Source organism: Ictalurus punctatus, chromosome 22, assembly GCF_001660625.3.
Source record: "Ictalurus punctatus breed USDA103 chromosome 22, Coco_2.0, whole genome shotgun sequence".
NCBI classification, from domain to species: domain Eukaryota; kingdom Metazoa; phylum Chordata; class Actinopteri; order Siluriformes; family Ictaluridae; genus Ictalurus; species Ictalurus punctatus.
In genome coordinates this window covers 12,653,270-12,773,418 of record NC_030437.2, presented here as the reverse complement: position 1 = coordinate 12,773,418, position 120,149 = coordinate 12,653,270, and the positions used below count along the sequence as shown (strand labels likewise).

The 120,149-nt window shown below is 36.5% G+C and overlaps 2 protein-coding genes and 1 long non-coding RNA gene across 8 annotated transcripts; 2 read left to right on the top strand and 1 right to left on the bottom strand.

Annotated features, from left to right (window-relative positions):
- Positions 1–2,352: 2,352 nt before the first annotated feature.
- On the top strand, positions 2,353–64,755 carry slc4a4a (solute carrier family 4 member 4a). Of its 5 annotated transcripts, none has more exons than XM_047149855.2 (28): positions 2,354–2,482; positions 2,811–2,885; positions 11,428–11,501; positions 19,328–19,474; positions 23,569–23,598; positions 32,427–32,562; positions 36,226–36,386; positions 38,226–38,378; positions 42,791–42,867; positions 45,017–45,174; positions 45,500–45,587; positions 45,686–45,840; positions 47,043–47,156; positions 48,174–48,348; positions 49,260–49,393; positions 50,389–50,660; positions 54,169–54,239; positions 54,857–55,042; positions 55,777–55,890; positions 56,617–56,778; positions 57,587–57,765; positions 58,271–58,343; positions 58,778–58,846; positions 58,976–59,149; positions 61,298–61,459; positions 62,153–62,246; positions 62,867–62,940; positions 63,353–64,755. In XM_047149855.2, exons 2-27 carry the CDS (start codon positions 2,866–2,868, stop codon positions 62,902–62,904), a joined length of 3,216 nt encoding a protein of 1,071 aa, XP_047005811.1. In that variant the 5' UTR covers positions 2,354–2,482; positions 2,811–2,865; the 3' UTR covers positions 62,905–62,940; positions 63,353–64,755. The 5 variants fall into 5 exon arrangements, with proteins under 5 accessions (XP_047005812.1, XP_047005811.1, XP_017307649.1 ...); XM_053674563.1 differs by having other exon boundaries at positions 2,355–2,482; positions 2,814–2,885; positions 38,226–38,405; XM_017452159.3 differs by having other exon boundaries at positions 2,355–2,482; positions 38,226–38,405.
- Positions 64,756–68,919: 4,164 nt separating this feature from the next.
- On the bottom strand, positions 68,920–99,596 carry gc (GC vitamin D binding protein). The gene is given in 12 exon segments (XM_053674564.1): positions 68,920–71,829; positions 74,742–74,871; positions 78,336–78,529; positions 79,640–79,763; positions 81,287–81,366; positions 82,295–82,303; positions 84,076–84,211; positions 92,824–92,998; positions 93,001–93,031; positions 96,491–96,623; positions 99,245–99,347; positions 99,467–99,596. Coding segments are annotated over 12 exon segments (1,275 nt in total). The 5' UTR covers positions 99,537–99,596; the 3' UTR covers positions 68,920–71,739.
- LOC124626187 (uncharacterized) lies at positions 99,593–117,448 on the top strand. Of its 2 annotated transcripts, XR_008393249.1 has the most exons (3): positions 99,697–99,986; positions 101,780–101,950; positions 113,147–117,448. It is a non-coding gene; the product is annotated as an uncharacterized LOC124626187 (long non-coding RNA). The 2 variants fall into 2 exon arrangements; XR_008393248.1 differs by lacking the exon at positions 113,147–117,448 and having other exon boundaries at positions 99,593–99,986; positions 101,780–102,536.
- The last annotated feature ends 2,701 nt before the right edge of the window (positions 117,449–120,149 follow it).

The following is a 120,149-nucleotide window of genomic DNA, read 5'->3' as shown; positions in this document are numbered from 1 at the left end:
TTAAATGAATATTTAGGAAAAGTGAAATTGCAATGTTCTCAATGTGAATAAAAGTGGGGACTGCTACCAACAGAGATCTTTTAAGCATATCCATGAGTTCCATGATTTTTTAATTTACCATCAGTACTTGGTCCTCTTCTGTTCTCCCTCTATACTCGATTTTATGAGGTCATATCCTCACATGAGTTCTCATACCACTTCTTTGCAAGTGACACTCAACTCATCCTCTCCTTCCCTCCCTCAGACACTCATGTTTCCACTCGGATTTCAGCATGTCTGGCAGACATCTTATCAGGGATGGCAGCACATCATCTGAAACATAATCCCAGCAAAACTGAACTGCTGTTCATCCCAGGTGATTCATTGCCACGTCAGAATCTTGTGATCTCCCTGGACAGCGCTCTGATCTCACCTTCGGTTACTGCAGAGAAAACTTGGGGTAACCATAGACAATCAACTGTCTTTTATCTCTCACGTTGCTAATCTGACACTCTCGTGTCAATTTCTCCTTTACAACATCAGAAGGACTCGTCAATTTCTATTCACACAGGCCACTCAGGCGCTTGTGCAGTCTCTTGTCATTTTGAGACTGGACTACTGTAGGTCTGCCTCTGAGCACCATTTGACCTCTGCAACTGATACAGAATGCAGATGTGTGACTTGTTCCTCCAGACCACCCCATTGTTACGCTCCCTCCACTGGCTTCCTGTAACAGCCTGCATCAGATTTAAAACACTGATGTTTGCCTACAAAGACAAGAATGGACCAGCACCGGCTTACCACAAAGCACTTATCACAACCTGAACTGCACCACGCTCCCTCCGATCCTCTAGCGCTGCTCAATTGGTCCCCACATCTCGGGGTACAAGCAAGACATGCATCAAGACTCTTCTCTGTTCTGGCACCTAGGTGGTGGAATGAACTTCCCCTAGGTGTCTGAACAGCTGAATTACTTGCAGTCTTCAAACCACGTCTAAAGACCTAACTCTTTCTAATGTACTTAAATGAGCACTTAAATGAAAAAATAAATAAATAAATAAAACAAACACTTGTGTTGTCTGTGTGATTTTTCCTACTATATTACCTCCCAACAGAGTTTTTAGACTGAAGGTATTCTAAATCAGTGGCCTAGTGAACCGGTACCAGGATGCATTTATTGATCCTGGTACTACGTCTGTAAGTCGCTCTGGATAAGTGCATCTGCCAAATGCCATAAATGTAAATGTAAATTTACCTATAGTACTGAACAAATATTCTTACGAATATTTGCTTATATGACTGGTCACTAACATGATTCCAGCCATCACCACTTCAAATCTCCAAATACTGTTTTGTTCATCCCAGGATTCAACTAATGACTTTTTTTTTTTAATGTCATGATTCTCAACCTCTGAAAGCTTGTGTAAAGTAAGCTATGTTTACTTCACAGCCAGACAAAAAGGTTTTATAAAGAACGATAAGCCAAAACAAGACATATAAAATTAATAATAATAATAATAATAATAATAATAATAATATCATCATCATCATCATCATATCATCTTAATAGATGGCCAGTTGATTTAAGATTCCTGGGAAAATACAAGATATAAATAAATCCAACCACTTGCCTGCTAAATCATGAAATTATAACTCTAATGTAACATAAATATTTATTCCAGGTCTTATTACTCCCTTCACATTGTTCATCCAGTCCAAGATGGCTGACAGTCATTAAGATGAGCATGTCTGATTTAACTGGTTTAATGTATCCAATAAACTCTAAACGAGCACAGAAAATAGCCTACGTTTTTCATTCAAATTTCATCAGAATGATTTCAATACGTTCTTTTTTCCTGTCAAAGGTACTCTTAAAGCCCATATGACGAAAAGTACGTATAATATAAGCTAAGTATGAAAAATATCGGAAGATGTTTTGCTAAAAACGTGTGCTTTTCCCCTTGTGCATGCAGACTTCTGGGACAAAAGACAGAGAAGTTGCATTGTATTGCATTGAATCAAATTGAACTGAACTCCAATAGATCCCCAATAGGGGTCACTGTGTCTCGTGCGTAAATATGAACAGTAGAAAGTCGCTGTATAGAGTTGTCAGCGTGCAGAAATACACAACAGTAACCTTGTGACGAATACAGAGCTACCGCTGAGAAGGTTCTTTACGTAGAGGAGAGCAAAATCAAAATAAAAATAAGAAAATAGCCTAATACATGTTCAGTGTGAGAGTCCTGTGTGGTTCTGCGTTCATACAGGTTAATTCACCTGTCCTTCCGCACCGAACACAAGCCTGTTGTTCAGGATCATCACTCCACAGGTGAACAGTCACCGGTTTTTTCCCCCCTCCTGACGTCTCACTTCTGTCGTGACGTTTTCACATGAATGACGCTTCAAATATGAACCGGAGCTGTGGAGAGTTCACGCGCTTTAGCGGAACAGTGCGCGTGCACATGTCGACCTAAAGGTCTGCGGAAGAAACACAAAACGGAAGGTAGACTTTTTGATTGTTTTTGGTATTTGTCTTGATGTAGATGTAAATGTAGATTCTTCCTCTCCTTTTCGCTCCCTTCTTTCTTGTTATCCTTTTTTAGTTTCTGTGAACTTCTTTCTTTTCTTTTCCCCTATCGGAATATAGAGCCCTCATATGAAAACATCTGCATGTGTTTTGTTTGGTTTTCGAGTGATTTGAACACTCTTAAAGTTGAAAAGTAGTTTCAGTTTTTCTTTATTTCTTTTTCTTTTTCCCCGTTATTTATTTATTTATGTATGTATGTATGTATGTATGTATGTATTTATTTATTTATTTTTGCTTGTTGTAGAAGTGCCAGAAGAGGAACAGCTGGAGCGAAGCTGAATTATCGTCCGGTTTCAGACATGAGCGGCTCAAAGAGCAAGTAAGTGAACACTGCATACATCTGTGCTCGATTCAAGAAAAAGTTGGACTCTCAGGTTACAGCAAAAGCTCCAGGGTTGAACGAGTATATTCAGTTTTTAATTAGATAAATGGAGCATAAATATACTGCGCGCGCACACACACACACACACACACACACACACACACACACAGAAAGAGAGAGCGAAAGAGAGAGAGAGAGAGAGAGAGAGACAGAAAGACAGAGAGAGATAGAGAAAGACAGAGCGAGAGAGAGAGCAAGAGAAACACAGAGACAGAGAGCGAGAGAAACACAGAGACAGAAAGACAGAGCGAGAAACACAGAGACAGAGAGCGAGAGAAACACAGAGACAGAAAGACAGAGCGAGAAACACAGAGACAGAGAGCGAGAGAAACACGGAGACAGAAAGACAGAGCGAGAAACACAGAGACAGAGAGCGAGAGAAACACAGAGACAGAAAGACAGAGCAGAAACACAGAGACAGAGAGCGAGAGAAACACGGAGACAGAAAGACAGAGCGAGAAACACAGAGACAGAGAGCGAGAGAAACACAGAGACAGAAAGACAGAGCAGAAACACAGAGACAGAGAGCGAGAGAAACACAGACAGAAAGACAGAGACAGAGATACAGAGAGAGAGAGAGAGAGAGAGAGAAATGGATAGAGCTTTCATGAGATCGAAGTCCTTTATCTAGTAAGTGAACTTGTATTAATGCAGGCCATTTAGACTGGTGCACAGTGGTGAATGAACACACACTATTTGTAAGTAAAAGTGCAGCTAAACACTGTGTAAGCATTGTGTAAGAGTTTATTCAGTATGATTTGAGTGTTTCAGCACATCAGCCCTGGTGTAATATCGCAAGTCATTTGCAAACTCTATGATATAAAATTGTATGTATGTTGCATAAGCATGTACTTTCTCATGATTTGCTTTTAAGGTTTCTATACATCGACCAAAGAGATAGGGCACATAAGCCGGATAGTTCTTTTTTTTTTTTTTGCTTTTCTCGCCTCAAAGACAGCCCTTGAGATTTAGAACAAATTGCTGCTTAAAATCCTTAGACCTCGACTGCTATCCATATGACATGCTGAAGACGGCATTAGAATGAATTCACTGACTGAAAAAAGACGGCATTCTCTAAAAATATAGGTAGGTCTAGTGCTTACACTCTTATGCAACACTGATTTTAAATTAGTGTCCCCCGAAATAGTCGAACACTGAATAATTTACGTGACAGCTTTTAAGAGTGACCCCTTTTATTTCTGCAACAACCACCAAGTTTGCATTAATACATTACTCCTTAGATGAGCTGATTAAACTATCTTTTATTGATCTTTCAATTGTTCAAACCCTAAAACTTTTAAAAACATTTACATTTCAACTTCATTGATTTGGCAGATTGATTTTATCCATATGTGGCTTACTGTATCTGGAAAGTAGAATGTGAGACACATACACAAAGACATAACTAAGCTGAGAGCTAGTACTCAGGTGTGTTACAAACACGCGCACACACACACACACAAACAGACAGACAGAGTCCAGACATAGGAACTGGAGTGAGTAGTAGCAGTCATGAATGTAATAAATGTGACACTGTTCATGTACATTCAGGTTTAATGTAATGTAATGCACTGTACATACTGTATGTGTGTATTTCTGTGATCAGTGACGTGCTTGTTTTGTTTATTTTACCCCCGAGGTTCTCGGTGGCTTAGAGAAATTGTTTGGCTGTGTTTCAGTGCTGTGAGCACAAACATTAACATGAGGTGACATGTCATATTCAGCAGGATTATAGAATACTGTTATTAAGCACCAGTGTACATGTTGGAGCACATTTGCAGTGGGAATGTTGCTGCAGAACTCTCGCTTGTTTTTTCCCGGTTTGTTCCATAGATGGCAATGGAGTTTTGAGGGAGGCAGAATACTAGAGAGGGCCAGTACAAACATCTGAGTATTTATAGCATGATGGAGGTGTAATAAGTACATGGGAACCTTCATACTAGTGCATGTTCACTGTAAAAAAAATTAAGTTAAATAAGGAAACTTGCTGCACTGCTTGTTTGAGTTTACTCAACTTCACTTCACTTAGTTTTAAACCTTGAGTGGAGTAAACTCCAAAAAGCTGTGCAGCAAGTTACCTTGAAATTTTAAGTTGTCAATTTAAAAAAAAATTTTTTTACAGTGTGTGCGGGGGCATAGATAATAATAATGATATTTAATGAGATAATAAATGTTATTATTCAATCAAACTGCGTCACAACAGGGTTGGTCAGTGTTATAAAAGTACTGACAATACCTAGAACACCTACCTACAATATTCTAGGAAACCATCTTGTGATGTCATGTGTTGTAATCTTGATATACCCTTACAGGGTTAGACTGAATCAGCATGGGCCTAGATAACATTTTAAGCCAGCATTCATTGACTCATTTGTTTCTGCTGTTCCAGACACATCTGCCTACATATTTTTAATTTCATAAATGCAGACCTGTGCAATATGAACAAAAGCATACATTTATGAAGTTTTATCTGTAACGTGTTCGAATTCGCAAATTTTTCTGGCGAGCTGAGTCGGTTTGTCGAAACAGCAATTTGGAAATTTTGCTGTTTATATGTAAACAGATATTCCATAGTAATAGACTTTCTGTGCAATTTCGCTGACTCAGGAGAAATGTGTATGCATGTGGCTCACCCATGCTTTGTGGTTAAGACTCTCTCTCTCTCTCTCTCTCTCTCTCTCTCTCTCGCTCTGTCTCTCTCTCTTTGTCTGTCACTCTCTCGCTGTCTCTCTCTATAACTCTCTCTGTCTCTGTGTCTCTCTCTCTGTCTCTCTCTCTTTGTCTCTCTCTCTCTGTCTCTCTCTCTCTGTCTCTCTTATCCCCTTCCTTCTCCTCTTACATGCACAGTGCTTACAGAAGCATGAGTGAGACTGATATTCCTCACTTGCATAACTACATGCATTTCAGTAATTTGAATGTACTTACTGAATAATGCTTTTTATGATGATCTAGGAGTTTCACACTCAGGGGATAAATATTATGTAACATTATTGGAGTTATTGTATGTTATTGGAGTTATTGTATGTAATTATTAACAAAATGTTATTACATACAGTCCCCTCTGAAAATATTGGAACAGCAAGGCCAATTCTACTGTTTTTGTCCACTAATCGTAGGGTTGGCGGTTGGATTCCTGGCCCACATGCAGAAGTGTCCTTGGGCAAGACACTGAACCCCAAGTTGCTCCCGGTGGCAGGCTATTGCCTTGCATGTGAGTGTGTGTGTGAATCGATGAATGAGTGTTAAGCGCTTAAAATGCGCTAAAGTTAAAATGCGCTATATAAGGGGGGCGGCCGTGGATCAGGTGGTAGAGCGGGTTGCCCACTAATCGTAGGGTTGGCAGTTCGATTCCCGGCCCGCATGACTCCACATACCGAAGTGTCCTTGGGCAAGACACTGAACCCCAAGTTGCTCCCGATGGCAAGTTAGTGCCTTGCAGCTCTGCTACCATTGGTGTGTGAGTGTGTGTGTGAATGGGTGAATGAGACATGGTGTAAAGCGCTTTGGATAAAAGCGCTATATAAGTGCGCCATTTATAAGTGCAGACCATTTACTATAAACCAATATGAAAACCAGAGAGCTATCTATTTCAAAGTCCATTTTGAAGCTGAGAAAATAGGGAACATCTATCAGAGCACAAGCAATGGGCATGACCAATACAACAATTTGGAATGTCCTGAAAAAAATAAAGGAATCACTGGTATACTAACAACCAGGTATGGAACGGGTCAGCCAAGAAAAACAACAACAGTTCATGACAGAAACATTGTAAGAGCTGTGAAGAAAAAACCTAAAACAACAGGATGTGACATCACCAACAACCTCCACAGGGCAGGGGTGAAGGTATCACAATCCAACATTTGAAGAAGATTTCAAGTGCAGAAATATATTTGTGCCATGCCACAAAATGCAAACCGCAAACCACTCGTCAGCAGGAAGAATCGGAAAGAAACTTCAGCTTTATGACCTGATGGTGTTGTTGATGGAGACACAAGAACAAATTGCTCTAAATGCATTTTTTGAGTTTGGCTGATTGCATCTGGAAGAGATAAGAGACACATGTCTCAGTGGCCCAAGCACTGCTATCAGATCAACCAGATCCATCCTTCCTGACTATGGTGATTATTTTAATTTGTACTTATGTTGGTGAAAACATATGATCACAGTTTATGTTGCCAGATAATCTGTTGTTGATTTTTTTTTTCAAGTATGATTTTCTTATGAAAAAGAAAAGCAAACTGGGTTAAAATAACTAGGCCCATGCTGATTCAGTCGAACAATATAATGATATATCAATATCACATGACATCATAAGATGTTTTCCAAGAATATTGTAAGTCGGTATTCTAGGTATTTTCTAGGTATTCTGGGTATTGCCAGTACTTTTATAACACTGACCAACCCTGTTGTTAGATAAAGTTCTTGGATAAAGTTAATTTTTATGCAGCTTTACTGTCCCTTACTTGTTACATACTTAGATACAAACTTAAATACACAAATATTGCATCTATGTGTCATGACACAGCCCATTATGATTTTATTCAGTTTTACGATATCCAGTGAAATTGAACATATCATATGAATATTGATAGGCAGCATGTGTGAGCAGTGCTTCTTGGGAGTGTCCCATCCACAATACAGCAAGAGGACAGCTATTGTTTGACATACCAATTTTTAAGTCAACATTGCATGTAAGCAAAATGTTTGTAGAAGGCAGTCCATTTGTTTTGAGGTGAGAGTTTTAGCAAGGCTTGTGAAGCCGCTAACAAACCTGCTGCTTTGGCTGAAAAATACCTTCTAGAGAAAGTGTAAACTGCCAGGACCTGTCATTAGGTCCAGGGTTACATTCCTCACTCTTGTAACTGCAGCTTTTCAGTTAGTTTGCCTGTAGTTACTGAATACTTCATACTAGTTACTGAATAATGTGTTTTAAAAATAAAAACTCAGTAATAAGCTGGACGTTTAACTGCCTGCCTCTTAGCTAACATCATCTTTGCTCTTTTGAATAACAGTCCAATGTTTATATAAGGATTGTGATCAATTTAGCTAAACATAACAACCGAGCTAGCAACATTTGTAACTAGGTGACTAGCTATGTTAGCTCGTGCGTCACTTACTCTGTTCAGGCCTACTGTCTATTGTAAGATAAATGGCTACCAATTGCAAGTGAACAAATGCCACATACATTAAAAAGTGCTCTAGACTTCTGTAATTTTTTAAATATTAAAACATTAAGTTTTGAAGCTCAATAATTTGCACATAATGTGCTGCACCTACTTCTTTCTCATTAATTTAATTCTCTTTTTTAAAGGTGGTTTAACTGCAATTTTTTGAAGATTTACTATAAATGCAAATGTTATTTTATGAGCTTTGGGCAAACAGGTGAGCATGGGGAATTTTGCTTCTACTGCAGAAATGTATAATGCCAAAAAAACAACCTCAATTAATTATACAGTATCTCACAAAAGTGAATACACCCCTCACATTTTTGTAAATATTTGATGATATCTTTTCATGTGACAACACTGAAGAAATGACACTTTGCTACAATGTAAAGTAGTGAGTGTACAGCTTGTGTAACAGTGTAAATTTGCTGTCCCCTCAAAATAACTCAACATGCAGCCATTAATGTCTAAACCGCTGGCAACAAAAGTGAGTACACCATTAAGTGAAAATGTCCATATTGGGCCCAAAGTGTCAATATTTTGTGTGGCCACTATTATTTTCCAGCACTGCCTTAACCCTCTTGGGCGTGGAGTTCACCAAAGCATCACAGGTAGCCACCGGAGTCCTCTTCAGATGTTAGAGACCTTGTGCTCCTCCACCTTCCGTTTGCGGATGCCCCACAGATGCTCAGTAGGGTTTAGGTCTGGAGACATGCTTGGCCAGTCCATCACCTTCACCCTCAGCTTCTTTAGCAAGGCAGTGATCATCTTGGAGGTGTGTTTGGGGTCGTTATCATGCTGGAATACTGCATACTGATCATGCTCTGCTTCAGTATGTCACAGTACATGTTGGCATTCATGGTTCCCTCAATGAACTGTAGCTCCCCAGTGCCGGCAGCACTCATGCAGCCCCAGACCATGACACTCCCACCACCATGCTTGACTGTAGGCAAGACACACTTGTCTTTGTACTACTCACCTGGTTGCCGCCACACACGCTTGACACCATCTGAACCAAATAAGTTTATCTTGGTCTCATCAGACCACAGGACATGGTTCCAGTAATCCATGTCCTTAGTCTGCTTGTCTTCTGCAAACAGTTTGCTGAAGACAAGCAGACTAAGGACATGGATTACTGGAACCATGTCCTGTGGTTCCAGTAAATGTGTATACATACATATACATTTATATATGTACATGTATATATCTGTCCTATATATATGTAATCTATATATATGTATAGATTACATATATATAGGACAGATATATACATGTACATATATAAATGTATATGTATGTATACACATACATATATACATGTCCTATATATATATATGGATATATTATATCTGTTACATATATATATATATATATATATATATATATATATATATATATATATATATATATATATATATATATATATATATATAACAGATATAATCAAATATTTACAAATATGTGAGGGGTGTACTCACTTTTGTGAAATACTGTATGTACTGTATGCATAAGATTAACTCTTTTTTGCAAAAAAAAAGTTATATTTTGTTGAAAGATAACAAATGAAGGATAACAACCAAGGCAGCAATTTGAAATCTATTGTGTATATAAACGTTCACAGTAGCAATTGCTGCAATGGAAGTTCACAATATCTATAAACAGAATTTGCATTGCAACACTTTTTATCTGCTTCTCCAAAATGATCTACGAAAGTGACATTGAAACACATCTACTCATATGTACATCATATAAGAGTGTTGCAAATCTCAGTTTCAGTGTGCCAAACTACTCTTTGTTTAACACTGGATTCATGTCATGTCTGTGTTTTTTGGTGTTTGGACTCCTTTTATCTTACACTTAAGAATGTTTCACAGTTTTGTGTGTCAGATCCTGCAAAAAAGCAGCAAACCATTGAACTTAAGCTGTTTGGTGTGTCTATAGCTGCTTCACAAAAATAGGGTTAATGCAAGGACATTTATATGCAGATTGACCATTTAAGCTTAAATAGGGATTTGTAAATGGCCTCATAAGTACTTTTCAGAAAGCGTGTTGGATGAACTCTCTGAAGACGTGAGCACATCGTTGAGGGAAAGTTCTTCGAGTGGTTTAAACGATCCAGGAGATTAGGTTCGGAGATGTTCAGGGTTTACTGAACTTCATTACTATTGGACTTCTTGGAGTCCAATTATGTCAATTCTTACAGAGTAATGTGAAAAGCACTTTATTATTGTGGTATTTACCTTTAAGTATATTATTCACTAACTACAGTAAAAGTAGTAGGAAGAACATGTTGTTATATGAGTGATGAATGCAAGTCTGTGAGTTTAAGGGGTTAAGAGGTGATCTAATAATCTTGTTGAATATTATAAATATTTATACCCGAGCACTGTTGAATTCTTGGTTTAGAAGATTTATAATTTTCTGTGACAGCACGGCTCTGACGGTAGTTCCAGCTGTAATGTAAATGATATTCGTAATTAATGTGCTTGTAATACAGTCCTAAGGAATATTTTATTACATAACATTAACTGTAATTACAAATAGTTCAAAGGTGTGATCTGTTGCTCATTAATAAATTCAAAATTGCAATCATTGACAAGTCACTGTGGTGCAAGAGGAATAGCACTCTTTGGGCTGTTATATTTATAGTTACAGGAAAATAATCCACACTTACCTTCCTCTTACTAACACAGGCCACACAGGTTTTTGTTCTTTGCTTAACCTCCTTCATTTTAATTGAATGAGATATTATTTAGTAAAGCACATATATTACATGTCTGCTATACGTATTAAAAGAAACTCTGAAACAGGAAATAACTTTACTTTAGAGCTCTATATTATACCCCCAAAACAAGCTCACCTAATCCTCATAGAGCAGATGATTGCACGCTAACCATGTGCCGACCCACCTGTCTATGTGTTAGGATGTGTACTGTATGTGCTTATTTAGGTCAGAGGAAGTTTCCCTCTATGCAACATGTGAGTCTAAGCTTGCTTAGTGTGTTTTCTGACCACGTGGAACCTTGCGACTCATCAAAGTCAATTAGCATCTAACAGGGACTCTCAGCCTGCCCCCATCGAATGGATTATGCTCCCATGACCTACCAGAGTACCTTCCCCCCTGCTATCTCCCTTTCATCTAGATCTAGGTCCAAAGCTAGAACTGACACTCTTATTAGTGATAGCTGCTAACCTGGGAACATGGCTGGCCTTAGCGGTAACATGTTACAGGTACACCAGCCGAGGGGCTACGGCTCAATGCTGTCCCTAGAAGAAAAATGCGAGCAATCTTTCTTCCTCTTCTACTATTACAGGATGGAGGACGAGGCCGTGTTGGACAGAGGGGCGTCCTTTCTCAAACATGTGTGTGATGAGGAGGAAGTCGAAGGTAAGATCTTTCATGGTTTTTTTTTTTTTTACTTTCAGAATGTTCAAATTCAATACATAAGATGGCCATTAAAACTTTGGGTCCTTGCTTATTGGCCCAGTCTTTAATTTTAAACATTAGGCAAAAAGGTATCACATGGTATTGTATGTACTTCACTAACGGTCTGCTAATATAACATAAATTTTTGGCTAAGACCCAGAGTCTGCTTTTCTATAGCTCTGTAATTTAAATAATGGTACTGAAATTATAACGTCAGTTTCAAAAACTTCTCTTTTTTTGTTGCCATAGTATAATGTTACACCCAAACTTTTGCAGGATTCTCTGAATTAGTAATAGGGCAAGCAAGTTTTTTCATTTGCTCAATGTGAACAGAATGAACATTTTTACAATCAGATTTTTAGACTTTTTAAAATGCATTTGGGTAGATGTATAGCTTTTAATTCAGTTTACATTTCATTTAGACATCGGTAGTATTTAGTAGTTTGGTGTAAGAGATATATCCCAGATGCTAGTGTTTGGTAAAAATGTAGTTATTGGAATACATTTTAAGACCCAACAGCAAGAGAGTATCAAGTCAAGTCAAGTGGGTTTTTATTGTCATTCCTCTATATAACTTGTATACACTTGAATGAAATGATGTATCTTCAGGACCATGGTGCAACATAGAACAGTACGCAAGTGCAGATACACAACAGTGTGAGACGAGCGTAAAACAATTAATACACAGAACAAAACAGTAAATGCACAGGACAATAGATACACAGAACATGGACTGTAAACTATAAACATGGACTGTAAACTGTAGGCTATTGTGTATTATGTAGCAGCACAAGTATAGCAGCAATACTGGCAGCAAAAACCAGTTCCAGAATAGAAAGTGACAATTACAATATTTCACAATAAACTGAAAACTGTGTGAGCAACAAACACATTTTAATGTGGTCTTAGATTTCGTTATATATGAATATGTGGGATGTCTCACATTTTTAGCACTGAAGTTATAGTAACAGCCACAAATACAGAAAAATCTGTACTTTGTTATCTTCTTGTCAATAAGCTGTTAGCTGACCTTCAGAGCAAACAATCTTTGGTTTCTCCTTGTATTTAAATTATTTCTACTCTAAGACTTAAGCTATACTGAATGAACGTTGTTGTTTCTAAAGCATGCGGATTGTTCACATGAACTTATTATTATTATTATTATTATTATTATTATTATTCATGCATATGGGACAGATACTGTTCACTTACAAATTTTCAATCAAGGTATCTGTATGAAAATGTAATAAAGCTATAAGGCTTGTAATGTGAACATCGCCATTAATACTGCATCATTAAGAGAAAGGAGAGTTGCCTCCACACACCATATCATAACTTTAAGCTATGTAAAAGACCAGTTAGCTGCTAGCAATAGCATTCTACAGAAATGTTTCTTACAGCTATATCCACTGATGTTTACAGTGCATTATCAGCCACCGAGGCTACACTGTAGTAACACTCTTGAGATGTCAGTGAGTTTTGATAGTTAAACTAGATTTGAGGGCTTGGGATGTAAAAATGATGACCTTCTGTTAAGAAAACACTTAGCTTAAGTACTTTGTCAGTAAACACAAGGTCGCCTTGACATTTCGGTCAAATTTATTTTCATTTGAAACCAATTCTTAAGGACATTATCATATGAGTACGGAATGCTGTAATATGCTGAGTTTAGTATGTATATCCAAGATTTTTCTCTTCACTATGCTTACATTTTTACAGCTGGGATATTTCCTTTCACCACTGACTGAACTCTCACACAACCCCTCCCTGCTTCCTTTTGCCAGAGGATACTGAGTGTTCCCAGGTTGTGGAACTAAATCATTTTTGGTGGACATTTCCTATACCACTTAACTCTCAAGTATACTCCAGTGTGAGTTCATGTGTTAAAGTTTTAAAGCTGAAGGACTGCATTACATTTAGTACAATACGCAGGAATTTATGAAACATTAACGAGACAGCACATTCTCATTCATGAGAATTTACATGTACAACATAAATTAAAATGTACAAATGGTTAGGAAGCTGGTCAACACTGTGCTATTCTTATGACTTCATAAATATGCACTGTCTGTGTGGAGTTTCTGCGCATGTTCTCCTGGTCCTCTGGTTGCCTCCCACTTCCCAAAAGCATGCTGGCATGTGAACTGGTTGTGCTAAATTCCCAAGAGGTGTGAAATGAGGGGGTGAATGTTTGTTCATGGTGTCCTTCAGTGGACTGGCATTCCCACTCTCAGTCTTCATTCCTAACCAGGTTAAAGCAGATACTGGCGATGAATAAATGAATGAAAAAACGTAATATAGTATTTTCTCAAACTGAATTAAAATTGAGTTGTAATTAAAAACCTAGAATATTTATAAATATGTTAAAATGTTAAAACGAGGCTATATGTACCTTTTTGCATTCTGGTAGTGATGGGTTGTAGTAAAAATATATTACCATAATGCTTGAAAGTTGAAGATTGCAAAAGGCCAGGCAATGTTTTTTTCAATCCTCAGCTATCGAAGTTTAGTGAACATGTTCTTGGCTGTCAGGAATGGAACCCGATGAGGTCTTCTGCTGTTGTAGCTCATCCACTTCAAGGATTGATGTCTTGTGCATTCTGAGATGCTTTTCTGCTCACCACGGTTGTAAAGAGTGGTTATTTTTAATTCAATTCAATTCATTTTTTTATTTATATAGCACTTTTAACAATGGACATTGCCACAAAGCAGCCTTATAGATATCCAGATATAGTTATAGGTTTAGATTTGTTAGATTTATACGAGTTACCATAGCCGACCTGTCAGGCTGTATCTCAAGGCATTTCCACCTACAGAACTGCTGAAATGCTGAACCGTGCCCAGGCCAAGTTGGTTCAGCTGGACTCATTTAGTATGATCGCTAACCATGGCCGAGCATGGATCTTGAAACATGCGACTGTTCAATTCGAGAATATTTGGGTTTATAGCGGGTCTGGTTCTTACCGTATTGATGAACGGGAATTGTAGTCGGCGAGTAAAGCGGCAAATTCCTAAAGCTGCCTCCGTAAAAATCTTCTGATACATGCAGCACGATTAAGTGTAAATTGCCGCACTGCATAAGTGATAAATCTATTGGGCAATTAGGCATGTGAGAGGGCCATGTGTCACCGTGCTCCAAGCGATTCCATTGTGCTGTGCGAGAGTGCTTTTATTCCAGTTTTGTTCAAAACAAAAATGTGCATTGTAATAACGTAAGCGTACTCAGGCCTGGAACATTAAGTGCAATGTGAGTGCAGGCCAGCGGGGGAGTGGGGAGGGGGGACAATTTTGCTTGGGCATGGTAAAAGGCAACTGGGCCTAGTGTAAGTACATCATGACAATAATGTGGAAAAGTGAAGTGATTGGTAAAAGAAAATGAATATTAACATCCAGTTAGCTATTGGTGGATGATGTGGAAGTACTGAGGGTACTATTAGAAAGGTGTGTTGTGACATAATTTATTGTATATTGAAATTATATCATTATATCACCCAACTCTACTTTGTGACTGTATTAGCATGCTGGAAAAGTGTGTAGCTTGTGGAACCCCATGTCCTAGCAGTTCTGTTATTTGTGGAAACAAAAGGTGTTGAGCTCTGGAAGCCCACAGCATTTGGCCAGACTCAGGCTATTAAGTTTCTCCACTGACAGTCTGTGTGCGTGTGTGCCAATTTAATTCACGCTGCTTTCTATGGGTTTGCCCAAAAGGACAGGAAGTCTTGTACAAAGCCACCTTCCACCCTCCCTGTTTCTTCCGTTACCTTTTTCGCATTCACTCCCTTTTCCTTATTTTACTCACTCCCCATCAATGTGATTTTCCCCCTCCCTTCCTACTTCTTGCTTTTTTTTCCCTCACTATCTTTCTCATTCAATGGCTGGCGCCTTTACATGTCTACTTTAATCGTTTTGTTTAATCATTAAGCACGTGCTTAGAACTGTTTCATATTTAACTAACGGTGGATGTTTTCCCATTGCATTTAATTCAAATTTCATTTACGGCCTGAATGTAAACTGAAAATGCTCAAATGTAGCTTTTGGGGAAAAAAAACCCCAAGGTTTGAAACATTCGACATTCAAAAACATTAAACATCAATATAAATTCAGGGAGTACTTTTCTTTTCATAACAGTATTCTCATTGGAGGCAAGAGCATGAACCCTGTGAACCTTTTCTTAATAACAAAGCTAGCAGAGCTGTAAAAAACAAAGTTTATAATTTATTTGCTGATTTATCTGCATTGCTAATTGTTTAGATTAGAATTTCTGTCCCAGCACAGTTAATATTAGTTAGCTAATAAACAATTGATCAAATCTAGTTGATAATCAGTGTCTCAGATCTAATCATTTACCCATCATAAGTTGAAAAAGACTTCCAATGCATTGAGAAATTTGGTAGCTTTGCAGAATTATATGGGGTTAATGAACTAGGTGGATTTTCCTTAGTTTGCATTGAAATAGCTTTTTAATATGTGGCGGCGAATGTCTTCCTGGCTATTTTTGTCAGCTTTGGATTTTTAACATATTTGTAGCAGTTTGTTTCACAACATGGCTGGCACTTAATATTGAATAGGTAAGTGAGTGGTAATAAAAAGGCATTTCTGTTATTTACTATGTATAATGGACTTTAGTACATTACTGTACAGCAGTAAATGTTTGCACAATTTAGTAATAACTTAATATGCAGCACTTAATAAGTTGTACTTGGTGAATATTTTGCAAGTTGAATGTGTAAATACTTAGTAACTAAAGTAATAATACCTGACATTTTGTGCTAATAAGTAGCATAATACTGGTAAGTAATACCAAACTGTTTCATTAAATATATGCATTGCTGACTGAAAAGACTAGGTAGAGCAAGACAATTTTAATAGTGTGTGTAAATCTATAACATTATTTGATATTTACCTGTAAGTAAGTGGCTACTGTAATGTTCAAACATGGTTCTTAACTTTTTCAACTTGCTTGTAAGAACTATGTATTTCCATAATCAAAGTATTGCATTGTATCACCAAGTACACATATGTAAAAAAAGTTCACGATAGTTACTTGAATATTCAACATTCATTGAATGTACTAGACATTATTAGCTAATAATAGCTAACTGTATGGATTAGTTTTCTACCAATATGCTGGCTTTTCATCAAAATGATCTTACAGCATTGATGCAAGTTTGTAAAAAGAACTTACAAGCTCAAATGTTTTATGCCTTAACATGGAAAGGCAGTCCAACATGGAAGGGCAGTGAAGCAACTGCACTTTACATGACTTATCAGTTATGTTTTCACACATTGTATTGTGATTTTAAACCTTGCCAAAGAAAAGGTCACAGGCCAGCTCTGTCCAAAAATAGCATAAAATCATTGTACTTGGTGTATATTTTGCATGTGTAAGTATGTACAATGTGAAAAGAAAATACGTAATATTAGTTCGTGCTAATATAATAGTGGTAAGTATTACCAAGCTGCTTTAGTAAATACATGCATATCTTCTTAAAAAGTGTCAGTAAGTACAAAACAAATGTAATAATGCTTGTAAATGTATAAAATGAGTTGATATTCACCTGCAAGTAAACGGCTGTTGATGATGTCAAGTTCAAACATTGTTCTTAGCAGTATGTGCTAAGTGTATTGTTACTTTGAGCTTTCATTTTATTTGTATAATTCTAATGTATTTACTTCATACTTTTTTTTATATTTAACCTTGTATTTTGCACTTTACCTTTGATGATTCTTTATTTACATTCTGCAACCTCAAAACAATTAAATATTCTTCCAGGATCAATAAAGTTTATCTTATCTTAATCTTTTTTACAGAGGGTAGTTCATAAATGAGGCTGAAGGTTCAATTATTTCAGTTCAGTTGATCATCAGCATTTAGTAAAACAAAGTTAAATGAAATCATGCTAGTGGTAGTGGACTAATTTTTAGTCATTAGCTGATGCAGAATGATTTAGTTATATTTACACATGTAACATACAATTACAATTACATCATGTAACATTTACATCATGTATCTTACTTCATTTCATACTTTGCTAACATTACTCAGCATGTAACTTCATGGCTAAATAATGTTAGTTTAGGGGAAGCTTAGGTTAAAAGCTTTACTTAAAATCTTTATTTATTATTGATTTGTTCAATCAGCTTTGGAATGAAAGTTGAACAAGGACGCCAGTAAGATATCACAATAAGCTGTGATAAAGTTTCAGTCACAAGCTTTATTTCACTTCTGACCTGGTTTATTTAATGACATGAACACTGTTTACTGCAGTACATTACAATACACATTACAATGCACATTACAATACACAATGGTTCCTTGTTCACTACAGCTACCTCGGTATAATTGTAATAGATGTTTCTTCAAATTAGTAACTTTCTATCAGGAACACAACCAAAAAATACTTTGTGTCATTTAAGATAAAGCCTTGGTTTAACATAGTCTGGGGAATAATATTTGCTTATGTGCGTGATAAATGTTTCCAGTGTGTGGAGGCCGACATGATAAATAATCTGTTGCGTGCATGATGACAAGAACTCTCCGGAAGGAGTATGTTTTAATAAAAGATAATCAGTGCGTCCTAGCTTTTCTAAAGGTCAAATAGTCATCAAATCATCTTGTTCTGATCTGCTTGCCAAAACAGAGTGACAAGTGTGTCGTGAGTGTGCCGCTGTATGTACTCAAAGGGTACAAACAGGACTTAAAAGAAGGAACGTGCCTCGATGAGAAGAACCTAAACACTGGAAGTTCACCACTACCTGCTAAAGCTTGATGTCCTCTCCACAGTCAAAATATTTGCTTAGACGGTCAGCCAGAGGCCCTTTTTGTGAGGATGTCTTCGTGAATGATGAAGCCATTTCCTGTATATGTTTTGTGAAGGAAGTAGTTGGCATTTATTTACATCCATACTTTGGTCAGAACACCAAATGGCTCTCCCAGTGGACCATGAGGAAACAATTGACACTCAGCTGCTGACCTCAAGGTCTCGTACGTCATTTCGTCTTTTAGAATTGGTTATCGTCATGATACAAGGCTGTAAACTGTTTTTGTTATATTATATGTGTTTTTTTTCATGCTGAGAACATCTGTGGAGCTCTGGAGCAGATCCTGCTGATCTGATCCTTGGCCAGTACTTTAAATTTGAAAGCTTCATTATGTATAGGGTAATATGGATGACATTTTATGTATTCAGTTCAGCGGGATAATTCAAAGCTCTCTATGTTTGTTAAGAAATGTTAATTGTGGTTTGTGCTATCCACGATGGATCCTTATGACCTGTTTGGATCAAAATGAACCAAAGAAGTTTTTCCTCCAAAATGCTTTGTTTACAATCGACGTCCTTTTGATCCCAATCACATGATTTCCGTCTCTTACTAAGACATATGGTTGAACTTCCATCAGGAAGAGCCATGTTTTTCGTTATATAAATGATACACCAAACAAAAGAACGCAAAATAGATGTGGAACATTAATAAAAAGGTAATAATGAAAGTAAGATATGTGTACATAAAACCACCTTTTACAATTGTACGGCTTGGGACAATAGGACATACAGTATATTACTGACGGTTAGAGTAAGTGTACATGGACTCTGTGGCATGGTGTCTCTTCTCAAATGGCCTGAAACTATTTTCTCAAGAATACTGTCAAAATAAGATTTTAACTGGTAGAGAGCAACATGTGCAGTGTGATGCTTGTTCTACTGTTTAACAGATATTTTTGTGATCCCTTGCTTTTGGCAAAGTTAACTGAACCCTAAGGCTTATTTTCCTCCTCATGTCTCTCACAGGCCACCACACCATCTACATTGGCGTGCATGTACCTAAGAGCTACAGACGACGGAGACGCCATCGCCGGCGCACCAGCCACAAGGAGAGGAAGGAAAAGGTGACGGAGCACACAGAGGAGATGAGCAGCAGCATCCTCAACCCGATCGGTAAGTTCTGGTCACATTAGCACTCAGTTCACTTCTCACACACACTCACACACACAGTTGTGTAGCACAATAATGTTAATGTCACCCATCATGTTATATCTCATAGAGGTCATTTTTGGGATTCATCAGTCTCATTATTTCTCCATTTTCAATACTATTTCAATATTGGAGCTCAATGTACTGACCAATGCTCAATAATGATCTGATACTGATGTCCTAAATGACAAAGTGTGCACATGTCTGTTGCCATGGTATGCAGAATATTTATTTAAATATTTTCTTTAAACTCATTTAAATGTATAGTTATTTAAACAATTTAAAAAAACCCTCATGGGAACAAGATTAATGTCTTGACAAGATCAAAACGGCCACGTATTCTTTTTTATTACAAGGACATTTGGTCACCAAAAAAGAGGTACATACCTATATGAGTGCACACACACACACACACACACACACACACACACACACACACACACACACACACACACACACAAACAAACACACTACGACACAAATCATCTTCAGATTGCTCAGTAAGCACTGTCAGCTCACATCAGCACCTAGTTCTCCTATAGTTAAGTGCTCTCTCGCTTTTAAACACACACACACACACACACACACACACACAGAGCGCATTCACAAATCACTCAGTAAGAGCTGTCAGCTCATAGTGTCAGTGTCTATAGGACACTGCTGACTGCTAGTCAGAGCCAATATCCAGTCTGTATATCAGAGTGTTGGAATAAACAGCTGTAAGTAATGGCCTATTCTAACTGGGCTCTAATTGCCTGATGTGAGTCACAGCGTGAAGTCTGAATGTGTGTGTGTGTGTGTGTGTGTGTGTGTGTGTGTGTGTGTGTGTGTGTGGAGAGAGAGCGGGAGAGAGCAGGAGAGTTGACGAGGCATTTCTGTCATTACGATCAAAACATGGTAATGATGGCTCTAGGGGATAAAGGATGAGGAGGAGAGAGGAGATAAGAGGGGGGGGGGGGGGGATGAACATGATAGAAATAGAAGGAGACAGAGAGAAAGAGGAAGCATCAGTCAAATATTTGAAAGTCATCAGCAGTTTTAGAAAGGACTGTAGATGGAAATATTACTCTGTTCCTCACTCATCTATCTAAGGGGTTTGCTTGAGATCTAGTAAGGTGCTACAGGGGGTGGGTGATATAACAAAATGTCAGATTACAATTCGCGAAGGCATTTCTACCATACACGATATTTAGAATGATATACAGTATATAGGTTTCTCAGAAACTGCCAGCAATGCAGTAGTGTTGCATTAAAAAAAAAATCATAAAACAGTCCGTACAGGATTTTGCAGTTTTTTTGCGATTCTTGAGGCTAAAATGCTTGATTGCTGAGTTTTTTTCAATCCAGAAAACTATTTGAATTGGAAAAATTGCAATTGCATGAAATTGTTTCGCACGGTCTTTCACAGTGATGTTTGTCTGTCATCACTGTGGACAAGACTTGTCACTCAAGTTCAACGCACGCGAATTGAAGAGGGCTTTGGCAGAATGCGTGTTGTGATGATGTCACTTGACGTGCCTTGGCCCAAATCTGCAGAAAATTATTCATTGATTTATTTAATGTCCACAAAATGATATATATAATTTAAAATTATTTATAAAAATAGCAGTTTTATTCAGTAAAATGAAAAACATATTTAACACTGAAAAAGTTAAATTTGTTTTTAACGTTTAACCGTTTTTAATTATTAGAACATATCAGCTGCATCCAGTCGAAAAAAGATTATACAATTTTTTACAGTATCTTCAGTATCTCAGACAAGTGTGTTGTGATGGAATTTATCATGACATCAATATTTTATCGTCATATTGCCCAGTCTTCTGCCTCAGCCCTGTGTGCACGGAGTTGGCGTGTTCTCTCTGTGCTTCGAGGGTTTCCTCAGTGTACTCCAGTTTCCTCCCCCACTCCAAAGACATCTTGTAGTCTGATTGGCATTTCTAAATTGTCCGTAGTAGGGTGTCCCTTGCCTTGTGCCCAAATCCTCTGGGATAGGCTCAGGCTTTCTGCGACCCTGTGTAGGATAAGCGGTATGGAAAATGGATGGATGGATGGAGCTCCCAGGCCTAGGTGCTATGTTCTGTATGTCTCTGAGTTCACCAGGACTCTGGTATGTGTGTCCATGCGAGTGATTTTTGCTAGGAAAATGATAATGTAACAGAGAAGATCAGCACAAACAGAGCAGTAACAATGGGCTGGATTCTTGCCACTGATCCTCTGTGGTATAAAGCCTCTGTGTACACAGTTGAACTTTTGTCTTTAGATGGATTGCTTCCTGATTGTTATCTGCAATCCGGATGCTTGTTTGTGATTATCAACCATTTCCTATTAAAAGCCATGACAAAATAAGTAGTAAATCTGCCTAAACTGGGAATAGTGTGTAGTTGGTGCTTCTTGAAAGCATTGTAGGATACAGGAGAGTTTAAAAGATGTCCGTTTTAATTTGACTTCTGGGTTTTTGTAAGTGTTGCAAGTTAGAAATGCCCTCATGTCCTCAGTCCATCCCAATTCTACTCGTTTTATTCCCCATCCTGGTTATGGTATGCTGTTACCAGTGTTATATTTTGCTATTGCAAAATGGCAAGAGGTCACACTGGGGAAGTCTGAACCTCAGATGCAATTTGAATCGTAGAAATTACTAACTGAAATGACAAGAATAATAAAAAATGAAAGAAATAAAAACAAAAAACTACTATTGTAAAGTACAGAGAAAGTCTTTCTTTTCTAAGATATTGAATAGGAGTTAAACCTTTAAAAATGATATAAATTTTGTTTTTGTAAGAGTCTGGAGAATAATGTCAGTGGATTTAGCTAGTATAACAATGAACTAAGAATATTGTTTAGAATTGGTATTTGTGTGATGACTGATACTAGATGCAACTTTTATGCATAAAGATTTGTTATATTTTGGTCAATTTACAGTACTGTGCAAAGTCTTAGGCACCCTATTTTTTTTAAGTACAAACTTTGTTATATATTTATATTTTTATGACTTCTACATGATCGAGTCAGTACAAAAACATTTCCAAACATTCGTTTTCCAGCACAAAATTAAATGTTACAGTAAAATTTTGTTTGTCATTAAAGAAAGCAGCATATTACATAAGAGACCACTTTTCAGACAAAAAAACACAATGAAGCTGCTGGGTTTTGCTGCAATAATAAGAAGCGACAGAAGAACTGTGGCTGGTTCTGCAAGATACCCAATAAAACTTTGTTTAACTGACTACTGTTCACTGATCTTTATAGTATTTTTTAAAATGTAGAAACATTTAACTTTATTATTTTTGAAGTCATTTTTGCACTACAGCATTTCTTTGCATGTGCATAAGACTTTTACACAGTACTGTATATCGATTTTTTTTTATTACAGTTGGTTTACTATTATTTTGTAAGCTCTGCATACACAAAAATTAACCAAAGACAAGCTGCCCTTTGGGTGGTCCTGATTCCAATAAGAAGTCACACACATTTGCTGTTGTTCTAAGCACAAAAGGAAAACCTTCTGAATTCATTCTTTTTCTTTCCTTTAAGAAAAGGCTGCTATTGTAACTGAGTCCCAGTAGAGGATTTATATGTATCCAATAACATAAGCAGGTATCACTGAAAGCTGTTCATGGTGTGGGAAAATCCTCTGGTCTGAGACCAACACATTCCACTGAAAAGCAGGATTTCAAGAGATGTCAACAGGATTCATGTACTGACATAGTACGTAGATCCTTCAGTGCTAAGTAGCATATCGGGCGTCAGTTTCTCTCCGGCGTTGTCAGTGTTTCGGCATCGTCTCATGCGATATTCAATGACCAGAAATTCATGTAGGAACTTTTTAACATTTTTATGAATCATTTTGTTACCTTTTTCTACCTTCATCACAGAATATCAGACGTTCTGCTTAGTGTTTTAACTTAAATCGTTTCCACTGTTCATGAACATGTCAATGATATTGACAGCTGAACTTTAAAATAAACAGATTTCTGCTCCTGGGGAAGATTTTAACACATGTAGTCATTTTTACATGTAAAATTTTGTATATGTGTGTGTGTGTTTTCTTTTAATTATAGATAGCGCATGGGGGAGCAGTTCTTTCCCAGGTAAGCTCAGTTTTATTTATATAGAGGAAAAAAAAGCGAAATTATTAAACCTTCTCCACAAGAGACATATAATTATTTATGCCTGTCACATTCATTATATATTCACCTAATCTCGCTTATTTAAGTCGATCAGGATTATCTAATGGAATCATGATTCTTATAATGTATATTTTCCATATGAATTTACAGTAAACAGTTGGTAAACGCTAGATTTATTTTGATTTGCTTCTGTTTCTAAGCAAATAGCTCAGCCTATTTGGATAATTTATTATTTCAAACATTATTCTCAGTCTCTGTTTTGAAACTATTTTACATAATAGTTGCTATAGTACATCGTTTGTTGATTTTCCTGATGTTCTGACATTTTGACAGACGGTATCCGATTACTAACCTGATTGATTACACGTATGGCTATTTTGCTATGGCAAGCAATTATTCAACAACGTGCTCAAACCATAACATAAATAACACTTAGTTAGCAAGGTTTTAGACATTTTTAGGCAGATGAACCAGAGTGTTTGTTAAACGTAGCCAACAAAGTCTTGCAGGAAAAAATGATGAGTTGTGGCCATGGCATTTTTTTTGGACAGTTTGCCCCCACATAGCTGAAGCATTTTCTTCCTCTTTAAACACAGTGACTTTTCCAACAATAACCATTTTTAAATTTAGTAATGAATGGCATGTCATGTTTTGTAATTCTTTATAGTTAGATTTAATGTTATGGAACATACACAAGACAATATATTTCCTGTTATCACTTACATTATAACAACTGCAAACAGTTCTCTCATTAGTCTCTATTCTCTCTTCTCTCTCTCTTCTCTTTCTCTCTCTTCTCTCTCGTCTCTTTCTTCTCCTCTCACTTTCTCTCTCTTCTCTCTCGTTCTCTCTCTCCTCTCTCTCTCTCTCTCTCTCTCTCTCTCTCTTCTCTCTCTCTCACTTGTTGTGGTACAGTAGATCATGTTTCATCTCTATTCTAAAACTCACAAAAATGAGATAACTTACTATAGCTTTATTATAAAAAAGGATTTCTTAAGCTATATTGTAAACATTTAATCACATAATTACATGAGGACATTATTTTTAAATGAGTCAAATTTCACAATAACATAACCACAAGCTAGTAAAATAAGATTCAAGTTCATTGACCATTGAAGAAAGTAGTTTAGAAACCATGGCTCATGTTACTAGGGTGAGGTTTGTGAGCCGTAGTAATAAGCTCTAATTGCTTTGTAAAATAACTCCAGGATATATGTGGTGTGCTGTGATATTGTATTTATGGTGCTGGTGCATCTTATTTTTTGTGCAGTTACAACATAAAGTGCACAAAGTACAGTATGAGGCTGTTGCATACAGTTTAAGCACAAATCAGCAGTGTGAGCTAACATTAATGTTAATTAACCATTAACAAGCATCCCTCAATAATCAGAGGATGAAGTCTGACATATACAAGGCTCTGGTTTATATGGGGATAAAGATTAACCAGTCAGTGTGATGCAGAACTCTGTATTTCACAGAAAGTGTTGACATATATTTAGTCAGTTTAACATCATAATGTTGTGCAATAAATGTAAGCTTTCCTTCAATGTTGCTCAAGACACTTGTGACCTAAAGCCAGCTGCAGAATGGAGTGAGAGCTGAGATTCATGAAAACATGAAAACCATAGCACTTTTGTCCTTTTTTCTGTTTTCACAGTTTCCCTTCAGTCATTTTGTTGCTTTTCCACTTTGATGCATCGAATAATAATATAATAGTTAATAGCATAAAAGCCGCTGGATCAAGTTGTCTTATATGTGCCCAAGTTTTGTGTAGTCTTGCTTTTGTTTAAAGTGTGTCACTGGCATTTAGCCCGAGTTAATCCTCTTTAAAGCAGTCCATACTTCTAACCACAGGTTGTAATTAGATAATCTTACCTTCTTCCGCATCCTACAGCTGCTCCATTGTGTACCGTGTCTGGCTAGAAGGACAGAATGCCTCAGTATCTCAAACACAGACTACATTTTAAAATGTTCTCTTTATCTAAAATGGTTCAGAACAGGAAGATTAACCAGGTCACAGGCCTAATTTAGTCATAACCTGTACTAAACTTTATACTTTAGAACTTTACTGTTACTATGGTGGTGTCTGATAGTTAATTATATATGTATATTAGCATTGGTAAATCTACTTAATTATTTATTCTGTGAAAGAGAGTTGAGATAATAAAGGATTTGACGTTATTAGAGCTTTCACTTGGATTTTATTTTGGTGAATTATTCCAAGTACTTGCTGCACAGGATGCACACAATGGGGACTGCTGTTATAGGTAAATCATTAACTACAGGGTTGTGTCATGATCCCAAAGTGGATTATTCCTCTTATACCACAGCAGTTTGTCAATGTTAACTTTATTTATTTATTAAAGAATGGCACATTGTACTCTTGCATCTCTTACGTTTAATGTTGTGGAAACTCCACGAAACAAATTTGTTCCTGTTATCACTTATGCTATAGTAGCTATAAACAGTCACCGTCTCACCAGGCTCTTATTTTCCTTCTCGAAGTTAATAAGACAAAACACGCAGCGTGTCTTGTTACAGAGAAAAAGCTAAAGACTTTTTGAAGACCTTTCCCTTGTTTGCATTTAGTGACACCCACAAAACTCCATAAAAGCTTAAGTGCACAGAAAGCTGGGACGCCGAACCGAGCAATGAGGGCAAAGGCTGAAAAACAGAAGTAGAAGATATTTTGACCCGACCTGTATGATGATAAAATTGAAAGTAGAATTATTTTGACATTTCTATTGCAATAAAAATATTTAATAATATGTCATATGAATAATAAGCGGACTCTAAATCTTCCATCAGCTAGACAGACCGGTCTGCCCTATGTTTATAGGACTGCATTTCTTTTATCATATTTGAATGATTAGTTTTACTTGTCTGAATTTATGAGTTTGTGTTGGCTCGCTTTCCTTCTTTATTTCCTTTTTTTTGTAAATATACTTTAATTAATGCCAGTAATATCAAATAACTGGTTTTCACAAAATGTTCCTGATGGTACTCTTAGTTTCTGATGTAGTGAGCTAGCATGAGGATGAGACTCCAGAGCTCTTCTATAAGTTGCTCTGGATAAGGGCGTCTGCTAAATGCTGTAAAAGTAAGAAACATAAGAAATCTTTACATTTAAACTCAGTAATGTAATCCAGATATAAAAGTGCAGTAGTCCATGCATTAGTTCGTCTTATGTGTAAATGTGCACACGCTCAGGAACACAAGTAGGATGTGAACGTTGTTCTGAATTTTGGGGATTTTCATGAATACCAAATTTCTTTGTGTAAATGCTCGTACGAATGATTTCTTATCTAGCGTGATGAATGAGGCCCATTTTAGCGAAATACCAAACAATAGAAACAATAATGCATTAGAATGTGCATTCATAATATTAGATGGCTTTGATGATTTACCCGGTTCATTGAATAACTGATTAAAATTTCACACAACCTGCTGTAGCATTATTGTTTATTATTTCTTTAGGTAATTTGGATGTAAATAATGTTGATGTGAGATTATTTTGACTGCATTTACTGCGACATTACAAGCCGAAACTTAAACCGATAAATGAATTTACAAGACTAGAAATTGGATTCATTTTTATTTTATGTTGTGAAAGGGGTTCTGAAGGAAGTGGCCAAAGTCACTATTAATGAGAGGAATATATTTGGGTACACCCAAAAGGAGAACATTCTGGCCTGGTAACTGTAGCATGACCAACCAAGCAATTGTGGTTCATTTTAAGAGCAAGGCCTCGCATTAACACCCTAGCGTTGGGGAATTTTATTGCACTATTTCATGCAGACTTTGAGTATTTACCATTGTTAGGAAGCAGTAAGCAGTAGCTGGGTGGGCATGAGCTGAAAGAACAATTGCCAGTCTCAATGCAGTGCCATTGTGCCGCAAACAAAAGACAAAAGCCACTGATCATAGGCATGTGACACCTCAAATGTGTTTTCTGTTCTTTCCTTTTCCATCGTACACACAGAACTTAAAAACACAGATCTAAAAAACCAATGAGGCTGTTGGTGGTATATTCATCTGGACATATTATATGTAAACCAGAAAGGCCAGGACAGGACTGATAGTCTAATAGTAATTACATTCCTGTACAATCTGATAAACTAAGTAGAGCTGGACTGTAGCTAGGTTTTACTGATACAGATTCATTTGTCTCATGAATGTTACTTCTAAAAATGTGATCAAATCTCTGCAGCTTTGTTGTCAGTATCAAACTCCAAAATTATTACAAGTATTAAAAATCATCTAGATATTTTTTATTTAAGATGTTTTATCTCATGTGTTAAAGCATTCTGGGGTACAAATTTGTTTTATGTGAACCTAAACTTGGAAAACAAAATGTCATACTTGTTATTGAGATATTATGCTAAAATATTTTCCCAGTTGTAATTCTAAAGTAGTTCTTTGCTTTTTTTTTTTACCCCCTGAAATTTTTTATGTGTACGCATCAGCAGAACATCAGAATGAGTAAAGATCAGTTTTACACCTTGGGTTTTGGTTCCTAGACTCCCTAAAACCATCTTTCTTGTACAAAAAAGCTTGAAGTAATTTAAACTCTAGACTTCAATGCTGAAATCTTAACAATGCGGTGTGTTTGCTATTACTGTTTTCTTTTTCTTTTTTTTGTTCATTTTACTCCTCACAGGGAAAACAGTGAATGTAGAGCACTGAATTGAATTTCAAGTCCTCTTTGTGTCATGATATGTAGCTAATCACATGCTTCCAGGCAGCTTGTGTTGCCAAATAAGATACAATGCCAGTGTCCTTGTCCTATTTATTTCCAACCAGGAGATGTACAGTGTTTTAACAGACAGCTGGAACAGGGTTTTCAACATGGAGATCATTTCCAAACACCTAGACGTCCTGTTATCTTTTATTTGCAATGCTCGCTTGTTTATTTATGTAGGGTTTATCCATGGTTAGACTCCACATCAGGATTATAAATATATATATATATATATATATATATATATATATATATATATATATATATATATATATATATAAAATAGCTTTTCCTATGTATAGTGAATGCTGCACATAATCTATGACTAATAATAACAGAGTAAACTGAGCTAGTATTTATCAAAGAAAAAAGCCTAATCATTGATATGGAGAAGTTGGGTGCCAGTGTGGGTGCATTGTAATAGTAAGAAGTAAGGTTGTTTCTTCATGTTTTTTGAGAAGGAAAAGTCTTCAGGACTTCAGCATTTTTTGGTCATATTAAAGGAAAAAAAAAGAAAGGCTGGTGCAGGGATGACTGTGTATATCTGTTATAATGTCAGTGATAAGAGGAAACCACCTATTTCATGGGTGTTATACAACTTTAAATATTTAAATGTATCTATAGACAGATTAAAAAAAGTACATGACATTCTTTAGTAACTAGAAATTGTAACATAACATGTTGCATAAATTGTGGACTGAAGCTGAGGATCAGTACATCATGTTCACACTAATCACATCATTACTCACATCAAAGCTCTAATCTAGCTTCCACCACTTTGTCCTAAATCTAATCTCATAGCGATGGTGTTCTGCTTTTATCGTCAATGCAGGATTTGTCAGATGTGGGAATTCTCAGATGTCAGCATGTTACATTCCTTGAAGAATACATTCTCAGTATTTACTAGATGTAAACTTTACAAAGGTTTCACTGTGAAATATGTAAAAATATATAAATAAATCTTACACGCAAATGCGAATATTGGTGGCTATTTCCTGCCATTTTTTGTGAGTGTTGATGCTATATCTGACGAATGCAGCCATGTACTGTATAGTAGATGTTGTTGTTTAGCGAGATTGAGACTCTCCAACTGGAGTGGCAGCTTGACTAAGCCCTACTTTGGACAGTGGGCATTCTCTCCCTCCCCTTCTTTTCCCATGAGCCCCCGGTTTCACAGACAAAGTCCCCTTTGTGCAGGCCTGTGGCTCTTGGCGACTAAGCCTGCAGCGTTGAAATGCATTTGAACGATGTGATTTTCATTCCCATCTCTTCCTTTTTGTGCTTCGCTCTCACTGCTCAGTTGCCCATATTGAACAACACACTCATCTCCGTTTTGCTCCCTCCTCTCAACCCATCTCTATTGGAGCCTTGCTTAGCAACTGGGTGAGACGACTTCTTTCCAAGGCTCAGTACACGGCCTCCATAGCAATATAGTCTGTATGCAGCTCAGGAGAACAGTCTTTGGGGACTTTGTGGAACAACTAAGTGACCTAAATTAATCTTGCTGTAACAGAGTCTACCTTCTACTCAGTTGCTGTGATCAGTAAATAATGATAATGAGTCTTTACTGATCACATATACACATGCACATTGATATTCTTTTCTTCGCATAAGAAAATGAGTCATTAAGCAAAATGCTAAAAAAATAAATGTTCATATTGATTTCTAGCTATAGCGTGAAACACATTCCTCTGAGCTCTTTTCAGCCCACTTCAGTTTTAGCATTGAGGTCTGTGATGAGAATATCGCATCACATTTCAAAGGCATAGCTGATCATAAGCTGAAAAGCCTGAATGATTCAGCAGTAGCCTACCAATCTACCAGTTGTACGGTTGTTGATGTGTGGTCCAAATACAGTTCTAAAAGACGTTTGCCATTTTTCATTGGAAGATAGTATCATCTGTTCTGTGATTTATTCCAGTCCAAAGCAATTGCATAATCATTTCTAAGCTCTTTTGACAACATTCAAAACAATTTGGATTATTTTACCATCAGCATGTTACTATATGATTAACATTTTCATTTATCTAAACTACAATGTCATGGTGTGTCACATGACTAAAGCTGCAGCAGATATCAGCAACAGCTGATAAAGATATAGGACACACAGTGGTGTGACAGAATTTGATCGAGTGGGAAGATACTTATTTTACATGCATTACTGCATTACATACACGAGGGAAAAGTGTTCAGAAAGGATTATATATAATGCAATATCGAAATGACTCAAACATGGAAAATAAAGGTAAAGAAAAGACATTTAAAAATAACAACAAAAGGCTTTACTGAAGATTTCCTTGGTTTGACTCACACTTGGGAACGTTGTTCTGTTTTAATATTATATTTCACAATCATATTACACATTATTACTATGTGTTTCATAGGCATTCTAATTCTCTGTGCTACAAACAACCTGAACATTATAAATTTTTTTCATAACTGGACAAGAACCAAATTGTTCACTGACTTTGAATAAGCAAAATCTGTCTTAGTCCTAGTCTATCCTAGTTGCATGTATTTAGTGCTCAAAATATCCATATCTGTATTTGTATTTAAAAGTGGGTGTGACCTAAACGGGAAGGGTTGTATTTTTTAAATGAACCATAGCCTACTACCATGCCCCTGGGAAACACTGCAAAGCACTTGGGGAAAAACAGAAGTTGAAATGCCAGTGTATTTGTTTATCCCATGAGTTTCATATCTGAGTACTTGCTCGTGCCCGCAGGAAAGTAAAAACCTCCACCTTGCACGACATTTTTGTTGCATCCCTCGTGGCATCTTCTAGTTTTAACTAGATGCCCTGTGAATTTTCTTGCAAGTTTTCTAAAAAACAACCAAACAAACAAATGAAAAAACCTTATAACGCACCTCCTATTTATATCTGCATTTCTATCTGCTTAGAATGCGCTGCTCAATCCAAATAATGCAGTAATGCATGCTAACCTGCAATGCAGGTCAACGCAGGAATGTAACCTGCATAATGCAGGTTACATCCCTAGTCCTAGTGTACCACCCAGAACATTCTTAATCCTACAGTATGAGAAGAATGTTGCAGATCAACGATTGAACAAAGCAGTTGCATTATGAATTAATGTAATTGGTCAAATTTTGATTATTTTAGCACCATTATTTGACCGAAGCCTGTAGCAAGCAACTATATAACTGACGTATTGGTTCTGAATTTTTTTGTACATTCACATGAAGACATCCATGTAGCTGGTTAAGAAGCTTAAAAAATTGGAAACCTTACTTTTCGGTCAGTGTTGGTTGTCCTAGCTGTGAAAAATCAGCCTAATGCTTGTCACCCTTCACATTCTCATTCCTCCCCCCTGCTTAGGCTGCTCACATTATTGTATTTTTGAGCTTCACTGTATTGAATCTTGCCATGCATTTTTAATGAGCGATGATGCCTGACTAATATTCAAATTAGAGGACAAAGGCGAAGGAAAGCAAAGCCTTTTTGTACAGATTGAACCGTTCAGGAAACATTTCCTAATTGTTAATAAGGGGCTGAACGCAGAGTGCCAGAACTTGTGGGTCAATGGGAAAGGGGGGTACTGATGGAGCACCAGAGGGGTGGGCTATTGCAGTCAGGGGACAAGGGGACCCCGTTTTTTAACTACCTAGGTGTCATTGCGCTCTAATAGAGGACAGAAGACAGCAAACAGCTCAGAAGACTCTAATGAAGGTCTACCTGCACTTAGCTTAGGCATTGGAGGATTGCTATCCCATCTTCACCAAGTCAGATCCAGCTCTCACTTGAGGAAAACTTTTTTTCAGGGTTTTGAGATGGAGACATCTGAGAATGACCCGGAGAACATGTCGGATTATCATAATGTGGAAAAAAGTGAGCTAGAGAAGGAACAGAAAATGGTGACTGACCTGAATGGTGGTGCAGAGCAGGATACTGATGAAGCGATAGTGCCTCCACCACCTGACTCAGAAACTGAGGTTAAATTCATTCCCAATGGTTTAGGGGATCATGGTGAGCTGCAGGTCCTCAGACATCCTCATCAACCTCTGATCAAAAGTATTTTCTCCCTCACAGTTTCTCCAGCAGCGGAACGTATTCGCTTCATCCTGGGTGAGGACGATGATGGTCCAGCACCTCCGCAACTTTTCACTGAGCTGGATGAACTCCTCTCTGAGGATGGCCAGGAGATGGAATGGAAAGAAACAGCCAGGTAAGAGTATCTAAATATCTGTAGTATCTAAATAGTATCTAAAGTATCTAAACTTCTGTTTAATGAAAAGTTGGGAAGATGAGATGAGAGATGAGAAATAATACAATCTTTAACAAAACAATGTTAAAAGATAAAACATTTCCCATAAAGCTTTTTTCCTTTTAGCACACAAATATTTGTGAAAATGTTGACGTTTAAACATCATATTTTTTATTTAGCAAGAACAGGTTGACCTAATTTGGCCATTAAAGCATTATGAATTTGATTAGAGAAAGAAAATATCTATATGTAGAATGTTAATGACTCATTAATTACTCATAACACAGTGTTAAAAGATGAAACATTTCCTTCAAAGTTTTTTTTCTTTTAGTATTGTGACTTTTGTGTTGAAATATTTGTGAAATTTTTGAGGTTTTACACAGATATTTTTTATTTAGCAAGAACAGGTTGACCCAAGTTGCCCATCAAAACATCGAGACTTAAAACTCCAATTTTGAAAAAGTTGGGACAGTATGGAAAATGCTAATAAAAACAAAGAGGACTTGCATTTAAATGAAAAATGTATAAAGACAAGGTATTTTATGTTTTCCCTAATGAACTGTATAGGTTTTTTGAAGATAATTAAAAAAAAAAAATTGATGCATGCAACACATTCAAAAAGTTGGGACAGGGCAATTTAGGACTAATAGCGACCTGACAAGTTGAAATAAGAAGGTGATGTGAAACAGGTGAGGCAATCGTCTAATCATAGTACATAAGGATCCTCCAAAAAAGGCCTAGTCCTTCAAGAGCAAGGATGATTCGAGGCTGCCACCAGATGCCTCAGCGAATAATCAACACTTTGAGAACATTTCCCAAAGACAAATCGGTCGGATTTTTGACATTTCACCTTCTTCAATTCAAAGATTCAAGAAATCTGGTCAAATCTCAGCGCGTAAAGGGCAAGGCCAACAACCACTTCCGAATGCGCATGATCTCCGATCCCTCAGACGTCACTGTGTTAACAGCTGTCGTGAGTCTGTAATGGATATCCTGACGGGATCGGGAATACTTTGGTAAACCTTTGTTAATTAACACCATTAGCCGCTGCATCCACAGATGCAAGTTAAGGCTTTATTGTGCAAAACAGAAGCCAGACATCAACACTGTCCATAACTGCCGCAGACTTCTCTTGGTCTTATCTGAGATGTACAAGTAACACAGTGGAATCGTGTTTTGTGGTCCGACGAGTCAACATTTCAAATAGTTTTTGGACAAAACAGCCGTCATGTTCTCCAGGCCAAAGAGGAAAAGGACCACCCAAGCTGTTATCAGCGTCAGATCCAAAAGCCAGCATCTGTCATGGTATAGGGGTGTGTCAGTGCCCATGTCATGGGTAACTTGCACATCTTTGAGGGCATTACTGCAGAAAGATATACATTTTAGCGCAACATATGCTGCCATCCAGACGTCGTCTTTTCCAAAGACAATGCCAAACCACATTCTGCCCGGATTACAAGCGCATGGTTGCGTAAACAGAGAGTGCGGATGCTAGCATGGCCTGCCTGCAGTCCTGACTTGTCTCCGATTGAGAATGTGTGGCACATTATGAAGCTCAAAATAAGGCAACAAAGGCCCCGTACAGTTGTGCAGATGAAGAAATGCATAATGGATGAACGGGGGGAAATTCCACTTGCTGAACTTAACCAACTGGTGTCTTCACTCAGAGCCCAAACACTTAATAAGTGTTATTAAAAGAAAAGGTGATGTTACACAGTGGTAAACAGTAGACTGTCCCAACTTTTTTGGAGTGTGTGGCAGATTTGAAATGAGTGTATATTTTCAAAAATCAATTAAATTCAAAAGTAAAACCTAAAATAATGTGTTTTCCATATAGTACATTTGCATTTTCCATACTTTCCCAACATTTTCGGAATTGGGGTTGTAGTCTGAGAAAGGAAAAAAAAATCTGCAGACAGAAGATTAATTACTCATTAAAAAACTGTGTATAGCAGCACATTTGAAGCACTGATAAACTCATGAATAAAACATCTTGTGTCTGTGGCACGTCGCCATTGACAGTTTGGTGCCAATATGCTTCGTTGTACCACTCAGGCTGACCAACACATTATGGCTTTTTTTAAGAGAACAGTTTTTTTTTTAATTTAATGATGGTTGACTATATCTTAAATTCATTAATCATTAAACAAGGAAAATAACAAGAGCAGTAGTTTTCCTTGACATAATAGGTAGTCCCATACACAGGTCTGTGGTCTCTGGTGAAAGACGAGTCTTTCAGCACACATCAATTATGGAGTCACTGGGTTTTTCATTGTCAAGCACTCTAGGTATTTGTAACTCAACAGCTACTGTAGGATACAAAGTCTTGGACCACTGCTAACTGTTTTATAACAGTTTAAGAATATATATATATATATATATATATATATATATATATACACATATATATACACACATAAACTATAACTACTATTAAACTACACAATTGTACTGCACTGTACGGTAGTAATTGTGTAATTAATAAGGACATACAATATTAGTGTAAATAAAAAAAAGACAAATAAAATTATTTGAAAAATTATCTATCAGAATTACAATTAGGAGCAGAAATGCCTTGTTGATGAAACAGGTCAGAAGAGAATGGCCAGAATGTTTTGAGCTGATAGGAAGGCTTAAATAACTTAAATAGCAGCTCTTTACAGCCGTGGTGAACAGAAAAGCATCTCAGAGAACACAGCATGTTGAACTTAGTGCTGGATGGGCTACAACAGCAGACGGCCACACCTGTTTCCACTCCTGTCAGCCAAAAATAGGAATCTGAGACTATAGTGGGCACAGGCTCACAGAAACTGGACAGTTGAAGATTCTAAAAATGTCTACAGGCCTTTTTCCAATCTTCAGTTGTCCAGCTTCAGTGAGCCTGTATATACAGTATATAAAATCTTTGTAAATGTGCCTTTTACTGCCACACATATGCAGAAGGCATAAAATAAACATCAAGGACATAATTTGTATTAAAAACTTCGAAGGTATCTTCGGTAGCCAATGCAGTACAGATTAAAAATAGGGCTGGTGAAGCTCCTAGGCTTGCAGCTTGCATGAAGATGATAATTTTGTTTGGTATACTGGGTTGGCAGGTTTATATGTAACAGGTATTTACCTTGAACTTAACGTCTGTAATTTAGGATATCCACAAAGACCTGTGTAGAGCCACAAAACATGTAAAGTGTTACTTAGGTCTTTCATTTCAGTGAAACAGGTTTTGAAAGATATAACAAAAAGGGTTTGCCCAACACGAGATATAGCTTCTGGAATGATTATATAACTTCTGGAATGATTTTTACATTTCATTGTAACTTTTTGGAAATGTAATGGTTTAGGATTTTTATAATGAGTTGCAATGCTGTGTAGCTATGGGGATTTCCATTGCAAGAGTCAGTATAAACATGGTGTGCTCTAGAACTTGTAGCTTGTTTTGTTTTGTTTTTTAAATACATGAGTAATTATAAACTAACAGAGGAGCTGATGTTAAAACTTCAACAAGTGCATGTATAATCCATGTAGAGAGTGTTAAGGGTGGAAATGTGAATGGTGTTATTAGGAGTACTCGGGCTGTATGTGCACAGTTCAGTGTTTGACTTTCATTTTCCTGCATATTTCCAGATGGATCAAATTTGAAGAAAAGGTGGAAAAAGGTGGAGAGCGCTGGAGCAAGCCTCATGTGGCGACGCTCTCCTTGCACAGTCTGTTTGAGCTCAGAACGTGTATAGAGAAGGGCACCATTATGCTGGATCTGGAAGCTTCCACTCTGCCTCAGGTTGTGGGTGAGTAAAGCCTTTTTAGTGAATACTTTTTCAGGAATTTGAAAGGATGTTCAATGGTTTTGCAAGGAGCCACTGGAGAAGTATAACTGTATATGATGACATTCTGGTTCTTGAAACCTCTCTCTCTTTTTTTTCTCCCTAATCTTTTCTTGGCCAATCCCCACCCTCGAGTTAGGTCTCCCTATCACACAACAGCTACCAACCAGAGAGGGAGAAAGCTAATATATTACTACCTCCCCATTCTTAAAGCTAAGCTTGATGTTGGTAGTAGCCCAATGTTAAAGCAGAAGCCCTGTGTTGGAATGAAACCCCTGGGGGAAAGGGGCCCCATGTCAAGCAGAAGTCACACTTTAGGCAGACCCTCAAATTTGACAGAAGCTCCTGGTTGGGCAGAAGCCCCTGGTTGGGCAGAATCCCCTGGTTGTGCAGAAGCTCCTGTTTGGGCAGAATCCCCTGGTTGGGAAGAAGCTCCTGTTTGGGCAGAATCCCCTGGTTGGGAAAAAGCCTATGGTTGGGCAGAAACCCCTGGTTGGGCAGAATCCCCTGGTTGGGAAAAAGCCTATGGTTGGGCAGAAACCCCTGGTTGGGCAGAATCCCCTGGTTGGCCAGAAGCTCCTGGTTGGGCAGAATCCCCTGGTTGGGCAGAAGCCTATGGTTGGGCAGAAACCCCTGGTTGGGCAGAATCCCCTGGTTGGCCAGAAGCTCCTGGTTGGGCAGAATCCCCTGGTTGGGCAGAAGCCCATGGTTGGGCAGAAACCCCTGGTTGGATAAAACCCCTGGTTGGACAAAAGCTCCTGGTTGAGCAAATCCCCAGGTTGGGCAAAACTCTATACAGGACAGAAACCCTTGTTTAAGTCCCATTTTGCACAGAATCCCCTGCCTGAGCACAATCTTCATAAATAAAATTTATGCAGTTACTTTAAATGTGTCTACTGTCCATTTGGTGACAATTTTTTTGTCTTTAGTTTTGAACTAGATGCATAATGGATACCATGTTAAAAGAAACATGTTCATGTACAATTATCTTCAAATAGATATTTCCTGAAAAATTAAGGGAGAGTAAATAATAAGAAACTTGTAACAGCATGTTGTTCTTCTTTTATCAATTATTTGATTAGTGAAAGGAATCTTTTAATTAAAATTGTTAGTAGTGGCTCCATGGAGATAACAGACCCTGTCCTTTAATTAATTTGCAGTAGAGCCTTTGAATACAGATAAGCTGAACTCAGCTGAGTTTATAGTCCTCCTTCTTTTGAAGTGAACTGAATAGAAGTTTAACCATTAAGCAATGTGCAATTCAGAAAAAAACCCTGAGGGCTGCAGCCATGTGCCCAGGCCTCTGACCCGCTTTAGAAAAATAGAACCACTAGATAATCTAATGTCCAAGCCAGAAATTCAGTGCTGTCTTTCTGGGTTTAAAGAAAAATGTGATGAATTTCATATTTAACAACAATACTAATGCTAATACTACTACTACTACTACTACTAATTTTTATTATTGTTGTTTATTTATTTATTTAGTTTACTTTTTTTGTTTATTTAATTTTCATTTAATTTTATTCTTAGGAAAAAATGCATATTATATTATATTATATGAAAAAGTAAAAGACAATATATACTTAAGCAGTCACAATTTCACCATAATAGATCTCTAATTACTTGTAGAAACCGCCTAATGTAATAAAAGAGACTTCAGTCTAAAGCTTTCAGGTGTGTAAGGGATCGTGCCAAAAAAATTCTTTACTGTGCAACACTTCTCAGATTACCTATTCATAACATCTGAATATGAATTCAAATAAATGAGGCAAGCTGTATTCTTGTTCTCTGTTTCTTTTACAGAGATGATTACAGACAATCAGATTGATACCGGCCTTTTGAAGCCAGACCTGAAGGATAAAGTCACCTATACCTTGCTGAGGAAACATCGTCACCAAACCAAGAAATCCAACCTACGCTCCCTGGCTGACATTGGCAAAACGGTCTCCAGTGCAAGTAGGATGTTTTCCAACACGGATAATGGTAATACAGGTGCCAGTTTGGTGCAGTTCTTTTTTTATAATCAATATTCTACCTTTCCACTTTTTTATGCATTTTCTTTTCCTTCTTTACAATCAAAATATGATTTATCCCCATAAAGTACAATAAAACAAAATTATGAATCATTAGATCTGATTTAATTGAAAGACTTGAATGCTGTAGTTCATTACTTAAATCCTTTAGATTGCACAACTAAGCCTTATTATCCCAGTGTGCAGAGTTGATTAATTCACTAATCACCATAAATGAAACAATCATTATGCTTTCATTTAATTAAGCATGCTAATGTAATTTTAATACCAGTGTTTATTATTAATTGGCATAATTTAAGTCTTATCTAAACACTGTGTGATGTAGGCTTAGCATTTCTAATGAGCATATCTGAAATCTGCTCACTAAACTTAAATAAACTCTAAACTTGTAAATTGTCCATCCTTACATTTATATTTTTGCTCAGTTGAATAATGTCCTTAGTACATTATTAGAACAACTCACTCCGTCCTGTTATAATAGTGTTTAAAAGGGATACTCGAGTGTTTTTCAATCTAATCTCAATTCACTGCCTATCCTGTATGGATTCTCACAGACAAGAATTTCAACAAAAGAAACAGAGCAACCGGTTTACTTGAAATTCATGTATAATGGAAATCTAAGGGCAGTTGTTGCAATTTCAGTAAAGGTTTACGTGGAACATGTTTATGTAGACTTCATTCAAAGATTTCTATATCTGTATTAGCTTTTTATATATAGGTGCATCTCAAAAAAATGTGAATATTTATTTTTTCCGTAATTTAATTCAAAAACTGGAACCAGCACATATTCTAGATTCTTTACACATAAAACTAAATATTTCAAGCTTTTTTTTGCTTTACTCTTGATGATTACGGCTCACAGCTCATGGAAATAAAAAATCCAGTATCTCAAAATATGAGAATGAAGAATTTTTAATACAGAAATGTCGACCTGAGAAGAGCTCTAATCAGCGAATTGACTCTAAACACCTGCAAATGTTTCCTGAGCCTTTAATCTCTCAGTCTGGTTCAGTACACACAACCACAACCATGGGGAAGATGAAAGTAAATTTTGCATTTCATTTGGATATCAAGGTTCCAGAGTCTGGAGGAAGAGTGGAGAGGCACAGAATCCAAGTTGCTTGAAGTCCAGTGTGAAGTTTCAACAGTCAGTGATGATTTCGGGTGCCATGTCATCTGCTGGTGTTGGTCCACTGTGTTTTCTCAAATCGAGAGTCAATGCAGCGTCTACCAGGAGATTTTAGAGCACGTCATGCCTCCATCTGCTGACAAGCTTTATGGAGATGCTGATTTCCTTTTCCAGCAGGACTTAGTACCTGAGCACAGTGCCAGTTTGCTGACCATGGTATTACTGTGCTTGATTGGTCAGCCAACTCACCTGACCTGTATTGTCAAGAGGAAAATGACAGACACCAGACCCAACGATACAGATGAGCTGAAGGCTGCTATCAAAGCAACCTGAATTTCCATAACACCTCAGCAGTGCCACATCCTGATTGCCTCCATACCACGCCGCACTAATCCAGTCATTCATGCAAAAGGAGCCCTAACAAAGTATCGAGTGCATAAATTAACATAGTTTTCAGAAGGTCGACATTTCTGTATTATAAATTCTTTATTGTAATATTTTGAGATACTGGATTTTTGATTTCCATGAGCTATAAACCGTAATCATAAAGATTACAACAAAAAAGGGTTGTAATATTTCACTTTATGTGTAATGAATCTAGAATATATGAAAGTTCCAGTTTTTAAATTAAATTACGGAAAAAAAGAACATTCCTACGATATTAAAAATTTTTGATATGCACCTGTATAGTTGTGACTACTTTTTCAGAGAGAAAAGTGGTTATATTTTTTGAACCAGAACTTTTTTCTGTATTGTTCCAGTGTTGGACAGTTGGCTAAAACTGCACAAGAACAGCTTTAGGAAAGCAATCTCTTATGTATTTTTTTTTTTTTATCTTAAGACCTTTATTGTTCAGTTATGGCAACTGTATTTTTAAATGTGTTATATTGTTGCATATTTTCAATCTTTATTGACGGAATTTAACTGCCCGTAGTTATCCATTATGGGTGAGTAAAAACATGCATTTATCACATCAAAAATAACAAAACAATCCATGCTGAAATTATTGTTCAGTGAAATGTCTTATAATCTACACACTACACATGTGGCTGATGGGCATTAGGTTAAATACTTCTGGAGTAAAACGTTAATTAAATTTTCTCTCTCTGAGTATGTTTTACATGCACCAGTCAATAAGAAGTTTATAATGTTGTTGAGATTGTAGCTTGTTATGTATGAGTTAATCTCAGTCAGTTATTAGCTTTAGATTAGTAATACTAATCATTTTCATTGAGGCTTTGACCTGGGCAAAGTACTTGTTCTAATGAAACATTTCCTTAAGTGCTGTGTAAAACAAAATTTTATGATCTAATATATCAGTAAACTTATGACGTACCTTTTTATTGGTTTCCATTAGTCATTCCTACTTTAGAAGGTCTCTTCTAACGAAAGTTGACCTACAGTATTGCATATTCAGACTTGTGAAAAATTATAGGGAAATAAAAAACATGATGGCTCTGTTATGTTGTCCGTCCATTTTGCTGGCATGGATTGGATCCATTTTCCCCTTAAAGGGAAGTGTAACGGCAAATCCATACAAACTTCTGACTGATCAACGTTAGCCTATGGTGGTATGAGGGATCTTTTTCAGGATGACCCTGACCACATCCCCAGGGCACTGAATAGTTTGATCAATATGAAAAGGATGTAAATCATATACTATGATTTATATATACAGACACCAGATCTCAACTCAACTTAACTGCTATGGGAGATTTTGGGAGGGAATATATCTTCAGGAAGAATGGTGTTCTTTTCTTTAAAATCATTTTTTGTGCGATGTTTATTATTGCCCCAAACACTTTTGGAACCTTCATTAGTATGTATTGAAAGCTCAAATCATGATTAATCCAGTAAACAAGTTACTCAAGCATCTCACAAAAATGCGTCTCCACTTTCTCATATTCTTTCAACTTACTCTTAACACCACTTCTTTGGCTTTTTGCAGTGCCTTTCTTCACTCTGCTTCAATTTTTTCTCCCTGTTCCCTGCTGCTAAAAGCTCGTAGTTCATTTGAGAGCTCAGTGCCTTGTCTAACAGCTCCCACCTCCGAGGAAGATCTGAGAGCCTCGGGAAGTCCGAACACAGGATGGCTTAGTAAGTCTAGTGACTGCTCTAGGATCCCCCATTAGAGTCCTTACCTGTGCATGCATGCTTTATTACATTGTGGAGTGATATGAGTGTTTAATAACTCATATGTTTGTCTACTAAAGTTTGTCCATCCTGATTTGTGTTTGTGCCATTTGGATCCAGCCACTCAACCTCATTCTTCTTGTGGCATTAAAGTTTCCTGCCAAGTAGTCATAAAATGAGGCTTTGTTGTCTGTATCATAATTATCTCCTCCAATAGTCTGTTATATAACCGGAGGTCATATTGCAGTTTGGTCTTTGATCTTCAGCCCAGTCATTCAGTCACAGAATTTTCCATCGCCCCATCTTATTACAAACATAGATTTCGATCAGTATTTATCAGTAGTACTGGATTCGGAAGTTAAAGTACAAAGATCTGCCCTCTGCATTTCTTTCCCCGCTATTTAAAAAGAATTATATTTATGAGGCCAGGTTTTGTTTTTTCTGCATCAAACTGCCACCCATGCCATTGTTGTGTTTATTTATTTATTTATTTTATTATTAGTCATTGTTAACTGTGTAAATATTCCCACAGTGGTATCAGGGCTACTGTTTTTTCCCCCTGATTCTTTTGTTCCCTCAGCATAGCAGACTAGTCTTGGGTTCATATAGCTTAATGGTTAATCTGCAGGACATTCCACCTCACCAGTAAGTATTCCCAATATTCAAAACATTAAATTCAATCCTAACCTGAAGTCCAATGCATGGTGAGGAGTTTCACATTTTGAGAAGAGAATGTGGACCAGTGTGTACGTTCTTACTAATTAAAGTCATGCGTGTTAACTTGCACATCTGTATTTAGCTTTAAAGGAGGCTGTTTGGAGTTGCATGGTCCAGCTTATGAGGTGTTCCCTAATTCCACTTCATTTGGATGTCCATGACAGACACGGCATTACTTCGCTCTCCAGCTTGGGATTTGCTTTCTGGTCTTCTCTTCAGTTATGCATGCTAAATGGAATGGGTCACTGTCTCTGTTTGTGCTGAACTCTCTTTCTCATTGATTTGGTGCCAATTATCATTGATTTGCAAGCTGAGATTACTGAGCTAACCATATCAGGGCTGATTATTTTTCTCAGGTAGTCCCGCCACTGCACATCGAAACCTGAAGTCAAGCAGCATGAATGATATATCTGATAAACCAGAAAAGGATCAGGTATGTCCATTTCTAAATATTCTCCTTCACACATATTTTCATGTTTAAATTAATATTTAATACGGCGTACACATTAGCAGAGTGACGATGTTCATGGGCGAGTAGGCTGTGGAACAGCTTTATACAAAACTTTAGGCCACCTTGTTGGTAATTAGCAAGTCTATGGTACATCTTCACATTGCAGTCAGGACTTGATCTGTCCCATTTGTTTATCTTTCTCCATGTACATGTACATGTGATTCCAACATGCAAGCAAACATTTTTGAACACCTCATCTAACAAGGTACAAAATCCAAACAAGTTAGTTCCTGACTTGCGTTATAGCAGCTATACAGCCATTGTTCTTTCTTGGGGGGGGGGGGGGGGGCTATGTTAAAAGGCAACCCTCACCCCTATGCACTAGCAATATAAACATCTTGTTAAATAATTAGTCAAGACAATACTTCTGTTTTTCTCTTGATAGTGAGTCATAAGCCAATTATTGGTGCAAATCCACCTTGATAAACATGATATATATGTATGCAGTCCACCATTTGTCACTCAGTTTATAAATAACTAAGAATTTATTATACAGTGCATATGATTAAATGCTTATTTAGCCAGGCTGGGCACATCTGTTCATTTTCCTGGCAAACAAGCATTTGGTCACTTTTAAAAATTCAGTCATGGCATAATTTCCAACAATGTTTCTCCCTTTTTCCTCCTGTAGATTCATAGTCATACAGTGAATAAGCAGGAATAGTGTCTCTATGTTTTATGTAGTAGTTATTCAAGTGCAAATGTTGTCGAATCAACAACTTTCTTGAATCCATTTGTATAGAGAAACAAGTCGAGCGGGGTTTTTTTGTGCAGTCCTAATACCAAATACCATGTTTCATATTTACAAATCCTATTTGTCCATGTTTTTGACGACTGTAAGCTCTGTTAGAAAGATGGCGATACCCTAAAAACTGTGGCAGCTTTCCATAACACCCTGATGTCATCATTATCATGTCAGAAAAGTATGTGACTATGGCCTGTGTGAGATCTGCATGGATATTTTTTTTCTTAGTTGCATACATACTTTATGTTATGAATTTAATCTTATTGTCAGCCTGATTAGTGCCATTTCTTAATAAATACCTATACTATATACACTTCCTTTCCATAGCTGTGCAAGTCTGTTATCTTAGCATAGTATCTGTAATGCTCTTCAGTTACTTTAGTGTCATGGGTTACAACCCCTTACGTGTTGAATGCACTCTATACTACAGTATGTGTTTTGTCTTTGAGAAATAAAGTGAGCAGTAAATCTGACTGTCCTGTATATTATGTTGCTCCACTGTTGGCACACGTCTGCTGCAACTTGGTACAATAGCAGATAGTAACTTTCTTAGACAGTAAGTTGTTCTGTGCTTTAGGGTGAAATGTTTCCGCTGAAGTGTTCTCCTGTCAATGAATAACAAGGTAGTAAATATATCGGCTCAATCTGACAGTTATGGCAGAGTGTTAATGCAGTCTTTTGCTGGATTTATATGTCTTGATGTTGCAAGAAAGCCAAATCAGAATTTTATTACACTAGCATTAATAAATTTTTATATTTAGACAATTAACAACTGAAGGGTTACAGTCATATCGGCTTTTGAAGTTCACTGTAAACATAGATAAAGTGGTAGAGAAAGGTTTAAAAGTTTACCCTGTCATAGTACTAAATTAACAGCTCACAAAAATGTTGAGATCAGTGACTTTGTAGCCAATGATGAAAGATAAGTTGTCTAGCCGTACTTTGTTTTACGGGGTGGACAGGGTACGGTTTGTGGGGTATTAATTATCTTTAGCCTGTAAATTTTAAGGTTTGGCACCAGTTCAAAGACTGTGTGTAAGCAAAAGAAGTGAGCTTTGAAGTTGTACTTCAGTATGTCAGTAGTAGTGGGTGCGTGGCATCGTTTCGCTTCATTGTCAACGTTACCAATGGTTTTTGTGGAACACCAGCCTTGTTTGGATAAATGGACACTTGTTGCCATTCCCAGGAATACATCTACCACCATTTATGTCTTGGTTTGGCTTGTAGAACAACAGAGCTCAGTCTTTGTCCAAGACTTTGTTTGGGCAATCTTTTTTTTCTGTATTTGCTGGGTTCATTAAATTTCCACCATGACTGTCCTTTCAGCTGAAGAACAAGTTTATGAAGAAGTTGCCCAGGGATGCCGAAGCCTCCAATGTGCTAGTCGGGGAAGTGGACTTCCTGGATGCACCCTTTGTGGCCTTTGTGAGGCTGCAGCAGGCTGTCATGCTGGGAGCACTAACCGAAGTACCAGTTCCAACCAGGTATAACCTAAACCATACTTCACAAATCTGAACTCACCAAATATTTTGTTATCTAAAACCCTTGGCTGCTCATGGAGACAGACTTTGATTAAGCTCAAGTGTCAGGTCATGAATAATTTGATTAGCTGCATATTGATTAGAGATCAGAGAAAACTTTGTAGGTCACCATGAACAGGTCTGGGCCTCCATGATCTAAGTAAATGCTTATTTATTTATTTATTTATTTATTTATTTATGAAAGTGTCAAATAGTTTCACTTCATCTACCATTTCTAATTATTCTGAGATGCACAGTATATTACAATAAGGTGAATTTTTCCATACAGGTTCCTTTTTATTCTTCTCGGCCCCAAAGGCAAAGCCAAGTCATATCATGAAATTGGTAGAGCCATTGCTACCCTTATGTCTGATGAGGTATGAGAAATAAGAAATGTTCAGCCTACACCCTATATCTATTTTGCTTTATTATGATTTTTAGCCTTTAGATACTGACCAACATGTTCACTATGAAGGTTTTCCATGATATTGCGTACAAAGCCAAGGACAGACAAGATCTGCTTGCTGGCATCGACGAGTTCTTGGATGAGGTCATCGTCCTCCCTCCTGGCGAATGGGACCCTGCCATCAGGATAGAACCTCCAAAGTCCCTCCCATCTTCAGACAAAAGGTCCGGATTCGATTAAGATTGGCATGTCATCTATCTATATGTTGTTGTTGTTTTTTTTTTTTTATAGATCATTATGATTTCATTAGATTTCCTGCTACTTTTTCATAATGATCAAAAATGAGTTGATAAGTTTCTAGGCTTTCCTTTTAAGATTCATGTGTCTATCACCAAAGAGGCTAATGCTTCATATCCTAGTTGCGGTGCAGCTAGTGACTTTCATATAGAGTAGCCAGTAGCATTCGGTCAAAGAGGAAAAGGAGCAGGGCAGCAGTTAAATAAATTTCTCATCTGTGCAGGACAGGTGAGTACATGCTGATGCCTTGACCTGCTAGTAATTTATTTGAAAGGATTTTGGATAGCTTAGAAGACATTATAAACAAAAACATTAACTGTGTTGTTCAGTGGGATGTTTATGTATATAAGTGTGCTGGTTTGCAAAAAAATGACGTACATAGTTGCTAATCACATAAATCACCTTCACGCATTCATACCTTGGACACTAATATGACTTATGGAAATTGTACAAAATCTGTTTTTTCTTTAGTATTTGCCTAGTCTTAGGGCACTTTCGCACTATTTTCAGAGTTCAATTAGAGGAAAATTGATACTTTTGGTTTATTTGTTACTGCATGTTGAAATTAGGTGAATGAAAAAAGTTCAAAACCTTTGCTAAAAGCATCTATGAAGCACAAAATTGAACACAGAGCCAGCGTTAAATAAATAATTTTATTTTAAAAATGGGATTATATAAGTTACTGCTTACAATGTGTTCTGTATTGCATTCAGCTATTTATTTATTTTCGGTCACTTCTTGTCCCAAATACCCAGAGCACATGGCATTTCTTTAGAGCTATGGTGCTGTCCTTTGGCACAGTATGTTTGGTTCACTTCCTCCAGTTGATCAAATTTGAATCACTTTGTCACTATCAAACTGTTCACTTGGAATCGGACTGAGAGTACCTCACTCAGATGCTCTTGAAAAGGTTATTTTGGTGTTCTCACTTGCCCAAAAGATCTGCACATCCAAAAGGTGCCGTTTATTTAGCATGGCTTGAAAAAGCCAAAAGTATCAGCTTGGCTCTGGTTAGGACTCAGTGAACAGCCTAATAAATGTGAAAGTGTCCTTAAAGCACTGGCTAAGTGGGGACACCGTTCATACTGTCTTATTCAGCGTCTCCTGTCTGCTTGTGTCTGTTTTCCAGGAAGAACATGTACGCTGGAGGTGACAACGCACAGATGAATGGAGACACGCCTCATGATGGAGGCCACGGTGGTGGAGGACACGCCGTCGGTGATGAGCTGAAAAAGACAGGGCGGTGAGTTATTAAGTTCCTCTCTTTTCTATTATGTTTCCCTCAGGTCAGCAGTTCTATGAATAGCAGCTCAAAAGGGAACAACCATTGTAAAGTGCCAGTGTCTTGTGAGGTTAAGAGATCTGAGAAACAGGAAGACTCCAGGCTGATTTCTCAAACCCATTTTAAAAGAGTTGAAATGGTTTCACTTGCATAATATCGATGATGTGGCTGACACTGTACAAAATATTACTTTAGTTTATCAATGGAACGTCACCTCTGACATTCTCATATAGTCCAAGAACAGAATTTGTCTGAAGACCAGGTTTGAGTGCTTTGTAATATTAAATGGATATTAGTATAAACCAACTGTGTAGTATATGAAAGCATTGGTGTGCTATTATAATATACATAATGGTATTTGTAAACTTAAGTTCAATACTTATGTTATATTTATGCGGGGAACGTTATGAAGCAATGTAAAAGCATGAGACCACGCAAGAAAGACTAATATGATGAAAAGAATGGTATAAATGAGATGATTATAAGCATTCAAGTAAACATCTAGCATAAACTTCTGGTCTATTCTGCATGAATGATCTTAAAATTGTGGACAATTAATAATCAATTAATAGTGCCACATTTTTGCGTTGAATTTTAGCTTTGAATGACATTTCATTGTTTTTAAGAGTGTTTACAGGACAAAAGCACTGAGCTGATATCACATAAAAAGCCTTTAGTTCAGCAGGTCAGAGTCATACATAAATGAAACACACCGCTTTTTCAACAAATAAACTTCACCTTATGTATTTATGTAGTTATACCTGGGGTCATAATAGCGATGAGTGCAATTTTCGGTAATATCTCTTCACTAGTCATGCAGTACAACTCTGAATATGGCCTTGTGTTTACATTTTGTAGATCACTGCGCTCAGGTTTCCTAGTGTATTTTTTAAGAATGTAAGAGTTTTGTTTAAACTGCCGACTGTAGCATATGAGCCTGTGATATGACTCAAACTGTTTTGTATTCTTTTTATTCAGTTTTTGTGGCGGCCTTATACTTGACATTAAAAGGAAAGCCCCGTTCTTTGCCAGTGATTTCTATGATGCACTACACATCCAATCGCTGTCTGCCATCTTGTTCATCTATTTGGGAACAGTTACCAATGCAATCACTTTTGGTGGTCTGCTGGGAGATGCCACGGACAACATGCAGGTAAAACACATTATACTACTTGTAGTATTTTTGTCCTACTTGTAATGATAGTTTATTACTATTCTACAGTCTACTATATAGACTGTACTGCCATCATTGAGTGTAACTGTATAGAATAAAACACTATAATGTAATATGTATTATACAAATTCAAGCCTGATATGGATTCAGATTATGGGTTATAATTTATTAAACATTCGATTTAACTACATATACAATATAAATATGTTGATATTTTCAAAACTATAACTAACACTTACTATGATTTGCAAAGTGATCTAATGATTGCTTAACTACCGTGCCCTCAACCAGTAGAAGTCATGGTCGAACAATTTCCTGTTCCTAGTCACCCAGGTGTACTAAAAAAAATTAAAATATCAGTGGGAATATACTTCAAATATATATATTTTTTGTATGAATTCATAGGGGTGCCAATAAGTGTTGCACACCTATATTTAACAAAGATATGTTTTTGGATAAAGCTGTGTTTTGTTTGCAATTGTTTGATACCCATGAGAGCAGAGTATTTTTGTGAATTTTTTTAACAAAATATCACCTTCTTGGCTCATATTTATCAAGGGTGCCAATATTAGTGGAGGGCACTGTATAAGAGACCTCCACCAAGGGCATTTATTACTGATAAACAGAACAATGAAGCTTGCCTTCATCAGTAACTGGACCATACATACCACACACACACACACAAACACACACACCCCAGATAACACCACACATAACCAACTGCGCATGATGACCTCATGTCAAGACAGAAAGATTTTCTAACACTGACTAGCACACATACCTACACGCAACCTTACTGGGTCAAGGTGAGCTGGTGTGCAAGGCAAATTAGTCTAGCCTCTGCTGCATGGCTTTGCATTGATAACCCTCACCTCACTGGCTCTGTGCAGGGTGTGCTGGAAAGTTTTCTGGGCACAGCCGTGACTGGAGCTGTCTTCTGCCTCTTAGCTGGACAGCCCCTCACCATCCTCAGCAGTACAGGGCCAGTACTTGTGTTTGAGAGACTCCTCTTCAACTTCAGCAGGTTTTTATTCTCTTTTATATACACACACACAGCATAACAGTGACCCCTAATAGGACATACTGTATATACACTGCCAGTCAAAAGTTAGGACACACCTGCTCATAGAAGCTTTTTAATATATATATATATATATATATATATATATATATATATATATATATATATATATATATATTTAATTAAAATAACAATGATTGAATAATTAATGCTATAATGAATACATCTAAAATTATGGAATTACCAAGAAAACAAAAAAATAATATTATAGATTTAAAATTCATATTCATGATGGAGCTTTGCCCGCCAGGAGGCTTTTGTTAAATTTCCCAAATTGTTGGCTGCTTCTATCTCCTAAGTTCAAATGGAAAAATACTTGTTTGTGGAAAGAGTTTAATTTTAATTAAAAACGTCTCGTTAAAAATGCTTATTATTTCAGAAATATATTTACACATGGGCATTAACGTCACCATTCAACCATAAGCCTTTTATATGGCAGTTTTTTTTTTTGCCCCTTTTTTTTCTTTATTAAATGGCATACATTGCACTATGTACACGCCACATTTGCCTTAGGCTTAAATAAGTGAATATATAGTATTGTAAATAGTATTGTGAATATTAAAAATTTTTGCTTAATTTTAGCAGTGACATTCAAATGTATATATTCAAATATATATATATATATATATATATATATATATATATATATATTTATATATTTATATATATGTGTGTGTGTGTGTGTGTGTGTGTATTACCTCTTTATTCATAGTGTGAATTTTAAAGTGGCTTAATAGACACATTGTGACATCAGCTGTTTAAAAGTGCTTAAAGGGAGTTTTGGAGTATATTAATATACATTATGTATTTTACCTTTACTTATGAGCTTGTATTAAACACTGTATTAAATAATGTGTTATTATAGTCCCAATTTGTAGTTCTTCTTTAAGTCACATAATCAATATTGTTTACTGTTAAAACAATCTCTGTTGTTGCAGAGATAACGAGTTTAATTACCTGGAGTTCCGGTTGTGGATTGGCCTGTGGTCAGCCTTCTTCCTCCTGCTGTTGGTGGCCACAGACGCCAGTTTCCTGGTGCAATACTTCACGCGCTTCACAGAAGAGGGCTTTTCCTCACTCATCAGCTTCATCTTCATCTATGACTCCTTCAAGAAGATGCTGAAGCTTGCCCACCACTACCCCATCAACTCTGACTACAATGTCGACCACGTCACGCAGTATGACTGCATGTGCATGTCACCCACTATAGGTAGGAAATAGTACTTCTAGATCCAACATTAATGAAAATCTGGGGTTAGATATTTAGGCCATGTTGTGTCACATCAGGTCAGGTAAATGTGACATATTGGGTCCTGTAACGTCATCATGTTATGCTATTTATGCTGCTTGTCATATCATGTCATGCCACCATGTTACGTTGTCGTCATTCCAGCATGTCCTCTGGGGATGCAAGCATTACTTATGACAGCATGAATGCATATATTGCTTATTCATTTAACAGTAGAAGTGATTTAAACAAGAATCATATGTTAGTTTATGTTTTAATTTTTACGACATTTGGCGGATGCCCTTATCCAGAGCGACTTACATTTATCTCATTTATAGGGCCTTTCCCAAGGGCCCAACAATGACAGTTTGGCAGTACTGGGATTTGAGCTCATGACCGTCCAATTAGTAGTCCGACATCTTAACGACTGAGCTACCACTGCCCTAAAAAATATGTAAAAATATAATAAAATAAAAAAATATGTAAAAAAAAAAAAAAATACAAATGTGAGCAATTCAAACTAAGTGGAAGGAAGGTTAACATGTAACTCCAGGTACTGTATGACGAGAAAGGTATTTAGACATTTGCAAAACCAATTGAGGCACAAGGCCATTCTGAGTGGAAGACTTAAGACATTATAAAGAAGAAATCTGCAGAATCTGTTGACTGCCAGGTTCAGCAGGGGGGAGCTTTCATCCTGTAGGTATATCAGTTTTGACAAGGCTGAAATTCAGATGAGACTTCCTCCAGGAAGACATTTTGGAAAGGCAGGCTGATATCTTCTGAGAGACTTTGGATGTGGATGGAGGTAAAGAGAAGTACAATTGTGTGTCATCAGCGTAGCAGTGATATGAGACCTGACCACTGACCACCGGTAGCTTAGTATACAGTAGTATGAGAACATGAGCAGACCAAGTACTTACCCCTGAGGGACTCCAGTAGTGAAGCAATGAAACTGAACTTCTTGAGCGAGGAGATCTGGGGTGCAGTTGTGTTCCAATTCATCAGGGTTCTGTGCAGGCCACTTGAGTTCATCCACCCAAACTTGGCAAACTATGTCTTTATAAACCTTGCTTTGTGGGAAATTGTAATGGGGGTGGCCCACATGCCGAAATGTCCTTGGGCTAGACAATGAACCCCAAGTTGCTCCTGATGGCAAGCTAGCACCTTGCATGGCAGCTCTGCTACTATCAGTGTGTGTGAATGGGTGAATGAGACACAGTGCTATAAAGCACTTTGTAGAACCGCTAAGGTTAAAAAAGCACTGTATAAGTGCAGACCATTAATGCTACAACGTAGAAAGACATCATGTACCATTGCGTGCTTCTAACTTTGTAGCAACAGTTCGGGGAAGAATCACATATGGGTGTGGTGGTCAGGTGTCCACATACTTTTTCTCATATATTGTATGTGGTATGATCAATCTACTAGGTATGATGAGAACTAGAAACAGAGCGTAGCTCCCAATCCCAAATTGAAACATCAGACTGATGGGCATTCAGGTAGTCAGTTAGTTGAATTATGAATTGTCTGAGGACTCCACGTTCCTGGGAAGGAAGGAAGGAAGGAAAGAGCTCTGTAGGTAACAACATTCTGCAAGTTGCGTGTGGGTTTCTTAAGCAGGTGTATGACTTAAAGATGGAACTAATTAGACCATTTAATAGCAGTGTATAGATCATAACAGTCACGTTTGCTGGAGATTCATGACAGAATTAATCATTCAGGTATCAATTGTAGAGTTAAAACCTTAATTAGTAGGTTAATATGCTCCAGTAAGTGTTTGAAAAGTTTTTGTGTGTTTGTGTGTGTGTGTGTGTGTGTGTGTGTGTGTGTGTGTGTGTGTGTGTGTGTGTGTGTGGTTTTTTTTAAATATAATTGTGATCTTGCTATATTCAATCTACCCCAGTAAATAAGTAGTGCAAGTAGTGATAGGGGCTGAGAAAGAGAGCTAAAATATCTGTTCCATTTTTGTCTGCAGGTATGCACTGATGCATATTACAGTAATTGCTTTGTGAATCAAATCTGCTTTAGCACAAACTGGCCTTTTTGTTACCCTAGGTTGCTACTGGCCTATTATTGTATGCCCTAGAAATACAGTACAAACTAGAGAACATAGTATGTGTCTTATATGCTTTTGATATATAAGATTGCACTTTGCGTTTGTGCTTATGCTTTTAGAGATAACACATTTTTTTAAACAAATTGCTATGTTTAGGATTATGTAAACTACTTGATTCTGTTTCATGCTGCCTGCTGATGATCACAAATGGCTCAGGGACTTTCAGATCAATTTCAACAAGTTCAGCTTTTCTGTTATTCATATGGTGTATGAATGATTAATTCCAGCATTAACGTTTAATCAACCTTTTCAGTTAATTTCTTATCAAGAATAGGAATCCCAAAAGTAGCACGCTATTTTTAAGTAGTAGTATGCTGTTCTTTTGGGCTGGCCTGATGATTAGTAACCGAGATTTCTGGGGAAAAACCTTTGCAATCTGAAAATATATATTAAAACAGTGACACTGGGTGCACTGTGTAGCATGACTAGCCATTTTAAAGTAGTGTAGAAAGCTTTTATCCAACTATTGTCCAGTTGAGATAATAAAACTTGAATGTATTCACTGTACCAGAGCATAACAGCATCATGCACCTATTCACTGTACTGTGAACAGTCATCTCTGCTTCGTATGTAACAGCTGATGCATGTGTTTGTTGTGATAGGCGGGCAATGCAGATCGGATGTGACAGGGTTAATTTCTCCCTGCATGGGTAGGTCGCCAGGGGGTTAGTATACTCATCCGCCACCTACTACCTTCCTCCGAGGGGTTATATCCGCCCCTCCCCCTAAGCACACTGCAAGTACGCTGGGAGAAACAACAACTCGGTGGAAATTAGATGAGGCTACTAATAAAAGATTAACATTGGTGGAGGGGAGTCAAGCATGTCCCAGCGTGCACCATGCAATGGCCCAGACGTGCTGTGTTGCTCACCACCAGCTGAACAATATTACGGTTGATATATTACAATTATATTGAAATTCATTGCTTTTGGGATATGCCAATATTAAAACCAACTGGTGAACTGTAATGTGTCATGCATAAGGATTGACCTGCGTTAATTTGACCAAACATTTATAAAATAAATAAATAAAATTACACCAATGCCATGTTTTTGTCTAAACACCTACAGAAAATTGATCTGGAACTCCTGTGATTGATAAAAATACTAAAAAAAAACCCATAATTTACCTTTGTGATCTCTGTGATTTTTGCAGTACCAGTATCTCTAAGGCCAAACAATATATTGTGCAGCCTGACAATACATGCAGTCATCCATTTAAAATCCTCTAGTTTTGTATTGCATGTTCTTATGTATGGGTTAGTGTTTTATGTGTTCTTTTTATGTTTTATTTGCTCATTTGCAAGTCGCTTTGGATAAAAGCGTCTGCTAAATGAATAAATGTAAATAAATGTAAATTCATTTCTTTCAGTAAACAGCTCAAACGTGCTCACTGATTCACCAGAGGAGACCTCTATGTGGTTCTACAACTACACCGATCTAGTAAGTTGCCAAATTTCAAAATATCAACTGGTTTCCTATGTATGGGGTATTCCTAAGGAATTAACAGATTCCCGGCTTCCTTTTGATAGTTTGAACAATCTATACGTCTTTGAGGAAGACTAATCCACGACCACAACCTTTTTATCTGCCTGAAATCACACACCAATGTTTAAATATTGCCCCAGATTCAATTGAAATTTGATTCGTTATCCTTCCCCCTTAGCCATAATTAACTACCACTGTCATATTATCTCTTAGTAATAAGACTGAAAATGGTCACAATGGGTTCTTTGAGCTTTCGCCCTCAGTCAGAGGTCACTGAAACATAATGACCAAAGGCAATCTCTTTGTTGAAATCATTCATTGTTGACTAGGGGACAAATGTGTTCCTTTGGGTATGAAATCAGAATGCCTTTAGTATTAAAATGAAGTGACATCACAACACTTTGAGATGTTTAAAGCCAGATCCAAGCACAGAGTAAGTAACAGCCCTCCATTAAAAGGTCATTTGAACTGGTGCCATAAACTCCAACACAGAACAGAGGAGTTTGCTACTGTGGATTCTTGAATTCTAAGCAAACCACATGTAACTGAAGCTTCTCTTTTCTTTCTAAAAGCCCTTAAATACTACCTGGTCCTCTCTGACAAAGAAGGAATGTCTGAAGTATGGCGGAGAGTTGGTGGGACAGGCCTGTAACTATGTGCCTGACATCACCCTCATGTCCTTCATCCTGTTTTTGGGCACCTACACCTGCTCTATGTGTCTGAAAAAGTTCAAGTTCAGTCCATTTTTCCCCACCACGGTAAGCAACTCTTCTTTCTGGTTCTCCTTCCGCAGCCTCTAGAACAACCCAGATGCTCTGTTTCCAGTTTAGCCTCAGGCTTGGGAGAGTTACTTTAAAAATTTATTCCATTACAGTTCCAAATGACTTCATGAAAAATGTAATCAGTAACGTAATCTAAAAGTATCACAATATGAAAGCAATGTAATCTGATTACATTTGCATTACTTCATGGCGACATGTGTAAATATAGCCAAGAGAAAAGCAATGTGATCTAAAATACTTTTATTTAGAGTTTAGTTTAAGCTTAAAACATGTTCAATGCTTGTATTTGTTTTAATAAAAATAATTATCACTGTCCCTGATGCAGGTAACATTACATCACAAAAGCTAGGGTGAACATATTCTGGTTTTCCAAAAGGGGGGGGGGGGGGGGGGAGGGGGTGTTGTAATACAAAGCAATGTGATAACATGAAATTTAAAATGACCTTATATGGCCATGGGCATTGTTTTGACTCAGGACAGCTGTCGTTTGCTACTATTGTCATTGACGTCGTACACAACGGCGCTTCACCTTCACGCATTCGCTGAGAGTAGATTAATGGTTGAGAGGCAAAAATTTGGCCAATAGTTGTTGCAAGCTTTTTATAATTGACCAATTGTTGTGCGAGAAGTTGGGAATTACAGAGTTGGATCATTATGAATTAGACAAGGGTCAACTAGATAGCTGAAATTGTTTTGATTCTTTTTCCCAGGTGAGGAAACTCATCAGTGACTTCGCCATCATCTTGGCCATCCTGATTTTCTGCTGTGTTGATGCTTTGGTAGGAGTCAACACACCAAAGCTAATTGTGCCAACCGAATTTAAGGTGAGTCTTTTCCTCAGGTATATGCCAAAAATGTCCACCTACAATTCCAAAATTTTTGCAGAATTTCATAACCAAGCACTGAATGGTGGTGGACCATATGGACAGAATCTATCACATTTTCTTCTATCTTTTACAGTAATGATTTTTTTTTCATCTAAAAATAACTGCAGAAAGAATTTTTTAACCCAGACGTAATCTGAAAATTGAAATCATAAAAACACAAGGAAATAAACCAGAGAGTAATTTTACATGGAAAAAGATTATAGTGACTAATCAGCAGGTGTGATGCTATAAACCAGTCCAGTGGCAGGGCAAAAAATATCCAATGTTCTTAATATTCTGTTATTAAATATCCAATTAATGTTACATTTTCCTAGTCAGCTGTCTTAATTTTGTTTATCTATTGGAATGCAGAGCTGAGAGGTAGCTGCACACGGTGCCTAATTAATGCTGCACAGATCTGCGCTTACAAGTTTTGATACAGGGGGTAAAAAAACTTTATAAAGCAGTGAAAAATTGTGCTTTCTGGAGCCCTACACCTGTATGTGCAGCAGTTTTAAATCAGTTGCCTATGTAGTTGGGTTTGGTAGTGGTGAGCTGTACAGAAAATGGTATTTGAAAATCTCTACCATTTGATACATTTTTACAACTGGATGGAATGACAAAAATGTCCTTGACTTTATTATTAGACATGATAATAATATCAACCACTTTCTTATTCCTCAGCCAACAAGCCCACATCGTGGCTGGTTTGTGGCACCGTTTGGAGGCAACCCCTGGTGGGTTTACCTGGCATCAGCCATTCCTGCCCTGCTGGTCACCATTCTGCTATTCATGGACCAGCAGATCACAGCTGTCATAGTCAACCGGAAGGAGCATAAGCTGAAGGTAGCGCATGCTGAGAGATGGATTAGCACGCTCGCTTTGAGCACCCCAGGAACCCAGGAAAGACCTCCATCACAGCTAGGATTGCACTCTGTGCCAGTTCCTCTATAGTTATCTCCTATGAACATCATGGAGCTTTTATTTGGCTCCGGTTTTATTTTTAGGAAGTGAATAAAGACTTTGATGTAACAAAATAGCTTCCTTTGAGCAAGGCAGGTGAATCAGAGCTGATTGAAAGCATAGAAATTGGGGCATTTTTTTTTTTTTTTTTTTACAATTTGGAACAATGTCCCAGATTTTCCATTGTATGTTACTTCCATTTATGACATGACACCCAACAATCATAGTTATTTTCCTCCACTTACAGCCGGCCTATGCTTTTAACCATCTTCTTTGTTGCTCTCAGTTAGAATAGTTGTTGAGGAGTCCAACAAGGAAGCAATTGTGAAGTGGCTAAAAACAATCCATCTATTTGCCTTTGGGCAACGTAACATGATACTTGCCTTGTGACTATGTTCTCTGTGCAGTACCAAAGCTAAGGAAGTGGTTTTATTGCTGTTTTAAGAGTGTAGAGGGTGTGAATCAGGTTACACACGTGCAGTTTTTTGAGTGTGGATTACCATAAAGGCCTTGAAGTAACTTTTATTGTAAAACCTGTTATTGCACCAGTAACTCAAGTGCTGTTGACTGAAAGTTTCTAAGTCTCTTTGATGGTATACTGATCTGTGTATGATTCTGCAAGGCATTCAGAAGCAGTAGGCCTCACAACATGGCTCTTTTTAACCTCATATCCGTGGTTTCTCTGTTGTAGAAAGGTGCAGGCTACCATCTGGACCTGTTCTGGGTGGGTATATTGATTGCACTGTGCTCCTTCATGGGTCTGCCTTGGTACGTGGCTGCTACTGTCATCTCCATTGCCCACATAGACAGTCTGAAAATGGAGACAGAGACCTCAGCCCCAGGGGAGCAACCTAAATTTCTGGGAGTCAGGTAAGTTTCAGAAACTAAATCTCCACATGGCAGATTCATGGGAGTTAGACTGTGGTAGCTCTATTTCAGATTGCATTGTGGTGATGTTGATGCGTACAGTATATTATGTTAGAAAATTCAATTCAAATTGAATACAGGTTGTACTGTACAATCAGTGTCTGCTCTCTGTGGGCAAGCAAAGCTGTGTTTGTTTATCAGTTTAATGTTAAAGTACATGTAGTGATAACAACAGGGTGATTTTCTTTGCTGCTACATGCTGGCATTAAGCTCAGTGGGGCACTTGTTTTGAGAGACCTGCTTATTTGGTTAAACTTCAGGAAGGCTGTATTGATGCAGCTGTAAGCTCCACAAACAAATAGGTTTTTTAGAAAATACAACCTCAGAAGCTAAAGTATCAGAGATACACTAATAATCTTTTAATGACATTTGAATTTGTTATAATGGCAATGGAGTGTGTTTTTAAGTTAGCAAGAGCACCAAGATGGGTTGTATGATTCTTTTGCAGGGAGCAGAGGGTAACTGGTGTATTTGTGTTCCTTCTCACTGGACTCTCTGTCTTCATGTCTCCCATTCTTAAGGTAATCAAAATTTTTCTCACAGGAACTATAAACAAATTAAGTTAGGTATCACAAATACACATTGTACATGGTGAACAATTAGAAAGTGGATACGTTTGCTTTGAATGACTGTGTTTTGGGCTTCAGAACATGGGGTTTAAAATGGTTGAAGTGCAGAGTGGCTTAATTTTGAGGAATTCGGGTAAATCATATATAACAAATTTTGATCTATATTGTAGTCCCCCTGAATCAGAGGCTCACAGCTAGCTGGATAGTTGTCATTTCTTGGCCAGTTGTGTGTGGTTCCAGCACTATTCCATGCATAATGGAACTAGCAAATGGTCTAATGTTGATTCTAGATAATAACTCAGCCCAAGGCTGTAACCACTGGACCATCATTTTCTCTTAAAGAATGGGTATAAACAGTGAAAAGTTTGCCGTGTCCCTCTCTGCAGTTCATCCCCATGCCTGTCCTCTATGGAGTCTTCCTCTATATGGGTGTGGCCTCGCTCAATGGAGTGCAGGTGAGTCAGTCACGTGTCGGTCTATCTTTCATCTTTCTTTCTCCAGATTTCCCACCACACATGTCTTAACTTTCCTAATATCTTTCATGACAAAGTTTCCCATAATGGTTTATTTTGTTGCTCATTCAGTTCATGGACCGCCTGAAGCTGCTTCTGATGCCTGCCAAGCACCAGCCAGACCTGATCTACTTGCGGCATGTGCCACTGCGAAAAGTTCACCTCTTCACCTTTGTCCAGCTGCTGTGCCTGGCTCTGCTTTGGATCCTGAAGTCCACCGTGGCTGCCATCATCTTCCCTGTCATGGTGAGTTCACATGGTTCACAGATTTCACTGTGCTTGCTTCAGAATGGCACTAAACGTTAGAGGTGATTTTCAATGCAAATTATGCCAAGTAGTAGTTTAGAAAAGGATTCACAGAATGCACCATTTCCAACAATAGAGTAGACTGCGGCTCATTTGTGTTTGGGAATCTGACTGTTAGTGTTTATTTCCATAAAATTCTTCCAAAAAGTTGTCATTTGCAACAGATAGATTTGCAAGAGCTAATATACATACATACATACATATATATACACACACACACACACACACACACACACACACACACACATATATATATATATATATATGTGTGTGTGTGTGTGTGTGTGTGTGTGTGTGTGTGTGTGTGTATATGCAGCCTTACAGGCACATGCAAATGTGATAGTCTGTTATGCTTTTTAACGAAAAATCTAGTAGTGGTAAAGCAATGTATCTTGTGAACTATCTCAAAGATTATAACTTCTAAGCACCCTCAGTAAATACTGTATAGTCCAGTGGCATTGACTTCCAACCTCACTGAATACACCGACCTTGAATTGTATCATTAACTCTTTGCAGTTTGTCTAGCTGTCCCTGGTCAGTGTGGAAGATGCCATCATTTTTCTTCTTTATTATGTTTTGTATTCATCTTCATGAAGGTGACAGTATAGCAGTTATATTATATATAGTTATTTTTTTTATTAGATATATGTATATTATATGCTTGGGAATAACCTCATTGCATTGTGTGTGGATGCTTCATTAAGCGTCCTCAATTATGGAAAATTTGACTTTCTGGCCACAAAATATAAAACAGTGCCTCTGTATCATCGCCTTTGGGTAGCTTCCTAAGTATATGTGTGTACAAGAGTGTTGTGGAAAGCTTTATTGAATCTTGGGGGTAGATTTTTGAAAGTAGATCCCTTCTGTTTTACCTGAGTGTGGTAGCTGTGTTTTGGCCTGTAAGAGCAGTTGTTGCCAGCAAGATAAACAAGACTAGCTAGATGTGTACCGAGTGTGGACCCTGATTCTCTGGTGGAAACTGCATCTAAAAATAGCACTAAGCACAATCAGGGCCTTAAGAGAAAATATTTTTAAAAATATGAGCATACTTTCTCATTACACAAGGAGAGGATGGGGAAGGAGGCAGAGAAGATCTCAGTTTCCAAATAGCACAATTTAGTTGATTCTTGGGTGTGTCAAGATTCACAATTAGACACTACCCTCATAACAGTACACTGTTTGGAAGGGTTTCACTAAGGAAGCCCACGCACAAGGAAAAGCATATGATACAGACCGTAAAATATAGTTCTGGATTATTGATGCTTGTGGGCTGTTTTGTAGCTAGTGGTTCAGGGGTGCCAGAATCCTGGTAATTCTGCTAATTACCAGGATATTGCAGCCCAAAACCTTATTGCCCCTGCTAGGAGATGAAGAGCTGGCCTTAGATGGATCTTTTAACTTGATAATAACCACATCCACATAAAATGCTGTGTTCATGGTGTATTATAAACAGTAATTTGTATGTTGTAATAACATCATTTCCCACTTCAGCTCATTTGATGTGCAACGTGGAAAAAAAAACATGGACACCTCCACAGAACTGGAAAAAAAACATGGACACCTCCACAAAAGTATCTTTTATTTACTGTGTCAGCACGTAAAGCTCACACTTAGTTAGTGACATCTCTGACGTTGATGATCACCTTTTCAAAACAGTGATTAATATGGCAAATATTATAGAGTTAACCAAGTGTTGGTTCTATATTTTAATTGATCTGAAGCCGATACTACTATGTGCACAGAGTACGGCCATGTTGATCTGACGTAGCTCCGTAAATAGGGAAGGAACTGGTAGTTGAGAAGACTACCCCAAGTTGAGTTGGAATTGCAAGTTGAAGTGTCTCCAAAGTTGATACATTGCACTAAAATGCAACATCTTACATGTACAAGTGTTTCCAAAGTTGATGTTACAGAAAGAGACAGTTTTTCTCTGCTAACTTTTAGCAAGATAATATAATATTTGAAATAATGTACCATAAAAAGTAGAAAACAATGCACTATTTCGATGTTTTAAGCCAATAATTCTAGAGTCGACTGTCTGGACTGAAAGTAATGATGTGTGTCTGGTTGTGCACTGTGATTGGCCAGATCCTAGCTTTGGTGGCTGTGAGGAAGGCTATGGACTATATCTTCTCTCAACATGACCTCAGCTTCCTGGATGATGTTATACCAGAGAAGGACAAAAAGAAGAAAGAAGATGAGAAGAAAAAGAAGAAGACAAGAGAAAGCATAGACAGTGACATAGAGGAGGTAATATTTTTTTATCAGTGCTATTATTATGTATCGTTACATACATTGAAGATTGTGTTATTATTCACTGTTTAAATAAAGTAGTGGTGGTCCAGTGATCAGTTATTGAAGGTTAAGCTAACCAGGTGGTAATGCCTGCATTGTTCAGCACCAGATGATATTGCTCCTTATACCACAGTTCTGTTGAATTCTCAGATCTGGTTGGTCAGAAGCTATTAATTAATTAATTAATTAATTAATTAATTAATTAATTAATTAATTAATTAATTAATTAATTAATTAATTTTCTGTAACATCATCTATAGTAGTGCTAGCTACAAGCTAAATCACAGGTATTTATTAATGCGTTCATTCTAATGTTATTGTTTCTATAGTAACAGCTTATTCAGAGGGAACACACAATCTAAACCTAATAATAAATTAAATCCAAACATTAAATGTAATGTAATATAATAGGATAAAGAGTGTGTGTCATTCTTTAATTTAAAAAATGATAGTAAATAAAATGACTGTAGTATAAAAGGAACAAAACATGTTGGGACGTGTTATAATGTATATCACCACTCCACTATTGGTTATTTTCCCACAACGCCATGACCCATCGTGTTTTATTCCTTACTTCACTTGTTTTAAAGGCATCCTTGGTATATTCCCTACCCTAACTACTCAGTGAACCCCTTTCCCTTCCTGCAGTCTGATTACCCATTCAACGAGAAGGTTCCCAGCATTAAAATCCCCATGGATATGATGGAGCAGGAGCCTTTTTTAGGGGATAAGTCCTCTGAGCGTGAGTAGAAGCAGAGCTTCTCAGCTAGTCTCCAACCTCTCGTTCACGTGTTCCTGTCTCTTCTTATGAGTACAGTGCATGCTGTTACTAACATCTTGTCTCTTATCAGCAATAATCATCATCATCATAATAATCTTCTCATCATAAGCTGAACATTAGATTTGGTTTGGTTTGATCCCTTTTCTCTCTTGAATTACTGATTCTCTGTTTCAATTGCATGCTTTTACTTTTGAAAATTGAAACACTTCTCATGTGTAACAATATGAGTAGGTCTTATTTTGCTATACACTATGGAGACTGAATGATCAGGGTTTTTTTTAATGGATTATGGTAGAACATTGGTGAGAGATGGTCGATTCAGAAGTTTGCTTGTGTTTGCATATGCATGTAAATGGCTCCAAGTTGATATGCATGTATGAACTACTGGATAGATTTTATATGTGATATTTCTTGCTTATGTGCAACTAATTAATGATGCTTTGGGCATGCTTGAGTTCAGTGTGACTTCATTTCCTTTGTGTCTAATCTGCTGAAGTAATATTTTACATTTTTGTGTCATGTTCACACTATGGTGCGTGAGTATGAGTTTTTGTAACCCTGCCCACTTTTTTCTCCTGCAGGAGACAAGTCATTCCTTGATCGGTACACATCGTGTTAAAAGAAGGCGGTACTATGAGGACAGTCCGATATCAAGGTGAGTCGGAAGGTGTTTGTGGTCAGAGAGGAGTGGAGCATCTGTGTCCATGTGTGGGGGAATATCTGTTTGAATATGGTGTATTTAAATTTGTGGGTGTGGGTCTTAGTGTGGGATTATCACATGGTTCTAGTGGTAGTAAGGCAGAGGAATGCGTGACCAGTGGGGTTCGAGATGGTCTGAGCCAGGCTGAATGAGGGCGGGTAGTAGGTGGGGAGCAAAGGATTCTGTGCAGATGTGATGGATACACCCTGAATAGTTAGCCTAGACCTCAATGCTCAAGGCCACAGTTTATGGCAAGTAGAGTTTTGTACATAATATATAATAAATAATAACTATAAAGTGAGTTGCTTATTGACTTGAATGTCCTAATAAAATCATATTAATTTACGTTGTTTTGTTTTTTTTTTAGTCCAGAGAGAATACCACTAAACGTGCCTCAAATTAGAATAGACTACAGTTCAGACAATGAAGACAGTGACTACTTCTGGAGGGGTCGAGGGTCTGAGGTGTAATTATAGCTCCTCCTTCTGTCAGCCTATTTAGCCAATAACAAACCTAAAAAATTATGAATCTGCTTGGATGGAAAGCCGTTTGATCAAGGGAACTTTTCAAGGCATTTTCATCTGTCTGCCTGCCTGGATACATTCTACTCTAGAGTACAACATCTGGACTCTCATCTTCATGGATGCCATTTTAAACCTTCATTTTGTTTCACATGATAAAGCTCACTCGTTGTTTGCTTACTTCTTATGAACACTGGCTGACGTAATAATTCCTACTACTATGCAATTCATATGCAAATCATTCTCGTGTTGATCAACTGAAAATGCTGTACAGGGTTTATGACCACGCACGGAGAGAAAGCACTCCTCCATTCTTGGCAGATAATTTCTTTCTTTTCTTTTGTATAAGGAATTATCATTTTCCTGTAGCAGGAAAATTAATATTTTGATTTATTTTTTAAATTTTTTTTGTAGCTCTACCTCTGTAGACAGAAGGAATTGTTTAAAAAAAAAATACAGAAAAAAAGAATTGAGGTGTTGATTTTTCCTATTTACTCAGCATGGGTTTTAATGTTAATATCCTGCCTACTGTACCTTCTGAACACAATATTGAACAGAATAATTGAAGTTACACTGTATTATTATAATGGCGAAGAATAATACCTACATGATGTTTTAACCTTTAATCGTGTTGATTTCTGCTTAGCTGTATGATCTTCCATTTAGTACAGTATTATGGTGTATTTGAGAGTGATTAAAATCATTTAAAGTACAGATTTATTCAAAGAGATCTAAGCTAATCAATTAATAACCAAATATCAGTCTGAATTTCTTTCTTATTTATACATTGCACTATGGTTGTATTACTCTGCAACCGCATCTGGTTATTACAGCCATTAACGTCTTCCTGCGTTTCAATCTAATGACTTTCTAAAGTGACTTAAAAGAGAATCACAGTAATGCATGAAAAAGTCATTTCTAACACTTTCTGTGAAGGTCATATTTAAGTGAACTATAAGCACATTCATATCATGTTATAATGCATTCATAACGCATTATACACAATGTTATAATTACTTATAAAAAATATATTACACTTTATAGTTAACTTTTTTGAATGCATTGTGCATTATGAATAGTTAACATGATGCATTATAAGCAGAGATGGCACGGAACCATTTTTCCTACTCCGGTACCAATACTGAGTATCAGCTGATATCACTGACTATCCAATATATTTTTTTTAAACTACTAAGCTTTAAAATGATTTTTAACTAAAGCTTTTTTAAAAAAAAAAAAAAAAACAAAACAGGTAAAAACACATATCTAAAAACATAACTGCAGTTTTTTTTATTCAGTTAAACTCTTTTACACAATAATCACTTACATTGCAAATATAATAACAATCAGTCCTGACAAAACAAAGCATATGTAAATGTTTCCGGTTGCAAAAATATCTTTTCTAGTTCCAGCTATCTCCATTTGTTTTCCATTGGCCCATAGTGTATAATAAACCCTGCTTATAATGCATTCTGTGAGTAATATATTAATGCATTATAGCCACTGCAGTAAACAATACTGCCATTTCATAAACAATTATAACAATCTGTATTGCTCATGCATGCACTATAACATGTTATAAAGGAATTCATAGGTCATTAAACATGTGGCCTTTACAGAAAGTGTTACCTGCACCATCTGTGAAGCCCGTATTCATAAAGCTTTATGACTGTGCATATAATTATTTGTAACTTGCTGAAAAGTCTTTGTAAGTGTTTTTTTTAAAGCCAAACATGCCCTGTCATATACCGTATAATAGATAAATTTCGTATTCTGACAATGCCACAGCCATCAGTGGCCAGGAGTCCAAGAGATCACAGCAACACTAGATAATCATGGACAACTGTGAGCTCATGTATGTGGAAGAATATCGTTAGTGATTTCCCCAAGTTAGTGTTATGCTGAGCAGTAGTTTGAAAAGATGTGGTCGGCTGGCTTCATGTGTCTCAGAGGAAGCACATGTTAGTCTCCACCCTCCCTGGTGACTAGGAGTCATGTGATAGGGGAGAGCTTTCTGCTGGCTGGGAATTGGCCAAGACTAAATGAAGGGGGAAAATTCCTTTATTTAATCCTTTGATTTATTAACATGCAATAATGCCATTGATAATGACCTTTGTACACTGTAATGATTGATTAGTGTATCTTTACACTAATGCACCACTAAGTACTTTAAGTGAAGCAATAGGACAAATATATTATTGTAGGACCAAATTTTCTAAATCGACATATCTGTCACTATAAAAGTCTGAATATTTGTAAATTCATACCCACGGTGTTAACACTGTGAGCACAAATGTGTATGGTACATGTATTAGCTTTATCTTACCCCAGAACTCTATTCAGGCTATCAAGGAAATGGTGAAATGTAAAAAATGCATTCAAAACTCTAAATTACAAAGAATTATAATACACTCTCATGAATACAGGCTGCAAAGAAAGTGTAATCAAGCCTCTTGTTTTCTAGTAACTGTCTGAATTTTATATTGCTTTCTACATTATTCACACATTGTGATCTGTCTTGTAGATGTGAAATATCAATAATGTGATTGCCACTCGTTGTTATGTCTGTGGCGAGAGAAAAATCCCAGTGTTTGTATGATGTGTGTGTGTGTGTGTGTGTGTGTGTGTGTGTGTGTGTGTGTGTGTGTGTGTGTGTGTGTGTGTGTGTGCGCGCATGTGTGTGTTTGATCGTTCAGCCTTGTTCCTCTACATTCTGTGTAGTTTTTTTGCTTTTGTTTTTAAATCTTTTTCACAAAACAAAAAACAAAACAAAAAAAATCTACAATTCTGTGTAAATTATGTCATACCGAATCACCAAGTTTTAACAATGTACTGTATATCAATGCATTTTTAACTTATATTTTTGGGGACTTGTGTAATGGAAGAGTGTTGGGTAAATTCCAGATCTTTTAAACAAATCTTATATGAATAGTGGCATGTTTTACAACTACAATAACATTTTAATTTTTGATAACATTTTAGTGCGCACAGCTAAAGTGATTATTTTAGAATGTCTATTTTTTAAAAGAAATGAATATTAAAAATAAATTTAATAAATAATACTGGCATTATTATTATTTTTTTTGCCTCTCTGTATTTTACCATGTTTTATATGTTCACATTTTACAACAATGTTATAAATACTTATTAAAAACTGCAGCTTTTTTATTCAGTTAAACGCTTACAGAAAAATCATTACATTGCAAATATAATAAATATAAAATAAATGTCACTTGGGCATGTTTTACAGCCATAAATTAAGGATAATATTTACTTTGAGGCTTTATCAGATTTACAAATCTCTGTTACCAAATAATTAGAAGTAAAAAAGAAAAAAAAAAAGATGGATTAATCTGGGCATAACAGAAAGCATTACAGATTATTTCTCATGCTTCAATCGTCGCTCTTTATTTTAATCAGTAAAAGACAGTAAAAGGATTAAACTGACCACATGAATTCAGTTCAGCATAAACCACGGGATTTGAAGCCAACATAACTGCTGAATAACAAAACTCTTAATTAATACATTAGAATGTATTAAATTATAATGTATATTATATGTTATTTATTTGAATCTGCAGACAACATAAGACTTAATGTATGTGTCTTTCTGTCTGTATGTCATTAAAGAAACCAACATATTGAGTGGTAAGAGACACTTTTCAGACAAAAACCATAATGATATAAAGTCTCCAGAAGAACTGTGGCTGGTTCTGCAAGGTGCTCAATAAATCTTACAGCTCATTTCCTTATAAAACTGCACTAATTCTACATGAGACTACCTTTTTTATTTTTATTTTTTTTAAGCAAAGGGTCGTCACACCAAATATTGCCTTTGTTTAATTTATTACTGTTTATTGATCTTTATTTTAATGGAGAAACATTTAATTTCATTGTTTGTGAGATATCTTTGACAACAACAACAACAACAATAATAATATTAATAATAACTATATTTATATAAATGTGAAACTTGTAATTTCTCATTTTAAATCGTTGCCTTTACATTTCAAAATGATACAATAGTGCCATCTAGTGCCATCATATTGCACAATAACACTAACATCTTGTATCATGCTATGGATTATAAGTATCATGCTATGGATTACTTATATTAAAGAGGAACTGAAGAAATCTTGAAAGAACAGTTTACTAAAATATAAATTATATGCAATTTGAATAACTCTTTAAGCTTCCTCATATTGATCTTAAACCTTTTATTATCATTGATTAATATTAATATATTTTCTTACGCATTTTTTAAAATATATTTATAATTGATGTAAACTATGATTGATGAAATGTTCAAATGATTAAAGCGTGGAACATACAGCTATAGTACATTAAGTTATTTTAAAAATGACCTATAATTATTTACACATTTTGTAACTTGCCCTAACCTTTCTCACAAAATGGCAACAGCTCATCATTCCAACCATCACTGTATATAGTGATGACACCAAAAGTGGCATGAAGTTGTGGAGGGGAGTCGCACTGTATTCATGATTAATTATGATAACGTATGTGCCAATAAACATACACTACATATAGCATTGTATTCACCACATACACAGTATTATTATTGTGGACACTTCAGAATATTAGAACTACCCCTGCTTCCTTATTATGCCTTTCTAGAAAAGGTAAGTGCACACCTCCAAACTGAAATTCCTTAAACTTTAAAAACATGACACTCTGTCTGATATACTGTAATATCATGACAATATTAATGAAAATGTAATCCTTGCTTGAAAATATTATTTTGACTAATTGTACATTTCTACTTAAATGGAATAGAAGAAATTACATACATCATTATTTTTTAAATTATTATTTCAACATAATAAAGTGATTTTGCACATAATCCTTTTAATGTAAGACTAAATAACTTTAAAGATAAATCACCATTGAATTACCTACAACTCAGCGGTATAGCTGTAAAGATGGCAACAGCAAGTACAATTTATGTTTTCGTTTTTTGTTTTTTAAATGCTCCAGTGCATTTGTGCACTATTAAGCTTTATTTGTTTATTTGTTTACTTTGTTATCTGTTCATCACAACAAGTCTTTCTCACATATTAACCTGAAAATCTGATTTGTAGATATTTTTCAATTAATTTTTTTTCATAGCACAGGCAAATCACTCTATAGGTAGTCAGTCTCTGGCAACAGGAATCTATAGTATTAGTCTGTCTGTGGTGAAAAAAAAATCTAATAATTGCCTTTTTAGTTAGAACAACCTTTAAGCTCATGTCATAATCCTTGCTGGGGCAGAACAAAATAGAGTATAATTAAATGTTTTCTATTCATGATATCCAAGCTCAGGATCTGTCACGGAAACTGTAAGAAGCAGTAAGTGTTCAAGTTGCAGCAGCATTCTCATACTTAACGACGGCCACTGTCTGTGAAAGGCAACAAGAAATGTAAATTAATGAACAGCAACATGGCCTTAGCTATTACTTCTGATGATTTTGGTGGTCTTGACAGTTCTGTAATTGCTACTGAAATGATGAGACGCAATATCTCCCATGCAGTGCATTTAATAGCTATGTTTGTGAAAATCCTATAATAGCTATGCTTGGTCACTCACTCTCTAATCTGCTTCCTAGTTCACTGATTAATCAAAATATCACACTATGGTGTAATATTCGCACTTATGTTATTCATGCCGAGTTCATTGCAATGCATTGCAAAATTAATTGCTTTTCAACAACCACTAATTTCTATTAAATAGCTGATAAGCACATAAAACTCATGGCTTAACCTTTCCTTAAATCAGTGACTAACCCTTATTAAAGCTCTATTTGGACGGGATTCAACTCCATCTTGTGCTTTGCTGGAATTTTTTTTCTGTCCAGATCGGCTATGTCAGCTTTTCTCTTTCCTCCCCTGAAAAAGTTATCTATTCTTTTTTAACCAACTCTGTGCTTGACTGATAATTTTTGGCCCATCAGGATAGACCTGCCTCTGATTTTACAGGCAGATGCTGCCTCTTACTTTGCAATTTATCACTGCTAATAATTTCTGTAGTTAGTCACCCACCGCACATATCCACTTCCTATATTGCAAAACGACAGATGCTTTAGAGTCTCTGAACAAACGGGCGTCTTATAATGGTGTCTCTATACTGTCAACACTGAGCCCATTAACAGGCGAAAGAAAAAATCAATCAAAGAGCATAATCATGATTAAACGAGCAGATAAAAGGGGCTGGTAAAATATCAACTAAACATATTCCACAATATCATGCTTCATTTTAAAGTATTTTTTTGTTTGTTTGTTTTTACTAATATATGAATGGTTACATTATATCTAAATTTAAATGCCACCAAATAAATAAATATGATCATATGACCATCTGTGAAACAACAAATGAAGGAGACATGTAAAAAAAGATCGAAAGATGAATTTGAAATGACAGATCAGAACAGAAAAGAACAATTTCCTCATATTTTCATCTAGATGTGTTAATCAATGTAGAACATGGCACCTTGTTTGAACTTACCAATTTTTATAATTAAGTGATCAAGAATATTGGAATATGTGACTGACAGGTGTTTCTTGCTGCCCAGGTGTGCCCTGTTAAATTGATTGTTTAGGGGTCTGCCTGTGAAGACTGCATTTGTTGTTAAAAACGATAAACCAACATGACGACCAGAAAGCTGTCTCTGGGAAAATCTATCTGAGCCATTGCACAAGCATTGAGCATAGCGAATACAACAGTTTGGAATGTCCTGAAAAGAAAGAAACCACTGGTGTACTAACAACCAGACATAGAACATGTCATCCAATGAAAACAACAACAGGTGATGACAGAAACATTGAGACCTGTGAAGTAAAACCCAAAAACAACAGTCAGCGCCATCACCAACAACCTCCACAGGGCAGGGGTGAAGGTACCACAATCATATAAGCAAATTGATCATGCATTTCAGCTCCTGAAGAGGAGACAAAACAAACCACAATTGAAATAAGCTGTGAAACAAGCCTGGAAAAGCATTACAAAAAAAGAAAAAAACACATCAGATTTAAATATAAGGAAATGAAAACTGAAATTCTGATCTATCTCGCATTAATCTTTTGATCTGAAACCCAAATCATTTCAGTGTAAAGCACAAATAAAATAACTGACCTTGACATTCCAATACTTTCTGAGAGAACTGATGATAGCTAGCTGGCATAAATTAGCTTTAATATAGAGTAATGTGGAAGCATTTAGGAGCATGGGAAAACATCTTTTTATTCCAATTTAAAAGGACTTGTGTGTTGCACCTTGTTTACATTTTTAAAAGGGTGATTGGGGTTTTTATTTTCCATTAGTCAGCATTCGCATGTTGCATGTCACTGTTTTAATTTTACACCTTAGCACATTTCCTAATATTCAACAGAACTGAGGCTCTGTGTAAAAACATATGAAACTTGATGTCTGTAAAATATGTGCATGCTGATTTATTAGCACATCTTTTCTCTTATGTGTAATTGCCTTTTAACATATGCAGATGGGGGCCTTTCCAACTGATTGTGTAAATGGATTAATTTTGCATCTGCACTGTGATTTAGAGTTCTAAGCCTGAAAGTTACTTAATTATTAATATGATCAACCAACATGTATTAAAATGGCGAAAGCTCATTTTTGATTCATAATACCTTCTGAACAGAAAACAAACACATCTACACACATTTATTTTATCTTCACATTATATTTTGAACAAATTTTGACGTTTTCCATCATATGAGTTTCAGGCAACATTACTACTCTGAGGTTGACATGAATGGTTTCTCCCAGTTGGAAAGTGATAATTAGAAAAATTCCCATATGATGCAAATACTGCGTTATTATCAGCCACATCAGCTTTTTTGGAGTTGCTTTAAAAGAGATGTCAGGCAGCTAATTCTGGTTAGTTAAATCATATGATACAGTTTGTGCAATGCTAATGAAATACTTCAAAATTAGGAACATTTTTATTCAATGTAAATGGCTTATTTTCTACCTCAAGAGCTAATGTGTTGTGGTGGGCAGAAACCATATGTTAAAAGACAAGTGGCTGATGGTAGGCTTGCTTTTCATTTGTTTAAAAAATGCCATTAGAAGTTATAAAACTATACTAGAACAAGTACGTAGGTGGAAGCGGACTCGTCCACATGGCACAGTACAGAGGACACGTTATTTAAGTTTTGAATGCAGGCAACTCCAGTTTAAAGTACTGTTTACAGAAGTTGTCAATCAGGAACTCTAGTGCTGCTGCTTTCTCCAATTTGCTTTACTGAAAAACAAGAAAATTGAGAGATCCGACATTCTTTGGTCAATGTGACAGCCAGGCTTCTGGAATGACAGGAAAAAGAAAATGCATTATTTTAATCAGACTTCAGTGTTGAATGTTTACAAAGAGATTATGCCGACTGTACAGTTAGACATGACAGTTCTTGGCATCTGGAGAATTCATGAAAAATCGATTTGGAAAGAATAAAAGAAAAAACAGCATACTTCATGGGGTGCAAGAGCTCATATCCATGCTAATCATGCATATTTACCCTCTAAGATTCAGATTTAATTAAATGTGTGTGCTAATTACTCCCAGTGCTGTGCTGTCGGTCCATCTGGCGCAAGTGCTCACGAACGTAAATGGAGAAATTTCAAGAGGAAAAATTCATCTTTAATCACAATCAATGTGGTGACTTATCAGAGAGAGGTGCAGGTTCAGAGGCTATTGTGTTGTCTAAACTAGCTTTAAGCATGCTAAACAGGCCTGCCTATACAACACATTGGCTGGTTATTTTCTGTGACCACTAATTAAGAATTAATCAGTGAGGTTGGTAAATGTCTGAAATAAAATGTGAAGGTCCTGACAGGCAGCAGTACCGATCAATATGTTTATTCACTCCACTGTATTCAGTATTGTTCCCAGAATATTAGTCATTATTACTGAAATAACAGAACAGGAGGCATTTAGAAATGTTTCCATAAATCACTGTTTCCCAATGCAATCCTGGTGAAATATGAGATCATTTATCATTTATTCATCTTCAGTAAGTGCTTTATCTTTGTCAGGGTAAACATGGATCTGGAGACTGTCTCAGGAATACTGGGCATAAGGCAGGAATACACCATGGATGGTATTTGACAATCCCCTCTGACAATCCAGTGCACAGACATTAACATGAGTTTAGGAACAAATCACGGACACTTGAAGCTGTCTGTATACTTTATGAAACTGTACACTATCATACTAAACAGTATATCAAAATCTTATGGTCTCACTATTTAAAGTTCTCTCACCCTTGCCTCAGTGGATAATCTCTCCTGGATGCTGTAGATTTGTACCTAAGACCTGCAGCTATAATCATAAACACTGTCCTATGCTTATCCCACGACTTGTTCAAAGTCTGCTCATAATGAACATCCTTTCAAAACACTTTTATATTGACTTCATAGTATAGAGTGGAAGAGTAGTCATTTATATTCACACTATCTGGTGTCACCCAGGGATTCACACGGAGTCTAGTTCTTCTTAAGTCTTCTTCCTCATGTCATCTCAGGGAGTTTACTCTTTCCACTGCCTTGCTCATTAGCTATCTAAATCTACCTACATTTCGGTTAAGCTGCTTTGTTATACAAATAACAATACAAATACAAACGAATTTAAACGAATTCAATCGCATGAAAACAAATGTGAAATCTGGGAGGAATTTATATAGTGCCCAGAGTAAACTGTGCTCTTTATCATCATCTTCTGCATGTTAACAGACTATTGACAATTTTTCTACCTCAGGTTTGCCTAGTGTATGCTCCCAAACGCAATGCATCAGTAGTCAGTACTCAGTGACAGTTGAGTAGAAGAATGAGGATATCATAATAGAAATCAGTTTGGTCTAATTTGTAGGGGTGTAAGGCAGTGAGATTATCTGTAGATGTATTAATTGCATGCTCTGTGCCAGATATCTGTATCTGAATTCCAGGATTTAAAAAAAAAAAAAGAACCCTACCACAATGCCTGTGCAAACCCTGGAAAACACACACAAAAAAAAAAACAGAAAGAAAAATGGCAGCACTGTCATCATGTTCCCTGAGGTCTGGCTCTGACAGTTCTCAACTAGAGATCTGCACTTTACTTATTATTTTTTTTATTATTATTATTTATTTATTAGGGGGCCAAGCATAGAAGGTGCCTATTGATATTCTACTTTTTCTTACTATTAGGGGCGAAGCACGGCAGATGCATAGGCACCTATTTTAATCATTAGTGTTCTTATTCTTATTCTGTTTCTTCTTCCACTCCTGAGTCTATGGCAGCCCATAGAACAAAGATCAGGAAGCTGGCAAAACCATAAAAGGCAAAAAAGTCATGATTAATTTCACTTAACCAACTATGATAATCTCATCAAATGGTACATCAATAGAAAATGCAGTATGTAAATGAGAAAAAAAACTGAACACTACTTACCATTAATGTGACTTCCAAATATGCAAATTTGTCTGTTTGTTCAGACTGGACAGAATGATACAAACATCTTTTTTTTTTCTTTTGGCCATTTCACCTTTGTTAAAAAGCTGAAAACAGACTGACTATTTTCAACCAATATATAAATTAGACCGGGGAATTACTGCTCCATTCTACATTATCCAATGTAATTTGGTTTGTGTATTCATGACAAATGGGCATCAATTATGAATTATGTAATATTTTTAAATATGTAATATGTAGAGTTTTAATTGAATTGACACACTAGCCACAGAATTCACTTCTTCTCCAGCTCCACACTGATCCACTAACCAGTGTTCACACATATATACATCTCATTTTGCCTTATAAGAAAATAATATGTATTAGGGATGTAGCCAAAAACATACACACTATTCAGAATGAACAGATAATTTGTTCTAAAATGGATACGTATGCAGATACGAATGAAGCTCACTATGATTGACATACAAGACCAATTTTGCTCTCCTGGACTCCTAGCCGCAGATGGCTGTCATATCATCACAATCTCCAATAAAAGGGGGCGAACACTTTTCTGTCATGCCACTCGGAGCCCCTTTAATATTCCTTAATTCACTGGCTAATTCCTTTCCATGTTTTCATGCCTCCACAAGCCAGTTCAGCCTACTCACATATTTCCTGTTTTTGACTGCTGTCTGTGTTCTTGTCTTTGAGTTTGGAAGTGCCTGTGATAACCGTATACAATCACTGTTGTTGATTTAAACTTTAAACATGTTGATTGTCAAAGTCCTACCGTTAAACATGCGGTGGTGTCATTAGTGCCTGAGCAGCAGGCTGTGGCTTTGCTTCTCATCTGGTCCTGAATGGTTGTTAGCACTGGCAATGAAACTGACACATGTTTCACCCCAATTTGGAACAAATATCTGGAAACAGATAGGCAGACATACAGAATACCTCACTGTCATGTTTATATAAACTATATACTGTATGTTCTCTACATATATCATTTTTCATTATTTACTACTGCTGCAAATCATTTTTCAAGTTCATAATCAGGTCAGCTATAGCCCTTATTATGCATTCAGACCATTTTGCTAGCTTAACAGTATTATTATATCATGTCTCATTGCCAGAAAATAAGTCAAACCTAGAGGCAATTAAAGCATGAACTAATTTTTCTGCATCCTGTAATGACATTATATCCCACAGCTTGTTTTGTCATGGTAACATTATCTAATAATAGATGACTTCATAATCACACAAAGCGTTTTTACCACTTCAGTTAACGAAACTGAAAGGTCATTGAGAGTAACAATATTTCCTCACATAGTCAATGCCACACTTTGATCAAGATGTTTTAATAGCTAAGTGCTGTAGCAAAATGGACATACATGATCAGTTCAGTTTGTAATTAGATTCGGGCTCTCACAATGTCACACTGTAAAACAGGATAGTTCATTTGACTCAAAAATTTTCAGGTAATTAGTTTTCTCTAATTTTTTAAGTTGATAAATTAATTTCTTTAAGCCAAATACATTTAAATATAACAAAAAAATTAACTCAAGTAACTCTATTTAAGTGTATCTGGCTTAAAGAAATTGATTTATGAACTTAAAAATTTTGAGGAAATTAGTTTCCTCAATTTTTTTGAGTTAAATGAACTTATCCCGTTTTACAGTTCGGTGATGCAACTGTGCCATCACATCTTCGTCAAAAAAAGAAGAACTTTGGCAGCAAAGTTCGAAAAGGATTGAAGGAATTTATGAATAAATGGGAAATTTAACAAATAGAACAGAATGCATTGAATTATTCAGTGATCATTTCAGCGCCAGCGTAAGAGCTGAAAGTGATCAGTCAAGTGAAAAAATGGTGATGAGCTTTGTATTTCAATTCCATTAATATGTATATTGACTGAGTTTGTGAATGTGTTTGTGCGCCTGGTTTCCTGAGATGGAATGTGTTCCCTAGATCACTCCATTGTTCTCTAGTTTGTGAGATCACGAAAATACTTACAATCCTAACAACAAGAGGTTAAAAAAAAAAGACAAGTTACGAATACAATTGCAGTACTTTTGAACACTTCAAGCATATAATGTTCTAACTTGTCTTGAAAAAATACAGGAATCTAGATCAAATTATGGGCTCAGGCTGCTTCTCCTTTTCCACTATAGAAGGTACAGTAAGCCATGTAGAGAGGAGCATTTAATTACAGCCTGGGATAAATGAATCATGGCCTCACTAGGAAGCTGACAGCCTCTCAGCATGGACTCTTCCTTTCTTGTCCACCCATGCACATGAGTCCTTTTATCAGCTGTGTGCTGCACGTCATAGCCTAATTTGCATATCTGTTTGCCAGGCTAAGGTGCAAAACTGAGCAGAGAAGTTCAAATACAGAAATAGAGATGCAGAAAACATTGAACTGGGCTCAGTAAGTACAACCTCTGCCGATAAATAATTTGAAAGTCACACCAAAATTCTTCACTTTGCACTGATGAAAGATTTTGGGTTAAAGGCAGGTGTTTATTTATTTATTTTTCATTATAAAACAAATCTAAATGATAAATAAATCTTTGTTGCCATCAATTCTGATGCCAAGTTGACATAACGCTTAAGTCAAATGACAGATTTTTGTTGACATACTGATGTGTCATTTCACTTCCTCTCACTGCAGCTCCAGTCGATTTCCCTCTCTGCAATCTCTTGAATACTAGCAGTTCCTCATTCTCATTCAGTACCTCTTTCTATATAAACACATAGAAGTCTCAGGACTTTTGCAAAGTCTTCCCAACCAAGCTGTCTGTGAAAGTTAAGCATTGTTATCCATGACTAACCTATTGATCAGTCTGACTCGTGCCTTGCTTAAAGATTATAACTCTGTACTGCTATTCTGCCTATGTTTGCTGTGACTCTTTGTGTACCAACCACTGCCTGCCATGTTTACCCTTGGTTTTTGGAAAATTATAATAAACCTCACACACATGGATCTCTGCATCTCAGTGTACAGCTGGTACTTCAGAATAACATCATGGTGGGCACGTGTTTTGAATGTGCTATTTACTATTACAAAAAAACCTTATCAGAAAACAATCAATAGTGTGTATAATTAAAAATAGAAAGAATTAATCATGTTTTTTAAGACCCAAAAGGCAGGTAATTGTAAAAATAGTAAAAGTGGTGATGATTAATAAATTAATTCATAACAATTGATGTGATCAATTATACAATGGAAACGTTAGAGCTAATCATAAATAATAAAAAAACAAACAAAAATAATATAAAAAATGCTGAACAGGTATCAACAGATAGAAATGTGTCTGTTGGAGCGATAGATATTGGTAACTCAGTGGTAAAGAAGTTGGACTATGACCTTTAAGCAAACCCTCAACTGCTCAGTTGTGTAAAATTAGATAAATGAGATAAACATCACTCTGGATAAGGGCATCTGTCAAATTCCATAAATGCAAAATCTAAATGTTGTGTAGCCCTTTGAGCATTTTTTATGACATTTGATATGACAAATACTACCCAGAATTAACCCAGAATCATTAGCAGATCAGCATTGCAAGCTAGACTAATCCTAACTGTATGTTTACAGTATGTCTTTCATAGTCGACTATGCTTAAATCTGGTACTCTCTATTCTTCCTAAAAAAACTAAAGCCGATTTAGAAAGAAAGTATCTGCCATATAAGTAAATATTAGGAGTGTAATTCAATGCTTTGTAAGGCAAACTGTATCTGTTAACTTCCCCAAATATCTGTATCTGTATTTGGACTTAAACCAGAAGTGGGTGTGGCCTAAACCTGCATTCATCTTTCTTTCTTCTCTCTCTCTCTCTCTCTCTCTCTCTCTCTCTCTTTAATGAACTAGGAGGCAATGTGGGAAAACATAGAGGAAGAAATTACAGCATTGTCGGCATGCTCTGTGAATTCTGGCTCTTCTTACAGGTCCTTAAGCTCAGTAACATCACTCAAGTTCATAGCTAGTGTCATGCATGTAACTGTTTGATTATCCCCATTGCATGGTGACCTACACATTTTACATAAAGCAAATGTATGCAAACAACACAAGACAGTACAGTAACTTAAATATATTCCAAAATATAAACAAAATAATAATTCCAACCACCTTGGCCCTGACCAGAGAGTTACTAAGGATTTATGAATAAATGCTGTAAATGCATCACACAGTGCTGCACTGTGGTCATTGTTTGTCCCACAAGCTTCATATATGACTGAAAGTAAAACCTCACATTTGTGCAATTTTTTGTTGTTTCCAGTCTGAGTACACACCTCTAGCTCATCCAGATGGATATTCATTCTGAATAAAATATTCGTATTTGGTTACATTCCTAATATATCTATATGAAGAGAATATTTTATATGCACCTGTCTGTGCTATTTGGTTGAGCTTCCTCGCAGAGCTGTGCCGAGGGGACATGAAGATCTGAAGATGTGACAGGATGTCTTTTTACACTGTCCATGAAGGTGATAGCATCTAGAGGGGTTTTGCTGCAGCATCTTTGCAGTTCTTCAGATATGTTGCCAAGGTCCTTGCAGAGGACCTTTTGAAAACTGATAAACTACCACAGATTATGACAGAATATCAGTCTGGCCATACTGTTCCAGGTCATGTGACATACAGTTGTGATCATAAATTTATATACCCCTTGCAGAATCTGCAAAATGTTAATAATATTAAAAAATAATAAGATAATAATAAAATCATCATAAAACTGGATTTTGTTTTTTATTTAGTGCTGTCCTGAATAAGCTATTTCACATAATAGATGTTTACGGATGTGTCCACAAGACACAATAATAACACAAATTTACACAAATGAACGAGTTGAAAAGTTTACACACCCTTGATTCTTAATACTGTGTGTCGTTATCTGGATGATCATTGACTGTGTTTATGTTTTGTGATAGTTGTTCATGAGTCCCTTGTTTGTCCTGAACAGTTAAACTGCCTACTGTTATTCAGAAAAATCTTCCAGGTCCTGTAAATTCTTTGCTTTTCCAGCATTTTCTGCATACTGTATTTGACCCATTTCCAGTGGCTATATGATGTTCAGATCCATCTATTCACACTGAGGACAACCGAGGGACTCATACACGACTATTACAAAAGCTGCAAACATTCACTGATGCTCCAGAAGCCAACACGATACATTAAGAGCCAGGGGGATGTAAACTTTTGAACAGGACGATCTTTGTAAATTGTTATTATTTTGTCTTCTGCGAAATATGTATAAATCTTATGTAGCTTCTGAAGGACAGTACTAAATGAAAAAAAAAAAACAACCAACTTTAAAAAAAAAAAAAAAAAAAAAAAAGAAGAAATTACACCAATCACCCTGTTCAAAAGTTTAAAATCTCTAAGACTAAAATTGCACTGAATCCCTAACAGGAAAATTGGACATGATTAACATTTCTGTTTCAAAATACAATATGCTGCAGCTTTCAAAATACACATCCTTAAAGGAATTTGTATATAAGCCACATTATGGAAATAACATTACGTGTTACAATTGGCTAAGAGTTAAGATGAAGATCATACTCTGAAAGACCCAACAAGATCTTTAGGAAATATGACAGAATTACTCAAAATCACTGCTGCTTTACAGGCAAAAGGGAGAATAACAGGGTTAATGTAGCTGGGAGTGTGATTGTACAGCCTCTCACCCTACCTCGTCAATGACACATTGAGGCTGTGGTAAACAGCATTTTGCAAGCCCAGACTGAAACTGCTTTGAAATAGGCAATGCTTCTTTGAATTGTACTCTTAGGAGGCTTCCAAAATATGCAGTCAGTCTAAAATGATAGGACAAGTGACATTTATTTTCCTCATGGTTCCAAGCCAATAGCTAATTCTACCCATTGGTGAAGTCTATCCCTTCATCTGTGAGGGTGACAGCTAACAAACACTTAATCCAAAACATGTGAAACCAGCCACTGCATCAGACCAAATGATTCAGGGACTGATGCTCTTGCAACGTCATAGAACAGCTGAATGCTGCCTACTTCTGTATGCATGGGCTCAGAGACACTCCCAAATTGGCTAGCAGCACTTTGATTGAAAAGAAAGCCATCCTTGACGCCAACAGAATGGGCAAGATGTACTTTTATTTACTTCCCATGACAGATGGTATTGCTGGCATTCAGTTTTTTCATATACTGGCTAAATGGTGAACACATAGACAAGTGATATTTATGACATTTAAGTTATTATTCATTACCATGTTTGGACACACTTGATATAATTTTATTGTCTTAAATACATTTTGATAAAGGCTTATAGCTTATGTCAGTAGTGTACTTTACTGCACTTTATTGCGTTATGTATACATTTATTCCTGAGTTGAAATGTATTTTTACTTAAACATTAAATGGTATTCCTCAAAAAGGAGGCGTTTCTATAACAATTGTTATTTGAACGTTATATAAAACTCCTCATAAACTAATTAAAAACAAATTTAATTATTAATATTGCAAAATTGTCTGTAAGGAAACATTCATTTGGCATATTTGGAAGGAGTCTCCAGTGTCAGTGCTTTCTAACAGTTAGAGGTAAAGATGTAACTTTACGTTTTCTGACATAGGAAAGAACAGGGAGCTTTACAGTTTCTCTGTAGCTGTTTAAAAATATATATTTTCAAGAAATATTAAAAAATGCTAGGAATGCTGATGGAATGAATGTTCATAGATGTTATAATGTAAGTAATAATAGGACCTAACTTGTTTTACTGACATTCCACAACAATAAACATAACTAGAAAAGGACTTTTTAAAAAATTATGTCATTTTTCAATAAATAAAACATGGTTAGTTTTGGCAAATTGCTATGATCTAAGAGAAATAAAACAGGTAATGAAGAGATGTTATTGGAAAATAAATCAGTCTGGGCGTGACTTGGTACCGGGATGCATCAGAACACCCTGTGGTGGATTATTTTCCTGTAATAGCCATGTTGTATTCCTTACCTGTTCATGCTTTCATTGTTATTCTTAAATAGTAGAACATTTCTCAGAAGCAGTAATAATAAAACAGATGTGTCCAAACTTTTTTTATTATCATTATCAGGAAACAGCAAATTTAGTGGCAAATTCTGTGATGAATTACTCTTTAGGTGAACATAAACTCAATTAATTAGCTTTAACATTATTATTAAACAATTATATTTGAAAAATGTTGTTTGTTCATATATAATATTACAGCATTGTTTTTAGATGAATTAACAGGAATAATTAACCATTATAAAATGAATTAGACCAACAGAGCTACAAATGCACCAGTGGCTCAGTAACTTTTCTGAAATAACTGAAAGTTGCATTTACCCAGTTTTGTGAGATTTCAGATTCACTTCATTGTTACGCATGTTGGAGAGAAACTTCAGGCTGAGCCCCTCTCTTGAAACCTCTGCAAAGAGAGAAACATTTTTTCCCAGTTATTTTTGTTGTTCATTTATCATCACCAGCATTTCCATTTTAGAACACAACTCTGGTCATCATTAGCAACATCACTATATCATGTCTGTACAGGAATCGGCATCAAACTTTGTACCCCAGAATAAACCACAAACTACAAACATGGACTCATTGGACTGTGAAACTCACAAAGCACACTCAATGTCATGTTCTTTTTCACCAGATTACCGATTACACACACCTGGACGCTATCACTACTCACCTCCATATAAGTACTACCTCTATATAAGTACACTCCAAACTTATACTGCGAAGTATCTGTTCAACTCTGTTTCACAACTGCCATACCACTGCTTGATTGATTGCTGTGTTGATTCTGGATTGTTTACCTTGATTGTGATTGCTGCCTTGATCTCTTATATCCTGATTGTTCATAACCTGACCATGTGCCTGTCTCTCAACATTGAATACACCTAGTGTTTTGTACTTGATTTTGCTAGATTTTGAATAAAAATTCAGTCTAAAGCAATTGTCACCATCTCTGCTGCATGACACACTGCTATCACCATGTTCTGTTTTAAGCAGGGTTCATTATTTCTATTTTGAACTACAGATGAATGAATCACTGTGTACGCTCTGTATATAATACCATGTCTGTAGTTGCATATTGCTTGCTGTGTCTTGCATTAACATGCTGTATGGTAACTTGGAGTATGCAAGTAGATTTAGTTATTTAATTATAAAAACTTTTTATTTTTTTAAAATAACTTTTAGCCTAATTGTGTGTCACCCTGGGAAGACCTGTCATATGAATTCAGGCAAACACCCAAAAATGACCATTAAAAAAAGGGTAAAATTTGGGTTTTCTGCCTTTAACATACTTTGACAACTCTACTTTAAGAAAACATAAAAAGGCACCTGAATTGCCTGAATTTGACCATGTTCCAGGCTGCCACACAAATATTACACACTTTTACACTGATACGTTCTGTAAGATGCTCTGGATAAAAGGCATTTACCACATGCAAGTATAAATGAAAAATTAAATACAATGCACAATTGAATGTGACTGGAGCTGTAAAAGGATTAGGACAATTGTTAGAGGACATAGCGATGAGAGACCACACTGATATTTTAAAAGTGGAATGTGAAATAAATAAATACAGTCTCTATTATCTCTATCTAGAAGGCAGAACAAGTGGCAAATGCAATCAACCTTTTTGTTTCATAATACAGTAGGAAATTAAACCAATCAAGGGTAGCAAAAATTCTTTTGTTGCTGCTGGCTACTGTTCTGTCATAAGGTTTTCAAATTTTACAACACTTGTATGAGACATGATAAAAATTTCACAACATAGAGTTGCTAGTATAAAGATGCTAGTATAAAGATAGGCCACCTGGGAAAAAGCCTGATACTAATACAACCCCAATTCCGAAAAAGTTGGGACAGTATGACAGTTCCTAGATTCTTGTTTTAGATGACCTGTTACCCATGCAATTACTCAAACATTCTCAGCACAATTACTCACAGATTTCATCAAGGTGAGAAATGTTTAGAAATTAATCAGCTGGACATCCCACCTGAGCAGTTTCATGGCCTTTAGCACTTCATTAGTGCTTTGTCAATTAGTAAATGTGAAATTCACATGCAAGTTCATTCAAAAATGTATGCCTACAGTCCTCTCTGAAACTATTGGAACAACAAGGCCACCAAAAGACACCCAAGACATTTAGTATAAGAACAGAAGTAAATTAAAGTAAATAACACAATATTTCGTTGCATATCCTTTGCCTGCAATAACTGCATCAAGCCTGAGACTCACTGATATCACCAAATTGTTAGTTTCTTCTTTTGTGATGCTTTTCCAGGCTTTTACAGTAACCTCTTTCAGTTGTTTATTTCGCAGGTTTCCCTTCAGTCTCTGCTTGAGGAGGCGAAATGCTGCTCAATTGGCCTAAGGTCTGGTGATTGACTTTGTCTATCTAAAACCCGATAAAGTCATTTGTTGAGTTGGCAGTGTGTTTTGGATCATTGTTTTGCTGCATTATAAAGTTCCTCCTGATTAATTTGGATGCATTTCTTTTTTTTAACCTCCAGACAAAATATTCCTGTAAACTTCGGAGTTCATTCTTCTGCTACGTTCTATGTCATTTAACACATCTACATATAAATACCAGGAAATAAAAGCTAAAATTCTAAACTCTCTTCTTATATTCATCTTTTGATCTCAAACCCAAATGTCTTCAGTCTACAGCAAAAACAATTGAATTGGCATTGTTCTTCCAAACATTTCAGAGGGGACTGTACTGCTTTGTCAGTGTGTTTCATGGAAAATTTGCATCATCATACCATTGTTTCGGACACCCGATAAGGACCTGGAAGTGCTTCATTTGACCTATAACTGCTGAACAGTTGTGCAGTTGTACAGTAACTGTACCTGATGTACAGTTATAGATGTACTTTAATACAGTACTCAAAGACAAACAAACAAACAGAAATAACAATCATAAAACAACCATAACAATAATAAAAAATATCATTATAATATATCAAACTAATTAAGATATAATAATGTGTATTATAATGACTAAAATAGTGACATAAAAAAGGATGACTGCTGAATAGGACCATTTCCTTTTGCACATTTCCTAGAAATTAATCAGAAAAGAAAGAATAAAATAGCTTATTTGTTCCGTACCTCTTTGAAAAAGCAGAGTCTTGATACAGTGGGCTTACAGCAATTCTCTGCCATCCTTATGTGATTCTGGGTCACATTGGGAACAAAGCCTGCTGGGATACTCCTGTGTCTCCGAGAAAACTCGTATACATACCTACCAAGCAAAGGGAGAAAGTGAATATTTATTGAAAAACTACAGCAAATGTGTACTCTACCAGCTTTAAACCAAGAAAAGAAAAAAAAACAGACAGATCACAGGCCCCAGGATTTAATAGATTTGCTTTTGCATCTGATTAACTTATTGGTACACTCTAAAAACCCATACAGTAACCTTTAGCCAGTACTTAAATAAATGTATTGCTGTGAGATTAAAATCATCATCATCATCATCATCAAGTGACACACAATGACACACAAACGATATTGTTTTAACACAGTATCATAGTAGCCCAAGCTTAAAATCTTTGATTATATAATCCATTCATCCATCTTTTTCAGGGTCACGGGGAACCTGGAGCCTATCCCAGGGAGCATCAGGCACAAGGTGGGGTACACCCTGGACAGGGTGCCAATCCATCGCAGGGCACACACACAATCACATACACACTACAGACACTTTGTACATGCCAATCAGCCTACCATGCATGTCTTTGGACTGGGGGAGGAAACCGGAGTACCCAGAGGAAACCCCTGCAGCACGGGGAGAACATGCAAACTCCGCACACACTGGGCCACAGTGGGAATCGAACCCCAGACTCTGTAGGTGTGAGGCGAACGTGCTAACCACTAAGCCACCGTGCACCCTTCATTAAATAATAAAGCACAAAATTGAATTTGTGGTAACTTAATTACATTTGATTGACAACCGAATTCCCCCACCCACTTCACATGCCTGGGTGTCATGGAATTAGTGAATTAGAGGTGGAATGCAAATGCAGAATCTCAGTGAAACATTTAATGTTGGTTTGTGGCTGTGATGAAAGCTGGTGCAGACATGCTAATCAGCTATCTTTTCATAAGTCTGCCACAGACCAGCAGCTGGTCTATATCTACTGCTGAGTGAAAATAGGTAATTATATGCTTTTAAAAAACATTGAATTCTGCTAATCCTACCCTGCAATGTTGCTGTAGCAAAAAACTAACTTAATTAATATTAACGTTATTCGGAGCATATCGGAGGGGATGAAACATCCATTAATATAATGTTATATCTAATATCACAATAGATTTGCATTGGGTGCTATATTATAAAAATAAACATTACACTTTTGTAATGATTTGTTTGGGGCATAGGCTATGTCTTTCAGTTAAGTGGCATAGCAGGGTACAATGCATAATGTAGCTTCATGCCATTTTGCATTCTGCATTCATGTAGCCTTAATATGATCATTATAATCATACATACAGTATTTACAGTTGCTCTAAAAGAAACATGCTTTGACAAATCACACTACTCCTGTTTCACCGTGACCTTAAAACTTGATAGCCTATTTTGTATTCCCAGTTCATGGTAGGCTTGTATAAAATGTATCACACAGACCTTAGTGTGCTGCATGTAAGACTTGTGTTAGAATTTACATCTTATATATGTACATTCTATCATCAAAGGGTTATACAAATATATTCAGAAGCTCAGGCTCTTTTTGTTTATTTGTTTTCAAATTGGCAACTCTACCAGTAGTTGGCATAACTCAAAAAGCTTAAAGCAAAATGCTGCTTTAATTTTTGTTGTTGACCCAATGCTTTGTTTGTAAGAGTATATGTAAACAATGAACATCTGATTAATGTGTGTTTAAGCCATTTAGTACAGGATGTACCAAACTAGTATTAGTTCCAGTTAGCAGATAGAAAAGAGAAGCTTTTCTGTCTGTGCTACCGCTGTCTGGTCTCAAGAACAATTCTAGTTTGATTCCATTTCAAGCTGATGGAGGTTCAATTTGTGAATTTCACACTCTGTGGTATAAAAACCACTATTGTGAGCTATTCACGAAAGAGCATTTCATAACATGTAAAGTAGCTAATCCTCAGAACACAGGCTGCAAGCCAGGCAGGAACACACACACATGAACACACACACACACACACACACACACACACACACACACACACATATACACAAACACGCTGCATGCTACCCTGCTCCCACTTCATTAGCAACTCTCGTAACACTGCTGATTCATGCAATTAATTCATATGACAGCAGTGCAAAGCATAAAATTATGCTGATACAATACAAGAACTTCAGCTAATTTTCACATTATACACCAGAATTCTGGAAAATGTGACTGCAGTGACTTGGTCTGTGGCTGTTAGTGTCAGACAGTCTGATTTGAGTATTTCAGAATGTACTGATCTCCTGAGATTTTCACCTACAATGGTTTCCATTGCTGACACAGAAATGTATGAAAAAGGGGAAAAAATCCAGTTCTACAGTTGGAAATGCCTTGCTTCTTTGACCTCTGAGTGTGAGTTGACAGGAAGGCTATGGTAACTCTTTGAGCAGAAAAGCATCTCAGAAAGCACAACATGGGCTACAACAGCGCAAAACCACATTGCATTCCACCATGCCAGTCAAAACCAGAAACATAGGCTCACCGAAACCAGACAACTTAAGACCAGAAAAACTGAAGAATCTGAAGAACAGAAACTGAAGAATTCTGCTGCAACATGCAGATGGTAGGGTCAGAGTTTGTCATCAACAACATGAATTCATGGACCCAACCTGCCTTGGTTCAACAGTTGCTGCTGGTGGTGGTGTAATGGTGTGGGGAATGTTTTCTTGGCACACATTGGCCGCATTAATTCTAATCTAATATCGTTTGAATGCCACAGCCTGAGTATTGTTCCTGACCACATGCATCCCTTTTTGTTAATAAAATGGCTACTTCCATCACGTAATGCACCATACCGCAAATCACAAGTCATCACAGACGGTTCCATGAACATTACAATGTGTTCAGTGTACTTCAATGTCCTCCCCAGTCTCCAGATCATAATCCATTAGAGTACCTTTGGAATGTGGCAGAACGGGAGACTCATGTTTCCAACATAATGCCACAATGTTTGAAAACACACTGTGGAGTCCATGACATGAATTGTGGCTCTTCTGAGAGGTTGCTCCTACCAAATATTACTAATGGTAGCTGTAATATTTCTGCATAAAAATCACAATTCAGTCAGTTTAATAGACACACTATGTGGCCAAAAGTGTGTGGACACCAGACCAACACGTGCTTGTTGAACATTCCATTCCAAAGTTGGTACCCTCTTTGCTGTTATAACGACTCTTCTGGGAAGGCCTTCCACTAGATTTTGGAGCGTGGCTGTGGGGATTTGTGCTCATTTAGCCATGGAATCATTAGGGAGGTCAGACAGTGATGCTAGGTTGGGCGGCCTGGAGTGCAATTGGTGTTCCAGTTCATCCCAAAGGTGTTCAGTGGGGTTGAGGTCAGGGCTCTGTGCAGGCTACTTGAGTTCTTCCACGCCAACCTTGGCAAACCGTGTCTTCATGGGAAGCTTGCTTTGTGCACAGGAGTATTGTCTTGCTGGAATAGGTTTGGGCCTCTTAGTTCAAGTGAAGGGAAATCTTAAAACTAAAGCTTTGAAACACATACTGGACAATTATGTGCATTCAACTTTGGCAGTAGTTGGGTTATGATGATCAGGTGTCCACATACGTTTGGCCAGATAATGTAAATGCACTACCTTAAGTTTTTGTATTCATGTATCTATTCATGAAATCAGCCTCATGTTCTCCCAGGACTGTGGTGACCATTGTGGCAACATTTGCACTGGAATTCTTGTGAAAGGAACTCTTGCTTCATTATTGATACATAGTTAGCATGGCAAGCTGATTATCTCAGCATCGTTACCAGGTGTACATATATAAGTAAGTAAGTAAGTAAGAATTAAAAGTAAGTAGGTCTATTTGTGAACCACAAAAAGCAATAAAACACTCTCTGAAGGATGCAGTATCTTATTATTTTCCATGCACCCTGCCAAAGTAGCATGCAATTCACTGAAAAGGTGAACTGCTACTCTGAATAACACATCTGATTGTGATCTTACATGTAATAAGAGAGTCCCAGATGCAATTTTGACCTGTAACTGCTTTTTGAATAGCTAGCACTGTGGGGGGGATTGATAAATGGATTTGTATATAATAATGCAGGGATATAATTTTTTTAAATAAAAAAATCAAAATTAAATAGCAGAATAGCAAAAAATTGTTTTTTTTTTAAACTTGACACTTTTTTCCCACAATTTTTTGAGAAGATTTATAGGTTCTTCTATCCTCAAATAATAATGTTTGCTCCCGAGGAAAATAAAAGTAAGAATATAGACTGGATGGATGTTCTTCATGAGTGCTTTGACTATTGAAAAAATATTTATGCAGTGACTTAAATGTGTGTCTCCTTTGAGACACCTTCAATAAGACAGGAAGGTTGATATTTGCTTAAGGTGTAAAATTGATCTCCAAAGCAATGCAGGAAGCGGGTCGGAAAACGGGCATAGAAAGCAGCGCATCTGTGATGTGACACTGAACATTTTATTCAATGTGAATAATTAATGAAATAAGCATCAGAATAAGCAATCTCTTAGATTCAAATGACTGATACGTTTAGCCTCTAATATACAACAGAATACAATTTGAAAGTCATGCAATCTCCAAAGTCTATGGGACTGTATATAAATGTGCTTCTGTTTCTATTTAGAAATACACTTCTATTGAAGTCTACTACTGTAACTAGTAACAGACTTAACTTTTCAGAATCCAAATGCCAATATTAAAATTCAGCTTTGTGTAGATGGTGAAAATAATTGACGTGTATTGCATGTAGCACTGCATGATGAAACAGATGGCACGACAAAAACATGACATATGAATGCAGGGGGGAGAAAATCCCAGTGGATTTTAAACTGCAAAACAAAAAAAAAAAAACATGTAAAATGTCTGTTGGCTTGAGATAGTACAAGCACACCGAGGAGGAAAAAGGAGCTGAAATGAGAGACAGCACAAATGAAGATAGAGAGAGAGAGAGAGAGAGAGAGAGAGAGAGAGAGAGAGAGAGAGAGAATGGCCAGTCAAAAAAAGTGGGAGAAGTAGTCAAGAAACTGTATGTGCTACAGAATAAGAAGGGAACACACTACAAACTGAGTGTGACACAGCAAATAATGCCTCACGCTTGAACTGCAGTGATAAAATATATATTGCATATATTGGTGTAAAGCTTAATGTCTGTTGTGATCCTAATATAATTAATTCAGAATTTTTTTTAGTGCTTTAGCACTACATATTTCTAAATGTAAATTTAAAAGTATTTAACGTTTACTTTCCACTATGCTCTACCAACTTCTTAACACTAAATCCGAAGTGTGCACATAAATCACACCATGCAGATAAGCTGTATTTTGTTTCATTAGGTAAGGATTGGGTGTCATAAATACTCATGTATTTTTGTTTTCAAAAAATTAAGAAGGATGCTGTGATACAATGACATACCATTCAGGGTGTATTCCCACCTCACCCTCGTTGGTGCTATGAGAGGCTCCAGATCCACTGAGTGTAGTTTGTGACTATTGTAAATGCTGTAAATAATATCTGACAGTACAGCTCAAGTCTGGTCTTGGACTCAAGTCCAGTCTCAAGTTTTCTGTATTGACATGGACTTGTCTTGGAGTTATTGATATTTGTCTTGGTCTTGGGCACTGGTCTCACCAAATATTGTCTTGGTTTCAAACAAAAAAAATCTGTTTGTCTTGTCTTTTCTTTTTACATAAACAAAGCTCAACAAGGAGTTATTCTCTCTTCTAGAGAACATCATTGGTGCAATGCATGAATTAAGCCTTTTGAAATAAAGACTTGGCCTTGAAAAACATCTTTGAAAAGGATGGGCTTTCCCAAATAATGCATACATATTTGTTTAATCCCGTGTGTTCATAGGGTATGGGATGTACAACATCTCAAAACACATTTCCAGCATATTGTATTGCCAAATAGCCCTCAGTGGAGGGCTTTCTTTCATCTCCACTAAGGACAGTTGCCATAAACATTGCATCAGCAAAACAACCAGCACTGGGGATGTCACAGCCAACCCCTACAACTCTCTATCCCTCTGTCTGTCAGAAGGTACTGGCACATCTGGGCCAACATGGCCAGACTTTCTTTCATGAAGCAGTTTGCACAACATCCCATATAAAATAACCCCACTTGACCTGTCAAATCTCCTGGGATAGCTTCCAATTCTGCAGCTCGCCCTACTTAAGGTCAAAAGTTTACATACACATAGCTAAAGATTTTATACACACATTGCATGTTACCATACATTTCCTGTGTTAGGTCAATTAGAGTATCTACTTTAAAGAAAGATTTATTTTAGATTTTATTTATTATATCATATTTTCAGTGAGTCAAAGTTTTACGTACACTTTGCTAGTATTTTTGTGGCATTTGCCTTGTAACTTCTTAACCTGAATCAAATGCATGTGGCAGCCTTGTACAAGTTTCTTTTCTTGCACAAATACTTTGCTGGAATTTTTGCTGACTCCTACTGACAGAAATGGTGTAACTTCAGTTTATGGGCATCCTTGCTTGGACACGCTTTTTTTGTTCCACAATTTTTTTTATGATGAACATTCCAACACTTTCACTTTGTTGTGTTTAAGTTATTGTGTTCCTTTGGAGGTATGTTAAGTATCATTATTCTGCTGGAAAGACCCAGTTGCAAACTAAATGTTAACTTTCTGGCTGATGTCTTAAGATGGTTCTAGAAATCTAGCTTCAGTATTTCTAGATAATCCTCCTTCCTCATAATATCATCTGTGTTTTGAAGTTCACCAGTCCATTTTCCAGCAAAACACCCCACAACATGATGCTGCCACCCCATGCTTCACAGGTTGTATGGTGTTCTTTGAATTAAATCCTCACAATTTTTGCTCCATACATAGTGTATGACCATTATGGGCCAACAGTTATTTTTTTGTCCTCAAAATGGCAACGGCTTCATACTGATGATCGCCTGCAAACTTCAATCTGTTTTTTAAATACCATTTTTTAAATATTGTTCTTAAAAAAAAATACTAGAAATAGCAGTAAACAGTAATAAATGAAACAAAGGCAATATTTGGTGTGATGACCCTTTGCTTAAAAAAAAAAAAAAAAGGTAGTCTCAGGTAGAATTAGTGCAGTTTTATAAGGAAATTAGCTGGTAAGTTTTATTGAGCATCTTGCAGAATCAGCCATGGTTCTTGCTTTGTTGCTTCTTATTTTTGAAGCAAAATCCAACAGCCTTCATTGTGTTTTTTGTCTGAAAAGTGTCTCTTACCATTTAATATGCTGCTTTCTTTACTTACTTTACTGTAACATTTAATTTTGTGCTGGAAAACTGATGTTTGGAAATCTAAAATGTTTCTGTACTGACTCAATAATGTAGAAGTCATAAATTAAAAATCTATTACAAAGTTTGTACTAAATAAAATTGAGTGCCTAAGACTTTTGCACAGTACTGTATATAGAGTATAGAGAATTTACATATTTCTGTAAAGCTTCTTTGGGACAATGCCCATTGTTAAAAGTGCTATACAGATTAAACTGAACTGAAATGAACTGAATCATTATTTTATTTACATCAACACTATGGCTTATTTTGCAGTTTCTCAAACCAGCATATCACAATGTTCATTCTGGGTTTTGCGAGTGGCGCTGAGCAGACTGAGCAAGTGGAGTGGAATCTTAAGAAAGACAATCTCCGCTTCAGTGGAATTATCAGTGCTCTGCCTCCCACTAACTCCGCTCACATGCTCTGGTCAGCACACAATTGGACCCAGGTGGGTTTAAAATTGAAAGATTTACCCTGTTGAATATATTTAATGTGAGCTCTCAAAAAAAAAAAAATTAAGTGGCAGGGCAATTGACAGAAATGGAAGCTGTGCCAGGTGGCTAGATAGAGTGGCAGGTCATTCTGGCTGGGTGACATGGATTAGAAGCTGTGCTGGGTGACTGGGTAAGGTGGAAAATCACTTGTCTGTATTAGAATCTGTGCTGGGTGAGGTGGAAGATCAATTGGCAGGACTAAAAGCGGTGCTGTGTGGCTGAGTGATATGGCAGGTCAACTGGCATGAGTTGTGCCAGGTATCTAGATGGAATGGAAGCTGTGCCGGGAGGCTGAGTTGAGTGACAAGTTGGTTGGCCAGCCTGGAAAGCTGTGCTGGGTGGCAGAATGGGCTGGCGAGTCAACTGACATTAAATGACGGGCCCTGATAAATAAAAACAGAATTGAAGGTGGGTGTATTTTCTTTTTTTCGTGACTGTGTGGTGGTTGTAGCATCATTTTGAAGGTTATACTTGGCCTCTTGGTTGCAGTAATGCCCTAAAATCCATTCCAATCCCAGGTAGTAGCACTAAAAACCGTGGAAAAGGGGGTGAATATTTATGCAAGCTACTGGAATTTTTTGCATCAGTGTGCAACTAAACTGTGTCAACACTCACTGATATCATAATGTGTTAAATTATATTAGCCTTGTCACTTATTTACGTTTACTGTCTATTATGCCAGTTTGTAGTTAGCCTGTTGCTAGCAACCAGAAAGGATCTGATCATGAAAAATGCACTCTGAACGGAAAAGAGTTTCCCACTAGATTTGTTCTCTTTAGAGAAAATAAATGACGTGCTTATTTTGTTAGTGTTATAACAGTGTAACAATATAGTATTTATGCAGGAAGTAAACTGTTACTTATACCAAAATTTATGAGCTTCCCACATCCTATCTTAGAGCATAGCTGCTGTGGTCCTTAGTATATTGAGTACAGATCTCCTCAGGTGAGGGCTCCAGCAGGGACGGGAGTTCATCTGCTGAACAACACAGCATGGCCAAACACAATTTCCTCTCATCACCTTGGATGGTGCAACACTTCTCAATGCCCGGGTGCTTGGGGAATGGTGAGACTTCCTACAAGACTTGTCTGAGATTTCTGTGGCCTTATAGAGATGGACATATTTAATATGAGTGTCCTCTATCTTTGCATTATGACCATTATAACATGCAAATATCGGTGCCTGTTAAATGTCAACCACAAAAATATTTTAAAAAACACAAAGCAAAAACAAAATTTTTAGTTTACAGAAGACAAAAATCTAGATTATCTCATGTATGATACAGGACAGTGAGTAACTGCAAGCAGCATCTATTGAGGTAATAAATTATGCATTATGACCACATGTTATTCTTGTCTGTTCATTTGGCCACACTTTTAATGTGTTTGTTTGCTTAATAAAAAGCCATTATGAATCACACGTATTGGCTATTTCATTTTATTAGTTTTTCATGTATTAAAAAATGCTAAGGCTGTTTTCAAACAACTTTTTTCCCCCTCAGCCTCCAGTGTACGATTGATATGTAATCCTATGAGCAGCACCTGTGCTGCAGAGTGTTTCCAAAAGTTGCAAAAACTATTTATCTCTTTTTACTTGACGACAGCATAGAGGGCAGAATGCCAGTGGAAAAAAAGTAAAAATTAGTCTTGAGAAATTATAAGAAGATTTATGACAACAGTAATTGTTTGCTATCGTCCCAGCTTTAATTGTGTGTGCATACAAGCAGCTCCTTTTCTATTGATTTTCTGCCTCCAAAGCCACAGTGAGGCAAATGACTCCACTTATCACCAGAGTTTATTATTTAATTATTATTTATTGCTTATTCCTGATATTTATAAATATATTAGTTGCTACCTACGAGCCATCACACAGGCTTATTTTGGCATTCTGCAACTATAGTGGGAATTAATTCAAACTTTGCTTAATAAACTAAGATACTTTATTATGCAAAGATACTTTGGCACCAATTTCTAAAGTCATCATGGTTTCCACATTTCCAAGTGAAAACATTTCTCTGTTTTGGACAGAGGCTGGACACTGTATGCACTCGCATTACTTTATTTCATAACTAAGCTCCTGGAAACAGAATTTCAATGTGGCACATTTTTGCTCAATGGGAAACTCTACTGAATTGAGCAAATGTATCACAGTTATTATAAAAGGTATTACTACAAAATTTCATGTCAGCCATTACAGTTTTCATTCTTGCTAGTAACTATCTAGTAGTAGTAATAATAATAATAATAATAATAATAATAATAATAATAATAATAATAATAATCATCACCATCATCATCATCATCATCATCATCATTATTTTTTGACACCTTTCATAACACTCAAGGACACCTTACAGAAAGACAACATACAATAAGAACAGCATAGTTAAAATAGATACATAAAATAAAAATAGATGAAGCAATAATATAGAGGAGTTCATTATAATGAATAAGCTCATTTGGACAGATGTGTTTAAATCTGGGATGTGAACTGTGAAATAGACTCCAGCTGATGAATATGCAGTGGGAGTGAGTTCCAGAGTTTGGGAGCAGAGCAACTGAAAGCTCTGGCATCAATAGTGCTGAGTTTAAAAGCAGGAACAGTGAGTAGAGATGTTGAGGAGAATCATAGAGAATGGGTAGGGGTATAAGGATAAAGAAGATATGAGAGGTAGGATGGAGCCAGATCATGAATGGCTTTGAACACGAGCAGTAGAATTTTATAGTGAACTCGTTGTTGGACAGGAAGCCAGTGGAGCTGAATAAGGGAGGGTATGATATGGTCAGTGGACTTTATGTGAGTTATAATTCTAGCAACTGAGTTTTGAATAATTTGGAGTTGGTGGAGAAGTTTATCAGATAAGCCAAAGAGGATGGCATGATAGTAGTCAGTACGGGATGACCAGAGCATGAATAAATACTTGAGTGCTGTTATGTGTCACATAATGGAGGTTGAGACAGATGCAAGTGTATATAAGAGGTTTATTAAAGAGAGGCAGGCAGACAAGTCCAAATTGTGAATCAATAGCACAGTCAAGCAGGCAAAGGGTCAGGCAATCAGCAAACGGGCATGAAACAGGCAAAGCAAAGCATGAAATGAGAAACAAGATCAAAAACCATAAAACAAAACATGAGGAACAAATGCTTGGCATGGTGATAGCACTCAATACTTTGCAACGAGCAAAGAGACACGAGAGGTTTAAATACTCAACAAAATCAAGGGTGAAACACAACACAGCTGAGTACAATGATGAAGCATAAGGGAAACTACCAAAAACAATACAGGGGTGGTGACAGGACATAAACCATAACAAAACACACATGTCAAAAGTAAACAAAGTCAATGTCATTGAAAAACCCGGAAGTGCGCGCTCGTGCTTCAAGCTCACGCTTAGGGTTTCAGAGCATGCTGCGAGCTCCAGCGCTGTGCGTGAGGGGAAATCGTGACAATATGAGAGGGACGGGTGGAGTTTAGCAATATTGCGAAGGTGGAAGAAGGCAGTATGTGAGATATTATTGATGTGAGAACTAAAAATGAGTAAACAGTCAAATTTGACACCAAGGTTCTTTGTTTGAGAGGAAATGTTAACCGTGCTGTCGTCAATGAAAGGTAGTGAAAGGGGGAGTTATGGAGAGTGTGGACTTAGAGCCAATCAGAAGAACCTCACTTTTATTGTCAGTACGTTTTAATAAATTATTATTAGTGTAAGATTTCCCTCCATTAACAATCTTTCTCTACATCTTTTGCTGGTTCTTGTGTTTACCAATTGATCATAAATGAACTGCTTAGTATGTTGTCAGTTTTATTCACACATTTTGTTATTTTCCTCCTTAATCAAGGCTGACAGAAAAGACAGAAAAGGGCCAGAAAAGACATTTTCAATTACCAGTAAGCATTGTCCCCATGGAAAATATAAAACCAAAGGAGATATGCCATATTTGACAGAGATGACTATGTTGAAACATTCAGTGGTAGTATTTATTTATTTATTTATTTATTCATAGTGTTTATACACAGGACATTTCAAAACACAGACACACACAGAGCATTGCAGAATGCTGCATCCTGACAGGACAATTCCTGCTAACAATGAGCAATTACATTCCACAATAGCATATTAACAGGTGTAATTAAGTGTGAAATGGGTATATTCAAAATTAGGCCTCTACATCTGACATCTCATGTTGAGAGGACAGAGTATGAGAGTTTCACAATTCATGTTAGAGTGCAGTTGGATTACACCAGAGCCATTTATTTTGCCTATATTCATGATTTCTGATTTTGGAATGAAACCGTATGAACATTTTATCTAGTTAATCCCAAAGTAGCTGTTAAAATAAGAGCAAGAAAATGATGGGACCAGAGTCTTTTATGAATTGTATTCCATGGAATTATATGAATATGTACAGCGGATGAAGGCAGTTTGAGGATACATTATTGTCATTATGTCTCACTTTTTCTCCTCCGAGCTTTCAAATGGAAATCATTGACCTCACTGGAATGACTGGATTTTAAAGAAGAATCTCAGACAGTTACTACACATCAACATAACTGATAGCTTACCCTTTTGTCATAACAGTCAAGACTTGCATCATCTTGGCAGCAGTGTTCTGCTAGTTTAGCCATTTCATCAGCCACACAGTGTACTTGCTCAAAGGTTCCATTGGGGAGCTTTTGGCTGTATATAGCTGTCACTCTGAAACATGACAAATACTTTTAGTACAGCTGAAAATGCATTAAACTCATGGTACATTTTTATTTAATAATTTGTTTAACTGTATTACAAATGAAACATGCATATTTTAAATAGGAAAGGGACACACACATTGCCAAGTAATTTGGTTTGCCAAGTGAATATTATTATTGTTGTTCTTATAATTGTTGTTGTAGTAATTGTTGTCATTACTGTTGCTGTTTTAATTTATACATTTTATTTGAGTAATGATATTGCTTATAGAACCATTTGTTCAGTATTACTGAGCAATTCCACTGTATAAGTATTACACACTGTTGATTAAGAATTGAGAAATAGCCCTGAATAAAGTATTAAACTGATTTTTTTCAGTAAATCAAAATGGAAATGTACTTTTTTACTTCATTAGACTGACTGGTACTTTACACAGCAAGTCTTCTCTTTATATTGTTTTTCTTTTTCTACTTCTTGTTCCTGTGTTTTTCCTTCCTGTTCCTGGGCCTTTTTTCTATAGACTGCCATGTGTCTTTCAGTGTTCATTAATCCTGCTCACCTCAATTCACTTGTGCTTCGACCCTTCATAGTTTCCTATACTGCCTATCATGATGTAAATAATTACTGAGACTTTTGAAAATGTATCATAGGTCTTTTTCAATTCCAGTTTTTTATTAGTTCTCTATGTTATGTACTTTGTTTCTGTTAACTCTCTCTTCCCAGTAGATTTAGTAGTTCTCTGGCTTTGACCTTTGCTGTTCTTATTGTATCTGGGCTGAAGGAATTTGCCTTTCTGAAATATACCTGCATTTTCACAGTCTAAATAAAAGAGAATATGCTTGACTTATTTTGTTACAATATGGAGCCAGTAACATTTGTAAATGTCACTCATGCAAAACTAATGAGCAGTTATAACTATTTTGTTGTTTTGTTTGTTTGTTTGGCCAAACAGTTCATGCATATGCTGTTTCCAGTGTTTGCTGAAGGAAAGACTTTAAACAAGATTTTTCCTTCAGCAAACACAGGAAACAACATATGAATTGCCCTATTATTTCTGACAATTTTTAAGAAGTCCCTGTTCCTTTTAGTCTTATTGTTGATTGTCAGAAACATACTTAAAAACTAAATCAGCAATGACTCTTTGGCACAGCAAAAGCAATTCTGTCACTCTGTGCCAAGTCATATCCTGCAGTGCTCCTTTATCTGCCGTGAAGAGAAAATGATCAGATTGTTTCTATCAGGTAGAAGTGAGCGATCAATATCACTTATCCTGTGTGTGATTTAGACATTAGGTCTAATCTTACTCCTTCAGGATATTAAATTACTGTTTTGAGGAAAGATTGTTTTTGATACAGCTTTGGGTGAACATACTTTTCAGCATGAGCCATCTAATAGAAAGGTTTTACTCAAAAAGCACTTTCAAAAAGTTGCACATTCAAAAGAAAATCACTGCATAAAAATGTGGCATAAAAAGCTGTTCAAAACTTAAAAATGTAAGAATGTATCAGGTTATGTATAGAATGCAGTTAAGTGGTGTATTATTTCATATGATTCCCCACAAAATTCCTCTAAATGTTGTGTGAGAGTGGGTTGAAATAAATCTAACTTTCAATTATTTCCAGCAGCTCCTGGCCACTGCTGTTATACTGTGGCTGTCCAGGATTTAAACCTACTGAGCTTAGACTAAATTTCTTTAGTGCTTAGAGTGCACTAAGCGTCATAAGATCAATGCAAGTTTTCATGTGCAAACACTGCAAATTTTATCCTCTTCAATATATATATATATATATATATATATATATATATATATATATATATATATATATATATATATATATATGACAAGGTAGCATATGAGATGTGCTTACATAATATATCTACATACATTTTTCTGAAGTTTTTTGGTCCAATGACTTGGAGCTCTTCGCAAACTTTTTCTTTTGCATAATGCTTTCTTGTGAAGATAAGATGAGAGGTCATTTTGTTTGAGAACCCAATTTCAAAGAATGTCACTCTATTAGGTGGACTTTTATCATTTCATTAAAGCATACTGTATACTGGAGTGTAATCCCAGCTGTAAAATTGAGAGTGCCATTCTTTTCATTGTGTATACAATATAATTAATATATGTTACATAATGAGTAACATATGGCTGGCTGTACTGTTATAGGAAAATAAGTCACACCTGTATAGTGTGATACCATGAAGTTGATTATTTGAAAACGTTATATATTATATATATTATATGTGAAAAAGTATTTGCCCCATAGAGATTTCTTCTGTTTTTGTGTATATCTCACACTAAATAGTTTTAGATCTTCAAACGAAATACAACATAAAACAAAGGAAACCTGAGTAAACACACAATACAGTTTTTATTTTTTTAGTAAAAAAAAAAAAATTATCCAACACCTATGACCAATGTGAAATACAATTTGCCCCCTTAAACTTAAAATCTGGTTGTGCCACCTTTAGCAGCAATAACTGCAACCAAACACTTCTGATAACTGGAGATCAGTCGTTCATTTACTTCTAGGACTAGGACTCCTATGCTTTAGATCATTGACTGCCTAATCTGGGAAGGTTCACTACTATGCTGAATTTTTCCATTTGGAAATAATGGCTCTTACTGTGGTCCTTTGGCATCCCAGAGCCTTTGAAATAGGAACCCTTTGGAACCCTTCCTAGACTGATGTATTCCAATCACCTTCTTCCTCATCATTTCTAGAATTTCTGTCAATTTTAGCATAGTGTGTTACTGAGTAAGACCTTTTAACCAACATCATGCTGTTGAAAAAGTTTTATTTGATTGAACAGGGTTTGCAGTAATCATCTTTCTTTGGTTTCTTTACCTTTGTTTGGTGTCACAGTTGGAACAGTGATGGCAGAAATAAAAATGAAAATTAGTCTTGTAATCCTCATTATTATTTTGCTCAGTGTATAAATACATTTGGAATAAGTTAGTCATTGAACTGCTAGTGAACTGCCAGGCACAGAAGGTACACATGCACTGTTAAGAATTAACCCAAGCCAAAGCTTAGAGTTCAACAAATGTTTCAATGTAAACAGAACTCTGGGACAGGCAAATATCTGCAGATCTTGTGTTAGTACACAAATGGAATTTCCCCTGCACTCATAATCAAAAACATCAGATATTGGCAACCTTTTAGTCTGTACTTTGTGCTACCTCCCTTTGCTGAAGAGAACAGCTCTGAGTCTTCTCCTATAATGTCTGATAAGGTTGGACAATACATGGCAAGGGATCTGAGACCATTGCTTCATACAGAGTCTCTCCAGATCTCCAAAATTTTGAGGTCCATGCTGGTGGATTCTACTCTTCAGTTCACCACACAGGTTTTCTGTGGGTTTCAAGTCAGGGGACTGGGATGGCCATGGCAAGACCTTGATTTTGTGGTCAATAAACCGTTTCTGTGTTGATTTTGATGTATATTGTAGATCATTGTCCTGCTGGAAGGTCCAACAACGGCCCATTTTAAGCTTTCTGGCAGAGGCAGTCAGGTTTTCATTTAATATCTGTTGATATTTGATAGAGTCCATGATGCCATGTATGCTAACAAAATTTCCAGGTCCTCTGGCAGAAAAACAGATACAAAACATTAAAGAGCCACAACCATATTAACCGTGGGCATGAGGTACTTTTCCATATGGCTACCTCTCTGTGTGTGCCAAGATCACTTCTGGTGTTTATTGCCAAAAAGCTTCATTTTGATTTCACCTGACTATAGAACCAGATCCCTTGTGAAGTCCAATAGTGTCTGGCAAACTGAAGACACTCAAGTTTGTTTTTAGATGAGAGTAGAGGCTTTTTTCTTGAAACCCTTCCAAACAACTTGTGATGATGTAGATGATTTTCCACAGCATTTCAATTGTATTAAGGTCAGGACTTTGACTCGCCTATTCAAGAACATTAACTTTATTTCTTTAACCATTCTTTAGTAGAATGACTTGTGTGCTTAGGGTCACTGTCTTGCTGCATGACCTACTTTCTCTTGAGATTCAGATCATGAACAGAATTCCCAAATTTTTTCTTTAGAATTCACTGTTATACTTCAGAGTTCATTGTTCCATCAATGATGGCAAGCTGTCCTGGCCTAGATGCAGCAAAACAGACCCAAATCATAATACTACCACCAGCATATGTCAGAGATGTGATAAGGTTCTTATGCTGGAATGCAGTGTTTTCCTTTCTCCAAACATAAGCCTTCTCATTGAAACCAGAAATTATATACTGCTCTCATCCATCCACAAAACAATTTTCCAATTGCCTTCTGGCTTATCCATGTGAACTTTAGTAAACTGCAGAAGGGCAGCAATGTTATTTTTGGAGACCAGTGGTTTTCTCCTTGCAACCCTGCAATGCACACGATTGTTGTTCAGTGTTCTCCTGATGGTGGACTCATGAACATTAACATTAGCCAATGTGAGAGAGGTCTTTAGTTGTTTAGAAGTTACCCTGGCTCCTTTGTGACCTCGTGGACTATTATACATCCTGCTCTTAGAGTGATTTTTGTTTGTCGACCACTCCTGGGTAAAATAATAATGGTCTTGAATTTCCTCCATTTGTACACAATCTGTCTAGCTGTGGATTGGTAAAGTCCAAACTCTTTAGAGATGGTTTTATCTTTTCTAGCCTGATGAGCATCAACACCTCTTTTTTGTGGCCCTCAAAAATCTGATTTGTTCATGCCATGATACACTTCCACAAGCATGTGTTGTGAAGATTAGACATTGATATATCCCTGTTCTTTAAATAATACCAGGTGCTCACTCACACCTGATTGTCATCATATATAGTGTTATGAAAAATATTTTCCCCATCCTGATTTCTTCTGTTTTTGTTTTCATTCTAAATAGTTTTAGATCTTCAAATGAAATACAACGTAACACAAAGGCAACCTGAGTTGCCTGTATTGACACAACTATTATTGTTTTTTTTTATTGAAGCAAAAAAAAAGTTATCAGTTTAGTTCAGCCACAGTGGAGGCCTATTGAGCATGAACTGCCCGTTTAAGGTCCTTCCACAACATCTGAATGGGTTCAAGTCAGGACTTTTACTAGGTCACTCCAAAACTTTAATTTTGCTTCTTTTTTTTTAGCCATTCAGAGGAGGACCTAATCCTATGCTTTGGATCATTGTCTTGCAGTATAATCTAGTTGCAGACTGAAATTATGGACTGAAGACCGGACATTCTCCTTTAGGATTTTCTGGTAGAGAGCAGAATTCATGTTTCCCTCAATTACTGCAAGTTGCCCAGGCCCTGAAGCAGCAGAGCATCCCCACACCATCACACTTCCACCACCACGCTTGACCATAAGTATGATTTTTTTTTTTTTTTTGGTGAAATTCTGTGTTTGATTTGCACTAGATGTAACAGGACCCCTGTCTTCTAAACTGTTCCACTTTTGACTCATCAATCCACAGAATATTCTGCCAAATGTTTGAGGATCATCATAGTGTGTTTTTGCAAAATTCAGATGAGCCTTAATGTTCTTCTGAGTTAGCAGTGGTTTTCCCCTCACCACTCTTTTCTCATTGTCTTTCTGATAATGGAGTCATAAAAAATGACCTTTATTAATGCAATAGAGGCCTATAGTTCCTTTGATGTTGTCCTTGGCTCTTTTGTGACTTCCTGTATGAGTTGTTGCTGTGCTCGTAGAGGAATTTTGGAAGGTAGGCCACTTCTGGGAAGGTTCACTACTGTGATGAGTTTTTCCCATTTGGAGATAATGGTGCTTACCGTAGTTCTTTGAAGTCCCAGAGCCTTTGAGATAGCTTTGTAGCCCTTCCCAGAATGATGTATTTCAATCACCTTCTTCCTCCTCATTTCTGGAATTTCTTTCAACTTTGGCATAGTGTGTTACTGGGTAATACCTTTTAACCAACTTCATGCTGTTGAAAAAGTTCTATTTAAGTGTTGATTTGACTGAACAGGGCTGGAAGTAATCAAGCCTGGTTGTATCTGGTCCAGCTGAACCCTATTATGAATGCAGTTTCATCGATTTGGAGAATTAGTAAGTACAGGGGCAAATACATTTTGCCACCGGCCCAGTTGGATAACTTTTTTTGCTTCAATAAATAACACTGTTGTTTAAAAACTGTGTTTTGTGTTAAAACAAAGGCAACCTGAGTAATCTTAGATTTTGTTTTAATTTCTAAAACAAATTAGTATGAGATATACACAAACAGAGGAAATCAGGAAATACAAAAAAAAAAAAAATTATGTTTTAGGATGGCCAAGTCCTGACCTTAATTAAATAGAAATGTTTTGAAAGGAAGCAAGTAGAGCTTATTGCAATATAAGCTTGGACAAGCTGCCTGTCATGATGAGGTACTTTTAAACTAATGATACCTATTTTTCAGCCAAGACTATAGTTTGCACAGTGCAAAATAAAGATGGGAATGAGCTATGGGGTGATTTTCAGGAAGCCTGGAGGAAGGCTGTCATGTACAACTTCTGTTCCTATCCAAAGGAAGCAAACACTTTTTTGGAGAAAATGGATACCCTTTAGTTCTTGGTCACTTGATCTTCTGTTAAAAATAGGATGTGTTGGTTTGAAGCTAGTGACCTTTATCTGGGTCTGTGAAAATTAGACTACAAATAATTAGTGTACTCTCTCCAGATGTACTCTGGACAGCAAATATAAAACATGCATATTCTGTCAAGAAAGCTCATACAGTATTTGAGCTTTTATACTATGACCATGTTTTTTGACTAAATATTTCCAGTATGTATATATATGTATATGTATATATGCATTGTACAGTATATAACTTTGTTTTTTAAAGCACGAGTTTTAAGTTTTGTGAAGATTGAGAAAATGAGCATGAGCCAGATAGCACTTTCAGAAACTAGTGGGTATCAAATGTGCACTAATCACGTATGATTGCTACACAACTGACTGATGAATCAAAGTTCTTTAAGACTGAAGAGCACTTCAATAGGAGGGTCATCAGGTTATATAAAGATAATGTAAAGGTCAGAGAAAGCTCATGGATTTTCCTAATCTAATCTTATCAGTGGAAAATTGAGCATGGCATTGAAAATATATATATTTTTGAAAACAAAGGTTTATTCACAGTGCTACTTTTCACTATGTTGCCAAATGATATGAAATGTTTTACTGATGGACAAACAAAATCAGCACATATGTATGTTCTCTTAATTTGCCTAAAAACACAACAGATAATAGTAGCATTTGTTAACCAGTGAAAATAATAACTGAATTGTCTCTTGCCTCCAAAAGTCCAAATAGTTAGTCCAAGTAGTAATCCAATGAATAGTAGTACAGTAGCTACAATTGTTCTGCAATAATTGTGGTTTTTTGACTGTGGAAACTGTGGAATTGCTTGATACTTTTTCATCATACTCAGCATTTGCTGTCAGCAGAATCAATAAGAAGCCTTATTATAAAAGAGATTATTTCTGTCTGATAAACAACTACACTTTTCTCCACAAAATGGAATGATCTTCTTCTACAGTGTTTTCAATTTCATCTAAATCACTCTTAAATTGATCCGTGCTGCTTGGTCATGGAGGTTTATTTCTGTAAAATGATGGAGATTTGAGATGTCAGCATGGTATAGGCTAAATCTCCAAACATAATCAGCATTTGGTCAGTTTCTAATGTGGTAGCTTTTAAAAAGAGAAGCCTTCAGATATGTTTTTTTTTTTCACAAATTGAATTGAATCATTTATTCCCCCCACAAGCCAAAGGATTTTGCAATGAAAGGAAAAGATGTTTTCACCTGGCAAATCTCACCCATCAAATCACTTTTTAAGGTTGTTTGCTACTGTAGGCCAGTGTTGCATCTGATTTTATGGAAAAAATGTATTCTATATGACCCCATAATGTTGCTATTTCTGACTGCCCCAGTGTTCATCAAGCCCTTTCACAGAATGGCTGCTTTTTGATGGGTCACCTTGCATTAGTCTTGAACCTTTAACCCCTCAGCTATTGAAAACAAAAGAAATTGAACACTGTGGCCAGACTGGACCTGGTGCCAAAACTTGTGTTTCTGAGGCTTACAAAAATGATTGAAACTTGGAGAAATTTCCCTTGTGTTATCAATTTCAAATGAGACATACACTGGAAAATCAAATTAATCTGATGATCTGATGATGATCTCAGTTATTCCCTCTTAATCAGAGCTCATCAAAATCAAACTAGACACTGGAAAATCATACATGCCAATCACCATGTAGTTTGACCTCTTTGTGTCTGAAGTTAGGACATGATGATAGAACATCATATTATAAAGTATTTTTTCCTGCTGACTTAATTATTTTTTTATTTATTATTATTTATTTTTTTATTTTTTTTTGGCAAAAACAAAACCATATACACTATAGAATGAAAAAAGGGCATGCTAGACCCAACCCTGATGGTTAGGCTAAACTACACAACACAAACATTATCACCAGATGAATTTACTTCAAACACTGCATTTTCCAGAGTGCCCCTGCATCTTTTCTTTTAAAAATTTGATAATGCTTTCAGGCTGTACACCAAATGTACTCAATATGGAGATAGCACCAGGAGACATTTAAATATGAAAATAACAGCGAGCCAACCACAGAGCAGACAAGGTAATACTAAAGCATGTGTTATTATGTAGTCTGATTAAATTAAATTCACAGAGAATATTGTTCAGTGAAGTTGAGGTCAGGGCTCTGTGCAGGCCACTTGAGTTCTTCCACTCCAACCTTGGAAAACCATGTCTTCATGGACCTTGCTGTGTGCAGCAGCAATGTAATGCTGTAACAAGTTTTGACCTTTTTAGTTCCAGTAAAGGGAAATTGTACTACAATATACAAAGACATTCTATACAATGGTATGTTTCCAGCTTTCTATTTCTGTTTTAGAAGGTGACTAATACCATAATTAGTGCTCAAAACATTTGAATCTCTATTTAGATTCAACCAAAATAGGCATGGCTTACACTGGAAGGTTTTTTTTTTTGTAATTAAATGACCATTCCTAGTTTGCCAAACACCAATAAAACCAATTTAGGCTTTGCATAAACAATTTTGCATGTTGATAATCACAGTTATTGTGTCATCTTGTCATTGTCTGGCCTTCATCATGGAAAAAAATGTTATCAATGAACATTTTTCATCATAGATTTCGTTAACGAAATTAACACTAGATGGGACTTTTAGAGATGTTGCAATTACTCACTTGGAGAAAACTCTACTTGATTTAATTAAGCTAATATAAATAAAATGTAGATTACAAATATACATCTGCATGTAGACAAATTAAAGTCACGCAACCACTTGACATAAAAAATTAATTAAGTAAGACATTTTTTGTCAGTGTTAGGTGCTGAAAAGTGGACTGTCAAGACTTGAATAATAATGAATGGTATGGGACACATGCTGAGAAGCTAAGGCTGTTCCGTGAACTGCTCCATTAAGCCATCAAGCTCTTTTCTTAATGCATGAGCTGTCATTGATTCATTGAATAATGTCGACTTAGGAAATATTTGAAAAATTTTATTAATATTTGTTCATATTAATAAACCATTTTATTTTATGTTCATTACATAGTATCATGATAGACTATCAGTGCAGTATTTTGTAGGCAAGATTACCTCTATCTATGTTTTTAAAAGGATATTTCACTGAAAATTTGGAAAATTTTACATAGATAATTTAAGCCCTTCAAGTATGTGGACTATTACACTAATATGTGGGTCTTCCCCAAACTGTTGCCACAAAGTTGGAAGCATGCAATTGTATAGGATGCCTGTATATGCTGTAGCATTTAGATTTCCCTTCACTGGAACCAAGGGACGCAAACCTGTTCCAGCATGACAGTGCCCCCGTGTGCAAAGCAAGGTCCATGAATTGTATTGAATGGTATTGATGCATCACATAATTATAATTATGATGATCAAGGATAATATCCAAAAAGCATTATAAATACTGAAAATTTCCAGCATGCATTTTGCTTGCATCTGCTTCTGGAATCACCAAACTATCAAGCACAAATGCCATCCTTCAATTCAATTCAATTCAATTCAATTCAATTTTATTTGTATAGCGCTTTTTACAATAGACATTCTCTCAAAGCAGCTTTTTTTTATCCTTCAAATGGACTCACACATACACACAAACTCTCTCCCTTTCTAGTCATTTTTGCTGCATGGCTTTGTCCTAACTAATAAACTTCTCAGTGCGGAGGTGGGGTGGTTGTCAGAGAGTTACATATGTAACGGTGGTTCTATTGCAGTTTTTCTCAAAAAATTTGACACATTTCTCCAGACTCAGGTCACTGCTCTCAAAAAATTAACACATCTGAATACCTAAATAGATTTTTTAAAAGAGTTTTTATCAATTTCATACAAATTACAAGCATACTTTTCACACAGTACTGTGCACAAAACTCTTCAATGTTTTCACAATATTTCATCCAGCCAACCAGAACTTTCATATATCAGGATGAAATCAACTGCATTTTTTTATTATTATTATTTATTTATTTTTATTTTTTTGGTGAACACAAATCACAGATATTTATGTAACATTTTCCCAAACACAACAACCAAAACTGTATTTGTTAAATTCTCAGTTACACATGGTATGTTCTCATTATTTATTAGCCCCAAATTAATATCTGCTGAGTTAGTAATACACACAACACAGAAAATGCAAATGTTTAATTGTTTACACAGCTATCACTATTACAACAACTATAAAAGAGAAAAAAAGAAAGAAAAAACCCCAATGAGAATAAGAAGGAGAAAGAGAAAAGGAAGAGGTGTAAGAGTAAGAGGTGGTGGGTGGAGAGGGTAGAGGAAGGGTATTAATGAGAGCGAGAGAAAGAGTGGGAGAGGTAGAACGAGATGAGGGGAGATGAGGAGAGGGTGTAGGAAGGGGAGAAGGAGGAGGAGTGGGGGGAGAAAGATGAGTAGAATGGAGTAGAATGATGTAGTGGAAAGAGCAAGAGAAGAGCATGAACAGAGAGGAAGGGGATAGCGATGTGGAGAAGGAGGTAAGAGAGGTAGAAGGATAGGGTACAGATGGGTTTCAAATGAAATGAGAGCCACTCTAATTGACCTTTTAATAAATCATGAGAGAGTTCAGCCCAACATAAACCGATCCACAGTGGCTTCAATTATCTACAAGTTTTAGGGGGAAAACCAGTAAGTAACCATGCCATTCTACATCTATAGTTAGAGTCTAGTTCTATTTATCTACTGTAAATGTTCCTACTTGTCCAAACATTTTCAGAAAGGAAGTTCAAGAATATTCAAATGGACAAACAAGACTCTTTTAAACTGAACAAGAGCATGTCATTGTTGACATGGTAGTACAGAACAACAACATCTGGTTAAAAAAATTCAACAAATTAAAGTACAGAACTATTCCACAATATTCACCAATGCAGTCTTGCCACAAATAATCATGTTGTAAGGAGAAATGGCATCTGGATGAAGCAGGTTGTCACGGATTTCCCTTTGCGCTGAGTGCCGGAGCATTTAGTGCGCATGAACTGCTGGAAGCGACAGCGTGCCTCCAGTTTTTCATTGACTATTTACCGTTACATTACTGTTTACTATTTTGGTTTTTGTCTTATCTCCACCTTGTTATGTTATTGGTTCTTTCCTAAAGTATCAGCTGTTTTGTCTTATCCCCTTAGATTAGTTTGTATATTTAAATCCCTCACGTCTCTTTGTTTGGGGTGAAGTATTGTGTGTTTCTGTGTTTTCACAAGACCTGTACCAAGCCTTTGATCCATGTTCCTCGTTTCATAGTTTCTTGATTCTGTTTTTGTCCTCACGTTTCTGATTCTTGTTCCGCCTAGTTTAGCCCATTTGCCGATCGCCTGACCCCTTGCCTGTTTTATTACCTTGATATTGCCCTATCATTTGGATTTGTCTGGATCTTAAATAAAAGCTTTAACTGCATTTCCATCTGTCTCCAGCCGCATTACATGATACAGGTATACAAAGTCCCTTTGAGAGGAGCTATTCCAGCTTGTTCAAGCATGTGTAAGCCACACAATTTTTGCACTTTTACTAAAAATGCAAATATATTGTTTTCCTGGACATTATGTGTCTATATACTGTTCCACTCTAAGTGGAAAATTTCAAGCGTCTCAAGGCATAGTGCTGTGTTAATGTGGGGACTCAGACTGTTCCGCAACACTTTGCAATGAATACCACAACTTTAATATAAAAAATCACTAACTTATTGTACTTTGTGTTCTTTTTACTCTAGAGGATTTTGGAGTTGGATAGCTGTGCTACTCATTTTGAGTACCTGTATATTGATTAAGCTGGCTTCAATCTTAACAAAAAATGTAGAAGTGGGAGGTCTGTGATTGGTCATCATGCCACAATGTCCCTGGTCAACAGGGAGGCAACTTCACCACTGCAATTTCAACACAAAATGCTGTCTTGGGGCCATACAACACTAAAAGGATCCGACATTTTTATAACTCCCTCAGTGAAATCCTCTTTCCACAGGTTGACAAGAAGCAAATATATACAGTCATGTGAAAAAAATAAGTGCACATTTTTGTACATATTTGGACAAGCAAACATTTGATCCTATTTGAAACAGTGCCTATTTATAATGGTGTTACACTCTATCAAATGATGCATAAAATTCACATTTTGTAGTAATTTTCACAATTTAAATTAAAAAAACAAAACAAAAAAAAAATCTCTGGTTTTTTAATGACAGCCGATATTCATAGAACAACAAAACAAGAATGGGAAAGCAGATGAGAGCGATATAGCAGGTACGTTTTATAGGCTACCCATGTGGGGTCACAGTCAGTAGGTGATGACTTTGCTTTCGGCACTTGGCAAGGAATTGAGAAAGAAAATTCACTACTTTTGGTTCAGATAATAAAACCCAGTCAGAAAGAAATGGCAAATTTGAGTGCTCATATACTGTCTTTACAGTGAGTTAGCATCAGCATAGCAACAGCAAGAAATAGCCACAAACTTGGGAAACAAACCACCTTTCAGCACAGTACTGTATGTTCACAGACCGAGTGAAAGAAGGCTTTTTTCTTGTTTGAAAATAAGGGCCGTGGGATTGATACCACTAGTGATTTTGATAAAGATCTCTATTACATTGTACTATATTTTCCAGACCTGTTTTGTTGCTGACATAAAACCATGTCCATATGAAAAAGCCTTTATTCAATTTACTGCAATGTGTTGTTTTTACAGGGGAACCTTGAAAAATAATAGAAAATATGACAGTGTGCTGGAACACCATCATAGTTCATTAGACAGACACAAGCACATATCAGTGTAAAATCAAAACATAACATGTCTTGTAAATTAAACAGTCCAGTTTTAGCACTGAGCTTGTTTCCACCTCCTAAAAAAATGTGAATTAGTGTGTGAAGGAGTGTGTGCACTATGCTTTGCAATGTACTGGCATCCATTCCAGGTTGTATTCCTGCCTCCGTGTTGCCTGGTGTTTCTCATATAGGCTCCATAACGCTGACCAGGATAAAGCTGTTACTGAATATGAATGAATGAATTAGAGATAGTGGTCTAGCTGACAGACAAGTCTATTTAGTGGTCTGTTTTGGCAATATCTGCCATCATCCGCATACATGGGCTGATTGCCAGGCGTTGCTGTGATTGATAGGGGAGGGAGAGCATATCATCACTCCCACCCAAAGTGCTTCTTTGGCTTCAGGCTAGGGGTGGCTTTGGCATCATTTGATGCACTCTAAATGACATAACACCTCACCAACCCCATCCTTCCAGACGCTAAGGCTGTCAACCACCTTACGAAACATATACATCCACACACTCTACAATAAGGGTGCCCAGATGCAAAAATTCTAAAATTCTGTGCATTACAAGACAAAGCAGGACGTCTGGTCACCATAACAATAACCCATAACACTTCAATTCAAGCACTGGATCACTCTAAAACTCTAAAACATCAAGCTCTGTAGTTACACTGAAGTGAGACGAAAAATATATTCTGAGGCAAACACATGGACACAAAGAAATTTCCTTTTAGCTTTGACAGTTGTGTATTTTAAGGAAATACACAAAAGTTTCCATAATTTCTTGCTGAACATTTTCATCAGTCCTGTTGTCAGATATGCCAAGTGTTAAAGTTAATAAAGTCAAATGTAATAAAGTCAGGCAAAGATAATAAGGCCATGGCAACTTGGAAAATTTATGCAATGAAAAACAGAAAAGCCGAACCGACAACAATCTTGTAAGCAAGGAGGCAGGATAGATTCAGACACTGAAGTGAGTCACCACTACAGAAAAAAATTTTATACTTCTGTTGCGGTTTATGCTCGGAAGTGCACATCGGTGACAAAATACAAGCTTCCAATTTAAGACAAGCTGAAACACATCTCTACAGCAATCTCAGCAGTCCTGCATACAGAACACAGCAGATGCAGGGTAAGAGCAAACATGAGCTTTTTATTTGTGCATATGCACCTGGCACAGCAGTCATTCAGAAATGTAATGAAAAGCATTTGCCCGCAAAACCACTGACACTATCAGACACAGAGTTGCTCAAAAAATAGCAGGTAGTAGAAAGTAGGCAGGTTTGAATACTTTCCTCTGTTATATACACGAATAATAGTTTAATTTCTTAGAGATTAGACATTTGTGTCTAGCATTTTGGTAGCAAATTGGCTTCCTTCTTTTCTTGCACTCTTCTTTGATGACAAAAACACCTGGATATGAGGCATTAATCACCCTTTCCATTTCATGGTAACTGTTTGTTATCCTGATTAATAAGCTGATTCATATTCCTTAATATGAATTAATATCAAAGATTATAATTCTATAATTTCCCAGGTCCTGCTGATGGGTCCAGTTTTTCCTCTCTCTTAGATATTAGTTTCATTGTAGTTACTGACCAATTTAAAGTTGTTACCAAAGAACACATTTTAGGATGAATTATTTAACTGTAAGCTGAGAATGTCAGGTGTCCAAAGTCCTCCTCTGTTAGATTTGTAACATTTCAGCCCTTAATATTCTGCAAGATAAATCATTTCCTAATTATTTCCAGCAATACCGAAGATATGAGTGTAAAGGAATGTGAGAGTAAATGAGGACTATGCCAGTAATGATGGATGCACTAGAGGCAGACCCTCAGAGCCATGATATTTTGTGTATGGTGATGAAGTGTGTGCATGGGGGATGAAGACAAAAAGTGAGGTCAGAAGCTAACACTGCCATGTTATACTGTACAGCAGATGTGAGGTAAAGAACTGAAAAATATATCTTGAGAAGCAAGAGTGGTTTATTATAGAAAATGGTGTTAGGGATTTTAAAGCAAAATCATTCTTAGCTTAGCACAGCTGAAGAAAGGGACCTTAATAATATTGTACATTTGGCACGTTGAAACAACTGCCATCTAAACTGCCATATGCTCACTGCTTCCTTTGACACAGGGATGTAAACACAAAGCAGCATTCTCCAGGATGGAGAATGACACAAACCCAATACGAAAAATGCTCTTGAGCATCTCGGTCAGTAAGATATCTCAAGAGGGTGTGGGAGCTTTAATGTGAGATCAGTAGGCCCTGGCAGAATAAACACTGGTGCTGTAGGTCCTTTTTCCTCGTCCTAACGTTATCTTGGCTTGCAAGAAGGCCATACGATAACCATATTTTATTTTAGCCTATATTACACGTAATGTGAAAGTGAAGAGACATGTTAAGAATTGCAGGTTATTCTACTGAACCACAATTGCAACTGTACTGCATCTGTAATATGGTGGCTATAAGATGATCAGGCACATTACAAGTGCTATTACAGTGTAACTTTACAGTAATTATATGTGTTTTATGTGATCTCTCCAAGTACAGTGCTGCAACAATAATATTTCTCCAAAGTGATTAGATTATACTTTTTGATTATTATTTTAGACCTTCAGAAATTGACTATTCATGTAGCTTACTTACTCCATGGCACACCTTTCAAATTAAAGAGTATTGTCTGCAATACACCAACTACTATGTTGCAGAAATTGCTATAATTTGTACATATTGTATCTGGACCATGCACAATATCAACCCAGGGCCAAACAAAGGAAATTTGGTATTCATGAAAATTCTGTAATTTTGGAAAATGTCCTTTTTGTGGTCATGAGTGAGTAAATGTATGCTTATGAAGAATAACTAATGTAAACCTAAACTGGCTTTGAATCATATAAATAATGATGAGTTACCTTTATATACAGATTATGCTATCAGGATTTTAGTTACACACAAATTCAAATCTTTTATGAAATCCAGTTTCATATGATATGAAATATTTATGAATAAATATTTAATATGATAAATATTTATTAAGTATGAAAAATATGAAGAAAGCAAGCCAACATAACTTCATGATTTAAGACAAATAAGTTAATAGGAAGGTTTTAAGTCTTCTTGGCATATCTTTTTGCTTTATATGTGTTACACTGTTTTTTATTAGTATAGATGTGAGCCAAAATAACTTTCACTATTATCTCTGAGAAAGTCTTTTTGCCTTGTGCTCATAATTTCAGTTGAGTGAGCTTTGCCTTTTATGGAGTTTTGTGGGCATTATCAAACACAAACCATCAGGCCGTGCCTGTGGCCAGCAATTTACAGCATTCATCAATATACACACGCAAGTATGAAGAACATTAGCGTTTCTGAAACTTTTGTAAATGCATTGGAATTTTTTTAATTTTTTTGGTTTGGATTATGTAAAACATTTACAAACAACTTTACTAAAAGATTGATCATATTTATGATTAGTGATCATCAGCATGCATGCTTACAGCATAGACTACATTGTGCATTACAATTTGAGTTTGTGATACAAAACGATTTGGCATTTGAAATAGGAAATATGACTACAATATTTGGATTGAACAGATGGCAAGCTTGCCAGAAAGAGCATTTTAGATTAGAACCAACTGGGACAGGGATCTAGTGGAGAGAAACAAAAGTTTTCACTTTCATGCAATGTAAAAATGTGTGAGTATGATTGCAAGACAGTCGAAGACCTGCAAAGTGGTGGTCCTTAACTGCCAGGTCAGTGCAGGGCACAATGGTTTAAATAACGATACTTGTTTATTTATACTTTTGGAAATAGTACCAACTACATTTGTTAGAAAATACTCTGGGCAGATATCCAAAAATAAAACATGAACAAAACACAAATAATAACTGTGGTCAATTTAATATAAAAACCGATGTGCATCTGAAGTTAATACCAATTATGAACTCGAGTCACGTAGAACTGTCAGAGCCAGAATTCACAGACCATGCTGACCGTGTTCGCCTGGGGTGTTTGGTTTTAAGGGGAAAGGAAAAATATATATAGACTACATATACAAATACTTAGAACACTAAACACATATAGATAGTGGCACTGTGTCATACCCCTACTGCATTACAATTACAACTAAAATGTGTGGGGTTTTTAAAAATTTGTTATATAACATGTTTTGGTATTTTTAATGCTTTTTAAAGCATTTAAAAGTATTACTGTATTTCAGTATCAAAGATAGTGCTAAACTAGTAAATTAAAAATCCTTTCTGAATTAGTATTGCATTAAATATGCATTAAAGAAGCCAAGGTGGGAAGTTGGTTTATGACAAAGCCACTCACTATTCCATATTTGTGTAACTCTTGCCCAGACTGATTGAATGGTTCCTCATGAGTATGGAATATTACCATTATTGGCATAATTAATGAACACATTGTAATTATTGTTAATCTTTGTACTCTAGTGTGAGTCACTGGAGAAGATTACTTTGCTATTGCACCTACCACTGTGTTCCTGAACAATGCATCTTCAAGCTGGAATCAAATTAGTTGAGAGAAATCTAACTGCCTGGGGCTTTGATCAAAAAGGATACACATGGATGAGAGTGTCAGTCCATTTAGTTTCTTGTCCAACCCTGGTTCACAAATAAAGAAAAATGAATCAATTCCTCATTCTGTGTCAAAGAATGTCTCATTCTCAGAAGCGCTTCCTTTTTAACCAGCGTGGGCTACAGAAAATGTATCTAAAAATGTATCTTCTGAAAAAGTAGGGAGCTTGAGAGTAGATGTGTCATCGCCACCATGATATAGCTCTAAATGAAGTTACTCCTCCTGGATACAGTTATGTACATCAGCCTCATCTAACTGGCAGAGGAGGAGGTGTTGCACTCATCTATATTCATAATCCAAGCGTCACAGAAGAACCTAGTCATAAATTTAACTCTTTTGAAGTTCTTTATACCAGTATAACATATGTAGCCACAAAAAATAAGTCAAATCTGACAATTAGTATTTACAGACCCCCAGGGCCGTATACTGAATTCCTTAGTGAATTTGCAGATTTTATCTCAAATCTGGTTGTTTCTTTAGATAAAGCATTAATCGTTGGTGATGTTAATATTCATTTTGATAATCCAAAAGACCCTCTGAGAACAACACAGATTGTGTCCATGTTAGATTCAGTAGCAGTCAATCAGAACGTAATAGGACCTACTCATAATGGTGGTCACACTCTTGACCTGATACTAACATACAGATTATATATAGACAATATAGTCACACTTCCGCAGTCTGAGGTTTTCTCAGACCATTATCTCATCTCGTTTAAATTGCGTATTGACCATAATATTTGCACCTCGCCATGCTACCACGTAAAATGTACATTCATGTCAGCTACTGTACAGAGTTTCATCAACAACCTCCCAGAGGCATCAATTAGATTTGGATCACCATCTGATCCCATAGAATTCGATCAGGCGAGTGAATGCTTAGAATCAAAGTTCCAAAATACACTAGATAAGGTAGCTCCACTCAAAAGAAAAATAATTAAAGAGAAAAAGCTAGCACCCTGGTATAATGATCAAACACGTACCTTAAAACAGACCACTCGACAATTAGAACGTAAATGGCGTCAAACCAAACTGGTAGTATTTCAAACTGCATGAAGGAGAGCCCACTGAACTATAGACAATCTCTTAGTGCTGATAGAAAAGTTTCTCTCTCTCTCACCTTAATAGAAGAAAATAAAAACTATTTTAGATGTCTATTCAACACTATAGCAAAATTAACTAGGAATAAAACCACCACAGAAACAGGCACACAATCATACCTGTGAGGAGTAAGTTCAATCAACCTCCTCATGGTAACTCAAAGTTAATATGCACGCACAATGAGAACATAAAGACATTGTCAGTGGATTGATGATTTACCATGGAAACCCAGGGTGAGAAAAAGCGAACCGCATACATTAGCGAAGCACCTTCACTCACTTCGGATGAGGAGCTGATGCTGTCCCTTAATCAAGGGCAACCCATGATCGATGGGATTCCAGGGGACAGTTTATCAGTGTCAGCTACTTCCCATGATACAAGTGGCTTGATAAAGTATAAAATAATTGGCTTGGTTTCCAGTGATAAATCCTTAAACACTCAAGACCATACACACTGCCACCGTTTGAAAAAGGAATTTTGAAATAAATTGTGTCAATGTTTCACTTGTGTATTCTGCATGCTTTTTTTAAAAATTTTACTGCATATGGTGTGTACAATCTTAATTGTAGTGCCGCTATTAGATCAAATGGAGTTGAAACAGCTGAACATAAAAAAAGACCAGGCTTGAAATTGAATTGCTGGAGCACTGGCTAAAGGTGGGCAAACTATTTGCCTAGCAATTATTATTCTGTCATTTATTATTGAATGAACCACACTTGACTCTTCACTTTATTTTCCACATGCTCTGCTTCACCCAAGTTATATACAGAAAACTCCCTATGGCAAAAAAAAAAAAGAAGGGCAATGCATAAAATGTGCTCAGTGTTAAGGCCTGTTCACACGGGGACGTTTTTTCAGCGCGTTAAACGTTCCATTTAAGACCCCATGTCTAAATCAATGGCTGTTAATGGGAGTGTTCAGACGTGGCATCAAAGCGTCAATTTTTTTTTGTTGAGGGATTCGTTGTTGGTTTTTTTTTTATGTCTGCACTAAAAAAGGTCCGATCAATGAGATTTTGCTCACATGCCCAGAGCAGCTGAAGTTACATAAAAGTACGACTTGATGGCTCTCAAATACAAAACTGTCTTGTTGACAAAGAAGAAGATGCAAGTACCCACCATTTTAGTGAGAGAGTGTATAAGTGACATACTTGAAATAAAATGCTCACTGCCTATAAATCCTTCTGCCTACACACATAAACAAGGTATCCTTTGAAAGCACCAGATTCAAAATGACTGTGTGTGTGTGTATGTGTGTGTGTGTGTGTGTGTGTGTGTGTGTGTGTGTGTGTGTGTGTGCACATGTGTTTAACAGAGACTTACATTTTCCAATTGTATACATTCTTGCCTCAAAGAGAAGGAAGACATTAGTATTTGATTCCTGCTGTGTTAACATATTGAGAGTCTAAAAGACTGGGTGCTGTTTATGTATTTTATTTTGGTTTTATTTGCTTCATATCATTTTCCAAGTATTTCTGGATACTTGTAACAAACACAGTATAAATGAACTTGGAAATACAGTCAACAACTTCTGAAAATCCTTACGATGGTAATTCACAAAGAACATTTTTTATACTTGATTTCAACAATACAATCATTTCTCAGGAGAATAATGAACAGAAAGCACCAAAAATAAATCAGGGCCTCAAATCACTCTGCATTCATATGAACATTACAGGAGTATAATAAAAAAAATAAATAAAAAAAAACCCATGAAGCTTATTATTCAGACTCTTTTATATCCATATTTCACAAAGCAAGATCATTTTCTGTGATTGGCATGTCGCGGTGACGGTAAATTTAATAATCATACTTGTTCATGTTAAAAGTAATATTATAGCACTATGCCCCTCTCTCATCAGACCATGCTGATTTGCTTATTTAGTACACATTTTTCAAACTTGTAGTTACATATTAGCTCCATTAAGTAGTTTCATTTTCTTTACAATGTGTTTTTGAGCAGTTTGAGGATTTGAGGTAGTGGAGACCAGTGCACATAGCAAATACAATATACAGTTGACTGGTAGCTCCTTGATACATAAAAGTAAGAATTCAAAATCAGTCAGTAAGGGCTGTATTCAGAATTTGCAAGTTCAGTTTTAAAGTTATCATGCCTCTGAGTTTGCCAGATTTGTCTTGAATAGACGACTCTGAGAATGAGTTTTTCAGTAGCATCTAGACTACTGCCTTTACACACATTCATTTGCCTTTAAGCCTGAAAAAATAAAATAAAATTCAGGACTGAAAAGAGAAAATAACTTTTTTTTCTTTCCTGTCAAATTAGGCAAAAGACAAATTAAAAATTAACTTTATAAATAGAAAATATTTTTGCTGTCAAATGTAATAAAAGCAAGAGTTAATTTCAAAATAAATTTTCTAATATGATGTGAGTGATATGTGAATAAGAAAATGATAAGCATTGGAAAAAAAAGACTGACATATAATAGGCCTCTATTATATTGCCATTATATTGGTGCATGAATGGACCTAGGTGTAATTATCACACTAATCATTGGCTTCCACCCATTAAGCAGATTATAAAATAGCACTTGATCCATCATATGCTATTATTTAGCATTTTCATTTAAATTTCATAATTCGACTGTTACGCATGCACACAACTTAATGATACCATGAGACAGAGGCCATGAAATCATAATATGTGTGCAGGATGTAGACTATTTTATCATGCTTTCAATTGTCTAATTGTCTTAATTAAAACTTAATGCCAAAATTTCTGTTTAATGCACTCTCATATAAAGAAAACATGCCACTGGTTTGAAGGATAAGCTGACCAAACAACCATCTGCCATGTTTTGGCTCACATTAAATGTTGTTAAAAAATCATACATTATAAAAAAAAGATTTAAAAACTCATCAAAATAAGCAGGGTCTCAGGCTATCCTCCAGTGTCCTCCATTTGTAAAATTTAGTGATGTTATTAATTAAATACAGTGCCCTCCACTAACATTGGCACCCTTGGTAAATATGAGCAAAGATGGCTGTGAAAAATTTTCTTTATTGTTTAACCTTTTGATCTTTTGTAAAAATAAATAAATAAATAAATAAATAAATACATAATAAAAAAAGAAATTCACAAAAATACTCTGCTCTCATGGATATCAAACAATTGCAAACACAAGACAGATGTATCTAAAAATATCTTTGTTAAATATAGGTATGCAACAATTATTGGCTCCCCTATGAATTCATATGAGAAAAATATATTTGAAGTATATTCCCATTCATATATATATATATATATATATATATATATATATATATATATATATATATATATATATATATATATATATATATTAGCATACCTGGGTGACTAGGAACAGGAAATTGTTCAACCATGACTTCCTGTTTCACAGGGGTATAAATATGAGGTAACACATAGGCCGAATTCCCTTAGTCTTCATAACAATGTGTAAGACCAAGGAGTATAGCTGTGATATGCGGTAAAAAGTTGTTGAGCTTCACAAAGTAGGAAGTGGCTATTAGAAACAGCAGAAGCATTGAAAAATGCCCATTTCCACCATCAGGGCAATAATTAAGAAGTTCCAGTCAACTGGACATGTTACAAATCAACCTGGAATTGGGCGTGTGTCTATATTGTCCCAATGCACTGTGAAGAGGACGGTTCAGGTGGCCAAAAAATCAACAGCTGGAGAATGCAGCAGTTTGTTGCATCTTGGGTTCAGAAAATCTCCAGAATTACAATCCGAAGTCACCTACATTACCACACATTTTTTGCAACGGTTTCAAGAAAAAAGCCTCTACCCTCATCCAAAAACAAACTCGAACATCTTCAGTTTGCCGGACACTACTGGAACTTCAAATGGGATTGGGTTCAATGGTCAGATGAAACCAAAATAAAGCCTTTTGGCAATAAACACCAGAGGTGGTTTTGGCTGCCAGAGGACCTGGAAATTATGTTAGGATACATGGCATCATGGACTATCAAATATCAACAGATATTAAATGAAAACCTGACTGCCTCTGCCAAAAAGCTTTAAATGGGTCATGGTTGGATATTCCAGCAGGACAGTTATCGATAACATGCATCAACATACATCAAAACAAAAATGGTTTACTGGCTACAAAATCAAGGTCCTGCCATGGCCATCCCAGTCCCCTGACCTGAAACCCATAGAAAACCTGTGGGCTGAACTGAAGAGGAGAGTCCACCAGCATAAACCTTGAAATTTGAAGGATCTGGAGAGATTCTGTATGGAGGAATGGGCTCAGATCTCTTGCCATGTATTCTCCAACCTCATCAGGTATTATAGGAGAAGACTCAGAGCTGTTATCTTGGCAAAGGGAGGTTGCACAAAGTATTGACTAAAACAGTGCCAATAATTGTTGCACACCTATATTTAACAAATATATATTTTTTGATAAACCTGTGTTTTGTTTGCAATTGTTTGATATACATGAGAGCAGAGTAGTTTTTTTTTTTTTTATCAAAAGATCAAAAGGTCAAACAATAAAGACAATTTTTCACAGCCTACTTTGCTCACGTTAACCAAGTGTG

Coding starts and splice junctions, on each gene's coding strand:
- slc4a4a (XM_053674563.1), top strand. CDS start 2,866: ATGAGCGGCTCAAAGAGCAA. Junction 45,841..47,042: donor CTCCCATCTTCAGACAAAAG/GTCCGGATTCGA, acceptor TCTGTTTTCCAG/GAAGAACATGTACGCTGGAG. Junction 56,779..57,586: donor GGAAGGAGCATAAGCTGAAG/GTAGCGCATGCT, acceptor TCTCTGTTGTAG/AAAGGTGCAGGCTACCATCT.